Here is a 134,449-nt window from a genome sequence, read left to right as displayed (position 1 = left end):
GGATGGATTTTCCCTCTAGAGCTGGAGGGTCAACCCAAGCAGGAATCCAATAAGGACTGCCCTGCCTTGGCAGTGGCACAATATATTTGTGCTGCAGGGACGTGCACTTCTTTGTTTCTACAGGATTGTCACAGACATGCTATGATATTGTCATGTGAGGTATGGAGTGGGTCACGAGAAGTACTGGGATGTTCTTAGGTGTACTCTGGAGCAAAACTGTGAAGGCACAAGCAATCTCGAAGTCATCCTCGGGATGCCAGAGAGCAGCCAAGGCTCCGCGGCCCCGCCCCCAAAGGCCCCGCCCCCGGATGCCCCGCCCTCTCCACGGGCCCTCCAATCCGCAGCTCCGCCCCTCCGAGGCCGCGGCCCCGCCCTCCGAGGCCCCGCCCCCACGAGCCCTCCAATCCGCAGCCCCGTCCCCTCCACGGGCCCTCCAATCCGCAGCCCCGCCCCCTCCTCGGCCCCGCCCCCCAGCCCTGCACCTGCGCAGAGCACGCCCGCGTCCTCGTGGTGGCCGCAGTTGTGCACGCCCCAGCCCAGGCTCAGGCAGGCCGCCAGGCGGGGCTCGCCCCCCTCGCAGTGCACGTTGTCCAGCAGGATGTGCCCCGTGCCGTAGCCGAAGAAGGCGTTGGTGGTGGCAGCCAAGGCCGTCCCGCAGCCCAGCTGGCGGCAGACCACGGCAGCGTCCGGCAGTCCCCAGTCGTCGTCACACACGGTGCCCCACAGGCCGCCATGCAGGATCTCCACTCTTCCCTGGCACGGGCCGGCGCCCCCCGCCAGGCGCACGCTGCCCTCCCCTGGTGACGGCGGGCAGAGAGCAGGGGCGGGTCCGATCCCAGCGGGATCCGCTTCCTTCTCCAGCCTTGGCGCCCCGGGCCCAGGACTCAGAGCGCAGGGGGAAACTGCCTGCCCCCACTCACAGCCTCCCCAGGCCAGGGGAGGATCCCAGGGCTGCCAGCTTCTCCTGGGACACTCCTGCCTCAAACCAGCCCTCCTCACCCCTGCCCTGCCTTTCCCAACCAGCCCTCGCCCCTGCTCTGCTTGCCATGTACTTCTGCCCAAAGAAAACCTCCCTCCTCCCTGGCTTCAATCCATCCCCTTACCCTTTCTTACCTTTTCCGTTCTGAGGAGTTGCAGAGGCCGCACTACTGGTTAATGCCTTCCTCACTGGCAGCTGCGTGGGCAAGAACTCTGGGGAGGAAGCAGAAAGGGAGGAAGGATACAGGATCTGCTGATTGATGCTCTGTCCTCCTCACACAAAGGACGGAATGAATGATCACTCCTAAAGTGCTTGACTCCAGTGCCTCTGGTCACGTGACATCACAGTCAAGAACCCAGGGAGGATAAAGGTTGTGATACCAGCAAACACACATATAGGTTGTTGCTAAGTGGCCCAAGCTTGCTTGAAACCTGAGATCTTCCTACTTTAACCCCCAAAGAGCTGGGATTACCAGTATGCACCTGGCTTCTAAAATCCTTTTGTTGGTGGTGGTTGTAAGGCCTGAACTCATGTCCTGAGTTCTCTCCCTGAGGTTTTTTTTTTTTTTTTTTTGGCCAGTCCTGGGGCTTGAACTCAGGGCCTAGACACTATACTGGGATTTCTTTTGCTCAAGGATAGAGCTCTATCACTTGAGCCACAGCACCACTTCTGGCCTTTTCTGTCTATGTGGTACTGTGGTACTGAGGAATCGAATCTGGGGCTACACATGCTACACAAGCACTCGTTTCACTGAGCCACATTTCTGGCCCCTGAGCTCTTTTTTTGCTCAAGGCTAGCTCTCTACCACTTGAGCCACAGCACCACTTCTGGTTTTAAGTGGTTAATTGGAGATAGAGTTTCATGGACTTTCATTCCTGGCTTTAAACCTCGATCCTCAGTTCTCAAAATGACAGCTGTGAGCCATTGGTGCCTTGCTTGAAGCTCATTTAAAAGAATCACTTCAATACCAGGTGTGGTGGCTCACACCTGTAATCCTAGCTACTCACCAGGCTGAGATCTGAGGATCACTGTTTAAAGCCAGCCTGGCACTAACGTCCATGATACTCTTATCTACAACTGACTACCTTAAAACAGAAGTAGGTGGTAGCCTTGAGCTGAAAAGCTCAGAGATAGTGCCCAGACTGAGTTCAAGCTGCATGACCCCCCCCCACACACAATCACTGAATCACTTCAAGTAGTTCACAGCCCCTGGAATGTATTCTTTTTAAACTGCAAAATCTCAGGCCCTGGCCTAGACCTTCAGAATCAGAAAGGCTAGAATGGGCTGTGATATGGTGTTATAAACCCTGAAAACTGAAAACTAGAACCACACGTATGTCCTGACGCACATATGAACACTGTGACCCCAGTGAGATTTTTTTCCCCCTGGTTAATTGGAGATAAGGGTCTCATGGACTCTTTTGTCTGAGCTGACTTTGAACTGACATCCTCAGAGTTCAGCCTCCGCAGTAGCGAGGAGGACAGGTATGAGATACCAGCACCTGGCTAGTTTTCTTTCTGTCCATGGCTGTGCAATGAACCAGAACAAGAAGCTGGGGGACCCAGCCTGGGCAGTTCCCAGCACCAGCCAGTGTAGTAGCTTCTCGCTCTGTCTTCATGGAACATGCTGAACAGCAGGAAGTCCCTCCATCTGTCTAGCTGACAGCCCCAGTCCTGAGCTCACCATCACACAGGACAGCCACGTCTTCGTAGTGAAAGCAATTGTGGACGCCCCAGCCTCGGCTGCCACACTCGCTCAGCGTGGCTTCCTGCCCGAGGCACTCCACGTTATCCAGAAGGATAGGGCCCCGGCCCTGGCCGAAGGCGAGGGGGCGGGGCACGGGCAGCGCCAGGCCGCAGCCCAGCTGGCGGCACACCACGTTGGCATCCATCACGTCCCAGTCGTCATCGCAGACGCTGCCCCAGGCACCGCCATGCAGGACCTCCAGGCGCCCCCGGCAGCGGCTTGGGCCCCCCACCAGCCTCAGCTCTGTGAAGAGGGTTCAGCTGGCCACCAAGGGGGAACAGGGGACCCAAGCTACAGGATGCCCACTGTCCCAGGAGCATGGCGGTCTGTCCCTCTTGGGAGATGGGGAGGCATGGAGACCCTGCTCTCCAGGTCTTCTGACAGAGGCTCTGCATCCCTGGGGTGGGTGAGCATGGGGGAGGGAGGGGGGCACCTACCTGGAAAGGGCAGTAGACTGGTCTGGAGGGCACTGGCTGAAACAGTGAGGAAGAAGGTCCTCTCACTGCCTGGACCCCAGAGCATGGTCTCTCCTCCCTCCTCCACTCTCCCCTCCGCCCCTGCATCATCCTCTCCTCTCCCTCCTCCTCCATCATCCCCAACTCCACTCCCTCTCCATCACCCCCTCCTCTTCTTCTATCATCCCCTCCCCTCCTCTTCTCCCTCCTCCATCATCTCTTCCTCCTCTCCCTCCTCCATCATCCCCCTCCTCTTGGACTCCTGCTTTTCCAAAGCCTTCTTGCCTCTTTCTGGGACTATCCCATTAGTCTCCATAGGCCACCCCAAATATGCCTGCCTGAGATGTAGACCTGCCTGTCTAACTCCATGGCTAAGTCCCTTAAAGATTGTCTGTGGCCATCTCAACCCCTGAGCTCTCTACACAGCCTTCTGGTATCTTCTGACAAGCCTTACTTTATTTATGTCCTGGGACTCTGGGGATTACCTCAGGGACCTGTGATTCTCCTGCCTAGGTCTCCATGACCACACCACATCTGGCTTCATGTCATTGATTCTCCCAGCTGCATTTCCAGCCTCTTCTTCCCTATTTCCAGGGACCTTTGACAGCCAGCTCTCTAGACACACTTAGCTACTTAGCTGTCACCACCAGCGCTGAGTCCCTCCATACCTCAAGCACAAGCTCTTTCTGAACTGGAAAGAACATCAGGATCCAGATCATTCACAGCCCCCCACCCCTCCATCCTTGGACAACTGGGGAAACAGCCAGAGAGAGAAGTAGCCGGGTGGCTGGGAGCACTCACCCAGTGGCAGGAGGAAGAGGAAGGAGAGAGTCGGGGGAAGGGGCAGAGGTGGCAGAGGGGAAGGGGCAGCACCCTCATCCCCAGGCCTCCACCCTCCACTCTGCTCTTCCAACTGGGGACTGAAGGACATTTCTGCTTCGTGGCGCATCCAGTTGGTAGATGGTCTTGTCTCAAGTGGTCCCATGGAGAGGCTGGGAAGAAGTCACAGCTGGAACATCTGGAAATCAAGGTGCCCATCATTTACTTCCAGTGAGAGGGTCAACTCCAGGGGAAAAGGCTGTTTCCACTTAGTAGAAGCCTGGGCAGGATCACAGCTGGTTGCTAAGGGTGCTGGGAGGATGGCTCTGTGGCTGAGAACTTAGGCATTCCATCCCCAGCACACTATGGGAAGGTGGAAGGTAAGAAGGGAGGGAGGGAGGGAAGTTAGGTTTGGCTAAAGTCTAGACACTGTAAAGAAGGTAGTGGGTTGGAAATGAGGTCAAGCAGCTTGGTGCAGCCATGTCCGATTTGTTGAGATGGAGTCTTGATAATGCTTTGCCATCCCGGTCTCAAACCTTGGTCCTCTCAACTTGTATCTCCAAATATCTGGCATTATAGGTGTGAACCACCATAGACTCTTGGTGACTTTGTTTATTTGCTTATTTAATTAGTTATGTGACTTGAACTCAGGGCCTGGGCACTGTCCCTGAGTTTTTTTTTTTTGCTCAAGGCTAGCCTCTACCACTTTGAAAGTCTCAACTTTCTTACCCGGGCTGGCTTCAAACTGTAATCCTCAGATCTCAGCCTCCTGAGTAGCCAGGATTACAAGCTTGAGCCACTGGCATCCAGTTTGTGATTTTTTTTTTTAATTGTGGTCCTTGGGGTTGAACCCAGGGTCTCTCACATGTTAGGCAATTGCTCTGCCTCCGAGTTGCACCCTCAACCTCAAGATTAAGAAAAAAGGGGGGGAGGGGCAGGTACTCGTGGTTTTCTCCTGCAATCCTAGCTACTCAGGAGAGTGAAATCTGAGGATACCTGTTTAAAATTAGCCCGGGTAGGTAAGTAAGTCCATGAGACTTATCTCCACCAGCAAAGCCAGAAATAGAGCTGTGGCTCAAATGATAGAGTGCTAACCTGCTGCAAAAGCAGCTCAGGGGGGCCGGGGGTTTGGCCTAGTGGTTAAAGTGCTTGCCTAGCATGCATGAAGACCCGGGTTCGATTCCTCGGTACCACATACATAGAAAAAAGCCAGAAATGGTGCTGAGGCTCAAGTGGTAGAGCTCTAGCCTTGAGAAAGCCCAAGGACAGTGCTCAGGCCCTGAGCTCAAGCCCAGGACTGGCAAAAAAAAAAAAAAAAAGCAGCTCAGCGATGGTGCCTAGATCCTGACTTCAAGCTCTGAAACAAGGCACCAAAACAAAATGAACAGAAGACACAATCAGCATTTTGGTGCCTTCCCGTGTCCCTGTGCCTTTCGGACTTGAGGGGAGTTGACATTGGGCATTCCTTTGATGGACTGGTTGGTTGGGGTCAGATGGAGGCTGGTCCCGAAGCGGATGTGACTCATAAGACACAGAGAAGGACAGACACAAAGACAGATGGGAAGCCCAACTGGCTGCCAGGGCTTCTGTGGGTGGTGTGGGTGTGTGGGAGGGGCCACGAAGCTGCCTTCCAGCCACTCTGAATAGCCACATGGCAGGATAGTCTGGTGGTATGGATGAAGAGGGAGGTGCCCAGGGCACCCTGCCCCTCCCAGGAGGATCTCTGATCACCCACTGCTCCCCATTTACCCTGGCTTTGCCTTCATCTTGGCATACTGACTGGCAGTCAGGATGGGGGGGGCAGGAGGAGTGAAAGTTTATCTGGCTGCAGACATGAGGTTTTCAACACTCCATTCATGGGGGCCAGTGGAACAAACCCCTTTTGTCTCTCTGCCTGGACTGGGGACAGCTGGGAGATGGGAAGGGAGAATTGTTGAGAAGGAGGGGAACAAACTCAGGCCCCTCTTTGCTGGTGGGGCACAGTTTTCTGCTTCCCAGGCCTTCCACTGCTAAAGACATTTGGGATATGGAACCCCCCAGGCTTGACCAGTGCCTAACTTGGGAATATGGAGACAGACAACTTCCAAAGAAACTTCCAGAAATCCTCAGATGTGCTCACTGAAGCCCAGGGAGAAAGCTCCTGAGCCTGTCTTTCATGAACCTCAAGTCCCAGTGCTCCTCAGAGCTGTCCAGGGGCCAGTGGAGAGAGACTGCCTCCCCATCCTCACTCTGAGTCCAGCCTTCCAGCCTGCTCCTGTCTCATACCCTGGGGGACATTGGCCAAGATGAACCCTTACCCATCTCTAGGTGCTTCCTAGAGGCACCTGTTGGATGATCTCATTGTGGGACAGATAGTAAGTGGTGTGATAGAACCTTCTAGAACCTTCCAGATTTCACTCTTCTCTATAAATTGAGTTTGGCAAGGCCCTTGCCTCCTAAAATCATTGGTGTTAATGTTTATCATAGATTTTTTTGCTCAAAGCTAGGCCTCAGTGGCTCAGGCCTGTAATCCTAGGTACTCAGGTGACTGAGATCTGAGGACTTCAGGTCAAAGCCAGGTAGGAAAGTCTGTGAACTCTTATGTACCATTAATCACTAAAAAAAAGCCAGAAGTGGAGCTGTGGCTCAAGTAGTAGAGCACCCAGCTTTGAGTGAAAAAGCACAGAACAGAGCCCAGGTTCTGAGTTCAAGCCCCAGAATTAGAACAAGAACAACAACAGTGTCTGGCCCACTATCAGTGTGGGAAGTTTTCCTGTTCATCCCCACAGGCAGGGCTAGGTCTTGAGAAGCAGCATCCAGAATACATTCCTTGGGAGATGACTGAATAAAATGTTGTTGTAGAATCACAGAAGGGAGTTAACCATGTCTCCAAATTCCCAGTTGTCTATAAAGACAATTTTCAACCTGCTGACCTGTAATGAAACGGCTCTGGCTCTCTCTCTCTCTCTCTCTCTCTCTCTCTCTCTCTCTCTCTCTCTCTCTCTCTCTCTCTCACACACTCACACACACACACACACACTAGTAAAAGGGAAGGCGTACTACCTTGGTGGATGAGCTGCGCTGGGCTCCCTCTATTCTTCTTCTCCAGTCAGCCCAAGCGCCATCGCCCTGGATCTGGATCGTTTAGAAGGGGGGAGGACCCCCCAAGTGTAAGTCACTGCAGACCTTTCTTCCCGTCTGTCCAAAGCTGGAAGGGGGACATCGACCAGGACGCTGTCCATGGAGCTGGCTGGTGGCCCCAGCCTGTCCCCACGCGACCTGAGTGGCTTCGCGGGTGGCCGGCACCCTGGGGAGCGGCCTCCGGCGGGGCACCTAGGCGGAGGCGGGGCCGCGGGGCGTGGTCTCCCGGGGGCGTGGCCATCTAGGGGCGTGGCCTCCAGGGGCGTGGTTACCTGGGGCGTGGTCCCGAGAGGGCGAGGTCTCTCACAGGGGGCGTGGTCTCTGGGGGCGTGGCCTCGCAGGGATCCGCAGCTCTCTGCCCCTCTCTGGGCTCAGGTTGCCTGAAAATATCTCCATCTTTTCTTCCTTCCTTCCTTTCTTTTGTTGGTTATGGGACTTAAACTCTGGGCCTGGGTGTTGTCCCTGAGCTCTTCAGCTCAAGGCTACCGCCCTACCTTTGAGCTAAGCCCCACTTCCAGTTTTCTAGAGGTTGATTGGAGATAAGAGTCTCAGGTTCTTTAGTGCCCGGGCTGACCATTTCTGGCTTTTTCCTATGTATGTGATACACAAGGAATCGAACCTGGGTCTTTGTGCATGCTAGACAAACACTCTATCACTAGACCAAACTCCCAGCCCTACAGATAACAGTTTTATGAAGGTGGACACTGGTGGCTCACACCTAAAATCCTAGTTGCTCAGGAGTCAGAGATCTGAAAATTGCAGTTTAAAGCTTAGTAGACACGAGGCCTACATTCAACCCTAGTAACAAAAGAAAAACAAGCCGGGCTCCTGCGGTTCACCTGTCATCCTAGCCACTCAGGAGGCTGAGATCTGAGCACTCTGTTCAAAGCCAGACTAGAGCAGAAAAGTCCCTGAGATACTTCTCTCCAATTAATTGCCAAAAAGCTGGAAGTGGAGCTGTGGCTCAAGTGGTAGACTACTGGCTTTGAGCTGAGGAGCTCAGGCCCAGTGCCAGTTTCAAGCCCTACAACCCACCAAAAAAAATCTTATCAGTTGGATTTGTTGGTACACAACTGTACCTGCAATCCCAGAACTCAGAAGACTAAGGTGGGAAGAAGAGGAGGAGGAGGAGGAGGAGGAGGAGGAGGAGGAGGAGGAAGGGAGAAAGGGATCAAACATACTGAACTTTTCAGTTCTACCCTTCCTGAGTGCACCCAGGCCCCACATGTGAAAGTGCTATCCTGCCAGGATTGCTGGAGAAGACTCGCTTTTGTTTTTGTCAGTTGTGGGGCTTGAACTCTGGGCCTGGCTGCTGTCCCTGAGCTCAAGAAATGAAAACAAATATGAATTCGTTCATTGGAGTTCATTCATTCATTGCAGGACTTTGAGACAGGTGGCCCACAGAGTATTCTAGTGGTCTTTAAAATTGGGCAGCCACACATTTTCCCTCCTCTCCTAATTGCTGCAGGACATTGGCATGAGCTCCCTTCATGACATCCTTCTGTGTCCCCACAGACAGGTGGGAGCTGTCATCTCCCTGGCTGGGCTGTGAGCCTACCTACATACCTTTGGGGCTCTCCTGACCCCACTTGGAAAAGGGTGATTTATGATTCCTCAGGCTGCCCCTAAAAACTTTCATCCAAGTCACTTTGGAGGCCTTTTAAGCCACAGTACAGACTGACACTGTGGTTGGGCAAAGGGCGGGGGGCCTGCAGGTGCATGAACACCCCTCCCCCGTGTGGCTAGTGATCAATCCCACCTGGGCACACTTCACCCAGCTAAGATGTAGCTGGCTGGGAAGGGAGGCAGCTGGCGACCCAGGTGGATGGACCCCCCCTCCCCTTCCCCGCCCTCCGGCAAGGGGTATAAGATGGCTGGCTGGCGGCCTCTCTTTCCTCTGCCTGAGCCATCCCGTTGGCGCGATGGGGCTCAGCTACAGGCTCCTTCTGTGCTTCCTGCTCTGGGGCTCCATGGAGTGGTGCTACCCTTACCCTGTCTTGCTCACCCAGACTGGGCCTTCTGGGCCAGTGGAGGTGGAATGTCTGGAGGCTCAGCTGGTGGTGACAGTCAATAGAGACCTTTTTGGTACAGGAAAGCTGGTGCATCCAGCCGACCTCAGCCTGGGCCCCAAGGGCTGTCCACCCCTGGTCTCCCTGGACAGTGAAGTGGTCAGATTCGAAGCTGGACTGCATGAGTGTGGCAACAGCATGCAGGTGTGTTGGGGGGGCTTGTCTGGGAACTTCTTGCTTCAGAGGGGGGAATGTGCCGGTGGGGGTGGGGCGGAAGACTGGGGGGCTGCAGAACTTGGGGAGCCAAGCACTGGTAGCTCATGCCTATAATCCCAGCTATTTAGGAGGCGGAGGTCTGAAGATTGGGATTGGAAGCCAGCTCAAGTAGAAAAGGACTCTTTAGCTGGAGTTTCACAGCTTTGTTCTTTTTCTGGTGAAATATAAGTGCGACCCTCACCCCGCCATAGGGCTGGATATGACCTGAGGCCGTGAGTATTAACTGCCACCTTTCTTCAGATGACGGATGATGCCTTGGTGTACAGCACCTTTCTGCGGCATGACCCCCACCCCACGGGAAACCTTTCCATCCTGAGGACCAGCCGTGCTGAGATCCCCATCGAGTGCCGCTACCCGAGGTGGGTGCCCTACATGACCGGTAGATGTGGTCCCTGGATCTATGGAAAAGCATTGGACAGCGGGGGTGTGCATGAGTGTGTGCGTCCCTGCATGCCTGCACATGCTATGGAGTTGAGCTGAATCATTAGCACACATTAAAGGACCCCTCCTGCAACTGCCTCTTAATGAAGACTAAGTCAGCCAGCACTGGCTGTCTCAAGCTTTGTTCAAAGCCAGCTGCCAGCGGCTCATCCCTGCACTCCTAGCTACTCGGGAGGCTGAGTTCCGAGGATTGCAGTTAAAAGCCATCCCCGCACCAAAGTCTGAGATTCTTATGTGTGTTAAAGCAATAAAGCTAATTTGTGAGGTGCCAGTGGCTCACGCCTGTAATCCTGGCTACTCAGGAGGCTGAGATCTGTGGATCATGGTTCAAAGCCAGGCCAGGCACAATGGTCCATGAGACTCTTACCTCCAATTAACTACCAGAAAATTGGAAATGGCCCTGGAGCTCAAGTGGTAAAGCACTAACGTGGAGCTGAAGAGTGCAGGGACAGTGCCCAGGCCCAGAGTTCAAGTCCCACAGCCAACAACAAAGAGACTAGCTAATTGGAGATAAGGCTCAAGGCCAAGGCCAGACAATGTCTGGAGGACATCACTCACTTCTCTCCATACCGAGTGCAATAAGCCTCAGACCTCCAGGGACCAAACCTTGTGTAGTCTCTAGACTCGGCTTGTGGTTTCTGGTGTATTTCTGTCCTCATCCCAAAGCCACCTGGCTATCCATTTGGGATGATGGCTGGGCTGCCCTCAAGGTGAAGAAACGGCAGGCGGGTGGAAGGGTCAGTCTCAGGCTTCCTTAGGTGCCGGGGCCTGGGTTGAAGATTCTAAAGTGGGTAGAAAGGGCACACCTGGGCCGGGGTGCAACTTATGGGGCTGCATAGACAGGGCCCTCGGTTTAATCCGCAGAACCACAGGAAACAAGGGATGCCCTGTGACGAGGGCCCAGTTGAGGTGTCCCCCGACTTCTCTTCCAGGCATGGCAATGTGAGCAGTCACAGCATCTTGCCCACCTGGGTCCCCTTCTGGACCATGGTATCCTCGGAGGAGAGGTTGATGTTCTCGCTGCGCGTCATGCAGGGTAAGTTGGGAGACTAGAGAAAGGGGGAACCCCCATCAGCCTTCCTAATGCCGAGCTTTATCCCTGCCCCCCAGCAAACTGGAGTGCTGAGAAGTCATCCCCCACCTTCTACCTGGGTGAGGTGGCCCATCTCCAGGCGGAAGTGCACACGAGCAGCCATCTTCCCCTGCAACTGTTTGTGGACTATTGCGTGGCCACTACCACACCAGACTGGAGCTCCTCCCCTTTCCACGTCCTCGTGGACTTCCACGGGTGAGGCCTGGCCGCTTTTCCTGGCAGCTTTTCACTATAGTGAGCCAGGAAGCCCCCAGCCCCTTAATTCTACCTCCGGTTGCGTTCCCAGCTGCCTGGTGGATGGTGTCTTTGGTGGCTCCTCTTCATTTCAAGTCCCCAGACCTGGGCCAGAGATTCTTCAGTTCACCCTGGATGTGTTCCACTTTGCCAACAACACCGGAAACACGGTAATGTCATGACTCAATAATTGCCTGGGATACTGCTGGATGCTGGGTCCATGCTGCTTAATGTCCCTGCTGTCGCTCCTTAGGGCTCTTTAAGTGATAGTTCTGTCCTTGGGCCTTCTACGAAATGAAGCCATAGTTCATGAGGCCCAAACTCCTCTAAGATGTGGGTAAGAGGAAGGGATCTGAGATCTGAGGACTGAAGACAGACTAGGCAGGGAAATCCTGTAAGACCCTTTCTTGTCTCCAATTAACCAACAAAAAGGCAGAAATGGACGTGTGGCTTAAGTGGTAGAGTTCTAGTCTACAGTGAAAAAGCTTATGGACAGTGCCCAGCCCCTCAGTTCAAGTCCCAGGACACATACACCACCCCTGCGGGGAACTAACTTCCGGAATCTTCCCAGTTAGAGCCAAGAGAACGCGCCAGGAGGATGTAGAATACAGAACAGTGCTTCTCTCTCTGGAATAGCAACTGTGAGGGACCTTGTGGAAGGCCTTGCTCTTGTCTTTAGAACAGGTGGATGGGTAGGTGGCCAGGTGGCCGGAAGTGTGGGAAAACCAGACTGAGTTTCTGGGATTCAGTTGTGAAATGGTGGTTCTGCCGATGCACGTGGCCACTAGAGGGCAATGGAGGCTCGTGGCTAGAAGGTGGCAGGGTCTCCTGCATTCTACTGGTGAACCAGGAGGTGTTGAAGAATTCTGTCCCGGGGAACTTTGTGATCAAGCCGCAGCTTGATCAAAATTCCTCTGATCCCAAGAGCTCCTTGAGAGGCGGTCTAGCAATCAACATGTAGTTGACCTTAAACCATTCGTCCCAGCAGGAGCTCTGCTTTCTAGCATTTTCCAAAGGTTACGGGTGGGACAGGTAAGGCAGAGTCCCCAGTTAATAAAGGACCTAGGAATAGAAAATGCATATGCCAACCTTGGTGCTGGTGGCTCATTCCTGTACCGCTAGCTACTCCAGAAGTTAGGATCTGAGCATCGCAGTTCAAAGCCAGCCCAGGTAGAAAATCCGTGAGACTCTTTAGTCTCCAATTAATCACCAAATGCTGGGAAGTGGAAGTATCTAAAGCAGAGTAACAACCCCACAGAAAAAGCCCAGTCCTGAGTTCAAGCCCTGGTGCCAGTACAAAAAAACAAACAAACCCATATGCTAAGGAGACAAGGAAGCTCAGGAAAACTACCCATCCCCCAAATTTTCTAGTCCGGGGGCTTGAACTCGGGGCCTGAGCACTGTCCTTTCTCAAAGCTATAGAACTTGACCACTTGATGGGGCCTGGAGTTTGGCCTAGTGGTTAAAGTGCTTGCCTAGCATGCACGAAGACCCAGGTTCGATTCCATGGTACCACATACATAGAAAAAAAGCTGGAAGTGGTGCTGAGGCTCAAGTGGTAGAGCTCTAGCCTTCAGAGAGTCCAAGGACAGTGCTCAGGCCCTGAGCTCAAGCCCAGGACTGGCAAAAAAAAAAAAAAAAAAAGAACTTGACCACTTGAGCCCCAACACCACTTACTGATTTTTCTATGTATGTAGTACCAAGGAATCGAACCCTGGTCTTCGTGCATGCTAGGCAGGCACTCTACCACTAGGCCAAACTCCAGGTACCCCAACATCTTAAATAGAAACTCCTGAGGAATTATACAAAATATCTTGTGTTCAAGGACCTCAGGTCACAGAAATGATAAACCCCTGTCCCCAGCGACTCCATCATTGAAGAATCTGTCAGTCGAGTAGTAGGTGATCTTAGCCATCCATGTTGTTCACCTGGAGCAGGGAGAGGGCAGAGCATTGCTTGATCACTGCCTCCTCATGGAGGTGGGTTTCAGGGCTCAGGGTTGAGCAGGAAAGATGGAGAAAGTCTGGGCAAGAACCACAAAGATGCCTGGCACAGGTGGCTTACGCCTGGCGTCCTAGCTACTCAGGAGGCTGAGATCTGAGGAACATGGTTCAAAGCCAACCTGGGCAGGAAATTCTGTGAGATTCTTATCCTCAATGAACTACCAGGACACTAGAAGTGGAGCTGCTCAAAGTGGTAGAGGACGAGCCTTGAGCCAAAGAGCTCAGGGACAGCGCCCTGCATTCTTCAAGCCCATGATCAACCAAAACAAAGGCACAAAAGATGATGGCTCCAGTCTAGATGGAGTTTTCTGACTTGTCCTGCCAACTTCTGGATCATCTCCAAAGTGCTACAAGTGAAGTAGCCTGTTGGCCTGGCAGGGTGGCACATGCCTGTAATGCCAACTACTCAAGATGTGGAGGTAGGAGGTCCAGTTAAATGAAGATAAAAAAAATCAACACGTTTTTTGCCTGGGCTGACTTTGAACCTTGATCCTCGCCACTGGTGCCTTTAGGAACAAAAAACCTAAATGCAAAAGCTCTTGGGCTGTCACCCTCATAAGCATGACACCTTAGGTTCAATCCTCAGTAACAATGGCTTATTGGCACAGCCTAGAACTTGGTTCCCTGACAGCTACTGTTTCTTTTAGATATACATCACCTGCCACCTAAAGGTCACTCCAGCCACCCAAGTCCCAGATCCCATCAACAAAGCCTGTTCTTTCAACAAGTCCTCCCACAGGTGAGCCGTGTGGAGCAGGTGGGCCCCATTCCAAGAATTCTCACTTGGGATGCTGAGCTTCCTGTCCTTCCCTCTCAGCTGGTCACCAGTAGAGGGTGCTGCAGACATCTGCAAATGCTGTGACACCGGTAATTGTAGCAGGACTCAGCAGTCCAACGACACCAACCATACTTGGACCCAAGTGCACCACATGGCTTCGAGGAAGCGCAGACACAGTAAGTCATCACTGGTCTGCTCCCTTCTCTGGTTCCAGGGAACCTGCTGTTTAGGTGCCATTCCTTTCCTCTGTTTCTCATTCAGGCTGTTCACCAAGTGTAATACCTGTGGCTCACACCTGTAATCCCCGCTACTCAGCAGGCTTGAGATCGGAGCGTTGCAGTTCAGAGCTAGCCCAGGCAGGAAAAGCTTGAGATTCTTTTTTTGTCAGTCCTGGGCTTGAACTCGGGGCCTGAGCCCTGTCCTTGGACTTTCTCAAGGCTAGGGCTCTACCACTTGAGCCTCAGCACCACTTCTGGCTTTTTTCCTATGTGTGTGGTACCGAGGAATCAAACCCGGGTCCTCCTGCATGCTAGGCAAGCACTTTAACCACTAGGCCAAACTCCCGGCCCCAAAGCTTGAGATTCTTACCCAAATTATAAACACAACTGGGACTCAAGTTACAGAGCACCAGCCATGAGCAAAAACACTAAGGGATGGGCCCATAGACCCAGATCTGAATCCCACACTGGGTATGGTGGTCACCTTTCAACATCCCAGCGTTTAGGAAGCTGAAGGAAGACTGGATTTGAGGCTGGCCTGGGCTCTGGATTGGGGCGTGGCTCAGCAGTGGTGTGCTTGCCTAAACTGTGCATGTGCGTGCGTGTGGGTACTTGGGCTTAAACCCAGGCCAGGCACTGTCCCTTAGCTAATGCTCTACCATTTGAGCCACACCTTCATTTCTGGCTTTCTGCAGTTTTCAGTGGAGACGTCTCACACATCTGCCTGCCCGGGCTGGCTTTGAGCTTCAGTTCGTAAGATTTCATTCTCCTGAGTAGCTTGGTTTATTGGTGGGAACTCGTGGCTCGAGCCCTTTTTTTTTTTTTTTAACCAATGCTGGGGCTTGAACTTGGCCTGAGCACTATTCTTGGACACTTCTTGCTCAAGGGTTAGTGCTCTACCACGTGAGCCACAGGGCTACTTCTGGTTTTTTCTGTGTACGTGGTACTGAGGAACTGAGCCCAGGGCCTTGTGCATGCTAGGTGAGCATTCTATCAATAGGCCACACCCCCGGGCCTAGCCCTTCTTAAAACAAACTTGACCTTGCTGTGTCTTCCTTCCACAGTGACAGACGAAGCTGACGTCACATTGGGACCCCTGATCTTCCTGGGGAAGGCCGGAGACTCCAGTGTAGAGGGCTCAACTGCTCCTGTTCACACCTCTGTAGCACTGGGCTTGGGTCTGGCCACTGTGGCGTTTGTCACCCTGGCTGTGATGATCTTGGGTCTGGCCAGGGGTTGTCACACTGCTTCCCACTCTGTATCCCCTTCCCAATAAAAGACAAGTGGTTGTGCACATGTCAGTGACGATAATGTGGGATTTGGGTGGACGCTGGCCACTGGAGCAGGAGTGGCCCAGCCTGCAGTGAGCAGACACCTGTCTAGACTGGCTTTACGATCTAGTCTCCATGGAGGTCCAAATAAGAGCTGTTGGGGACAAGGGCACATGAGGTCCAGAGTATCCTGGGTTCTAAACTAGCAAGAGTCCTGTGGCTGTGACTGTGTGTGTGTGTGTGTAGGAAAGTAGGGAGGGCAGGAAGGAAAGTATGCATCTCTCTTCCCTAAAAGCAGCAGGCAATTACATGCCTAGATGTTGAAGCCTGAGGTGAGGGGGAGCTGCCTCCCTCCCACACCCCCCTACCCCGTAAGGCAATGTGATCTCTACTTCCTGGCCTGGGTTAGTGTTAGGGGTGCAACAGTGTTAGGGTTGTCACAGGCAACAGATTTTTGGGGGTCTGGAGGACTGGAATCTACTTTGTCTCCCTTAGTTTTTTGTCAGTTGTAGAGCTTGAACACAGGGTTTGGGCCTTTTGGACTCAAGGCTAGTGCTCTACCATTTGAGTCACAGCACCATTTCTGTTCTTGGAGTGATTAATGGGAGATAAGAGTCTCATGGACTTTTGCCCTGGCTGGCTTGGAACCAGGATGCTCAACTCTCAGCCTCTTGAGTGGGATTACAGGCGTGAGCCACTGGTACCCAGGTCATTTGCTTTTTTCAAGGGGATTGGTAGGGTCTTGGTAAGTAGCTCACCTCAAACTTGCATTACCCTCTAGCTGCAAAGTCTTGGGGTTAGAGGTATGCATTACTACATCCAGTACCCTAATTTTCCAAGTCTGCTGTCTCCTTGTGCCGGATCTCGGCCAAAGCCTGGAGAGGGTCTAGAGGGTGTGTCCAGAAGGAGGGGGCAAGCCCCTGTGCTGGAAGGCACAAAGCCCTTACCAGTGAGCTGGCATCCATCCTTCCTCCAAATTCAGTGGGCAGGGACGAAATCTACAGTAGATGAAGACTTGGTGTGTGGTTCGGTGTCAAGTGGCCCAGGATGCTTTTGATAGTCTGGATAAGTGTGGGCTACAGATAATGGCACAGTGAGGAGTTTCTTAGATGTGAAACAGTTGTAGGCCAGTGACCCATCACCAGAGGATCAGTCTTGCTGGGTCAGGCCCTGTGTCCCAGTGTTGATGGCTCGTAACCTTCATCCTAGCTATTTGGGAGTCTGCCATCTTGAGAATGGAGGTTCAAAGTCAGCCTGGGAAGGAGTCTGACACTATCTCCAGTTATTACACCAGCCTTGAGAGTAGAAAACTAAACGGCACTCGGGCCTTGAGTTTAAGCCTCAGGACGGGCTCATGCACACCCTCGGAAGGGCAGAAAGATTTCCCAACACAGGAAGAGGCAAAGGAGATAGGGAAGCCCATCTTTCCAGTGGAGAGGTATACCCCTTGGTGTAAGTAACGGGGGGAGCCAAGGTGTGTTTAATAAAGTGTGGGTTCCAGGCAAAGTAGAGCCCAGCTGTCATTACCTGCTTATCTCTGTCTTCACTGGAGAGGATCAGTCTGGTTCCCACGGTCCCCATCCCTCCTGCCCACGGGCGCAGCCATTACAAGGAGGGGGAGGAGGGTCTTTCACACAGGGCTTTCGTCCTTTCCTTCCATTAGCTTTAGTCATAAAGATGTTATCCCAGCCACTATGAAAGTGGAGAACCTTAGATCTCCATGAGATTTCCATGTCCAATTAATCAACGGTACCACATACATAGAAAAAAGCCAGAAGTGGTGCTGAGGCTCAAGTGGTAGAGCTCTAGCCTTGAGAAAGTCCAAGGACAGTGCTCAGGCCCTGAGCTCAAGCCCAGGACTGGCAAAATAAATAAATAAAAAGCCAAACAGGAGTGCAACTCCCTGAGTTCAAGTCCCAGTATCAACACACACACACACACACAGACAAAAGGCAGGGCTAGGGACATGATTCATAGGGTAGAGTGCCAGCTGAAACGGCAAGTTGAACAGGTGTGAGATAATGAAATCAAGCCCTAGTAAAGGAAATCCCCCAGAGGAGGACATGGGGAGCACTGTGAGATAAGAGGGAGAATCTTTGTGTTTATGCACACGCGCATGCACCAGTCCAACTCAGCATCTGTTTGCTGACCCTGAGCTTTCCTGCTCAAAGCTAGTTCTTTACCACTTGAACCACACTTCTACTTCTGGCTTTTTGCTGGTTAATTGGAGATGAGTCTCCCAGCCTTTCCTGCCCAGCGGTTTTGAACTGTGATACTCCAGATGTCTCAGCGGCCTGGGTAGCTGTGATGACAGGCGTGAGCTATCAAGCTCTTAGAGCTGTGTAATTTATCTGACAGTCCTTGTCACAGAATGTCCCAGCTGAGGACTGTCTCAGTCCTTGTTTCAGTAGAGGATGATCGGGAGAGAGGTGGTTCTGCTGTCATGATTGGTCAGGGTAAACAAGTCACAGTGTCCTGAGGAGCCTCTGTTGTGCCTCTGGGGGAATTTTTGCTCCCAGAAAGATGTTACTGGTCCATTGTCCCATCCTGTCTTCCCTAGATTCCCCGTTGGATTGCAGAGTGGCTGCTGAGGAAGGCGCAGAGAAGAAACAAGAACTGGAAGTCACGGCATGAGTGCAACTTTGTATGGTTCCTGCCACGAATACCATCTGTTCCCAGGGTGTTGTAACATCCTGAGAAACTGTTCCTCAGTTAACTGTTCTTCCATTTCCTCTGTGGAAAGAGGAAGTGCCCTGGTGGGGGTGGGGAGGACATGTGGGGTGAGGACCCCCCCCCCAGCAAAGATGTCAGGGTGGGCCTCTCCACCTCTGGGTGGTGCTAGACTGGTAGGAAAGGAATTGACTGGCAGCTGATTGCGTGTGTGTGTGTGTGTGTGTGCAGACCGACACTGGTACTGGGGCTGGTACTGGGGTCCTTGAGCCCTCATTTGGCTTTTGCTGCTCAAGGCTGACGCTCTACCCCTTTGAACCTTGATCCGTAGATCTCAGCCTCCTTAGCTGCTGGGATTACAGGAGGGAGCCACCGGTGCCTGCCCAACCGGGCAGTTGTCTTTTTTTTTTTTTCTTTTTTTGCCAGTCCTGGCAGTCCCGGGCATTGAACTCAGAACCTGGGTGCTGCCCCTGGGCTTCTTTTCACTCAAGACTCGTAGTGCTCTACCACTTGAGCCGCAGCACCGCTTCCAGCTTTTTCTGTGATTAATTGGAGATAAGAGTCTCAAGGAAGTTTCCTGCCTGGGCTGGATTCACACTTTGATCCTCAGATCTCAGTCTCCTGAGTAGCCAGGCTTACTGCACCAGCACCTGGCCCAGCAGTTGTCTCATTATCCATTACTGAAACCTTGTCTCATGAAACAGTTGTGTTTGGGGTCCAGACATGGACTCTGGTCAAATATGGAGACTTAAGAAAAAGGGGACGTATTTGACCTTTCGCCATGTTTGGACCCCAAAGACAGTTGAAGACCACTGCCTGGCCATGCGTTTGGAGGAGTAGGTGATAGTTCAGTGGATTAACCTGTAATCCTAGCTACTCAGGAGGCTGAAATGGGAGGATCATGGTTCAAAGCCAGCTGGGGCCCCACAAAGCTGACTTATCTACAGTTAATCACTAAAAAAAAAAACAAAAACAAAGAACAGGAAGGGGCTGGGAGTTTGGCCTAGTGGTAGAGTGCTTGCCTAGCATGCACGAAGACCTGGGTTCGATTCCTCAGTACCACATACATAGCAAAAAGCCAGAAGTGGTGCTGTGGCTCAAGTGGTAGAGCTCTAGCCTTGAGAAAATCCAGGGACAGTGCTCAGGCTCTGAGCCCAATAAATAAAATTAAAAAAAAAAAACAAAAACTGGGAAGTGGGGCTGTAGCTCAAGGGTAGAGGGGGTAACCTTGAGCTGAAGAGCACAGGAACAGCTCCCAGGCCCAGAGTTCAAGCCCCAGGACCCCCCAAAAATAAATAAAAGTGCACACTCCCTTTTCCCAATTGTAGTGCTACTTTGATTGTTCTCATTACAAGAACTCAAATTATTTTTTCCCCTCAAATATAAACTGTCTTCATGTTCTAAAAATGCATCGCAGTTATTGAGAGGACACTTAGATGATACAGGAAAAGTAAAAAGGAAGTAGAAAACCAAAACAATCACTTGCCGTCCTTGGATGTGACTGTGCCTTGGGCGTGGACACTTCGTCTTATGGGAATTCTGTGTAGGCAATTTGTCCTCTGCCTCTCCTTTCCCAATATGATGCTGAACTAGAGTCATCTAGCTCTAGATTTCACGCAAAGTGGGAATAGGGTTGTGGTTATCAATGGCTTGCCTGTGGCTAAACACGATGTTTGGGTCCTTTCTTTTCTTGGGGGAGGTGGTACTAGGATTTGAGTTCAGGGCCTTGCACTCGGCAATTGTTAACTTGGTACTCTACTGATGAACCAACCATGTCTCCAGCTGTTTTTTCCATGCTAGGCAAGCACTCTACCACTAGGCCAAACTTCCGGCCCCATGTTTTATTTTTTATTAAAATGTTTTTCTTGTTGGTAATGGGGCTTGAACTTAGGGCCTGGGTGCTATCCCTGAGCATTTTTTTTTTTTTGCCAGTCCTGGGCTTGAGCTCAGGGCCTGAGCACTGTCCTTGGACTTTCTCAAGGCTAGAACTCTACCACTTGAGCCTCAGACCATTTCCAGCTTTTTTCTATGTATGTGGTACTGAGGAATTGAACCTGCGACTTTATGCATGCTAGCCAAGCACTCTACCACTAGGCCAAACTCCTGGACCGCCCCTCTCTTTTTTTTCCCAGTCTTGGTTCTTGAACTCAGGGCCTGAGCACTGTCCATGGGTTTTTTTCCTCAAGGCTACCGCTCTACCACTTGAACCCCAGCACCACTTCCAGCTTTTCGATTTTCTAGTGGTTAATTAGGGATAAGAGTCTCACAGGCTCTAGTGCCAGGGCTGGCTTGGCACCACGATCCTCAGCTCTCCGCCTCTTGAGTAGTTAGGATTACTGGCATGAGCCACCGAGCCCAGCTTTGATGGTTATTATTTTTTTTTGAGATATGATCTTGTCCTTGTAGAATTACAGGTGTACCCCAGCAGCTTTGTTTCATGGAGATGGAGACTCTCCAACTTTACTGCTCAGCTGGCCTGGAATCAAAATCCTGGTATCACAGTCTCCTATGTAGCATAGGAGGTCAGGTATCATCTATCTGCTCTGTGTATGTGTGTGGTGGGGGGCTGGTGCGAGGGCTTGAACTCAGTCTTGCATTCTCAATTAGCTTTTTTTTTTTTTTTCTCTCATAACTGGTGCTTTATCACTTGAGCCACAGCTTTACTTCCCAGCTGTTTGCTGGTTAATTGGAGATAAGAGTCTCACAGACTTTTCTGCCCAGGCTGGCTTCAAACTGCCATCTTCAGATCTAAGCCTCCCGAGGAGGTAGGAATACAGCGGTGAACCACCAGCTTCTGGCTTCGTTGGTTTTATTATTTATTGTTGGTTGCGGGACTTGAACTCTGAGTCTGAGCATTTTGCCTGAGCTCTTCAGCTCTAGGCTACTGCCCTATCCCTTGAACCACAGCACCACTTCTGATTCTTCGGGTGGTTAATTGAAGATAAGAGTCTCAGTGACTGGGGTGGCTTTGAACCTCAATCCTCAGATCTCAGCTACAATGACAGGTGTGAGCCACTACACCCAGCTTTCATTGGTTTTAAATTCTGTCACAGTAGGGCATGGACATAATTCCAAGTTCTTTGAAATAAGGACACTCTTGTCTCTAGTTTCCAGCATCTTGCTCTTCATTTCCATGGCAGCTATGATCAGAAGTCAACCTAGGCAGAGAGGTTCTCCTGTAACTAACAAGCCCTTTCTACAAAAAGTTGAACTGATGGCATGGCTCAAGTGATAAGAGTGCCAGCCAAGAGTAAAAAAGTTAATCAAGAAGGTGAGACTCTGAGTTCAAGCTTGATATAAGTGAAAGGAAGGAAAGAAGGATTAAAAGAAGGAAGAAGGAGGGGCTGGGGGTTTGGCCTAGTGGTTAAAGTGCTTGCCTAGCATGTATGAAGACCCGGGTTCGATTCCTTGGTACCACATGTAGGAAAAAAAGCTGGAAGTGGTGCTGAGGCTCAAGTGGTAGAGCTCTAGCCTTGAGAAAGTCCAAGGACAGTGCTCAGGCCCTGAGCTCAAGCCCAGGACTGGCAAAAAAAAAAAAAAAAGGAAGAAGGAAGGAAAGGAAAGAAGCGAAGGAAGGAAAAAGCTACCTAAAATGAGTTATAGCCCAGTAAAATGGCAACTATCAATAGCTATATGTTGGGAGCCAGAGTGTGGAGCCAGGCTGTCCCTTGAATCTGCATATCTGAGTAGGATAACCACACTAAGAAGCGAGCTGGTGCCATGTCTAGGAACTTCTGAGCTACATTGTCTGTATGGTGAACTTTCTGATCTTTGATTTATTGCTTTATTGCTTTATTGTTTTTTGGCCTTGTCCTGCTTCTCTGAGCTGAGATCTAACACTTTGCAAGAATGTAACCCCCAACAGTTCCCTGATTTACCATATGAATGTAACCCCTGGAAGTTCCCTGGTTTCAAGGAAAGTATATAAGCCTCGATTTGGAAATAAACGAGGCTGCAGCCTTAAGCTCACAGCCTTCTTGGGCTGCTCACTCAGGCTGTGGTCCTCCCGAACCCCATCTGTTTGTCTCTCTTCTATTTTTTCCTAGTCCCTGCCCCCTATTTCAGGAATCCTGTTTCGCTGCCGGCTGGCCCCGGCAGCTATATTCCAGCTATTGAGGAGAGCGAGATGGAGGATGGTTTAAGTTTAGAAGCTCAAGGCCAGCTTGAACAATATAGTGAGACTCCATTTAAAAAAAAAAAATAAAGATAAGCCTCGTGGTAGGGTGCTCACCTCCTTTGCAAGAAGCCCTGGGTTCGATTCCAAAGTACCACATACACAGAAAAAGCCAGAAACGGTGCTGTGGCTCAAGTGGCAGAGTGAGGGAAAAACCCAGGGACAGTGCTCAGGCCCTGAGTTCAGTCCCCATGACTGGTAAAAAATAAATAAATAAATAAGTAAATGAATGAATGAATAAATAAATAAATAAATAAAGAGTCTCAGGTCCTTTAAAAATCAGTAACGAACGAAAGAAGGAAACAGGTGAAGGAAGCCTACACACCTGAACTAATGCACCTTGGACCCAGCCCCGCCCCCTACCCTCCCCGCCCCGACGGAACTACATTTCCCAGAAGGCCCAGCTCACGGGGCATGCGCAGCGCGGCCGCGCCCCTCGCGCGGAGGCTGCGACGCCGAGTTTCCCTCGGGCCGCCTCCCGCTCGGTTCGCTCGTAGTAGGCGGCCCCTAGCTGCCCGGGCCGAGGCGCGGCGCGGCGGTTCCCACAGACACGGTGAGAGGGCGGCCCACCTGCCCGGGCAGGCGTGGGGGGGGGTCTCGGCAGTGGAGGGTGGCGGAGGGGGCCCCGAGCCGGGGCGGGAAGCAGACGGTCGCGCGGGCGAGGGAGGGCAGGGCCGGGGCGAGGGTCCCGGGGGTCCGGGTCGTCCCCGGGGTCTCGGGCGCCGGGGTCGGAGCAGGGGGAGGGGGGGCCCGTCGGCCGGCCGGGGACGGGCGCTCCCCGGGAGCCGGGGTCCCGCAGGACTCGGGGTGACGGCGGCGACCCCGGGGGCGGGCGGGGCGGGGCGGAGGACGCGGGCCCCGGCGGCCCACGGCGCGGGTCGCCCCCGGACCCCGCCTCTGCAGCTTCCCGGAAGCGCCCGGTTCTCGGGCCTCGGGGTCATTTTGGGGGAGTGCGGAAGGGGAGTCGGAGCCCGCCCGCTTCCTCCCGGGGAAGCCGCCGCCCCCCGTCCTGTCCTCCCCCTCCCCTCCCCCCCCAGGCCGGCCCCTCCCCCGGGGCCCGCGCCGGACCCACACCGCCCGCTGGGGACCCCGCCGACGACCCTTCGCGGACTCCCCCGTGCGTGCCGCCCCGGCAACCCCGGAGTTCCGGACACGTACGCGTTCTGGTGACCGAAACCACGCGTTCCGATCCCCCGAAATCAGGGCTGGTCTGTGTAGGCTTCCGCGGGGAGCTGGGCCCTTTGTTCAGTTACGGTGTGATTTGGGGGAACGTTTCCCCACCCCCCCCTCTGTTTTTCTTGGGTGCCTTTGCTGCACACTGGCCTCTGAAAACAGTTTTGGCCTCCCCCACCCCCTCACCCCCTTATTATTTTTTTTTTCTCTTTTTTTGCTCTTCCTGGGGCTTGAACTCCGGGCTTGGGCACTGTCCCTGATCCCTTTGGCCTTTTCTTTTTTTCTTTTTTGCCAGTCCTGGGGCTTGAACTCAGGGCCTGGGTGCTGTCCCTGAGCTCTTCAGCTCAAGGCTCCTGACCCTGCCCCTTGAGCCAAAGCACCACTTCTGGTTTCCTGGTGGTTAAATTGAGATAAACATCTCACTGACTTTAGTGCTAGGGCTACCTTTGAACCCGGATCCTCGGATCTCAGCCTAGGATTACAGACTGAACCACTGCTGCCCAGCTCTTGGACACTGCTCAAGGCTAACACTCTGCCACTTGAGCCACAGCACTTCCAGCTTTTCTCTGAATATTTAGTACCGAGGAATTGAACTCATGACTTTGTGCGTGCAAGGTGAGCGGTCTACCATTAGGCTATACTCCTGGCTCTCTTTGGCTTTTCCTTAAAAATAGAAAAGGAAGGAAGGGGCTGCATTTGGCCCTCTGGTGTCAGTGGCTCATGCCTGTAATCCTAGTTACTCTAGAGGCTGAGGTCTGAGGATCATAGTTTAAAGTCTGTCCCAGCAACGGGGAAAAAAAAACCTATGTGAGACTACTAAAAAAACTGGAAGTGGAGCTGTGAGCCAAGTGGTGCTAGCCTTGTGTAAAAAGTACTAGGGACAGCACCTACGTCCTGAGTTCAAGTGCCAGGACAGCCAGGACATACACACTACACAAAAAGGCTACTTTTTTTTTTTTTTTTTTTTTTTTTTTTTGCCATTACACGTATGCACGGCTACATTTTTTTTAAAAGACATCACACACAAGGCTACATTAAAACAACAACCATCCCCTTGATTGTTGGGTGGGCCGAGAAAAGTCCATCTTAACCTTTTGCTTTGCCCTGAAAAATAAATGGGGTGATTTTTGATGCCTAGCCACACAGCACATGATCCACCATCTATGTAAGAATTTTTTTTTTTTTTTTAAACCCTCAAGGCTGTGTTCTCAGTTTAAAATTTGATCATCTTCTTGTTGGCAAAGGTACCTTGGAATTTGTGTTGCTGAGTCAGCAAGCCTCTTCACATTTGCCGGGTTTTGTTGTTTGCATTTCATATCAAGATGGGAACTGAAACAAGTTATTCCTCCTAAAGATATGGTGTCTCCATGTAGAAGGAACCGTGTGTGCCAGCCCTGTGGAGAGACAAGGTGAGCGCCAGGGGGAATTTACTGGGCAGTCCTTTCAATCTGGTTTTCAAAAGACAAGATGGGCCCAGGTGGGGGAGGGCAGAATTTGAAGTCTTTAGGAACCAGCTGAGCCCTGAGGGTTGGCTGGTGATTGTCAGCTGTCACAGATAAATTCAGGTGGCTTCTTGCCAACTGCCTCTCCTGTCTAACCAGTCTTAGAAGACGCTTTCCATTTTAAGACACGCTTTATGGGATGGGAATGGAGGACACAAGTCGCGATGATGTCTATGTTTGAACTAGAAATGTTCTTTTCTTTGGTGGCACCAGCCTCTCCTGGGTGCCAGACAAGATCGCTGTCTTCTGGCAACTTCTTAAATTTTTTTTGTGGAAAGACAGACACACCACCATGAGTGACAGTGTGTTATCTGAGTGTTATGTGCTGAGCTGAATCACAGGGTAGTGTCCCTCTGCTCTAGGAGGAGTAGGGAAATGAGGTCAAAGGTTCTAGAAGGTTATAGCTGAGGTGTGTTGTGAAGGAAATAGTGGGAAGAAAGCTTGGTTGCCAATTGCTAAGTCATGAAGCTCCCAAGTACAGGCTGGCTACTACCTTCACTTATCAGAAACTGGCTGGCATGTTCTATCTCCCAGTGTCCATTGTACCAGAAGCTTGGTCCCCAGTGCATTGGAGGTGGAGTGGCATTGAAGGGGGGAACCTGCAAGAGGCAGAGCCTAGAGCAAGGTAATTAGATCAAGGAGGCTCAAGGTAGGCTCATGAAGGACTAATGCTAGAGTTTTGAGTAGATTAGGTCACCAGGGTAAAGCAAAGCTTTTCATGTGTGTTTTTGCTTCTTTGCTTGTTGGGATGCCTTAGGGATCAGTTTGTATATTTAATTTTGGTGTCAGTACTAGAGCTTGAACTTGGCCTGGATAATGTTCCTCAGAAAAAAGCCTGTTTTTTTTTTGTGTGTGTGTTGTTGTTGTTGTTTGTTTGTTTTTTTGCCAGTCCTGGGGCTTGAACTCAGGGCCTGGACCCTGACCTTGGGCTTTCTCAAGGCTAGAGTTCTACCACTTGAGCCACAGTGCTGCTTTCAGCTTTTTCTCTGTATGTGATACTGAGGAATCAAACCCGGGTCTTTGTGCATGCTAGGCAAGCACTTTACCACTAGGCCACACTCCCAGCCCTTAAAGGCTGTTTTTTTTTTTTTTTTTTTTTTGCCAGTCCTGGGGCTTGAACTCAGGGTTGGGCACTTTCCTTTAACACTTTTTGCTCAAGGCTAGCACTCTGCCACTTGAGCCACAGCATCACTTCTGGCTTTTTCTGTGTATGTGGTACTGAGGAATCGAACCCAGGGCTTCATGCTTGCTAGGCGAGCACTCAACCACTAGCCCATACCCCCTGCCCCAAGGCTGGTGGTATTAAGCCTAAGCTACACTTGCAGCTCTGACTTTTTGTTGGTTAATTGGAGGTTGTCTGCCTCGGCTTGCTTTGAACCTCAATCCTCAGTTCTCAGCCTCCTGAGAGCTACTAGTACCCAAAAGTGCCAAGTTCTTTAAACACTCCCTCCAGCTATTATTTTTTTGGTCAGTTGTGGAGCTTGACATCTGGGCCTGGGCATTGTCCCTGAGTTCTTTAGCTCTAGGCTATCACTCTACCACCCGACCTACATCCCCACTTCCTCCCTTTAGTTATAATCATAAGCCAAGTAAATCTCTATAAATATTCAGCAAAGTTTTCTGCTATACACAAAAGGGACACCAAGGCTCTGGCAAGCGAAAGGATTTTCTCTAAAATTCCATAAGGGGCAATTTCAAGGAACATATTGGTGGGATTCTTTGTGACAGACTTCCACTTTGGAAGCTATTAGTACCAGAGGGGACCAATGAGAGCTTTTTAAATTTTAATTTAATTACTTTTTTTTTTAATTGTTGGGGTAATGTATAGAGGGGTTATTGTTACATTCGCCATGTAGTAAGTACATTACTTCTCACACATTGAAACCCCTTCTCATGTTTTTGTCTCCATTTCCCTATGCCCACCCCGTCCCCCAATGAGAAGTTTTATCCTCACTTGTCCAGAGTCTTACCTTAAGTGGACATGCATAAAGGACACAGCAAATACTGTACAAAGTTGCTAAGGGGGTATGTTCATCAAGAAAAGCATAGAAGCGTTGCTTAGTTTGGGCCTTGAGGCTGCTGGTACAGTTCAAGTGCTGACTGTTCATGAGGCTGAGAGTTCTATCCCTTGCACTATTAAAAAAAGCTGGGGGGCCCAGGAGTTTGGCCTAGAGGTAGAGTGCTTGCCTAGTCCATTCCTTGATACCACAGACATAGAAAAAAGGCGGAAGTGGTGCTGTGGCTCAAGTAATAGAGCTCTAGCCTTGAAAAATCCCAAGGACAGTGCTCAGGCCCTGAGTTCAAGTCCCAAGACTGGTGGGGGGATCGTGAAAGTATAGATAGAATGGTGAGGATGGGATTCCTAGGGGCACAGAGGCAAGGAGGTGGGTAAGCCTGGCTCTATGTGGAAACATATGTTTTTGCTTCAGAGGTAGGAGATAGAGATAGATGGAAGGAAGCATCCTGGCGCTTAGTGTTGTTGCCAAGAGAAAAGCCCTCCTAGGGATGTGCTTTGACTATCCACGTAAGGAACTAGAGCTTTATCTGTACATCTGGGGAGGGTGGAGGAGACAAAAGGAAGAGACTGGGCTTGAATCTGGGAATGGCTGGGGCCTGACCTTTCATCCCAGTTACTTGGGAGTTGATAGGATTGCTGTTGGAGGCAGTTTAGGCAAAAGTTGCTAGACTCTATTTGGGGGGGGGGGAACCTAAAGTTAGGGGTGGCTCTAGTGGTAGACTTGTGCAAGCCTTCTGTCAATATGCCGTTAAAAAAAAAAAGGATTGGAAGTGGCACTGCAGCTCAAGTGGTGGAGTGCTAGCCTTCCCAGGCCCAGAATTCAAGCCCCACCACGGACCAAAAAAAAAGTACTTAGGGGCTGGGTGTGTGGCCTTGTGGTAGAGTGCTTGCCTAGTATGCACAAAGACCTGGGTTTGATTCCTTGGTACCTTGTATACAGAAAAAGCTGGAAGTGGTGCTGTGGCTCAAGGGGCAGAGCACTAGCCTTGAGCAAAATGTGTCCAAGGACAGGGCTCAGGCCCTGAGTTCAAGCCAAGGACTGGGGGAAAAAAGTACTTGATATAATCTTGAATTTGTGTTTAAGACAAGTTAGAGAAGCTGCTATCTGGAAGGGAGCACCTTTTTTCTTTTTTGTCAGTTATCAGCTTGAACTCTGGGTCTTGGCACTGACCCTGAGCTCTTCAACTCAAGACTAGCATTCTACCACTTTGAGCCACAGTGTTACTTTTGGTTTTCTTGTGGTTAATTGAAGATAAAAGAGTTTGATCTAGTGGTAAAGTGATTGCCTAGCATGCATGAAGAGCCAGGTTCAATTCCTCAGTATTACATATATAGAAAAAGCTGGAAATGGTGCTGTGGCTCAAGTGGTAGAGCTCTAGCCTTAAGAAAGCCCAAGGACAGTGCTCAGGCCGAGTTCAAGCCCCAGGACTGGCAAAAAAAAATGTTTCACAGGCTTTCATGCCTGGCCTGGCTCTGAACTGCCATTCTCAAATCTTAGCCTCCTGAGCAGCTAGGATTATAGGCATGAGCCACCAGTACCCAATCCCTTTTTTCTTTAGTCCTGGGGATCGAACCATTTTTTTGAGCCACAGCTCCACAACTAACTTTTTTTTTTTGTTCAGTCGTGGAACTTGAGCTCTTCAGGTCAAGGCTGCTGCCCTATCCCTTGAGCCACAGCGACACTTCTGGTTTTCTGGTGTTTAATTGGAGACAAGAGTCTCATGGACTTTAGTGCCTGGGCTGGCTTAGTCCCCCGGCTGGCTTTGAACCATGATCCTCATATCTCAGCCTCTTGAGTAGGATTGCAGGTGTGAGCCACTGAGCCCAGCTCACTACTGACTTGTTAGTGGTTCATTGGAGGTGAAAGTCTCATGGACTACCCTGTTTAGGTGGATTTTGAACCTCGATCCTCAAATCCCAGCCTGTTGGCTATAATCCTAACTTGGGTAGCTATGGGCCACCCACCTGGCTGTTTCCACATTCTTGAAGATACTTTGTTGATTGACCATCCTTAATTTTAGCATGATGAAGATGTATCTTTTTTCCATTTCTATTTGGTGTTCTGGGTCTTGTTTGAAGTCTTCTCTTTGCCTTTAAGGAACTTGGGCCGTAGGGGAGGGCCCTCATAGGCAGTAGTGCTCAGACTTCACGGTGAGCATTGCTGTTAGAAATGACTTCTTCCTGCTGGGCTGAGGTAAGTGCACGAAGGAGGGATTCATGGTGCAGAGGGAAGAGATGAGAGAGTGCATAGGTGAGACGAGCATTTTTAGTGGGGTTATGAAACAGCCTGGCCAGTGCTGGGCACTGCTAAGAGGTGCAGCTGGCTGCGGTGCTCCGGAGAGTGTTGAGAGGATATACCCGGATGATCTGTGTGCAGGACTTACTGAGGGGAGCAGGTGGAGAGAGGGAGGCCAGGCTGTGACAGTCTAGTGCCTTGCGTGGTACCAGGAGCACTTGGGGTCCTTGGGGGACTCCATGGCATGCTTCCTGCTGTGCAGTTAGATGCTCTGCCCTGTGCTCGGGTGTTAGACAGAGGGCAGGAGTGCAGGTGCTCACCTCTGGGTCTTGCTGGTTTGGAGAAATGTGTAAGTATAGGACAGCTGAGGCACAGTGATAGATGTTTGGGGCAGGGAGGGGGCGTGGGCTCTACATATCACAGCCTGTGAGGCCCTGCATAATTTTGTTCATAAAGGAACGCTCCAATTAGTTTACATATTATTTATGGAAACATATCACATTGTAAGATGTTTAAGTTGCCTCTTGGTTGAGGCTTTTTTCCCATTACCAATAATAATAACATCTTCCATAATTAAGAACACCCTAGCCAGGAATATGGCTTAGTAGTAGAGTGCTTGCCTAGCATGCATGAAGCCCTGGGATCAATTCCTCAGTACTACATACACAGAAAAATGGTGCTGTGGCTCTAGTAGTAGAGTGCTAGCCTTGAGAAAACTCAAGGATAGTACTCAGACCCTGAGTTCAAGCCCCAGTGCTAGCCTTGAGAAAACTCAAGACAGTGCCCAGGCCCTGAGTTCAAGCCCCAGGACTGACAAAAACAAAATCTTATAGCCAGGTTTCCATGACTCAAGCTTATAATTGTAACTCAGGAAACTGGAGATCTGAGGATCATGGTTCATATACCGGCCTAGGGAGGAAAATCCATGAGACTTTTATCTCTAAGTACTAAAAAGCTTAAAATGGCTCTGTGGCTCTACATGGTAGAGCACTAACCTTGAACAAAAGGATGGTGCCTAGACCCTGAGTTTAAGCCCCAGAACATACACACAAGAATACCTTAAATATCCACCCTCATTAGGTACTGAGACAATGTTGCCTTTTGAACAGGAGCTTGGTGCTGGGCCAAGGCTATTGCAGAGCTATGAGTACACTGACTCAGGGCTCAGGGTAATGTTTGAGTGGAACCCCAGTGGGCATGTCTACCAACAGGAGGATGTCCCCCTTTTTTGTCTTCTTATGCTTTAGGCTCTTGGTAATCTGGAACATCAAAGAGCTACAGCTAGGGGCTGGGAGCATGGCCTAGTGGTAGAGTGCCTGCCTAGCATGTATGAAGCCTGGGGTTTAATTCCTTGGTACCACATACACAGAAAAAAGCCAGAAGTGGGGTTGTGACTCAAGTGGTAGAGCTCTAGCCTTGAGAAAGCCCAAGGACAGTGCCCAGGCCCTGAGTTCAAGCCCCAGAATATGCTACAGCTGCAGCTTGGAGTCTTCCTTGGGCTGTGCCTTCAGGGAGTGCCTGTTCCTCATCTTGAGTTTCCAGTACAAGGCCTGGACCCCAGTGGGTGGCCCTCAATGCCTGCCTGGGACTCTTGAGCCCGCGTTCTTGGCTTCGTTGCAGTTGTACAAGTTGGTAGTCTAGAGCGGACATGCTGGAATGTGTCCATGGGCTGCCCAGTAGGTGAGTGGCAGCTGTGAAGACCCTGACTCAGGAAGCAGGTCTCTACTTGTGTCTTGGGTGGTTACAGAGGCTTGTAATTTTAAGGAGCCAGCCTTGCCCAGGGTACCCCAAATCTTTTCCCTGTGACAGGTTTGTGCAGTGTCCTCAAGGGCCCTCCCTGTCCTGTGCCTTGGGTGGTAGAGGTGAGAAAGGGTGGAGGCACCACTGGGGGTACTTCATGTTGCCTGTCTTGGTCTCCTGTGTTAGCATCTCCATTTTACAGATGAGAGCGAGCTAGGGATGTGGTGAGTGCGGCATTGGAGAGCTTTTATTGCGTCTAGACACTTCCAGGGGCCTGATCTTCCCCTTCCTCTTCAGCTGTGGAGAGTGGCACAGTCTAGGGCAGTACAGAAGCCTTGGTCCCAGCCTGTGGCTCTCCACACGACTGTGAGCAGGCAGATGCAGCTGAGTATGCTTCCACACCTGCAGAACAGGGAGTGTGTAAGGAGGGAGTGGGAGAGCCAGCTTTGATGTGTATGGGATGGCAAGCCCCAGTGTCCTGTGTGAATGTCTCACCACTTCTGCCAGCCAGGAGCCCAGGCAGTGTCCAAGCTGCACCTTGTTTTCTGCACAGCTGCTTATAGGATATGTGTGATCTTGGAAAAGTCTGAGTTCTTCCTGCTTTGGCTTCCTGACTCTGGTACATTGGGTCACTTGGTTAGCTGGGCCCTTTGCTCACATTGTAAGATACCTGCTTGGGGCAGGTTCAGGTGTCCTGGCAGACTTCCTGTTGACGGAACCCTTGCCCATGTCTTCAGTAGTGCTCTGAGCTACCGTGTGTAGATCACTGAGCTGAGCACAGGCCCCTTGCCGAGGCCCCTGCTGGGTTTGGGACATACAGCTGTGAGCAGGGCACTCTTGTGGGGCAAGAGGCCAGGGGCAGCCCCATGCCATTGTGTGATTCTGGTCAGTAATGCTGAGTAAAGAGCTCATGTGACAGCCAGGTGGCCGGGAGAGGATAAGCATGGAGGATGCAGCCAAGGCATAAGGAGGAGTATGCATCTGAGTTACTTGGAGAAGGATGTCCTGAAAAGGGAAGGGGATTTGTGAGTGGGGGCCTGGCAGTGGTCAGTGAGGCCCAAGGAGGCTTGGAGAGGCCAAAGGGACACTTTTCTTGTTTAGGGCTCCCCCCACCCAGTTGTGGGCTTGAATTCTGGATCTGGGTGCTGCTCTCAAGCTCTTCAGCTCAAGGCTACCACCCTACCCCTGGAGCCACAGCCCCACTTCCAGTTTTCTAGTGGTTAATAGGAGGTAAGAGTCTTAGGACTTTAGTGCTTTGAATCGTGATCCTCAGATCTCAACCTCCTGAGTAGCTAGGATTACAGACATAAGTCACCGTGTCTGGCTTTTAGGGCTTTTTCTGTGTTCAGTCTGTGGAGGAACCAGAACCTGACTTGCATTTCACTTCTGCCACTGGACCCAGGAGATCCTGGACTCTCTACTCCTCCTAGAGATAGCTCGGCTGCCTGACCTATAGCTGAGTGGGTGTTTCTTGTGTCCCACTGGCAAACCTGGGCTGAAAAGTATAGGGACTCAGTCCATGACCTGGGATACTTGGGAAGACAGTGTGAGAGGACTAGCCTGATCAGAGGGTAGACAGAGCTCGGCTAAGACTCAGCATCCCTTTGACTTCTCTACATTCCCCAAAGAACATTCACTGAGCTAGGCAGGCCTCAGGACTGGCATGGAATTCTTTTTTTTTTTTTTTTTTTTTTTTTTTTGCCAGTCCTGGGCTTGAGCTCAGGGCCTGAGCACTGTCCTTGGACTTTCTCAAGGCTAGAGCTCTACCACTTGAGCCTCAGCACCACTTCCGGCTTTTTTTCTATGTATGTGGTACCGAGGAATCGAACCCGGGTCTTCATGCATGCTAGGCAAGCACTTTAACCACTAGGCCAAACTCCCAGCCCCTGGCATGGAATTCTTGTCACTGATCATGGACAGAATCAGTGATTCCTGGTGCCTTTACGGTATTTTAGAAGCCTGTTTTCCTTTCCCAGCACGGAGGCTATGCGTGGGTAACTGTGTGTCTGTCTTGTTTCCAGGTCCACTAGAGGTGCTGGGCAATGAATCCAAGACTGCCACCCAGAGTGATCTGAAGCCATCTTGGGAAGCAGAGGGCATCCTGGGAAGATGGCCATGGCCCCAAATCCTTCCCTGGCTCAAGTGTACCCCAGTCCCGTGGCAGTGGCTGTGTGGGAATGGCGGGATGGGCTGAACATCTGGCACCCCTACAGTGCAGCCGTCTGCAACTATATTGAGCAGCAGTTTGTCCAGCAAAAGGGTCAGCGCTTTGGGCTGGGGAGCCTGGCCCACAGCATCCCCTTGGGCCAGGTGGACCCCTCACTGGCTCCCTACATCATCGATCTCCCCAGCTGGACCCAGTTCCGCCAGGACACTGGTAGGTCCTTTTGCCTCTCCTATAGGATTTGAGCACCTGCTTTGGCTAGATGCCATGCTAGGTGTTAGAGCTACTGGTGTGACTTACAGAGCTTGTCCACACCCCTGAAGTAAGCAAAACTCAGAACCCCGTAGTGATAGAGGGCACTGTGGAGCACACAGTGAAGGCTCTCCCCTTGTCTCCCAGACCCCAGTGCCTGCTTCAGCCTGCAGGGTCCCATGGGTCCCTGGTTGGCTGGTCAGCCAGCATCGAAATGTACTATGCCATGATTCTGCTAGTGAGAGGGCCTGTAGAGGCTAAACATGGGGCACAGAAGAGATGGGAGATGAGCATGCTGTCAGCCTGGGCTACGTAGTCAGGCCCTGAACTAAAAACAAAACTGACAAGCTAAAGAATACAGTTGTACTTGAAATCAAAGAGAATGGTAAATCCGTATTAGAGATAATGTAGCAATAAGATTTTTTTTTCCTTGGTCATGGGGCTTGAACTCTGGGCCTGGGCACTGTCCCTGTGTTCTTCCACGCATGGCTACTACCCTTCCCCTTGAACCACCGCACTACCCTGGTTTTAAAGTGGTTAATTGGAGATGAGTCTCATGGACTTTAGTGCCTGGGTTGGCTTTGAACGATGATTCTAAGATCCTCAGCCTCCCGAGTAGCTGGGATTATTGGTGTGAGCTAACGCACCTGGCTAGCAATAGATTTAAAAAGTTTTAGAGGGCCGGGAGCCTGGCCTAGTGGTAGAGTGCTTGCCTAGCACGCACAAAGACCTGGGTTTCATTCTTCGGTATCACATCTACAGAAAAAGCTGGAAGTGGTGCTGTGGATTAAGTGGTACAGCTCTAGCCTTGAGAAAGCCCAAGGACAGTGCCCAGGCCCTGACTGAGTTCAAGACTCAGGACTGGCCAAAAAAAAAAAAAAGTTTTAGAGATAGGAAATGCTACAGTATAATGTATAGAACTAGTATAATATGTAGAACTAATAGGAAGTTGGATATCTGCTACTTAAATACTCATTCTTAAAAAGACTAGCTGGGAAGAAGTAAATTATGGTACCAGTTATGGGTTTTTTTTTTAGTGGGTTATAGGGCTTGAACTCTGGCCTTGGCACTGTCCCTGAGCTCTTCTTCAGTTCAAAACTACCACCCTACCCTTGAGCCAAGCCCCACTTCCCATTTTCTAGAGGTTAATTGAAGATAAAAGTCTTAGGTTCTTTTGTGCCTGGGCTGGCTTTGAACCTTGATTCTCAGATCTCAGCCTCCCGAGTAGCTAGAATTACAGGCGAGAGCCACCGTGACTGGCTCCAGTTGTGGTCCCCCCACCCTTTTTTGTACTGGTTACTAGGATTTGAACTCAGGCTTAGCTTTTTTGCTCACAGCTGGCATTCTATTAAGTCACATTTCCAGTATTTTTATTTTATTTATTTGTTTGATTTTGTGCCAATACTAGCTTGAACTCAGGGCCTGGGTGATATCCTTTAGCTTTTTTACTCAAGGCTGGTACTTTACCATTTGAGCCACAGCTCATATTTCCAGCTTTTTGGTAGTTAATCAGAGATGAGCCTTACTGCCCCAGCCATCTTGAACCATAATCATCAGATTTCAGACTTCTGAATACAAGCATGGTCCACTAGCTTTCTTCAGTGTTTCCATAGTGGAGATGTAGGCTGGGTGCCAATGGTTCATGTGTTCAGGTCCTACGTTCAAGCCTAGTACTGGCATAGACAAACAGACACACGTACACATACACACAAAAATGGAGATATAGAAGTGTTATCTCTAGGCTGGAAGTTTGGCCTGTGGTAGAGTGCTTGTCTAGCACTCACAAAGCCGTGGGTTCAATTCCAATTACCACATATATAGAAAAAGCCAGAAAGGGTGCTGTGGCTCAAGAGGCAGAATGCTAGACTTGAGCAAAGTAAAGGCCAAGGACAATGCCTAGGCCCTGAGTTCAAGCCCCAGGACTGGCCAAAAAAAAGTGTCTAGAACAGTTTTTCACTTACATGTACTTTCTTTTCTTTTTTCTTTTTTTTAATGTATGTGGTACCGAGGAATCGAACCCAGGTCTTCTTGCATGCTAGGCAAGCACTCTACTACTAGGTCAAACTCTTGTCCCTCTGGAACAGTTTTTAATTTTTTGGTGCTTGAGATTGAATCTTGGACTCCATGCATACTAAGCAACCCTTGTTTGTTTTGCCAGTTCTTGGGCTTTCTCAAGGCTAGAGGTCTACCACTTGAGCCACAGCACCATTTCCACCTTTCTTTTGTCCTATGTATGTGGTACTGAGGAATGGAACGGGGTCTTCGTGCATGCTAGGCAAGCTCCCGCCCCTCTACCTCCACCCCCCCTTTTTTTTTTTGGTTGGTTGTGGGGCTTGAACTTAGGGCTTGGGCACTGAAGGCTGGTACTCTACCACTTTGAGCAACAGCTCCACCCTTTGGTTTTTGAGTGGTTAATTGTAAATAAGAGTCACATGGGGACTCTTAGCACTTGCCTACTGCCCTCTGTTCCATTCCCAGCACCAATGTCTCTGCACATCTCTGCACTCTACCTCTAGATCTGGATATTAGCCATTGCCAGCCCTCACATGTTGTTGCGAGGCCTTATGTACACCACCAGTGATTATTTTGTTCTGTGAAAAAAAGAATTCTAGGATTAGGAATATAAATTCATGGCAAAGCACCTAGCTTGGGTGAGGCTCTGGACTCTCTGCCTAGCACTGAAAAATCGCACAGGAAAAGACTTGTTGAGTTGTTCCCTGTGTGTCTTGTGTGTTTTGGAGGGGTGGCTAGCACATCCTTGTTTATGTGCCCTGCTCTTTTCAACAGGCACCATGCGGGCTGTGCGCAGGCACCTATTTCCACAGAATTCAGCCCCGGGCCGGGGCATCGTCTGGGAGTGGCTGGGCGATGATGGCTCCTGGACGGCCTACGAAGCCAGCATCTGTGACTATCTGGAGCAGCAGGTGGCTGGAGGCACCCAGCTCGTGGACCTTGCTCCCCTGGGGTACAACTATACCATCAACTATGCCACCCACACACAGACCAATAAGACTTCTAGCTTTTGCCGAAGTGTGCGGCGCCAAGTTGGGTTGCCTTATCCAGTGACCACTGTCATCGCTCCACCAGGCCACACTGGAGTTGCCTGTTCTTGCCACCAGTGCCTCCATGGCAGTGGAACTGGCCCTGTGTCGGGCCGCTACCGCCACTCCATGACCAACCTTCCTGCATATTCCACTCCCCAAGCCTCCCACAGGACTACCCTTGTCTTTGGGGCCCACCAAGCCTTTGCCCCATACAACAAGCCCTCGCTGTCTGGAGCCAGGTCCGCGCCCAGGCTGAACACCACCAATCCCTGGGGTGGAGCAGCCTCTGCCCTGGGGAGTCAATCCTTCTTGCGCTCCAGCCTCTCCCACCTGGGACCACAGCTCCTGCCTCCAGCCCCGTCCACTTCTGGCGGAGCCAGGTATCTTGTGTTTTCTGGTCATTGTGTCCACCCATTTGTCTTGGCAGAAGGCAGCTTCTGCTTTAATGGCCTGGGAGGAGAACTCAGGTCTGTGCAGAGTGGCCCCTGGTTTTCTTGGTTTTCTTTGCTGCATTGTCTTTTTTTTTTTTTTTGCCAGTTCTGGGCTTGAGCTCAGGGTCTGAGCAATGTCCTTGGACTTTCTCAAGGCTAGAGCTCTACCATTTGAGCCTCAGCACCAGTTCCGGCTTTTTTCTATGTATGTGGTACCAAGGAATCGAACCTGGGTCTTCATGCATGCTAGGCAAGCACTTTAACCACTAGGCCAAACTCCCGGCCCTGCTGCATTGTCTTTTGGCACATAGACCTCAGGTGCCATGGCCCTGCACACCCTGGAGTAAGCTGGCCTTCACTGGGTTAGGCTCATTCTTGTACCTCACAATCCCTAAGGAGTAATAGATTATAGACCTGGCCTGTAGCATGTTCACCTGAGGACATTCCAGTAGCTGTGTGCTCAGTGATTCCCCTCCTGGGCCAGGTACTGCAGACCCCTAAGCCCTCAGTGTAGGTCAGAGGAGGCCCCAGAAATGTAGAATAGGGAGAGCATGTGGCAGGGGGTGTGGGAGTCACAGGCTGCTGTGCCACACGCTTGGCACCTGGAGAGAGATGATCCAGTCTGAGGCCCAGTGCAGACCAGGTTTAGTGGTGGTTTGATGTTCCTTTGAGTTTTGAGGCAGTCTTACTGTGCAGCTCAGGCTGGCCATGAATGTACGATCCTCCTATCCTCCAGCTTTTGAGCGCTGAGACCAAGTGGCATTTTAAAGTCTTGGTCAGCAGGAGGATACTCCTGGGGTAACGAAGCTAGCTGATGGGGGTCATCCGTTCTTACTGCTCAGGGCTGGGTGTAGAGAACACAGTTCCGAGGACAGCAGGATGGGGTGCCTTCTGAGGGAGAGAGATCGGGGTGGGAGGTGGTGGGGTCTGTAGCCCATGGCTGTCCTGGTCCCCGGGAGGACAGTGTCTTGTTGGTGTGGACTGATGGCCAGTCATCTTGTGAGGTGTCAGACCTGGGCCAGCTTTTGTGTAGCTAGTGTTTGTTCAGGTGGGTTTGCCAGGACCCTGCCAGCATTGTTTGATACCATTCAGGCTACAGGAGCAACTTCATTGGTCCTCATGGTAGATTTCAGCTATATAGATAGCATCATCAACTTGAGCTTTGGCCACACAGCCAGCCATGGCAGAAGCAGAATTAAGCCTGGCCCCAGGATGCAGTGCAGAGCCTGACAGGAGCCTCTGTGGCTGATGAGGAAGGTCTGCTGGACAGGGAGGATGACTGGCATGGGGTCCATGTTTCGAGGCTGCTGCTCCTTCCTCCTTCCACCAGAGTTGGAGCTGTGGGCCTGGCCTCTGAGAATGGGGAGTCCAGAGAGATGTCACTGCACAAGAGTCCTCTCGCCCCCCTCAGTATGTGCAGGAGTACCATTCAACAACAGGGGCCTCCATTGCCAGTCCAAACAGTGATCAGAGCTGCAGCCTTCCCAAGTCTCCTGGGGTAGCTGCCGCTGCTGCCGTTGTTACTGTTGTTGCTGCTTTTGCTGCTGCCGCCACCGCCGCCGCCGCCGCCGCCGCCGCCGCCGCCGCCACCACCTCCTCCTCCTCTTCCTCCTCCTCCTCCTCCTCTTCCTCCTCCTCCTCCCTCTTCCTCCTCTTCCTCCTCTTCCTCCTCTTCCTCCTCTTCCTCTTCTTCCTCTTCTTCCTCTTCCTCTTCCTCCTCTTCCTCTTCCTCTTCCTTCTCCTCCTCCTCCTCCTCCTCCTTTTTGGTTGGTTGTGGGGCTTGAATTCAGAGTCTAGGCACTGTCCCTGAGTTGCTTTTGCTCAAGGCTAGCACCCTACCACTTAAGCTGCAGCGCTACTTCCAGCTTTTTCTCTTTATGTGGTACTGAAGAATAGAACTCAGGGCTTTGTGCGTGCTAGGCAAGCACTCTGCCACTAGGCCACACTCCCAGCCACACTTCCAGTTTTTGAATGGTTAATTAGGTTAAGAGTCTCACAGGGACTTTTCTGCCTTGGCTGGCTTTGAACCTCAATCCTCAGATCTCAACCTCCTGAGTAGCTAGGATTATAGGCACCAATAGTGCCCAGCTCCTGGGGCTCCTTCCAGGGTTCCCTTCTCCCCCTTCCCCCGTCCCAATCCTGGGGCTTGAACTCTGGGTGAGCACTGTCCTGGGGCTTTCCTCAAGGGTAGAGCTCTACCACTTGAGCCACAGCACCATTTCCCCGCCTTTTCTGTATATGTGGTAACAAGGAATCAAACTTGGGTCTTTGTGTATGCGAGGCAAACACTTTTATCATAAGGCCAAACTCCTGGCCCTTCCTTCCAGTTATTTTGGGCAAGTTTCTGAATGCTACTTGAGCTGGGGTTCTGGGTTTAGTTAGGTGACTTAATGGGGCTCTTAATAGGGAGCTCCCATTGATCTTCCCCAAACCATCTTTGTACTTGTCAGGGTTTCCCTCTCAGCTGAAGGCCCTGTGTGGAGGCTGGCCAGTGACAGCAGGTGCCATGCCTGTCACTGCTTGCCTTGTGCGCTGGAACCAGGAGGAACTGGGCCAGCCCGTGTGTAGGGTGACACAACCTCAAAGCAGCCTGCCCTCTGGGGTAGGTGTGCAACCCTGTTCCCTCCAGCTTTTTTGGAGCGGGGCTGGATGTAGTTGTACTTGCACAGGCCTGTCCAGGCCTGGGAAACAAGGCTGTTCCTGTCTACTTTGTCGTGTGGCCCTCTGCACTTGCCCTCCCCTGATGGGTTAGAGAGCCTGGGGCCTGAACCTGGGGTAACTCTAGGAGCTCTGCAGTGTTCTCAGAGCTAAGCCATGTCCTGCAAATTGAGGAGGAGGCAGGCCGGTCCTCCTATGCCTGGAGGACTTACTGTTTGAGCAGGTGGGCCTCAGGCTTTGTTTTGTGTTTGTAGTGCTAATGGTTTCCAGTCCACTTATTGCTTAATCTGGATGAAACTGGCTTTTTGGTTTCCTGGTGCCCCCTGGGAACTTGGAGTAATCCTGGACACGCTGTGTCATTTGTAACCAAGGTGTAAATAGTTTCCTGCGGCTGAGGGTTACCCTTTCAGCACCAAACGTGTGTCCTAATGTGGTGGGTGAACTTCCCAAAATGTGTCACGGGCACTGTAACAAAGGTGGGACCCCTTAGTTGGCATTTTGATGACTGGGTTGGTGTTTAGCACTAGTAACTTTTTTTTTCCAATCCTAGGGCTTGAACCCAGGACCTGGGCACTGTCCCTGAGCTGCTTCTGCTTAAGGCTAGCGCTGTACTACTTAAGCCACAGCACCACTTCTGACTTTTTCTGTGTATGTGATACTGAGGATACAGGCCTTCATGCATGCTAGGCAAACATTCTACCACTAGGCCACACTCTTGGCCCTGTTTTTTGTTTTTGCTAGTCCTAGGACTTGAACTCAGGGCCTGAGCAATGTCCTTGGGCTTTCTCAAAACTAGAGCTCTATCACTTGAGCCACGGGGCCACTTCTGACTTTTTCCTGTGTTTGTAGTACCAGGGAATTGAACCTGGGTCTTTGTGCATGCTAGGCAAGCCCTCTACTACTAGGCCAAACTCCTGGCCCCTTTCCCCCTTTTTTTTGTGGGTCATGGGGCTTGAACTTGGCCTGGGTGCTGTCCCTGAGCTCTTCAGCTCAAGGCTACCACCCTACCCTTCAGCCAAGCCCCACTTCCCTAGAGGTTAATTGGGAGATAAGAGTCTCAGGTCCTTTTGTGCCCGGGCTGGCTTTAAACCTTAATCCTTAGATCTCAGCCTCTTGAGTAGCTAGGATTACAGGTGTGAGCCACTGTGCCTGGCTTTTTTTTTTTTTTTTTAATCGCAGCCAGCTCTCTACCATTTGAATCATGCCTCTAGTTGTAGCTTTTTTTTTTTTTGCCAGTCCTGGGCTTGAGCTCAGGGCCTGAGCACTGTCCTTGGACTTTCTCAAGGCTAGAACTCTACCACTTGAGCCTCAGCACCACTTCCGGCTTTTTTCTATATGTGGTACCGAGGAATCAAACCCGGGTCTTCAGGCATGCTAAGCAAGCACTTTAACCACTAGGCCAAACTCCCGGCCCAGTCTAGTTGTAGCTTTTTGCTGGTTATGTTCCAGATTTGTCTTCCCAGGCTGGCTCTAAACTTTGATTCTCAGATTTCAGCCTCCTGAATAGCTGGGATTATAGGTGTGAGCCACCAGTGCCTGACTAAACTCTGAGTTTCTGAACTCAAGGTTCAGCTAGTGTTCCCCTGGGAACTTGTTCTGGAGGCCTGAGCTGGAATTTTACATCATTCACGAACGCTTTCAGGAATAATCCCTCTTCTTCCCCATCAGAAAAAAAGTTGAAATAGGCTCATGATGGGGTGGATTTTGCTTCTCATAGATACCTCTAGGTCTACCTCACCCTTTTCTTCTGGCTGAAAGCAGCTAAAAGAGGGTAGAAACTGTTTTTGGTGGTTAGCTTTAGCTTGAATCACAAGAGCCTCACCCTGGCTAGGCAGGTGCTTTGCTGCTGAACCATGCCTCCAACCAAGCTGCTCCTCTTGTAGTCCAGCCAGATAGGCTGTTTTAATAAAAAGAACATTAAAATCTGTTGTGTACTCAGGCCAGTACTGGAGTGCCTGTTCTGCTCCAGCTGGGTGAGAGGTCTCCTGGTCAGATGAGATTAGCCAGCTCCTTCAGTTTCCACCCTAGGTGTCGGGGTAGTGCCTGAGGGGTAGTGTGGGGCTTGGGCAGCTCCTGGAGCAGTGGTGGTTTATGGACTGCAAGTGGAATGGAAAGGAGCTGGCTCTCCTCTGGTCTGGGTTGGGCCCAGCCTTATGGAACAAAGGCCCTGGGAACTTCAGTGCAGGACTATGTGGGAGGGTTTTGTAATCTTAATATTTCATCATCTATCCTGGATAGGGATGGATGGGAGGACCCGGCAGTCAGAGGGAGGTGGAGCAGGCAGGAACTTGTCCTTCTCTTCCCAGATGAAAATGACCTTCAAACACTTAAACATGAGTACTTAGAACCAAATGAGTGAGTGGCATTGAACGTCATCATCATGAGAAGCTAGAACCTCATTATTACAAGTGTTGTATTGTTGTTGTAGAGGGGCCAGGGCCTTGGGCACTGTCAGCAAGTGCTCCACTACTGAGTTATACCTCCAACACCCATATTCTTTTTTTAGGGGGGGTGGGTCATGGGGCTTGAACTTGGCCTGGGTGCTGTCCCTGAACTCTTTAGCTCAAGGCTACCACCCTACCCTTGAGCCAAGCCCCACTTCCTGTTTTCTAGAGGTTAGTTGGAGATAAGAGTCTCAGGTCCTTTTGTTCCCAGGCTGGCTTTGAACCTTGATCCTCAGATTTCAGCCTCCTGAGTAGCTGGGATTACAGGCATGAGACCCCGGCCATCTATACTCTTAAGAAAGCATCCCCCAAAGCTTTGCTCTGTACCAATTTTAGATTGACAGAAAAGTTACATAGTACAGAGTTCCTGCACACTTTGTCTTTCTAATCATAGTGTGGTCAGGACCAGGAAACTTCCCTGGGTACAGCACTGATTGCTGAATATTTTTACTCCTATCCTCTTTCTGTTCCAGGGTCCTGTGCGAGATCCTGCTGTACATGTGGGTTGTCATTCCACCTGTTCCCTATGCCCAGATTGTCCTCAGTCCCTCATCTTACAGCTTCCTGCTCCACAGAGGTGCTTAGTTCAGTATCCCTTGACTGACCTATGTTTGGTTGTTTCCTGAGCGTGGACCAGTTTATGTGTTTTTGGCAGGAATCGTGTATGGAGGTCAGGGGTGAATCAGTTCATGATTCTGACTTGCTATGTTGGTCTCAATGGCTGATGGTTCCTGTGCAGAGGAACCCAGATCTCAGTCTAATGAAGTGAAGTGAGCTTGAGCCATGTGAGCTCCCTCTCTAGGAGTGTGTTCTGGTGGACAAGCTGCCCAAGCAAACAGAACAAGTGGAGATGGGAAGGGGCCTTGGCACGAGGCTTAGCTCAGCACCACTCAGCTCTCTCTCTTTCCTCCCAAGTGCCTCCCTCCCCAGCGGTCCATTGAGCAGCTCTGGGAACACCCCAGCCACGGTGCCTGTGCAGATGCCGAAGCCCAGCAGGGTCCAGCAAGCTCTCGCAGGTAGGTGCTTGAACCAGAGGGGGCAGTGGGCTGGGGTCTTCATCACCCTCCAGGAAACCTCTCCCCGTGATGGTGTACCCTGAGAGAGTGAGCTGGTACCCCCTGCTCCAGCCCTCTGTGGCAGGCAGGCCTGATGACAGAGCTCTCAGATGGACTTTGCACTTTGTGTGTGTGTGTGTGTGTGTGTGTGTGTGTGTGTGTGTGTATGTGTGTGCGCACATACAACTTGAATTCAGGCTGGGTGCTATCCTTGAGCTCTTTTGTTCAAGGCTAGTGCTCTAGTACTTGAGTCCCAACTCCACTTCCAGCAATTTTTGGTGCTCATTTGGAGATAAGAGTCCTGTAGAATCCCTGCCCAGGCTGGCTTCAGTCTCTTCTTCCTGAATGGTTAGGATTATAGGTGTAAGCCACCAGCATCAGGCTGCACATCGTCGTTTTTTTGTGTTTTGGGGTTTTTTTGGTTGGTCGTGGGGCTTGAACTCTGGGCCTGGGCACTGTCCCTGAGCTTTTCAGCTCAAAGCTAGTGATCTACCACTTAGCTACAGGGCCACTTCCAGTTTTCTGGCAGTTTAATTGGCGATAAGAGTCTCATGGACTTTAGTGCCTGTGCTGGTTTTGCACTGAGATCATGAGATCTCAGCCTCCTGAGTAGCTAGGATTACAGGTGTGAGCCACCAGTGCCTGCCCGGGTGCAGATCCTTTATTTTTAAGTGTTATATTGAATTATAGTTAAAGCCACTTTTCTGGCCTGCAGGGACCTCTGGGGCTTTAACCAGTTGGCTGTCAGTAGATCCTGGTCATTTTTTTTTTTTTTTTTTTTATTTTTTGCCAGTTGTGGGGCTTGAACTCAAGGCCTGAGCACTGTCCTTGGACTTTTTTCTCAAGACTAGAGCTCTACCATTTGAGCCACACACCACTTCCAGCTTTTTTTCTATGTATGTGGTACCGAGGAATTGAACCTGGGTCTTTGTGCGTGCTAGGCAAGCACTCTACCACTAGGCCAAACTCCCAAACCCCTGGTCATTTTTTTTATGCTGGGGATGGAACCTACAGCTTTCCTCTTGCTTCACAAGTTGCTTTTACTGCTGCTGACTTGCATGCCAGCCACTCTTGTCCTGAACAGGTGCCATTCTGTCCATCAGGATGTCTTTTACCCATGCCTTGTGGGGCTTACAGGGGTGGGGCAGCTATGAGCAGATTAGGCCTTGTGGCAAAACACAGTGCATGTACCAGAGAAGACAGGAATGGGCAGCACACTGGTACGGGCACATCAGGTGCTGGAGTTCGAGGTGGACAGACAGGGCAGGTCTGAGATATGGAGTACAGGGGGAGCGCAGCCTCACACATTTAGGAAAGGAGCCTTCTGTCTCACTGGACATGGTGACAAGGGGTCACAATAACCTGTCATGACAACAGTGACTCAGGAGGGCTGGCTCTGCGTGTGCACTCACATTGCATCCCTAAATGACTCTAAGGCGCAGATGTCCCATATTATCCGAGGAAACTGAAGCCAAGAGAAGTTCAAAATTCCCTCAGCAAAGCTGGGACTGTGTCCCAGGATTTGGCCTCTTGCATGCAATAATTTGGCACTCAGTCCAGAGGGAACCTTGATCAGACGTGATGGCCATGCTGTAGATAGTGGCTTGTCCCGGAGGTGGCAGCAGTGTGAGGTGCATCCCAGAAGGGGGCTAATCTCTCAAGAGACACAGAGGACCCTGGGAGAGCCACGTGGCAGGTGGTGGAGGTTGGACTGAGGAGGGCAAGGAACTGGGGTAAACCAGATGAGAGACAGGCTAGGGGGTCCTCTCTACCTACTTTAGCTACTCAGCCATCAGCTCTACTGGAGCAAGAGGAAAGAGCAGAGTGCTGGAAGCATGGCCCAAGTAGTAGAGCTCCTTAAACCCCAGTACTGCCCCAAACAGAACAGAACCAAAACATAAAGAACAAGCTGGGATGTATCCTGGGGGAGGGCCTCAGGTTCAAGAGCAGGGGATGGGGGCAGGGGCCACTACTGAACAGTTCCCAGATACCTCACAGTCATTAAGAGGTGGTATAGAATTTGTGTCACACTTGTCTTTACTTGTGAAGCACAGGCTCTGCCACTTGAGTCGTGTCCCCAGCCCACTCTTTGTGCTTTCAGGATTTTTTGTGGCAGTTCTAGGGCTTGGACTTAGGTCCTCATGCTCTTGCTTGGCTCTTTTGGTCAAAGCTGTCACCCTGCCTCTTAAGACACAGTTCCACTTCTGGCTTTCTGCTGGTTAATTGGAGATAGGTCTTTCAGATTTGTCTGCCACAGCTAGCTTCAAACACTGACCAGTAAGAAGTGACACTGGGTAGGAAACCAGGCAGGGAAGGAGGCCAAGTAAGATAGACTCAAGAGTCTTGACCCTTTTCACCAGTTGAGGGGTCGGTCCTAGGTCAGATAAGGTTTTTTTTTTTTTTTTTTGCCAGTCCTGGGCTTGAGTTCAGGGCCTGAGCACTGTCCTTGGGTTTTCTCAAGGCTAGAGCTCTACCACTTGAGCCTCAGCACCACTTCCAGCTTTTTTCTATGTATGTGGTACCGAGGAATCGAACCCGGGTCTTCATGCATGCTAGGCAAGCACTTTAACCACTAGGCCAAACTCCCGGCCCTAGATAAGGTTTTTACGGTTGAGAGTGGATCTGCAGATGGGAGTTTCACATTCAGAGGCTTGGAATGGGAGTTCTCTGGAGTGAATGGATCTAAAAGCTGTGGTTCAGGCTGTTAGGTGGTGTGCGGGGTTGTCCTTCAGCCTTCGCTGCTGAGGAATATGTGCTGGCGGATTCTCCATGCCCTGGGCCCTGCCCATCCCTCTTCATCCCCTCCATCTGGTCCTGTCCCATCTGGTCTCGTCTCCTCCTGTCCTATCATGCCCCTTATTTTGCTGCTTTCAAGTTGAGCACCAAGATCCAGGTCCTGCTGGACCGGGTGGAGAGTGCATGGCTTCGGCCACCAGGAGGCTGTGAAGGTGGCCCTGAGGATGTCTTCTTCCCTCTGGCTAGGGTGGGACCTTCCCCACGTGGAATGCACACTGAAGGGAAGGCGACTCCTGACACAGGTGTCTAAGTCGGGGAGGTTAGAGTGCTAGAGGAAGCACGCTGTAGGAAAGAGGCTGAGTTGGCAGCATATAGTCCCTTTCCACAGGTGGCCAGCGATGGCCTGCCTGCAGGGGCGGGGAGCCAGGCCTCTGAGGGCTGAGGGCAGATCTGAGCACGGTGGGCCCCCATGGGGCTGCAGTCCAGTCACAGGGTGTGGTCAGCACACAGGCTGAGGGCTCTGAAGGGAAGATGCTCCTGCTCCAGGTTCCTCCCATCTTTCTGCCACCTGCGACTGCTTGTCATCCTGCTCCTTTAGTTCTCAAGGGAACTACCCTTGAGTCCAGCAACAAGCTGGGGCTGTGGATGGCATGGTGGTGACTCGTTCTCCTGAGGTGTGCTTTGGTGCCTCCTTCAGAGTGGCAGTTCACCACCCCTGGTTTGATTCTTTCTGGGCAGGAGTTGGCCTTAGCATCTATTCTAAACTGCCTTACTTTGCCAGGCAAGAGCCCCAGCAGCTGGTCCAGCAGCCCCTGCCCTCTGAGCACTCCCTGAACCTGGATTTGAGGCCTCACCCAGCTGGCTGAGAAGCCAGGATGCCCTCCTGGGAGCACTCTGGTCAAAGAGGAAGTGAGCTGTGCCAGGCATGCCACTGTGAGGTGCCAGGTTATAGAGGAGTAGGAAGGAGAGAATCTGCCAGGGCGAGTGAGGCCCCAGGAATAGGGTAGCAGCGGGCTCTGCCCCAGTTCCCTCCCTGGTGGGCATCAGCAGAGGAAGCTGGGTCTAGGCCATCTCAGGGCCCCAAGCAGCCTTGTCAGATAGGTGGTGGAAAAGCAGAGTGTGGCAAGCTGGGAGGGCACAGGCAGGCCTCTGCAGGCTCGAGGGGTGGAGGGGTTGCCTCGTGTGCTCCCTGCACAAGTGCAGGAGAGGTCACCTAGGCCGGCTCAGGACACCCCGGGCATACTACACACTCTCCTGAAGCGAATGACTGCACACTGCATGAATCTGGCAGCCTCCAGATTCCCTAGGGAAATTCGTGGGTCCTCTTGGCTGTTCACATGCCACCAGCTTGGACACCAAAGGATTGCAAATATTATGTGCGGAACGCCTCCCTCTAACGTTTCTCCCTCTGCATGTCTGATCTCGCACCCGTGCAGGCATGACAAGTGTGCTGATGTCAGCCATTGGACTCCCTGTGTGTCTTAGCCGCGCACCCCAGCCCGCCAGCCCTCCCGCCTCCTGTCTGGCCTCTAAAAGTCACAGCTCAGTTAAGAGACTGAGGAAAATGTCCATGAAAGGTAGTTGCTATTCGCAAATGCTCTTTGGCCTCTGTTAAGCCTGCTCCACATCTCACTGCCTGACTCTCCTGCGCCCGTCACTCTGCCCTCGTAGTCCTCCACTTCTTTTGCCTTCTCTTTGCACTCCAGCAGGCAGGGTGTGTGGGTGCAGCTCCTGGGACTCGCTTGTTCCTAGGGACACCGTGACTTTGTAGTCATGAAGTTGTGGATGACAGACGTTAAGGATTATGGGATGCCTGTCCCTTCCAAGTGGCTGGTGTGTCTCAGGAAAGGTCCCCAGAGAGCATGGCCCTATTCTGTCCGGTGGTCAGAGATAGCCTGGCTGCGGAGATGTTGCGTGAGAGGTCTGTGTTCAGTGAGGTGCAGCAAGTGCTCCAGGAAGAGGACGTGGTCAGCACAGAGCCTCAGAAGCCTAGGTAGTTTTTGCAGGACTTGTGGTAGCTGAGCTGTGTCCTGGTAACTCTGCTGGCCTGGGTCATCCCCACTCCTGCCCTCATTGGCTCTGGCTCTGTTGGCCTGGGCCACCCCCGCTCCTGCCCTCATTGGCTCTGGCTCTGCTGGCATGGGCCACCCCTGCTCCTGTCCTTACTGGCTCTGGCTCTGCTGGCCTGGGCCACCCCCGCTTCTGTCCTCACTGGCTCTGGCTCTGCTGGCCTGGGCCACTCCTGCTCCTGTTCTCACTTGCCGTGGCTCCCACCCATTTCCCCAACATTGGCTGTGGCTCTTGCTCAGGTGGCTTGGCGAGAAAGGAGGCACGTGCAGGGCAACGTGGCAGTGGTGGCTGCCCTTTTCTGTCCTGAGGGAGATGGGCAGGAGAGCAGGGCTGGCTGGCAGCCTTGGGCACCTGGGTTGTTTGGAAAGGACAGCCTGCCTTTCTGGATTTGAACATGTGTGGTGGGTGTGGCATTCACCTGATGACTCAGGGAAGCAAGTCTACCTGGGCCGGGGTATACCGTTCCAACAGTGAGCTCATGCATATCTCAAACAAGCTAGAAGCTCTAATGGATTGCAGATCAGCTGTAGATTTTGTCCCTTTCAAGATGTTTAGGATTTGGAACTAAATTGAAAATCATTGATAATGATAGCTAGTTTATGTTGGCCAAAAAAGTGTCCTGTGCTATTCATACATCATATGTTTTCAATATTCTATATCATTGAGAAAAGACTATACTCTTAATTTCTAGGCATCAGGTTCTCTGCTGAGTGGGGTCTTGGCTGAGGGGCCTGGCTCACCTAAGTCTGCCTTGTGGATGTTCTGTGCCCGTGGGTGTTGTTTTCTTTGTCACCACAGCAGCAGTGTGAGTTCAGATGAATAGGCAGAGGGGGTTGGAGATGGTGTGTACATGTGTATCTGTCGGTTCTGGGGTGCATACAGGGTACATGAGTGGGAGTGTGTGGGAGTGTGGATGGTGGGGCCGTGCTTGGTGTCCCTCTGCTGATTCCTGTTGTCCTAAGCTCTAGCTTCTACTTGTGTCACTGAGGGAGCTGAGACTCTGGCAGGACTTGGTCACAGAATGAGAGCTGGAATCAAACTCAGTGTCCCTGACCCCCCTTCTGCTCACCACACTGCTACCTCCCACCCCTACCTGGCTCCCTTCGCTGGGACTTCCTTCTCTGATCTAAGAGTTAGATGCAAAGAACAAGACCTTGTGTCCTCAGGCCAAACCCTGGGCTTGGGTTTAAACCAGGAGCCCCGCAGTGACCCACAGAGGCTGGTGTGGGCTCCCTGCCAGTGTAGCTGCTCCAGAGGGGCTGTCTCCTCAGCTTCCCTTACGCCTGCAGGGGCTGGCTGAAGGCCTCTGATTAGCCAGCTGGCTTCTTGACCTTGGTGCTGGGATGTGCAGTCCTCCCCCGTATCGTCACGAGTAGGCAATGACGCAGAGGCAGGGGACTCCACGACACGGAGACAAGCTGTACTTACTCTATGACAGCGTCCTAAGCAGACACCCTGCCGGTCAGGCTTCCTCACACCCAGGTGAAGTTGAAAACAACACCGACTAGAACGTCCTCCTTGGTAGCCTGTTTCGGGTGTCCTGAGAAGGGCCTAGGTTTGCTTTCTTGGGGCACAGCCCAGGGAGGGGTGTGGCAAACTGCTCTGTTTCTTTGTTTCTGCCTCCTCCAGGGCTTCCTAGGCTGGACCCGGCACCAAGCGTGTGGCGTGGGCGGGGCTGCCCGCGTCCTGCGTGTGCTCCAGGGCTGTCCTGTCTTGCGCACTAACCTTCCCTCCTTGCCCTGCTAACATTTCCTCCTGGTAGCTTGGACTTCTGCCCGCCTGCTCTCCCTGGCACCACGCTGCCCGGCTTGCACACCTGGGACATTGCTTATGTTCTCGTCTCTTGCAGGAGGGGCTCCAAGGCCCGAGCCAGAGCAGGTGATCAGAAGCTACACTGAGGAGCTGAAAACACCCCCTGATGAGGTATGTGTCCTGTTAGAGGCCAAACTCCAGGCGAAGGAGACTCCAGCTCACGCTTGGCCACTCACGCTTGGTCTGCTAGTTGCTTCCTAGGTATGGCTGGAGCTCCTGTGGGAGGCTCTAGGAGGAGGCCTCGGCCTCCTGAGACCTGCATCCTCCCATCAGAGTTGAGCAAAGGGCTTCCTGTCAGGCGTGAGGGCTGGGCGGAACTCTCCAGCCCCTGTCCCCTCAGATAACCCCTGGAAGTTGTCCGACATCCCCCACCCATCCTCTCCCAGTTCAGCTAGGGTGGACAGAGTCAGGAAGGCAGAGAGAATAAATGCACAGGATAGCCCATGAGGCTGGGTTGGCACCTAGTGTGCTGGCACAGAGCCTGAGACCTTCCATGCCACATTCTCCTGAGTTGGGCATGTGAGGAATCCAGGTGGACTAAAGCCTGGATCTTGTCCTGGGTTTCCCACCCTTCCTTGGCCTTTTCCAAACTCAGTGCTAGCTTTCTCTTCGCCATCTGCACCCAACCTCAGGCACCTCCTTTACAAGCTGCTGGCCACCCAGCCCTAACACGACCAGCTGCTTGTTTTCTTTTCTGGAGACAAGTGCTCTCTGTATCCCAGTCTGGCCTTAAATTCATGGTCCTCCTGCCTCAACCTCCTGAGTGCTGGAATTATAGGTGTGCAGCACTACACCTGGCTCCCCTGGCGGCTTAACATGCCTCAGCTGGGTCTTGACACAAGACTACCTGAGCTTCTGTGCACACCGATCAGAACATGGCCCTGTCCGCGCTTGGATTCATTGCTGACCTGTGCTAACCCCTTTTTCTGGTTTAGGCTTTAGGTAGTCCCTTCCTTTATCCTGATGTCCATCTGAAAATCCCTGAGTCTTTCGTGAAAGCCAGCCCGAGCCCTCTCCCTCTGTCCTCAATTGCCTGGTCCCTCTTTAGCTATGCTAGCACAGATCACAGACTACTCCGTTCCCATGTGAGAGCAGACAGCCACTGGCATCTTAACCACAACAGCATCTTCCCACAGACTGGCGTGCTGAGGGCCAGCAGCGGCTGCTCAGTGGGCCTGTTTGCTCCCTCTAGGACTGTATCATCTGCATGGAAAAACTGTCCATGGTGTCCGGCTATAGTGATGTGACCGACAACAAGACCCTGGGGCCCGTGGCAGTAGGCCGCCTTACCAAGTGCAGCCATGCCTTCCACCTGCTGTGCCTGCTGGCGATGTACTGCAATGGAAACAAGGTGCCTATGTGGGTCTGGGTGGGAGCCAGTGGTCCAGCCAGGCAGAATTGGAAGCAGTAGGCTGAGGGTCAGCTGCTAGGCTCTGGGGTGGTAGATGTGGCATTGCTCTGGGCAGGACACCAAGCCCTGCGTCTGGCTTGGAGAATTTTCTGAAGGCCCACCTCCCTCCTTGGCCTGGCCTTTGCTTTGAGAACGGGACTAGCCAGTGCAGGGAGAGGCCCCAGCTTTCTCTGAACAGAAGGCCTGCTTTTCCCTGCCATGCACAAGCACTCCATGTCTTCCTTATGACGCCCTGTGCTGGCATAAGACTCTGAGGGAACTGTGCCCAGGGTGCCTGCTGGATGGAGCAGGCTCACTCAGGATCTTAGTGCTGCCCCTTGCCCTGTGTCCCTTAACCTAACTCAGCCCTCAGAGGCATTCAGCCAGGGTGTATGGAGTCAGGAGGGCAAATAGCCACGTCACAAGCTAGCCTGAGAGGTCCAGCGGGGTCCATCTGTCTCCCTGCCACCTAGTTGCAATGGTGTGTGCGGTGGCAGGTTTCCAGGGAACCAGGGGGACTTGCCCGTGGAGCCGGGTCTCGTGCCAGGCACTGGTCTCCTGGCGCCTCATCACAGCAGTGGCTGGATGAGCCTATGGCGCACAGCTTTTTACCTTTTGCTGGGTGACCACAGCAGCCCAACCACCATAAGGGCCACCTAAATGCTGGGCGCTGTGCCAGCGTTGCCTGGTGGCCTCTTGTCCCTGGTGGCTGTCCAAGTGTGTGTGGGCTGCCAGCTCAGCCAGTTGCCTCTGCTGTCCTGCCTCTGCAGGACGGGAGTTTGCAGTGTCCATCCTGCAAGACCATCTATGGGGAGAAAACGGGGACGCAGCCCCGGGGCAAGATGGAGGTACACAGGTACCAGATGTCCCTCCCAGGCCACGAGGACTGCGGGACGATCCTCATCGTTTACACCATCCCTCATGGCATCCAGGTGAGGGCCTTGCTCCCTGCCTGCCCTGCCCCTTTCCTAGCACCTGCCCATCTGCACCACCAGGCCCCACCTCTCCTGGAGGCCGGGCCAGGGAGCAGGAACTGGGAGCGGCCATGCTGGGGCTGGAGTGAGGGTGATCAAGGCAGCCCTCCACCCTTTCCTGAGGGAGGGGAGGCTTCCTGAAGGAAACAGTGGCTTAGTGGGGCTTGTACTGGGCCAAAGATGGACGGAAAAGCAAGAGGATACTGCTGAGGGGCCTGGGAAGGTCCCCGCAGGTGTGCATGGAGGAGACGGATAGGGGGCAGGAGTGGGCAGGAGCCTTGACCTTGAGGTGCCAGCTGTGACCAGGCCAGGCCTGAGCTGGAAAGTGGCTGGATGCTGATGACTGGGAGCGCTGGCTCTTGGATTCACGCTTGCTTTGTTGGGTCATGTGCTTTCTTCCTGATCTCCTCCCACTTGCTGGAGGCTCAGATTTGAAAATACCTCGGGTTCCTGCACTCACGCCTGGCTGTGTAGCCCCACTTTGCTGACTTTGCTGCCTGGTGGCTCAGGGCCTATGTTCTTTTTTTTTGTGTGTGTGGGGGTGGGGGTAGCTCATGGGGCTTGAACTCAGCCTGAGCACTGTCCCTGAGCACTTCAGCTTAAGGCTTCTGCTCTACCCCTGGGCCTGGGCACTGTCCCTGAGGTCTTCAGTTCAAGGCTACCACTTTGCCCTTCAGCCAAGTCCCACTTCCCGTTTTCTAGAGGTTACTTGGAGATAAGAGTCTCAGGTCCTTTTGTGCCTGGGCTGGCTTTGAACCTTGATCCTCAGATCTCAGCCTCCTGAGTAGCTAACATTACAGGTGAGAGCCACTGCACCCAGCTGGCTCCTGTTCTTAAAGGACATCCAGAGAGGCCCTCAAGGCAGGGTCTGTCGTGGCACTGCAGGTTGCCAGCAGCACTAGGGAGAGACTTGGCAGGCAGTGTCTGGGGCTGGCAAGTGTTCCTGGGGTGAGGCTGGACCGCTTGGTCAGGCCTCATGCCCAGGAGTTGGCCCCTGCCAGAACAGCCAGAGTAGGCTGTGCTCCTGAGCCCTGTGTGTGGCATCTGGCTCGAGGCTTCCTGCTGCTCTTCCAGCCTGGCATTTGTCTCCCCGCAGGGCCCTGAGCACCCCAACCCTGGGAAGCCGTTCACGGCCAGAGGTTTTCCCCGCCAGTGCTACCTGCCTGACAACACCCAAGGCCGCAAGGTAAGGCCCCTGCCACGCTGCATCCGGCCTGATTCCCCTCCACCAGACCCAGAGGTACAAGCGGTACAGTAGGTACAAGCGGCAGAAGCTGGCCAGGGTGCCAGGGTTGCCCGCCTAGGAGGCCTGGGCAGCCCACTGGGCACTGGGTCCAGACCTGCACAGGACTTCACAGCTGCCGGGGTTCCAGCCGAGCCTGGAAGGAGCGCTGAGGGAGGCGCCTGTCCTGACGCTGCTGGCGGTCCCTTTGGAGGGCTGGGCTGCAAGCCAGCACCTCACGTGCACCCTGGGCAAGCACGCTGCCCCTGAGCTGCACCCCTGGCCTCAGGCTAGACTGGAATGGCCAGACCAGGGGTGGTGGCGGGCACAGGGGGGCAGAGGGCAGGAAGCCTGGATTCTGGAGGTCTCTAGAGTTGGTGGGACCCTGTGGGTGGGGTTCAACGCTGAGACAGTGGGGCCCGCAGGTCCTGGAGCTGCTGAAGGTGGCCTGGAGGCGGCGGCTGATCTTCACAGTGGGGACGTCCAGCACCACCGGGGAGACGGACACCGTGGTGTGGAACGAGATCCACCACAAGACCGAGATGGACCGCAACGTCACGGGCCACGGCTACCCTGACCCCAACTACCTGCAGAATGTGCTGGCGGAGCTAGCCGCCCAGGGCGTGACTGAGGACTGCCTGCAGCCCCAGTGAGCCACAGGCGCCCCAGCGCGGCCGCCCCGGGGGCGGGGCAGGAAGGTGCCTTCCTGAGAATCTAGAGTGCCAGCCAGGGCAGGCCGTGCCCCTCTGGAGCGGGGCTTCTGCCTACCTGGCCCTCCTCTCCTGGGGTGGGGAGGGTCTGGGCGCTTGGGCTGTGGGGCTGAGATGCACCTACCTCAGGGCACAGAGGGCCCCGTCCAGAGAGCAGCAGCTGGGCGGCGCCCCGCCTGCCATGGGTATTGGGGTGACCCCTCACCCAGCTTCTCATACCTCAGATTTTGTTTGCAATAAAGACCCTAAGCCAAGGTCTGCAGGCCGTGGTGTGGTTCCTGGGGTGGGTGTGGAGGCCAGCACACTGCTGCCCGTGCCCATCCAGCGCTGCGTTTGTGAACAGCAGGCCGTGTGACCCTGGACAGCTGTGCAGGGCAGCGGTGGAGCTGCCTTCCTCTCTCAGCGGCTGGCCCCGACCCCAGCCCTGGGCCTTGAGCCTTCACGCTTGCCCGGTGAGGAGGAGTCATCCACAGTGCAGCCCAGCCTGTGGCCTCCAGGGGGGACGGCTGTCCTGGGGTCCACAGGGCTGCTTTTTTTTTTTTTTTTGCCAGTCCTGTAGCTTGAACTGAGGCCCTGGGCACTGCCTCTGAGCTGCTTCTGCTCACAGCTAGCATTCTACCACTTAAGCTGCAGCGCCACATCTGGCCCTTTCTGTTTATGTGGTTCAGAGGAATCCAACCAGGGCTTCATGTGTGCAGGCAGGCACTCTACCACTAAGCCACATTCCCCTCCCCGTGGCTGTATCTTACCTGTTGGGGCTGGAAGTGCTGCTTTTTTTTTTTTTTTTTTTTTTTTTTGCCAGTCCTGGGCTTGAGCTCAGGGCCTGAGCACTGTCCTTGGACTTTCTCAAGGCTAGAGTTCTACCACTTGAGCCTCAGCGCCACTTCCGGCTTTTTTTTTTCTATATATGTGGTACCGAGGAATCGAACCCGGGTCTTCATGCATGCTAGGCAAGCACTTTAACCACTAGGCCAAACTCCCGGCCCCCTGGAAGTGCTTCTTTAAAAAAAAAAAAAAAGTATTGCCAGGCACAGTTGGCTCCTGCCATCTGTGTAATCCTAATTACTGAGGAGGCTGAGAAGGGAAGATCGCAGTTCAAAGCCAGCCCAGGCACTAAAGTCCATGAGACTCTTATCTCCAATTAACCACCAGAAAACCAGAAGGGGTGCTGTGGCTCAAGGGGTAGGGCGGTAGCCTTAAACTGAAGAGCTCAGGGACAGTGCCCAGGCCCAGAGTAAAAGCCCCATGTCCAATCAAAAACAACGAAGTCCTGCTTTACCAGACATCCATACAAACATGCACATATGGGGCTGGGTGTGTGGCCTAGTGGTAGAGTGCTTGCCTAGCATGCATGAAGACCCGGGTTCGATTCCTCAGTACCACACACATAGAAAAAGCTGGAAGTGGTGCTGTGGCTCAAGTGGTAGAGCTCTAACCTTGAGAAAAAGCCGTAAGTATAACTGTCATAGGGTGCCACCTATGGAATAGGAATAGTGCTAAGGAATAGTGCTCAAGCCCTGAGTTCAAGCCTCAATACCAGCATACACACAGAAAAGGAAAAAAAAATGGCTAAGGCTCGGGCTGGGGGTCAGTAGAATATCTGAGGCCTGCGTACCACCAAAGTCAGGAGACTTGACAAGGTCAGCCAATCTGTGCACATCGGCCAGGAGATACTCGAGGTGACTGGAACAGGATGTGCTGGGGGGATGCAGAGTGCAGCCGCCTTGGGGAACAGGCAGTTGCTCAGGAAGGGGGTTTCCAGATGACTGGGTAACTCTCAAGGGTGGTTTTACAAGAACATGTCCATGCAAACACATGTATGCAAATGTGCATTAGTCATGACCAGAAAGTGAAAACACCCAGATATCCCACAGCTGGTGAAATGAGTGGAATGTGCCATGTGTCTGCATGGGGGGAATCTTAGCTCTAAAAGCAGGGAAGCCTGGTCCCCGCTGCTCTGTTTGGGAGGCGAAGCAGGAGGAGCCAGCCAGGACAACATAGTAGGACTGTCCAAAAAAAAATAAAAACAGGTACAGGGCCGGGAGTTTGGCCTAGTGGTAGAGTGCTTGCCTAGCATGCACAAAGACCCGGGTTCAATTCCTAGGTACCCCACATACATAGCAAAAAGCCAGAAGTGGTGCTGAGGCTCAAGTGGTAGAGCTCTAGCCTTGAGAAAACCCAAGGACAGTGCTCAGGCCGTGAGCTCAAGCCCAGGACTGGCAAAAAATTAAAAAATAAAAACAGGTACAGAAAAACAGCCTTCTGAGTGATTTCATTCCTGTGAAATGTCTGTTCATCTTGGAGTGATTTGAAGGTTCTGGAATTAGCAGTGATGATTGCAGCTTTCTGAATGTATTAAGAACAATGGAGCTGGGCTGAAGATGAAGGCCAGTGGTAGAGCTCCTGCTGAGCGTACTTAAACCCTGGCTTGATCCTCAGCACCACAGAAACAACCATCGTTGATCTGTGGGTCTGGCACAGTGGGGCGCGCCTGAAGTCACAGATTGTGGTTAAGGATAGCCTAGAAAAAAACGACTAAACGTATCACGAAAAGTCAAAAGGGCTGCTGGGCTGGCCCCAGTGCGAGGCCCAGAGTTTGAACCCCAGAACCACAAACCCACTGAACTGTTAAGCTTGTAAGTCTATGGATTATCTTTTTTTATTAATAGAGGGGTAACAGTTGTATTTGCCAGATAGAAGGAGCATCACTTCACACACATTGATACCCCTTCTCATGTCTTTTGTCTATTTCCCTCCCCTGGATTATATGTTTAAAAAAGCATGCACCACTTGGTGCAGTGGCTCACGCCTGTAATCCTAGCTACTAGCTACTTAGGAGGCTGCGATCTGAAGTTCAAAGCCAGCCCCGGCAAAAAGGACTTGAGATTCCCATTAATTTCTAGAAAACGAAGTGGGGCTTGGCTCCAGGGTGGTATCCTGGAGCTGAAGAGCTCAGGGGTATGCCCAGGCCGAGTTCAACCATGACCCACAACAACAACGGGGAGCCCTGTCAGCCATCCAGGGGTGGGCAGTGCTCTCAGACAGGGAGGATCTGTCCTGGGGGGCGGGCCCACTCCTCCCTCCCTGGGCAGCGAGGGTGGGGTGCTCAGTACCCCCCTTCCCAGCCCTGCCCTGCTTGCTGCCTACGCTGGACCCTTTTTCAGGCCTTTTCTGCCCTTTCCTGGCAGCCTGACCGTACCCCAGGCCTGAGGAGTGGGGGTGAGGCCTCAGATCCTCGGGTGCATATGCAAGGCTACCATGGGCTCCCTTCACCCTTGGGCGCGCCGTCTGGCGCCCGGGATGGGTGGCCCTGGCCAGCCCCAAGGCCGGGCCCCTGCGAGCCCCGCGCCAGCCCCTTCAGTCGGGAGGGGCAGTGGTCAGGCCTGGAGCCTGCTCGGCCGGAGAAGGCCTGTCTCCCCTGTGGTCGCTGCCTGTCCTCCATCCTGCGGCCCCCGACCTTGGTCCTGCAGCGGCCGCGTGCGGTCTGGGCTGGGCTGGGGGCTGCAACCACGTCCGGGGCGGGGTAACCCCGCCCCCAGGCTCTGGGATTGGGCTGCTCGGGGAGAATGGGCGGGGCTTCGGGTCCAGCGCCTTGACTGATAGGCTCCCCTGCCAGGCCGGCGACTCCGACCCCCGCCACACGGGGGCGCCGGCGCACCGCGACCCTGTGACCGCATGGCGAGCATTGCCTCTGCTGAGCTCAGACAGAGCCCCGGGCCTTCCGCTGGCATGCCCACGCTGTCCCTCTGTGAGCAGCCTCCTGAGCACAGACAGGCTGCCATCACTCCCTGGGCCACCTGGAGCCCACCTCCAAGTGTCCCTGGCAGCACTGTGGGGTAGCCACTGCATCCTTCATGGAGGAGACGACACAGAGATGCCCCAGGCCAGGTCAGGCCATTAATGCTCTGAACAGGGTCCACTGTGCTGCAAATCTGAGCCACGAGCCTGGGGACTGCAGGACATTAGAAAGCCGCTCGTGCTGTACCAAGCCAGTCCTGGTCGGGGACAGCTGGAGCTGCCCTGCAGGCTGTCCACCCAGAGCTGGGCTGGCTGCCACACCAGGCCACCACGCGAGGGTGGCACAAGATCCAGGCCACTGTCAGGCACGGGCCCTACATGCAGGCATGGGAGCTGGCCGGAGCTTTTGCCCCAGAATCCTGAGCCAGAGGGTATTGGTCGCATCCACTAACAACTTTCCATGTCTGAAAGTCCCAGAACTGTTTGGCCATGTGCCACGAAGGCCGAAACTTCACGGCTCAGTGAGGGAAAACAAGCCCACGGTGAAAAGAAAACCCTGGGAGGGTGGTGGAGTGACTGGCAGATGACTCATTGGGCCCCAAAGGACGGAGCAGGCCTAGGCCCCCCCCCCCCCCCCCCCCCGCCGCCCCATCCCACTGGCTGTGGCCGCTGTGACCCGCTGCCAGCCCTAGGCTGCCTTCCAGACCAGCGCCTCTCCATGGGGGCAGAGGTACTGAGGTTTGAACTCAGAGCCAACTCTGTCCTTGAGCTTTTCCTCCTGAAGGCAGTGCACTCGGCCCAGCCTTTACCACTGGAGAAGCCATGCCACCCCCCCGACCACCCCCCAGGCTCCCTACCCCAGCTTAAGCACCATCCTTTGCTACCCGACCTGGCCAGATGTCCCTGGCCTCGTGTCCCCTCTGTGAAGCAAGTGTGGTTCCTCATCCGCTTATACTCCTGCCCCAGCCCCCCCACACCCCGAAACCCCGCTCCCTGCGGGCGAGGCAGGCCCGTTCCCCTGAAAGAATGTGGAGTCGTGACAACCCGCACCATCCTCACTGGCACTTCCCCTGATGGACTCAGAGGAATGTCTGTCTCATCAGTCACCGGCTGCCCTTCCTCCTCTCCCTCCTCCCTCAGGACACCCAGATCATCAGGGCCCAGCTCTGCCCAGCAGTGGGCTGGGCGGAGTGCACTCAGGTCTTCAGACATCTCGGTGAACTTAGGCTCAAAGACCAGGCCAGGGGAGCAGAGCCAGGATGGGGACAACATGGCCTGCAGTGGGCCCAGCCAGGGGAGCCTCTGGCTCCACCTGGGTGGGGAGCACCAAGAGGGCTTCCCGGAGGCAGCGCTTCTTAGACTAGAGGAGTGGGGAATGAGGTAGCATTGTGGTTCCCCGAAGGTCCAGCTGGCTGGTCAGAGCTTATCCCTGGAACAGCCCTCCCGAGTGTGTGTGTGTGTGTGTGTGTGTGTGTGTGTGTGTGTGCGCATGCGTGTGTGTGCGCATGCGTGTGTGTGCGTGCTCTCATACACGCGCCTGCACACATGTGCATGGGTGCATTTTTTTCTTTCTTTTTATTTTTTGTCAGTCATGGAACTTGAACCCTGGGCCCGGCTGCTGTCCCCAAGCTCTTCAGCTCAAGGCTACCGCCCTACCCCTTGAGTCACAGTGCCACGTCCAGTTTTCTGGAGGTTAATTGGACGTAAGCGTCTCATGGACTTGAGTGCCCGGGTTGGCTTTGAACCTGGATCCTCAGATCTCAGCCTCCTGAGTAGCTAGGATGACAGGCGTGGGCCACTGGGCCCGGCCACCGTTTTTCTTTCTATGGCCGATGAAGACATGAACTCCAGGGTGCACAGGACCCTTCCCTCAGCCTGTGCGGGCAGGGAGTACAGGTGAGCAGCTCCACGCCTGGTTTGAGGTACAGAAAGGCCCCCTTCTCCCAGCCAGCTCTCCCATGCGTAGGATGAGATTAACCAGATCATTTGCCCTGCCGGGTTCTGGGGCCTGGGAAGAGGAGGGGCAGATGAGCAAGACGGAGCCTGTGAGCCAGAACCTGCTCTCCCGCCCAGGTCCACCACCACTGCCTTTCTAAAAGGAACAAGGGAGGAGGAAGCTGTGTGTGTGTGTGTGTGTGTGTGTGTGTGTGTGTGTGTGTGTGTGTGTGTGTGTTGAACATCTCAAGTATGAAAATCCAAAGTGCTCCAAAATCTAGCCAGGTGCGGATCTCAGGTGGCTGAGATGTGAGGATCAAGGTTCAAAGCCAGCCCGGGCACAAAAGTCCATGAGACTCTTAGCTCAAATTAACCACTAGAAAACCAGAAGTGGTGCGGTGGCTCCAAGCGGTAGAGCACTAGCCTTGATCGGAAGAACTCAGCAGCAGAAGAAGAAAAGAAGCTCAAGGACATTGCCCAGGCCAAGAGTTCAAGCCCCATGACACCACCCCCAATACTGATTATCTGACTTAACTAACTGTAGCCCCTTTGTACAGCACCTTTGTAATAACAATAAAAATGAAAATAACATTATTTACCACATCAGTGTGCTCTCAATCATTAGTTATTGACCTAGTTATCCATTGTTAATGATTAATTATTGATCAATAGTAATGTATTATTTTTCGATTTAGATAATTCAGTGTAAATTTTGATGTAGAGTCCAGTTTATAGAGAGAACTTGGGCACCCAGCAATGCTGATGGTGTTGAGTGGTGTGGGAGGGTGTGGGTGGGGTGTTGCTAGGGACTGAATCTCAGACTTTGCACATGCAAGCCAAGTATCCCACTACTTAACTACATTCCCAGAACAGCATGAGTGGTTTTCATGGTTGCTTTGTTTACCAGTGGTGTTGGAGATTGTACCCGACGTTTATACGTGCTAGGCAAACACTCTGCCATTAAACTAAGTGCAACTCTGTGTGTTATTTTATATTTTTCTGGTTGTCATTGTTGGGTGCTGTCCCTGAGCATTTTTGTTCTGAACTAGGGTTCTACTACTTGAGTTACAGCTCCACTGCCAGCTTTTTTGGCGATTAAGTAGAGTCTCACTTCAGCTGGGGCTGGCTTCCAACTACGATCCTCAGACCTGAGCCTCCTGAATAGATAGGAGTTACAGGCATGAACTTTTTTTAATGAAAAGAAAATATTATCTAGGGCTGGTAGTTTGGCCTAGTGGTAGAGTGCTTGCCCAGCATGCACAAAGACCTGGGTTCGATTTCTCTGGACCGCATACATAGGAAAAAAAAAAGTCCTCTTTTCCTGACTCATGCAGTTATAACCCTCTGTATATAACACGCTAATAAACAAGTTAACCAAATTATCTTTAAGTAGTTGTCCAAAGGCTTCAATTCGACATATGTTTTCCAGTATAATCCATCTCGACCAATGCCACCCCTGCATCGTTTTCTTAGCCCTTTTTTTTTTTTCCTTTTGAAAATTGTTGTGATTAAGGGATTGTACAAAGGGATTCCAGTTCCATAAGTCAGGTAACAAGTACAATGCTTCTCAGACAATAGCCCCTTCCTTTCCTCCTCCAGTCCCTGCCCCTAAGTTGCATAGCTCATTTTTTACCTCATGTACACTGAATGCCAGGGGAAAAAAAAGCTCAGCCAATCCATTATCGCAAGATGTCACCTCCCCCACAAGTCAAATGATTGTCACCCCACCTGGCAAGCGCTGGCTGGGGAGGGCAGGCCTCACTCACGGTGGTAGCTGCTGTAAATGAAGTGAGCCAGGATACAGAACTACATGGAAGTTCCACAGAAATCCCGGTGCTGGGAGCTCAGGCCCGTGATCCCAGCTTCTCAGGAGGCCTACATCCAAGGATCTGGGTGTGAAGCCAGCCTGGACAAGAGAGTCCTGGAGCCTTGTGTCTCCCAGTGAACCACCAACCGACTGGAAGTGGAGCTGTGGCTCAAGTGGTAGAGCGCTAGCGTGTTGAGCGAAAAGGGGACAGGATCAGAAGTTCAAGCCCTAGGACGGACACACACACACACACACACACACACACACACACACACACACACACCCTGGCCAGGCCCTCTGGAGGGTGGGGGTGTCCTGAGTTCTCTGCATCCTTCTTCCCAGACCCTCCCTGTCGATGCCAAACCCACCAAGTCCAGACTCTGCCCCCCAAACCTGTCCAACCAGTTGTATGAGAGGAAGGGGCAGTGGGCGGGGCAGCGGATGCCGGCGGCAGCCCTCCTCCTCTCAGGTCCTCGCAGACCCAGCTTTCCCACAGAACCGCTGATGGACGCGCTGTGGACGGACAGAAGGACAGGCTCCCAGGGCCGAGGCGGGGCCATGGGGCTCCGTGGCTGGCTGCTGCCGCCCTTGCTGCTGCTGGCCGGTGTTCAGCCAGGGACTGGTGTGGGTGAGTAACCAGGGCTGGCAGGGGCCTCCCCCAGAAGATGCCCCCCCGAAGAACGGACCCCCCCACACTGGCTGTCTCTAGAGCCCCCCATCTTGGCTGGGGCAGCCCCGCAGAAATGATCCAAGCTGGAACTCAGCCCCTGGCACCAAACCCAGGAGCAGCAGGCTCTTTCCTCATGGTGGAGCTCACTCTCCCTCGGGCTCTCCAGCACAGCCCTATCTCGGTGGCTCTCTTGGCGCCTCCTCCCTCACCGAGCAGGCATTTTGTGCCTGCTGTATACACAGCACTCTGGTGCTGGGCCGTAGGTCAGGGAGCTGTGGGGAAGGATGAACCAGCCCCCATCTCCATGATGGAAGGTTCTGGATGGTTCTACCGGGGTCCTTTGGAACTGGGTAAGTTAATGGACACAAATCCCATCAGGCTGTACTGAACGGGGAGGGTCTGCTGGTCTTTACACGAAGCCCACCTCATCAGGCTCTGCCCAGTTGGGTGCCTAGGAACTGGGGTCCTGCTTCATTTTTAGGGGGTCCACAGGTAGGTATAAGGGGTCCAGGCTCCCCGAGGGGCTCCTGAGTGTGAGAACCAGACAGAGTCAGAGGGGGAAGGGGCCCTGGGGCTGGGTGGGGGATGATGGAGAAGGTGGAGAATTGGGTGGGAAATAGAAAGTTCTAGACCAGGCTGAGCCAGCCTGTGGCTTCCATCAGAGGTCCCTGATGGATGCGCCATGTCTGGGCCAGGGGACAGGGCAGAGATAGTCTTCCTGTGTCACCCCTGTACCCCAAGCCACTCATTCCCCAAAACCACACGGCTGGGGGAAGCTGTGGACTCCGGGCCACCTGCACTGGGGGGTGGTGGCCGCCCAGGCCCCGGGTCCCCGGCCACTCTCCCGGGGAGGGGCCTCTGAGCTCCAGGCACCGGTGATCCCTGCCTGTTTCCTGCCCAGTCCCTCCCCCTCCACAGCAGGTGGTCAGGAGACCCCCCAGAAGCGGCCTCCCGACCCCCACCAGGCCCCATGGGTGGCCAGGCCTGACTTCCCAGGAAGAGCGCCTGTCCTCCCTCCAATCAGCCCCCCCTCCCCTCCCAGAGCACATTGACTACACACCCCGGCTCTCAGCCGCCGGCCTGGCTGGGAAGCTCACCCAGTCCACCTTCACGCTGGAGCAGCCCCTGGGCCAGTTCAATCACTCCTCCATCTCTGACCTCGACACCATCTGGCTGGTGGTGGCCCTGAGCAATGGTGGGTGCCAGGGGTGCCAGGGTAACCTGGCCTTGCTCTTCCCCCTGGGAAATGGGCAGCTGGGCAGGGATCTGGCCATCCAGGGTGGCAGGGTCTGTCCCCAGTCACCCAGCTGACCCTCCACGCTGCCCTCAGCCACCGAGAGCTTTGCTGACCCCCAGAGGGTAGAGGACAGCCCCGTTGCTGCCAGCTTCCCCCACCGTGGCTTCTACCTCACCCTGAGGGCCAGCCGGGCACACTACCCCGGGGACCAGCCTGGTGGCCGGCTGCATCTGCTCCGGGTTGGCAATGACACGGGATGTGACCCTGAGCAGCTGCGATGCAACCCCCCGCTGCCCGGCCCCGGCCCCTACAGGTGAGCAGAGCACACGCCGGGCTGGCACCAGTCCCCCAACTCAGGCCACAGCCCCCCCAGGGGCCACCTGGGGCGAGCAGGAGGGCCCGATGTCTCCACCCTAGCCCTCTCCCCTCTCCCAGCCCCCACAGCAGGAAGGCTGGCGTGCCTGGGCTCCAGCCCCTCACCCCACTGCAGGCCTGGGAGTCGGGGAAGCCACGGGAAGGCATCGGGCGTGGGGTCTCAGGGCGGGTCTCTCGCCCAGGGTGAAGTTCCTGGTTCTCAATGACAGTGGACCTGTGGCTGACACGGAGTGGTCCGAGGATATCCACCTGACCCGAGGTGGGGCCGGGCGGGGCAGGGGCCCTGTGAACTCCAGAGACTGAGGAAACTCCCGCAGGGCCCCCTCCCAGCCCGCCCCCTCTCCTGCCCCCCCACCCCCTGCCGTAGCTTGAGTGATAGGTGGTTCCTGGGGAGGCTGCCCCAAGGCCTGGGAAATCGAATCTCCCTTCCCATGTTCCTGCCCCGCTGTGCCGTGGGCCCCATCTTGTTCCACAGCCCAGGCTTTCCAGGCTGCGCCAGCGTGGCAGAGTCAGGGCACTGTGGTCATCGTCGCCATCCTGTCCACCCTGCTGGCCATTCTCCTCGCTGCCCTCCTCACCCTGCTCCTCCACAAGTGGTGAGAGCCCCAGGTTGCCCTGACCAACCCCCTCGCTGCCCCTGTGGGATGTGTCCCTGAAGGACACAGGGTCCCCAGGGTCCCAGAACCGCTGGGCTAGGGAAGACTGGGGGACCTCAGGTTCTGTACCCCCACACCGGCCTGTCCCTCCACCCACACCGTGCCTGACCGATAGAGCACCGCCCCCTGGGGGCCGCGTCTGGAATTGCAAGTGGGCCGGGCGGACTTCCTAGACGGGTGCTCAGGGCTTAGCATTATCTCCAGGTTTCAGGCCCTGCTTGGTGGGGGGGGGGGCTTTCTTAAGGCTAGAGCTCTACCACTTGAGCCATAGCATCATTTCTTGCTTTTTTCTATGTATGTGGTACTGAGGAATCGAACCCGGGTCTTGGTGCATGCTAAGCAAGCACTGTGCCACTAGGCCAAACTCCCAGTCCATTTTTTTTAATACACAAATATTAACGTCACACACTATCACGAGCCAAATGGTCCTTGCAAAAATAAAACAAAAACAAAGGGAAGATCCCCTAGGCCTGGTTTAATATCAGGAGTGGTGGAGCCTCGGTTTCCTCCCAGCAGTAGGTGGGAGCCCCAGGCAATGTGTGTGCAAACCCTCAGGCCTCTCCCCCCCCCCCCCCCCCCCGCCACCAGCCTGGACAGCTGCAGGAGCGAGGCTGTCCCCAGCCCAGCGGAGCAGATTCACATAAGAAGCTACAGCCCCCGCCATGCAGCAGCGCCCAGTCTAGCAGTTGGGGAGGACTCCTGAGCGGCCCTGGGGAGCTCAGTACCTCTCCACCTCCCTGCACCAGCCAGCACAGAGCTGAACTGAGGCATGCATGCCTGGAATCTTCTGGAACCCTAAGATGGACAAGGGAAATGTCCTTAGTCCAAGACTCAGCTCTGTCCCTATCAGAAATAAATGTCCCCCGAACCACTCTGCTTGTCTGGGGTAGTATATGCCTGGGCAGCAGTGCTTCTACTCTCATCTTCTTCCTTCCTCTTCCACTCCCCTCCTCCTTCCTCCTTTTCCGCTTCTCCTCCTCCTCTCCTCTTCCCCTCCTCCTTTTCCCCCTCCTCCTCCTCCCTCTTCTTGCCAGGGGTTTGAATTCAATTGAACTTAGTTGGGGTTTCCCAGACTCTCCTGCTTCAGTTGGCCTCCTGGGTACATTGGATTACAGATGTGAGCCACCAGCACCAGGTAGACCAGTAGCCCCTGTCTCTTTCTCCCTGAGCCAGTCACCCGACTCCTTCCTCAGCCTCCTGAGAGCACTTGCACTGTCACTCCTGCTCACCAGCCAATCTTCTTGCTCCCCTCCCCTGCCTCCAGCTACTCTGAGAACTGTCCAGGAGATGAAAAACTAGGGCTGAGGCTCAGGGGCCAAGGCCCAAGCCAACAACTCGAACCACTCCTCAAGCCCAGGGGCCAAGGGGGGCGGGAGGAGAGGCCGTGTCCTGCCCAGCCAGCCTCCTCCTACAGTGAGCTCACAGGGCTGCATCTCCAGCACCCTTCACCCCGAGGCTCCTCCAGCCCTTCTGAGGACGTGCCATCTAACCTTCCCAGCCATGCCGTCCACACTTCCCCTGCCTGCCCAGGTTGGGGGGGGGCAGCGGGGAGGTGTTGGCATGGCTCCCAGGTGCCTGCAAACAGCTTTAATGGTCTCACAGCCAGAGCAGACGTCAGGCCTCTGTGGTGAAGGAAATACTGAAGTAAGTGACGCTGGGGCAGCGGGCTGGGAGTCTGGGGAGGGAGGAACGTGGCCTCCCAGCCTCCATTCTCCCCCCCCCCCCCACTTTGCCAAAGGGCAGTGGGCTTGCACATTGGAGCTTCATGACTGCGGACAGACCACTTAAGGGACCTAGCCTCAGTTTCCACGGAGTGGAGGGGAGGTTGAGGGGGATGACCTTGCCCACGCTGGCATGGGCAGGGCCTGGCAGGCAGCAGATGGCTCTGATGGGTCAATTAAGAGCAGTTCCAAAGGTGTGGGCAGGGCAGCCACAGATGGACCCCAGGGCTGATGGGAGGAAGGGTGGGGTGCGGTGTTTTGTTTTCAGAACCAGGAACAGCGGTCAAGGGCCAGGCAGGAGGGTGGGGGGCAGAGGGTCACAGCCTGGGAGACCTGCCCTACCGAGGCCTCCTGCCCTGTGATCTGGCTGCATCGAGCCACCAGCCCCACACGCACAGAGTGAGGGCAAGGTGCCCCAAGAAGCTGGGGGACCCCAAACAGCCATTCAGTTGTCTGCCTCTGCCCCAAGGCCGTCTCCTCCCTCACCCCCCGTCAGGGCGGGGCTTCACGACCAGGAGAGAGCATGGACTCCTGGGAGCTTCTCCTCCTGTGCTGTGAATCCTCAAGCTGCCCTTCCCTCCTTTGAGACTTTTGGGTTGTGTTAGGCTTCAAGTCTTCCTGCTGGGATCTCAGCTTCCTGAGTAGCTAGGAATACAGGTGTGCGCCATGGCTTGTGGTCTGGGTTTGAGACAAGGGTCCCTCACTAACCCTGCTCAGGCCGGCCTCCAGCTCACGCTCCTCCTGCCTCCTGAGTGGCTGGACTGGGCCCAGCTCTGACCACGCATCTGCCACAGGACCCAACAACTCCCGCCTGGGAACCCCAAGTTCCCGGTCCTCCAGGGAGTGTGAAGGGGAGAGCTGGGTGTGGGGCAGTGAGGGTCTTCACTAACAGGTGAAGGGGCAGGATGGGCAGCCTGGCCAGCAGCTGGCAGGGAGGGTCAGGCTGGCTGGAGCCCCAATGCCTGCTGTGTGAATCTTGTCCAAGATGGCAGAGAGCCCCTCCCCCGTCCACTCCTCTGGCATCCGGGAGTGGGGGACAGGAGGAAGGACATTTCCAAGTCTTTCTGGAAGGTTCAGAAGGTTAACGAGGGCAAGGCATGCCACTCCACTCGGGGGGATGGAGTTCTGGGAACAGAGGAACCTGGGTCTGGGCTGAGGGCCAGGGCAGGGCGGGACGGCATCGCTGCTCACCAAGCCCATCCATCTGCCACTCTGGCATCCTGGCTCAGTCACTGACGGGCAACTGGGCCCAGAGGAGGCTGAGAACAGATTGGGGGGTCCCTTCTGTTCTGCTAGGGGACGGTGCTTCTCTGTGTCTGAATTGTCCCCAGCTTCACCGCGTCAGGTCTAGGGCTAGCAGCTGGGGTGAGTGGATGAACGGATCTTTGATGCCAACTGGCCCCTGAGAGAGGTCTCACCCCAGGCAAGGCACTGAGCAGGGAGTCCTGACGGGGGCCCTCATCTCCGCTCAGCCCCCAAAGTGGGGATGTGTGCCTCCGTCTTCCCCGCCATACCTACCTTCCTGTCCTCCTCCTTTGGCTGTGGGGTGAGCCCAGCTGTGGGCCAGGTCAGCCCGGGCCCAGCCTGAGAGGAGGGCAGCGCTCCAGTGGACAGCCCACAAGTGTCCACCAGAAGGCAGCTCTGTGTCCTTAGGTTTGGTTTGGTTTGGTTTTCAGTCCTGAGCTTGAACTCAGGCCCTGGACTCTGAGCTTTTTCACTCAAGGCTGGACATCTAACCACTTGAGCCACAGCTCCACTTCCGGCTTTTTGTTGGTTAATTGGAGATATGACTCTCATGGACTTCAAACCTAGATCCTCAGCTCTCAGCCTCTTGAGTAGCCAGGATTACAGGCGTGGGCCACCAGCTCCCGCGGCGTGGCTGTAGGTAACATCGGGAGTGCCAGGAATTACTGCACACACTGTGTGGTTCCATTCATGAACAGCCAAAAGCAGGAGAGGGGACTGGATGGTGTGAAGACGGGGGTGGAGTGGTGAAGATTCACTGGGCCAGGGATGCCCCATGGGGGGTGGAACATTCTAGATCTTGACTGGGGAGCTGGACACAGAGCTCACGGAGCTGTTTGTGGGGGGCTGTATGTAGAAGGGGCCATGTTTAATGACTGTGGCTCAGTCCAGAGAGCTTGGGGTCAGGTGGGGCACAGCCGGACAGGCCCCTCAGTTGCAGGGCAAGAGCAGAGGCAGAAGTACTTGGGGAACAGGTTGTGGTGGGGGGGGTCCTCCTGCTGGGAGAGCTAGGACAGAGGACCCCATGAGCCAAGGACTAGGGAGCTTCCCCACAGGCCAGGGTCCCCCATTCCCCACAAGGCAGGCCCCGCCCCCCGCTCTCCCAGGCCAATGAGCGCTCCGCCTCGGGACGTTCCCGCCCACCGCGGGCGCCCCAGCCGCCGATTGGTCGTTGCGCGGGATGCTCCGCCCACGGGGCGGGGCTGGCGAGGGCCTCGGCCGCGCTCGGGTCCCTGCGCCCCGCTCCGGGCTCCGGGCTCCGCCGCCGCGCGCGCCAGGCCGCCCGCTCCCGGACCCCGACCGGCCCCCGCCCCGCCGCCGGCCGCCGGCCCGCCATGGCCCAGCGCAGCTCGCTGTCCATCCGCATCGTCGAGGGGAAGAACCTGCCCGCCAAGGACATGTGAGCGCGGCCGGGAGGACGCCCCAACTTTCCCGGAGGGGCGCCGCCCCCTCGCCGGGCCCCGCCGCTGCCCGGGACCGGGGTGGCCTGGAGGGCCGGGAGGGGGTCGGGGTAAAGGAGAAGGGGTCGGGAGGGCCGGGGAGGAGGAGGGGGTGTGGTGTGCGGGGCGCTGGCTTGGGGACCCGGGAGCGGGGCCGGGCTCCGAGGAGCCGCCCGGGCTGTGGCGGCGAGGGGCGGGTGCCCTGGAAACGGAGCGGCTCCCCGGTGCCCCGGGGGTGCCTCGGAAACACGCTGGGGCCGCGGGCAGCCAGGGACTGGGCGGGCTCGGAGGAGTGGGGCGCAGGGAGGTGGGGCGCGGGGAGGTGGGGCGCGGGGAGGTGGGGCGCGGGCGCCCGGGATGAGCGCTTTGCCAGCGCGGCCCCCTCGTCCTCCGCCTCACCCCGCAAGGTTGCCCCAAACTACACAGGAGAAAGGGCTGGGAAGGCTCCAGTCCAGGGTGCCCAACAGGTGGCGACTTCTTTGGGGGATTTCTTTGCTCCCTGGCCAGATTTGGGGAGCTTGCAGAGACCCCTTGTCTCACTCTAATCGGGGGGGGGGTCTGGAAACCCCACCAACAGGAGAGGCGGAGGCGTGAAGCCGGGGCCCCTGGTTGTCTGGAGGAGGGGTGGGGAGCAGAGACCCCTGTGCAGGCCTACCAGACGTGGGGATGGGAGTAGGGGAGGTAAGAGGGGTCGGGGGTGCCAGGGCGTCCGGAGCCATCATTCTCAGGGCCTCTCTGAGCTTCCCAGAACGCTCAGCCCCCAGCGTTCCAGTTCAAGGCCCTCTGGGCGGGAGGAGCCCAGCTCAGCAGTTACCATGGCAACGATGGGGGGAGCATCTCCAGGTGGGTTTCTGAACACTGGAGGAACTGGGGCAGCAGCAGGGAATACCGTCTCTCCCTTAGGAAGAAAGGGAGCTCTGAAAAGGGGGCTCAGCCCCCAGGCCCTTCCTCTACAGCAGCCCCCACCCCCACCCGCCCTCACCCCCACCCAACACTGGTAACTGGGTCATCCTGGCCTCCGCGGGCTGGTGGCTGGCTGGGAGGAGCAGTCCTGGTGTCTGTCGCCTCCCTCCACACGCCTGCAGCAGCTGGCCCTAAGTGCCTGCCTCCAGGCTCACGGGGCGAGTGTGCTCAAGGGCTGTGCCCCACCTTGGAAGCCAAAGACCCAGATCCCTGCCCTCTGCACGGCCCGGGGGCCTCCATTCCTGAGGGAGAGGGGCCACCCAGTCCTGTGGGTTCTGTCCCTGAGATCTCTGTCCTCACTCTGCCCCCTCTCCCCCGCATTTGCTTGTTCTCCCATTTCCTCTTCTCGCCTGCCTGTCCCAGCATGACGGGGGTACACTGCTTCAACCTGCCAGCTGTCTTGAGCCCAGCTCAAAACTGTCACATCGAAGTCACCCTTCGAAGCCCCACCTCTGCCTGTGCATGCCAAGGACCTCTGCAGTTCTGCAGTCCCTGAGTCCCCTGGAAAACTTCTCTTCATCCTTTACTACCCTTGTCAAGCGTCTTTTCCTCTCCAGGGTTTTTCCTGGTGCCCTTGGGCAAGGCTCTTGGCTCCCATTCTTGCCCTCCAATAGCGTGGTCAGCTGGAGGAAGCCCTTGGGTAGCAGCGGTTCAGGGCCAGCACCATGAATCATGGTCTTGGCCTTAGCCTTGGCCTTGCCCTGAGAGACTGGTGGCAAGTACAGAAGAATAAGGATCAAGGACCTTGGCGGTGTATCTCTCACAAGCTATGTTAGGTAGACGCGAGTTGACCTATGGGGAGACTGAGGCTAGAGCTGTGCAAGGCATGTGCTGAGCCACAGAGTGGGTGGGCAGAGAAGTCAGGACTGAGACCCACTGTGCCCGCTGCAGCCCACTTGTGTTAGGGCCGGCAGGACGGCTTCGGGGGTCCTGTGTACAGCATCTGGCTGCAATGCCAGGAGGCATTTGGGGGCCACGGGATGTGGCCAAGGCTGGGGTGATGCGGAGCCCCCCTCACCTTGTCTCCCCAGCGAGATTTGGGCCCTGAGCAGCACCTCCTGCAGACATGGCTTGCACACGTGCCATCTGTCCTCACAGCCCTCCCATGGGACGGCCCTGAGGAGGGGCTCTTCATGCCTGTCTGCCCCTGCCAGCCCACCATGTCCACCGGGGTGGTTTTAGTCCTCTTTCGGGGTACTGAGTCACCAGCAGTGCTCAGAGCCTGCCTGCCTCTCACTATCTCCATCCCTCCCTACACTGGTCAGCTGGGCAAAAAGCTGAGTCCCGCAGTGACCAATGACCCCAGTTCCCACATCCAGTAGCCCTGGGGACAGGCCCAAGGCTATTTTGGGGTTTGCCCTCTCTTTCCTCTTCCACAGCCTAGAAACTGCCAAGGCCCTAAATATAGAGGCCCACAAAGTAACCAGACCAGGCACACACAGTCTTCTGGCGGGGAGAGGGGGCCGGGCTCTGGGGCTCAGGCTTGTAATCCCTGCCTTACAGGAGGCAGAGGTAGGAAGATCAAGGTCCGATCCAGTCCTGGGTAAAAACTGCAGACCCTACCTGAAAAAAAAGAACTAAAGCCAAAAAGACTGGGAGGGTGGTGACGTGGTGAGAGGGGAGGGGACCCCTTCGTCCCTCACCAGGCTGGAGTGGCGCGGCAGCTGGCATGCCCCAAGCCCTCACCCGGTGTTTACACCTGGCCTCTCCTCCTCTTGACACTGTCCCCCCCCCCACTCTGGTCAGTGTCCTCGCCGTGGCTTCCCTGCGTGCTTGTGTCTGTTTCTGCCTCCGATCTTTACCCGCCAGACCTGGCTGCCGACCCCACCATTCATGGGCTGGTGGAGCTGCAGTGGGAGCTGAGCCGTGGGTGATGCCTGGCTTTGAGGGATGAAGGTTTCTGGCTGGGGGAGCCCCCAGAGCAAGTTGCATGGCAGGGTAGAAGGAACCCCTTGGAGAAGCAGAGCCCAGGGAGGTGCCCAGCCACCTCGGCTGGCACTAACCTCTTCTGCATCCTCTGAGCTCACTGTACAAATACAGGTTCCACGCCCGAGGCTGGCAGCCCAGCCCAGCACCGGGGCGCAGAGCCTTGATTGCTCAGGGCCTGTGTGCCCTGGGCTTGGGCTGGCAGCTGCGAGCTGGCGTGTTCACAGAGCTGGTGTTGATCGCAGAGCGTGAAGGATGTCCTGGGCTCCTCCGGGCCCTCTGATGTCGCTCAGGGACCCAGCCACCCTGTAAGCCACGATCACACCGCGTCACGGGTGCCCAGGTGGCTGTGGCAGACGTTTGGGTGGCCTTCTCTGCTGGGAGCCCAGCAGAGAATTGGGAAGTAGAAAGCGGAATTCCCCACTCTTCAACAAGTAAACTTCCTTTTTGCGGAAGCCTGGCACCAGAGACAGTCCACCCCCCCCTCTGATCCAGTCCACACCCCTGCCACCCTCTTAGCCTCTTGTCTTGTGCTTGCCTAGCCCCCCCTCTCCTTTTCCAGAGGCCTGGGAGCTCAGGGAGTGTCATTCACTCATTCTCTCATGTGCTCATCAGTTCGTTGAATGCTCACAGGGACCCCGTCGGGTGCCAGGCCCTGGCTGGGTGTGAGGGAGGCCAGTGGTGGAGTGAGGTCTGGGCCTGGGATGGAGAAGGCTGTGGGGACAGCGGGATCCCTGGCGAGCCCTTTCGTCTCTGTCTCTCATGGGGAGTGACTTGGAGCAGGCAGGGAGCTGCCAGGCAGTGAGTTGCACTGGAGGCTGGAGGAGCGCACAGGGGTAGAGGAGCATACCACATGGGACGCAGTTACCAAAACCATCCTATTTTTAATTTGTGCCAGTACTGGGACTCGAACTCAGCACTCAGGCACCATCCCTGAACTACCTGCTCGTAGCTGGGATGCTACCACTTGAGCCACAGCTCCACTTCCAGCTTTTTGGTTGTTAACTGGAGATAAAGAGTCTCACTTGCTCTCCTGCCAGGGCTGGCTTCAAACCCTGACCTTCAGATCTCAGTCTCCTGAGGCCCACAGACCTGTGTGACTGGCACTGGGGCCCCAAGACTGTTTTAGAAGTGCTGTGGGCAGGGCAGGGGCAGGGGCAGAGTGAGAGGAACTCGGAGGCATCCCCACAGCGGGTGTGGAATGTCTCCTGACACCCACCCTCCCCGGGGCCAGCCTTGCCCTCACTGTCCCGTCCTGCGTGAGGGCAGGGTCACACTTCCCCCCTCAGTGGTGACTTTGGGGTCTTGCTCAGGATGGAACCTCGGCTGCTAAGGTTTTTTCCTGGGGTCTGTGGCTGGGGCGGGCACTAAAGGCACTGCCCATAAAGGCCCGCCCCTGCCCTTTCTGCCTCACAGCACCGGCAGCAGTGACCCCTACTGCATCGTGAAGGTGGACAATGAGCCCATCATCAGGTACCTGCCCCAGCCCAGGCCCGGGGTGGGCGGGGCTTCACCTCCCAAGTCCAAGTCCAGGCCCTGGGTGGGCGGGGCTCCCTCCCCCAGGCTTGGGCTTGGCCAGAAGATGGGCGGAGAGGCCCTGAAATCCCCAATACACCAGCTGTTGCCGGGCAAGAACCACCTGTAGTTGGTCCCTCTGATTATTATTGACCTTAACTGAGGGCCAAGGAGGAGATTAGCTATTGGCAGCCAGGCAGCCAGTCGAGGGCCTCTCACCTGGCTCTGTTCATCGAAGCCACCTTCCCATCCCTGGGAGATGACAGGGGACAGTCACAGCACCCAGCCCATCGAATTCATTACAGTGAGTTGGATGCTGTATCTTTAAACCCCACTGACAGTCGAGGTCAGACTAAAGAACTTGCCCAGGGTTACAGCCCTACATGGCACAGTGGGGGCAGCCTGGACGGGCACCGAGTGTCCTCTCCTGCAGGACAGCCACCGTCTGGAAGACCCTGTGCCCCTTCTGGGGCGAGGACTATCAAGTGCACGTGCCCCCCACCTTTCACACCGTGGCCTTTGAGGTCCTGGATGAGGACGCACTCAGGTGCGTGTGCGTGTGCGTGTGCGTGCGTGCGCGTGCGTGCGTGTGTGTGTCCTGCTCTGCTGCTGTGCCTGCAGGGACCGGCTGCCACTCCCCTGCCCAGGCCACTGGGGACTGCTGGCCATTCTTTGCGGCCTGGTGGGGGGAGAGGGGTGTCCTGAGGGCTCGGGTCCGTGTATGGGAGTGTGAGCTCAGAAACGGTCGTGAAGAACTGAACTCAGATCAGGGTGTTGAGATGGCTTGTGCCCAAGGCCTACAGGAGGGTCTTGGGTTCACCTCTGCCAGACAAGTGACTGCGTTCCCACGGGGGACCCTGAGCTTGTGCGGAGGGGTTACTAGGTCTCCAGGGACGAGCTCTGACTGCCATGTCCACCCCTAGCCGGGACGACGTGATCGGCAAGGTCTGCCTGACAAGGGAGACTCTGGCCTCTCACCCCAAGGGTAAGATGCCCGCCCTGGCACCTGCCGCCCTCCTCCAGCCTCCTCCCCCAGCTCCACTGGCTGCCCCCTCCTCCAGGCCTTTCCTGGGGGCTCAGAGGTCCTGACTGAGCTCCAGGAAGCCTCTTCCTCTCAGCCAGGCTGCCAAGGCCTCTGACCATCCCCGCACCCCCAGACTGATCACCAGAGTGCCTTTCCTGGGGCAAAGGGCAACTCATGATGGGAACCAGAGGATGGGGCAGGCAGAGGACAGGGCTCTCTCCCGGTCAGCTCCTGTACACCATGGGGCCCTTCTGCACCCCAGTGCCAGCCTGTCCTAAATGTGGAGCTGACTCCCCACACCCCGCTGTGTGGTTTGGGGAAGGACTTGCCTTCTCTGGGCTGTTCCAAGGCTCAGGCTGAGAGCCCTTGGGTGCCGCAGGCTCTGCCACCTGAGGCTCTGTGACCCTCTCAGCTCCGCACACCTGCTCCTGTCTGTGAGGCAGGGGGAGGGGAGGGAAGGGGGCAGGAGAGGGTGGTGTATGGCTCTGACTCATGAGGCCTTAGACTGCCAGGCCCCAGCCCTCCTGGTGCTCAGAGGAGTCACTGTTTTATTTTCACGTGGAGGAACTGAGGATAGAAGGCTGGCCCCTGGTGAGTGACCGTAGAGAGGGCACGGGCCAGTCACTGACTCAACTCCAGTCTAGCTAGCTGGGTGTGGTGGCTCACGCCTGTCATCCCAGCTACTCAGGAGGCTGAGATCTGAGGATCAAGGTTCAAAGCCAGCCCGGGCACTAAAATTCATGAGACTCTTATCTCCAATTAACCACCAGAAAATTGGAAGTGGCGCTGTGGCTCAAGGGGTAGGGCGGTAGCCTTGAGCTGAAGAGCTCAGGGACAGCGCCCGGGCCCAGAGTTCAGGTCCCACCACCTACCAAAAAAAACCCAAACTGATGTTGCTGAACTGCTTGCCTCAGTTTCCTCTGCCACCAAAGTAGCAGCTGCCCTTCCTTCACAAGCACTCCAGAAGGTTCCGTGTTCCACGGGGGCAGTGGCTGGGGGAGTGGTGGAGGGGCCAGGCCTGGCTGAGCCCCCGCCCCGCAGGGTTCAGCGGCTGGGTCCACCTGACGGAGGTCCACCCCGACGAGGAGGTCCAGGGTGAGCTCCACCTGCGGCTGGAGGTGGAGCCTGGGGCCCGCGGCCGCCGCCTGCGCTGCTCCGTCCTGGAGGCCAGGTAAGGAGTGGGGAGTGGCCCTGCACCCCGCGAAACAGGAGAGCCCAGGGCTCCCCCACCTAGGCCTGCTCTCCAGAGGGCCAGGCGCAATGCCGCTGTGAACCTCAGCTCCAAGAGAGCCCAGGCAGGAAAGAGGATGGCGAGCTCTAGGAGCGCTTGATGCCATCTCCAGCAGTGGCTGGGCATGGCAGCACCCGCCCATCCTCCCAGCTACCGGGGAAGGATCGATGCCCTGGCTGCCCTGGGCCTCTGCCTTGCAAGTGTGTGAGGCTCAGGATGAGGGGGGAGGGAAAGGACGGGCTGAGGGTCTTCCGGTCCAGCGTCATAGAGTGGGGGTGAAGGGGACCCTAAACTGCTCACACAGCCCCCGCCCATGCCAGGGCTGTGCTTGCCCTGGGTTGACCATGGCTCTGTGTGTGTGTGTGTGTGTGTGTGTGCATGTGTGTCTTTTCTATCACATGAGAAATGAGAAAATGGGGGGGTTGCTTCCAGGGGGACAGTGGCCTTTCTGGCTCTGTGGGCCTGAGTCACCTGTCATAGGACCACTCCCTACCCCGGGGTATTTTTAGCCATAAGTCCCACTGCTCTCTGGGTCTGAGTGTGAGTCACACCCTCCACTCCACGAGAGGCGCCTTCCCTGCTGACTCAGTCCTGTCCTGGAGCTTCCCCAGCCCCACCCCCACCCCTTGCCTGCTCCTGGGGCCACGGCCTGGCCACTCACAGTCCCTTGGCCAACCATCACCACAGGCCAGGGCTGCAGGAGCATCCAGTCTGGGAGGAAGGAGTCTCCTTCAGTGAGGGGTTGGACATCCTGTACACGCCTTTATTTTCTTCCCTGGGGCTGGGCTGATGGGAAGTGGCAGGATATGGGCACAGCCAACCTCCCCCCCCCACACACACACATACACACTCCCTCCCTCCCTGGCCACCAGCTTCTGCGCCCCCCCCCCCCGCGTGTACAGCTTACTGCCATTTCTTCCAGGTCCCCATTCCCACTCACGGGGGTAGGGCGTGCCCGCCTTCTAGAATCCCCAGAGCCCTCTGCTCTTGGACAGTTGGGGACTTGGGGCCCCTGGCCTCTTAAGCAAGTCTCAGTGGCTAGGAGACAGGTATATCCGGTCTGGAGCTCCCCGAAGGAAACCTCTGTTACCCCAGGGGAGGAAAACATCTCCTTATCATTCTAGGGAGAATCTCAAGGCCAAACCTAGGCTTTCCATCTAGCAGGCGTTGTTTGGTGGATTGTGATTCTGTGCCAGGGACGGAACCCAGGGTCTGTTCTCTGGGCAAGGGCTCTGCCACTAGGCCACACCCCCCCCCCAGCAGGTTTTTTTGTTTTGTTTTGTGTGTGTGCTGGTTCTGGTACTTGAACTCAGGGCCTAGATACTGTCCCTTAGTTAGGTTTTTGTGTTTTCTTTTTTGCTCAAAGCTGATGCTTTTACCACTTGAGCCAAACCTCTCCGTCTGGCTTTATTCTGGTTAATTAGAAATAATAGCCTCACAGACTTTCCTGGCCCAGCATGCTTTGACTCAGATCTCGGCTTCTTGAGCAGCTAAGATTACAGAAGTGAGCCAGCAATGCCTGCCCAGCGTCTCGTATGGTTTAATTCATGAGTTATTTTAGTCAGTTGTGGGGCTTGAACTCAGGGCCTGTGCGCTGCCTCTGAGCTCTTTTGCTCAGGGCTGGTGCTCTACCACTTGGTGCCACAGTTCCGATTCTGTTTTTGTTTGGTTTTGTTTTCATTTCTGGTTTTTGAGCGGATAGCTGGGAATTTTTCTGCCTGGGGTGGCTTCAAGCCATGATCCTCAGATCTCAGCCTCTTGAGTAGCTAGGATTACCACCCCATCATGAGCCAGGAGCATGGCTGCCTCGGAAGCAGAGAGAGGGAGGTGGCCGGGTTCCTGGGGGCGTGGCCAGGGTGGTCCTGGCTGGTCTGCCTGCTGGATCCAGTGTGGCTGCCTGTTTGGAGAAAGTAGCCCTCACCGTCACAGCCTAGCTGGTGCTGATGGTTGTGGAGAGAGGGGAAGAGCTGTCCACTCAGCCAGTTTGGGGCACTGGAGAATCCAGGCCTTTCCAGTCCAGCTGGCTGGGGGAGGGGGACACGTGGGGTGACAATCTAATGTCTCCATCCTGTCACCAGGGACTTGGCCCCAAAGGACTGGAATGGCACATCTGACCCTTTTGTTCGAGTGAGCTACAAGGGTCAGACACAGGAGACCTCGGTGAGGAGGACAGAGGGCCGGGGAAGGGACAGGAGGCTCAACAGGAGAGGACAGGGAGGTTTGGGTTCTCCCCCTCCCCCGTGCCTCCCTTGCTACATTTCTTCCTGCAGATAATTTCCAATTATCGGTATCTCACTGGATACCGATAATTGGAAATAATTGAAGTCTCATGGACTTCCCTGCCCAAGGGGGCTTTGAACCTCCATCTTCAGATCTCAGCCTCGTACGAGTGCAGGCATGAGCTGTTTAGCGTGTCTGCCACTCCAGGCACAGGAGATTGCTTTGATTTAATTGTGTTTCTGCTCCTGCGGAGCTTGGGGTAGCTTTGTCCCGGGGAGCACGCAGTGCCCCTCTTTCCGTCTTTTCGGCAGTACACTCAGGTTCTGGAGTCACGACGCCGTCCCAGCCTGCCCCTTTCTGCTCAGGTCGTGAAGAAATCCCGCTACCCGCGCTGGAACGAGACATTTGAGTTTGCGCTGCAGGACGGGGCCGCGGGGGCCGTGTGTGTGGAGGTCTGGGACTGGGACCTGGTCAGCCGCAATGACTTTCTAGGCAAAGTAAGCAGCATTCCCACCCCCCACGCCATAGGTGCCCGCCAAGGCAGCACCAGCTGCCCGGAAGAGACCCGGTGTCCCGCCCTGTCCGCTCTGCCCTCAGGTGGTGGTCGATGTCCACAGTCTGTGTGTGGCCCAGCAGGAAGAGGGCTGGTTCCGGCTGCAGCCCCATCAGGCCAAACGGCGGCGGCTGTGTGTGGAGTGAGTGCGGGCGCTGCCCGGGGCAGAGGCTGAGGACGCAACACTGGCTGTGGGTAGTGGGCAGGGTGGGTAGTGGTAAGAGATCTGGGCACGCAGCTCCAGGTCTCCCTCAGCCCCTGCCCGCCAGGCCAGGACCCTTCTCATCCAGGTCAGGTCGGCCTTCTCTCCTTTCCCATAGCCCAGAGCATGCCCTCCAAGGCGTTCTGTTTTCTTGCAGTTTCCAGAACAAGCCTTCCGCGTTCTCTCATAATGGCTTCTGTCTCTGAGAGATGTAGCTCTGCTTCCCCCTTCCCAAGAGTGTCTGAGAATAGGGGTGTCAGGAAAAAGTGGTAACCCTGTGAAAACGGAATTGCAGAGAGTGAAGCGTGTGTGTGTGTGTGTGCGTGTGTGTGCACGCAGGCACGCTCATGTGTATGTGCCAGTCTTGAACTCAGGTCTGGGTGCTGTCCCTGAGCTTTTTTGGCTCAGGGTAGTGAACTACCCCTTGAGCCACAGTGCCGCTTCCAGCTTTGTTTGTTTTTGCTAGTGAGTTGGAGACAGGGGGTCATGGACTTTCCTGCCCAGGCTGACTTCAAACCACGATTCCCAAATCTCAGCCTCCTGACTAGCTAGGACTACAGTGGTAAAAACAAGTGTTTCGTATCCACTGCCTTTACACAAGGGCCGGGCATGATGTTCACACCTGTTAGGAAAATAGAGGAGGGCAGAAGAGGAATAGACCGGCTCGATGGTCAGCAGCTAGGACGGCTTATCGCCAGTGAGGGGCACAAACCTGGCGTGGGACTGGGTTTGGGGATGGGCTTATATAGGTCTTAACGACAACGAAGCAGAAAATAAAAAATGGGCCATTGTCTCCTGTAGACCAAGGTCGGAATGGCCTGCCTGCAGGCAAGCACGTGAACGCACACCTGGCGCTTTGCTTGAGCTGGGGGAATAAGGCGGGAGTCAGTCCTTCCTATTCTACCTTTAGATACGTGAAAAGAATGGGCAGAGGGCCGGGAGTTTGGCCTGGTGGTAGAGTGCTTGCCTAGCATGCACCAAGCCCTGAGCTCCATTCCCCAGAACCACACACACAGAAAAAGCTGGGAGTGGTGCTGAGGCTCAAATTGTAGAGTGCTAACCTTGAGCAACAAGTGGCCAAGGACAGTGCTCAGGCCCTGAGTTCAAGCCCCAGGACTGGCAAAAAAAAAAAAAAAAAAAAAGGAAGCCGGCACGGTGGCTCACGCCTGTCATCCCAGCTACTCAGGGAGCTGAGATCTGAGGATCAAGGTTCAATGCCAGCCTGAGCACAAAAGAACCTTGGGCTCTTAGCTCCAATGAACCACTAGAAAACTGGGAAGTGGGGCTTGGCTCAAGGGTATGGGGGTAGCCTTGAACTGAAGAGTTCAAGGACAGCACCCAGGCCGAGTTCAAGCCCCATGATCTACCAAAAAAAAAAAAAGAAGTTTGGGCTGAGAGGGGAACAATGTGGAGTTCTGAGATGAAAGCACATTCCCATCATTTGAAACCCTGGAGTGGACTGGGAATGCGGCTTAGCGATAGAGTGCTTGCCTAGCAAGCACAAAGCCCTGGGTTTGATGCCTCCGTACCACACAAACAGAAAAAGCCAGCAGTGGCACAATTGCTCAAGTGGCCTTTAGCATTAAGAAGCTTAGGGACAGTGCTCAGACCCTGAGTTTAATCCAGGACTGGCAAAAGAAAAAGAAAAGAAAAGAAAAAAAAAATGAGAAACCCTGGGGCCAGGAGTTTGGTCTAGTGGTAGAATGCTTGCCTAGCATGCACGAAGACCCAGGCTCGATTCCTCAGTACCATATATGTAGAAAAAGCCTGAAATGGTGCTGAGGCTCAAGTGGTAGAGCTCTAGCCCTGAGAAAGCCTAAGGACAGTGCTCAGGCCCTGAGCTCAAGCCCAGGACTGGCAAAAAAAAAGGAGCCCTGGAGTATAAAAAGTCGAGGGACATTGTGGTCTTTTCTAGCTTCTTCCTGTAGACACGGAGTGCTGGAGGAATCAGCAGGACTGGGTGTTGAGGGTCCAGGGCTGCGCTGGGCCAGGCAGGGCAGTGTAAGCAAGGCCTCTGGTCGCCGGCAGTGATGGGATGGCCTTGGCTTCCTCCTAGTTAGTGGCCTGAATGAGGGCCGTATCCTGTTAAAGAGGAACTTGAAAAGGTGAGGCAGGCAGAAAGCTGACAGGGTGGCCGGGCCAGCTGACCTGAATGCCAGGAAACACCCTGGGCACAGGCCAGAAAAGTCATAGTTGGAGCTTGAGCCACAACCAGTCAGAAGCTAGGGCTGGACTGGAGTGGTTAAGGGACCCCTGAGGGGCTCTGATCAGTTTCTGTAACTAGCAGGTGACAAAGGCAAGAATGAAAGGTCCTGTCCGTTGGGAAGGCAGACAGGCATGGACATTAGATGGGCAAGCTTATTTACCGTTTTCTTTTGACCTCCTACTTCTAGGACGAATCCATTTAGAATGTGACATCAACCCCTCTGCTTTTCTTGGGCTTTCTCAAGCCTGGTGCTCTATCACTTGAGCCACAGCACTACTTCCAGCTTTTTCTGTGTATGTGGTACTGAGGAATCGAACCTAGGCTTTGTGTATGCTAGGCAAGCACTCTACCCTAGGCCGTACTCCTGGCCCCTAGCCTCATGGATTTTTGGGTGGAGAAAAAAAAAACAAGAAGAGAGAAGATGAAGGTTAACAGAAGTTTGCTTGGAGCAGACAGACGGGGTTCACTTAGAGAATCCAGATCGGCTACAGAGAGGAGGGATGCAATGACAGGAAGGATGGGCAAAAGACGTGGGCCTCTGGAACTGCTGGCCCAGGATGGCTAGTCTTTCAGGGGGCAGCTAGAGGGGGTCCCGGGACTCTGCTCCATCTCACTCCCAAGGGCACACAGGCTGTCGCGGAAATGGAAGTGGAGTATGATAAATGATCTCTGGTCTAGAGGTTGTGAGGGAGAGAAGGGAGGGGGAGGTGGAGATGGCTGCCCGGCAAGGAAAGTCCCCTTTCTAGAGGAAATGGCTGGGAGGCTTGTCGCAGAGAAGGGCTTGGTGAGCAGGGCAGGAGGGCAGCAGGGGACCTCTGGAGCAAGGTTGGAGAAGGAGTTGCTGGACAGAACAGGATGAGCAGAGGGGGTCTCTGGAGTGGAGGTGGTGGAGGGCGTGGGTGGAGGGGACTTCAGACCTCTCGCCATTTCCCTGGAGAATTGTTTAAATCAGGAAGAATAAAATTGAAGGATCCCATTTCACGCCAATGGTGGCCATTGTTTACCTAATAGTGAGGCTAGATTTCAGGGGACAAACAAGTCTGTTTTCCTTCAGTCAGCCTGAGAGCTTTAAGATTCCACCTCAGGCAGGCGGGGAGGAGGTCTCTAGGAGACAATCTGGAGAGTGGAGTGGCCTGTCCACTGCTCCCACATGCCCAGGGCGTTGGGAAGGCAAATGGATGGATCCCAATAATTAGGAGGGGATGTCCCCAAAGGTCCTAATTAACGGATGTCAGGGGTCAGCAAGAGAGAGAGAGACTCCTGAAGTCTCTGGGAAGGGAAGGAGTCCTGGGGTTCGGATCAGGGATGGTGGGAGGGTTCAGTCATCAAATGGCAAAGAGCCTCCTGCCTGGAGGCGAGGAGTCCAGGGAAGGGAGAGGGAGAGAATACGGGAAAATAAGGTCTTTTCTGCTTTTACGCAGCGGACCTCGAGCCCCGTGGGGAGAGCGTCCATGAGACATGAAAGGCTTACGTAGGTAAAGGCCACAAGGTCGTGTCAGGTGGCTGTTTACCCCACGGGAAGCTCAGAGAGCCCTGTGCTCCTGTGGAGAAGGCCTCGGGAAGAGAGGTGAAGAGGCTCAAGGAGAGGCGGCCAGGAGGCGGGTGGAGGGGCCCAGCTACCCCTGGAGCTTTTCCTCCGGGTTTCAGCAGCAGTGTTAAATGGAGAACAGAAAAGGACAGGCCCGACTTGCTGGTCAGCTGGCCAGGACTGGATTGCCAGCGAGGGGCACAGACCTTCCCGTGGCAGAGAATAAAAAGTGGGCTGCTATGGTCTGCTGCGGACCAAGGGGGCTGTCGGGGCCAGGCCCAGAGGGGAGTGCTGCCTCGGGGATGAGGAGCCATCGTCTCCTGGGGACCCAGGTGGGAAGGACCCGCCTGTGACAAGCAGCTAAGCACACACCTGTTGGTTTGCTTGACCTGGGGAAATAAGACAGGGGTCAATCTTTCGATACCTACAACCTCCGGCACTTAGGAGGACTGGGGTGCAGTGTCAATCTGAGTTAAATCACAAGTCTCTATCTAAAAAAACTAACCAAAAAAGACTACAGGCGTGGCTCAAGCGGTAAAGTGCTTATCTACCAAGCAAGGTGTAAGCCCCAAGTTCAAACCAGATTAGTGGTGTCCTTCTGTAATCCCAGTACTTGGAGGCTGAGATAGAGAATCATGCATTAGAGGCCAGCCTGGGCTATCTAGTAAGGTCCTACTTCAAGAAGCAAAAGAAAACAAGAATGGGCATACAGTATTGAAGATATTTATATTTACTTATACTAAAAATCTTCTAACGGGGTATGATGTCGTGGGTTTTTATTTTGCTTAGTCTAGAAACTTGATGGATGGCCTGTTGACATCACCCCCATGTGCCATGGGGTAATTCTGCTTTGCCTGCCTGTAGAAGTCTGTAGTCTCTTTCTCTGTCATTTACTGGGTAGGTGGCTGGATGTGTGGCAAGCCCAGGTATTCCCACAGAAGCATCTCGGAGTGCTGTGTGTGTGTGTGTGTGCGTGCGTGCGTGCATGCGTGCGTGCGTGCGTGAGCTGGGTACTGGGGCTTGAACTCAGACCTTCTTTCACGTCTTGGTGCTCTACTACTTTTAGCACACTACCTTTAGCTTTTTAGCTGCTTAATTAGACATGTCTCATAGACTTCCCTGCCTAGACTGGGTTTGAACCATGATCCTCAGATTTCAGCCTTCTAAGTAGGTAGTCTTATAGGCAAGCACTCTACCACTAGGCTAGACTCTCCACTCCCCCCACTTTTTGGGGGGGAGGGGTCATGGGTCTTAACTCTGGACTGGGCACTGTCCCTGAGCTCTTAAACTCAAGGCTACCATCCTACCCTTGAGTCACAGCCCTACTTCCCTTTTCCTAGTGATTAATTGGAGATGAGTCTCTTGGCTTTGTATTGCCCGAGATGGCTTTGAGCCTCCTGAGTAACTACGATTACAAGTGTGAGCCATTGCACCCCCCCCTTTTTTGTGCCAGTCCTGGGCTTTGAACTCAGGGCATGCATGCTGTTTGTGGGCTTTCTCCAGGCTAGAGCTCTACCACTTGAGCCACAGCACCATTTCCAGTTTTATCTATGTTTGTATTAACAAGGAATTGAACCTGGGTTTTCGTGCATGCTGGGCAAGCACTCTACCACTAGGCCAAACTCCCAGCCATAGGGGCTCTTTTTTTTTTTCCCTTTTTTTGCCAGTCTTGGGCTTGAACTCAGGGCCTGAGCACTGTCCTTGGGCTTTCTCAAGGCTAGTGTTCTGCCACTTGAGTCACAGCAATGGGGCTTTTTTTTTTTTTAGGAAGGGTTTCATTGGATAGTCTAGGCTGGCCTTGAACTTGAATGTGGAAACACCTGTGTATGACACAAAGGACAGTGGGGGCCATGGAGAATGCTAGACGTTGGCCAGAGCCCTCCCTGTGAGCAAGACCAGCGAATCTTGTAGCTCACAGCTGCTGTGGCAAGTTAATTGCCTGGGCCTCATTTTGCTGCCAGGGTTGTGAGTGCCGGGGGTTTGTGTGAAGGCACTGTTGTCTGGGAGTTCATGGGTTCGAGGCTGGGGTGCCGGTCACACATGGTCAGGCTTGGGGTTCAGAGGGCTTTGAAGATGGATGGCATTTTCAGGACAGTATTTGCAGCAGAGAAAACATCCCTGGGGTGGGGCAGCCAGCTGCAGGCAGGGCAGGGCAGGGGACGTCGAGGCTTTGGGAGGCCTGGGTCAGGGGTGGGTGGTCACCAGCTGCCTGTTCCAGGGGCAACCTGGGCTCCCTGCAGCTGGAGGTGCGGCTGCGGGATGAGACGGTGCTTCCGTCCAGCTTCTACCAGCCCTTGGTTCAGCTGCTGTGCCAGGAGGTGAAGCTGGGCAGCCAGGTGAGAGCGCGGGGGGGGGGGGGGGGGGGGGGGGGGAGGGACCATGGACTGGGATAATCCACTCTGCGGGGTGGGAGGGCAGCGTGTCCAACAGAAACTAAACTAAGCCCCTTTCTGCAGCAAACTAGCGTCCCAGAGCTGGTCATTACTCAGGCTTTCCCACCGCCACCCTGTCCAAGATGCTCTGGGGGCCTCAGAATGGGGGGTCCTGGCTCCCCTTTTCCGGCAGCACCGCTCTCCCCTGCCTCCCTCAGGGTCCAGGACAGCTGATCCGAGTCATTGAGGAGACAACAAGCAGAGAGTGCCGCCAGGAAGTGGCCACCAGCCTGCTCAAGCTCTTCCTGGGCCAGGGGCTGGCCAAGGACTTTCTGGACCTGCTCTTCCAACTGGAGCTGAGCCGCACCAGTGAGGCCGGGAGGAGCGAGCCGTGTGGACAGGGCATCCCACACTGCCTTCCTAGCCAGGAAGCAGGGAAAGAGCGAGGGCTGGGGGTGGGCCAGGCGGGCAGTCGCCTGAGTCCCAGCCCTGAGGTCCCTGCCCACTGGCGCCTCTCCTTCTAGGTGAGGCCAATACCCTGTTCCGGAGCAACTCTCTCGCCTCCAAGTCCATGGAGTCTTTCCTGAAGGTGAGGAATCCCTCACCAGATGTCACCCCTAGATGACACCAGGGCTCGGAGAAGCCGGTTCTGTTGGTGTCCAGGGCCCATAAAGGCTGAGACCGGCACTCATTCATGGATGCATGAGTTCTTCTTTCATTCATTCTTTCCCATGCACTAATTCACCCTCGCCCACACATCTATCATTACCCTTTCATGAGTTCAACATGCATGCATCCGTCCACCCATCCATCCGCTGACGCATGCATGCCTAGAGAAGCAATGTACAGCACTGGCCGGCGCAATGCGCGGGTGGAGACCGCAGGCCGACGGTGGTGCGGCGGAGGCCGGGAGGCCTGCGGCGGGTGGGCGCTGTGACCGGTGCCGCGGTGGTGGCCCCCAGGTGGCGGGGATGCAGTACCTGCACAGCGTCCTGGGGCCCATCATCGACAGGGTGTTCGAGGAGAAGAAGTACGTGGAGCTGGACCCCAGCAAAGTGGAGGTTAAAGATGTGGGGTAAGATCGGAGGAGGAATCCCGCCTCGCCACGGCTCCTCGTGGCTGGGGTGATCTGTGGTTTCCTGCCCGTCTGCGCGCGCGCTGCCTGAGTTCACGGGCGCCCGCCCCCGGCTGTGCGCCCGGGCCCGGGGCCCGGCACGCTGGGAGCGCCCGTGATCGGCCCCCCGTGATCGGTCCCCCGTGATCGGCCCCCCGTGATCGGCGCCCCGTGATCGGCGCCCCGTGATCGGCCCCCCGTGATCGGCGCCCCGTGATCGGCCCCCCGTGATCGGCCCCCCTCCCGCCCCCAGGTGCTCCGGGCTGCACCGGCCGCCGGGCGCGCCCGGGCCCGAGGCACGGCACGCTGGGAGCGCCCGTGATCGGCCCCCCGTGATCGGTCCCCCGTGATCGGCGTCCCGTGATCGGCCCCCCGTGATCGGTCCCCCGTGATCGGCGCCCCGTGATCGGCCCCCCGTGATCGGCCCCCTTCCCGCCCCCAGGTGCTCCGGGCTGCACCGGCCGCCGGGCGCGGCCGCGGTGCTGGAGCAGAGCGTGCAGACGCTGCGCGCCCACCTGGCGGCGCTGCTGCGCGCGCTCGGCGGCTCCACCCGCGCCTGCCCCGCGCCGCTCCGCGCCACCTTCCGCCAGCTGTTCCGGCGCGTGCGCGAGCGCTTCCCGGGCGCCCAGCACCAGGTGCGGCCCCTGCAGAGCGGCCGGGTTGGAGGGGTGCGGGCGGGGAGCCGGGAGCACCCACCCACCCCCCGCTCTCCTCTCCGCACCCTGCAGCACGTGCCGTTCATCGCCGTCACCAGCTTCCTGTGCCTGCGCTTCCTCTCCCCCGCCATCCTGTCGCCCAAGCTCTTCCACCTGCGGGAGCGGCACGCCGACGCGCGCACCAGCCGCACGCTGCTCCTGCTGGCCAAGGTGCGGCCTGCGCGGGCGCCGCGTCTCCCGGCCCGGGAAGGGCCTGGCGGGGCCGGAACCGTCCACCCAGTGAGAGCCGGGCCCCCGAGGCCTGGGACGCCCGCCGACCCCGGGCGCTCCTCCCCTCCGCGCTGCTCTGGCCGGCCGTGGGCAGGGTCTCGTTCTCCAGTGGAGTGGGGTGCGGTGGCCCCTGACCAGCTTTCACCCCTAGGCTGTCCAGAGCGTGGGCAACATGGACGCTCCGGCCTCCAGAGCCAAAGAGGCTTGGATGGAACCGCTACAGCCCGCGGTGCGCCAGGGCGTGGCGCAGCTGAAGGACTTCATCTCCAAGCTGGTGGGCGAGGAGGAGGGTGAGCCTTCCGCGCAGGCCCCGCCCTCGGGGCCGCTAGCCACGCCCAGCCGCCCGGCCACGCCCACTACCCGGCACCGCCCAGTGCTCCTTGGCCACGCCCCCTGCGCGCAGCCCCACCCACCGCTGCCCCTCCCACTCCTGCCCACCCAATTCGCTCCTCTCTAGGGCCCTGGGCTCCGCCCCTCACCGCTGGTGTCTCTCCTGGCCCCGCCCACCCACCCCTCGGCCCCGCCCCCGGCCCGCCCCCAGCCTCGCCTCCCTCCCCAGCTCCCGGGCCCCCGGAGCCGGACCTGCAGACGTTGAGCTTGCACGCGCCCCCGGTGAAGGAGGGCCGGCTCTTCATCCTCAGGACCAAGGGCAGAGGCCCCCTCACATCCTCCTCCTTCAAGAAGCTCCACTTCTCCCTCACGACCGAGGCCCTCAGCTTCGCCAAGACACCCAGCTCCAAGGTGGGTGAAGAAGGGCCCAGGCCTCCGGGCCAGGAAACAGGCAGGACAGGCACCGGCTCCCCGCTCCCCTGTGGCAGGGACCACAGGCCCGAGCACCACCCCAGCCACGGATTCCACCCCTCTGGATCCGCTCCTCTGTCTTGTTTGTACTCCACAGAGCCAGTGGTGGCCTCGAGGCGGGCACTAGGGCTCTCAGAGATGAGGAAAGCAAAGGGGAGTTGAAAGTGAGCCAGAAAGAGCCAGGCTCAGGCCTGGGCCAGGCAGGAGCCCAGGAAGCCAGGTGCAAAGACCTCAGTGGAGAGCTCCCAACTCCCTGGCTCTGGGAGGCCCTGGGGCTGGGTGCTTGGCCACCTCAGTCTGTGGGGTCTCCTGGCTGAGCTCACCCCTAGAGCAGGCCCCCAGAAGCATGGGCACCTGCCAGGTGTGGCCACGCTGCGGTGAGCAGGGACCACAGAACCTGGAAAGGTGGCAGGCCAGGGTTAGCGCTGGCCACTGTTCTTTGTGCATGTGTGTGCCAGTCCTGGGGTTTGAACTCATCCCTGGTGTGGAGAATGGGAAGGCCAAGGCTGCAAACTAGACATGGAATGGCTTAGCTCCAGCCCCTTTCTCTGCCCTCCGCAGAAAATCACCCTCATCAAGCTCGCCAACATCCGGGCAGCAGAGAAGGTGGAGGAGAAGAGCTTTGGCATCTCACACGTCATGCAGGTCATCTACACGGATGACGCCGGCAGGCTCCAGACGGCCTACCTGCAGTGTAAGGTGTGTGTGTGTACACAAATGTGTGCCGGCATGTGTTGCTCCAGGCAGAGCGTCTGGGAGCACAGCTCGACCAGCTCTGGGCACCCGAGCAGGAACCCTGGGCAGGACTGAAGGTGGACAGGAGGGGCGTTGGGAGGACTTCCCACAGGAAGTGACTGACTGGCCCCGCCTGGCCCCGCAGTGTGTGAATGAGCTGAACCAGTGGCTGTCCGCGCTGCGTAAGGCCAGCGTCCACAATACAGGCCTGCTGGGCTCCTACCACCCCGGCATCTTCCGAGGGGACAAGTGGAGCTGCTGCCACCAGAGGGACAAGACAGGTGGGAGCAGACGCAGGATCCCTGCACCGCTCTGAGCAAAGGGGTTCTGAGCCCTGCCTGGCCAGGCTGAGCTGGGCACAGAAGGGTTTCATGACCAAGGGGCCATAGGCTGTGTGTGATGCACATGGCTGGATAGGCTGAAGACTCTGGAGAGGCCTGCAGACTTGTTTTTAAAGCTATTTAACTTAGTGTTTCTCAAACTCACTTGAGAGGGAACCCTGAGGGTGCCATGGGGAACCCTTGCTTTGATAAAAGGTTTTTCTAGAGCCCACGTTCTGACAAATGCACTTGAGGAATTGTTGTTGACCGGTCCAGAACTCAGGTGTGGACGCCCATATTGGCAGCCTGATACCAGAGCTGTGGGCCTTGAGCATTTAAAGGAAGGGCAGAAAGGAGCTTCTAGAAGTCTCCACGATGATGTAAGTGATGAATATCAACACTATCCAGCACCCTAGCCTCCATCATAAGTGGCTTTTGCAAATTTGAAATGTGGCTGGTGCAGGCAGGTGTGTGGTGGCTCACATCTGCAGTCCCAGCCCTCAGGGGACCAAGGCAGGAGAAACACAAGTTCTAGGATACCCTGGGCTGCAGGAGACCCTGGTATTAAAACATAGAAAGAAAAAGAAAAGGTGCAGCTGGGAGTCAGTGAAAGGAAGGGAGGGAAGGCAGGAAGGAAATGTTAGTACAGCTAACATTAAAACTGGATTTTTATTTTTCAAATTTCACTTACTTAATTAAATACCCTAGTGGACAGTGACTCTGTTGGACAAGAACGTTCTAGAATTTAAAGCCCTTCGCGTTCTTCCTTGCCTCGCAGAGCAGGGCCTTGGTCCCCAGAGCCTGGTACAGGATATGCCAACCCCTTCCCCCATGTGGGCCCTGCTCCGGCTTCAGGTGGAGCACTGCGTTGGGGGGGGGGTTCCCCCTCTGCAAGGGGCTGCTGGCCGAGCAACCTGACCTGCAGCCTCTGGCTGTGACCCACCAAGGCCCACGAGACAGGATCCCACACTCCACTTCTCAGGGGAGAAACTGAAGCTGAAGAGAGGCTAAGGTTGGCTGGAAGCTTGGCTCTAGTGGTAGAGCTCTAGCCTCAGGTAAAAGCATCTAGGCCCAGAGTTCAAGCCCCAGGACTAGCACACACACACACACACACACACACACACACACACACACACACAAACTTGAGGTCCAACCCATCTTATGTTTCACAGCATCTTCCAGGCAGGCAGGCAGTGTGCAGAAACTTGGTGGGGGGGTTCCCTGGGCAGGACCAGGGGCCCCTGAGGTGTCTACCCCATCTAGGCCCATCTGTAGGGCCAGGCAGCTGGGCAAGTGTGATGGTCACAGTTAATTCTGCACTCTCTGCGGCCAGATCGGGGCTGCGACAAGACCCGGTCCCAGGTGACATTGCAGGAGTGGAACGACCCTATCGACCATGACCTTGAGGCCCAGCGCATCTACCAGCACCTGCTGGGTGTGGAGGCTGCACTGAGGTGCGTGGGGACGGGGGAGGCAGGCCTGGGCACTACTCTTTCTTCTGTGTGTGTGTGTGTGCACGCGCGCGTGCATGTGATCCTGGGGCTTGATCTCGGGTGCTCTTCCACTTGAGCCCTACATCTGCTGGCTTTTTGCTGGTTCACTGGAGAAAAGAGTCTCAAGGCCTTTTCTGCCTGGAACTTCCATTGTCACTCCTCAGCCTCCTAGAGTAGCCAGGATTACAGGTGTGAGTCGTCACCCGTGCCTGGCCAGACACCCAGGGCTGCCTCAGGAGACCCCGCAGCCTCGCAGGCCACCTTCCCCGCCCAACCAGCCTGGTGGCTGTGCCAGCTTGCTGTGTTCTCCCTGCAGGAAGAAGCATCTGGAACTGAGCAGGGACCCAAAGGCAGGACCCGAGGAAGGTAGGCTGCTCCCAGCAGACGGCTTGGCAGGCTGAGCTCCCCTCAAGTTGCTCTACCTCGAGTTGCTCACCGCTGCATTTGTCTCCAGTCCCTGAGGACTCGCTGGCCCAGCTGCTGCGGGTGTTGCAGGAGCTGCAGGAGGCTCACGGCCGCTCCTCCGAGCCCCGCCACCTCCTGCAGCTACAGGAGTAAGGTCTGCAGCCAGCGCCCTGCCAGGACCCCAAGACCGTGGTGCCCTCGGGACCTGGCCCCAGCTGCCTGCCAGGAGGAGCACACCTAATGTCTGTGGGGGTCATGGGTGACACCTGCTCCTCTGGGAAGCCTGGCTGCTCCCTGAGGTACCCCACCTTCTCCACCCAGCACACCTCCACCTGGGTGTCAGGGATGGCGTGGGGCTGGGGGTCCAGGCCTCCACCCCTGCCCTGGGCTCTCTGGCCATGCCCAGGCTGCTGCCCAGCCCTGGGCAGTGTGGCGGTGCTGTTGGAATAAACTGTGGTCACTGCCGAGGCTCTCGGTGTTGGTTGGGGTCTCAGCTCCCTCCACTGCCGGCGCTGCTGGTACCGTGGACCGGGGCCGGTGTCTGAGCTGTGTCTCTGCTACCCCATTCTTCGCACCATCTGGCGTGGAGTGTGGAGAGGGTGTCTTCCATCACCCCGGGAACCCCCAAGCCTCAGGGCCTTCTGCAAGCTGCCCTGCAGGGCTGGGCTGCCAGCCCCATCCACGGTGGCTTGGCTTCACCTGGGGAGCAGGCCCTGCCCGCCCCACCCCAAGGCTGGCCGGCACCTCCTTCCCCTAAAGGCCCACCCTGGCCTAACTGGCTCCTGGCATCCCGCCGGGAGGAGTCCTCCCACACCAGCTTCACCACAGGCTCAGGCTGGGCCTTCTATCCCCAGCGTGGATGTAGTCCTTTCCCCTCAGGGGGCCCAGGCCCCAGGGCACAGTCCTGGCCTCGGGGGAGTGGTAAACCCCCGGTCGCCCTGGCCCAGGGTTCAAGCCCCATGACTGACATGCCCCCCCAAAGGCTAGCTGTACCTGGATGGGTATGTGCAGGCTGAGAACGGCTAATGAGATTTTGGTGCTAGATCGTGGGGTATTTTTAACATCATGACTGTTAATCAGAGTTGAGCACATAAAGTGTTTAAAATGACAATTAGTTACATGCATCTTTCTACAGCTACTTATTTGAAGAACTGGGGTTAGGTAAGGGATTTGGCCTAGTGGTAGAGTGCTTGCCCAGCATGCAAGGAGACCCGGGTTCGATTCCTCGGTACCACATACATAGAAAAAAAGCCTGACGTGGTGCTGAGGCTCAAGTGGTAGAGCGCTAGCCTTGAGAAAGTACAAGGACAGTGCTCAGGCCCTGAGCTCAAGCCCAGGACTGGAAAATAAATAAATAACGGGGGCATTCTAGAGTGCGGCACTCCATCCACCCGCCAGCTGCTCCCCCTGTCTGTCATCCTACCCGGCTGAGCAGGAAGGGATGGGGAGGGCCGCGCGGAGGCCAGCGGGGCGTCAGGGCGCGGGGGGCGGCCGCTGTCCCCCGCTCCTCAGCTGCAGGCCCCGCCCCGCCCCGCCCTTGAGGTCCGCCTGTGTCCCGGGCTGGCGTTGAACCCGATCCTCAGACCTCAGCCTCCCGAGGAGCTGGGCCAGCAGGCAGAGCCGCCGCGCCCGGCTGGTCAGGACCCGGAGGGCCGCCCCGGCCCTACGCACGCGCACACCCCCGCGCCCCGGCACGCCCTCCCCCCGGACGGCGCGTGCGCAGGGCCGCCCCCGCTCGCTCCGCCCCCGCCGCAGGCCCTCCGCGCCGACAGGGGGCGCTGCACGCCGGCGCCCTCGGCCGCGCGACCCGGAAGTGGTCGCGCTTCACAGCGCGCGGCGCGAGGCGGCGAGCCGTACGCCACCGGAGCGGGAGGATGAACGCGCCTCCGGCCTTCGAGTCGTTCCTGCTCTTCGAGGGCGAGAAGAAGTAAGCGGGGCCGGCCGCGGCGGGGCGGGGGGTCGGCTGCCGGGGCCTGCGCGGCCCGCCGTGCCGAGGGGAGACCGAGGCTCGCGAGGCCCCAGAGCCCCTTCCCCGGGCTTCCCGCCTGGCGTGCCCGCGCCTGCGAGGCCGAGCCGCGCAGACCCGCTCAGAACCGGCGCGCGTGGCGCGGGTGCCAGCCCAGCGGCTCCGAGCCAGCCCGGGCCCCGGGCGCCGCGCCCGGCCCTGCGCGCACCCGGACGCCCGGGCCCTGAGAGCACCTGCAGAGGATGCTGCCGTGGCTGCGCTCCTGCTCCGCACCCGGCCCCTCGCGGGCGCTGCTCCTGACATGTCTAGCTCAAGCCTAGCGCGCTGCCCCTCGAAACACATCCCCACCTCGCTTTTTTTCTTGGTCGTGGGACTCTGGGCCTGGGCGCTGCCCCGGAGCTCTTCAGGTCAAGTCCACCACCCTACCCTTGAGCCACAGTGCCACTTCCTGTTTTCGAGTGGTTAATTGGAGATAAGGCTCACGGACTTCAGTGCCAGGGCTGGCTTTGAACCGCAATCCTGAGACCTCAGTCTCCCGGGCAGCTAGGATTATAGATGTGAGCCACCGTGCCCCACCATCACTTTTTTTGGTCAGTAGTGGGGCTTGAACATTGAGCCTGGGTACTGCTCCTAGCTCTTCAGCTCATGCTAGCACTGTACCACTTGAGCCACAGCACCATTTCTGCTTTTCTGGTGGGTAATTGAGATGTGACACACGGGCTTTGAACCGTAATCCTCAGATCTCAAGCCTCCCGAGTGGCTAGGACTATAGGCCTGAGCTCCTGGTGCCAGGCTGGTTGCATTATTTCTGAGGCAGGGTCTTACTGGCTTCAGGAGGGCTGGGTTTGGACTCGGGGCTTCTGTCCTCAGCAGTCACTCTGCCTCTTGCCAGGATTACCATCAATAAGGACACCAAGGTCCCTAACGCCTGTCTCTTCACCATCAATAAGGAAGACCACACACTGGGCAACATCATCAAGTCGTAAGCTGCTCGGGGCTGGGTGGTGTGGCTGGGCTCTGCGTCTCACAGTTCTAGCACTTTATCCCCAGTGGAGGCTGCCCCAGGCGTGTGCACAGAGGCTCTTTCTGCACTGCTTGTGTCTGCTCACAGGCCCTGCTTCTGTAACTTGGCTACAGGTGCCACCTTTGGGGGAGGAGCTCAAGGGCAGAGGGCTCTCAGGGCTATGGGTGGGCACCAGCACTACTCTACCCAGCCAGGCACAGCATGTGGTGCTCCTGGGCTCCTAGTTGAATCCTGCACAAGCCCAACTCTTCCAGCCGGCTGCTCACACTCACCAGAGACTGACATGTTCAGAACCCAGGACAGAGTAGAACCCAGGACAGAGTAGAGTAGCGTCTACCTTCCCCGTGGCTCCATGGATCAGGGGGTGCCAGCCTGACACCCCGTCCCCACATCACTGGCGGCTGAGCCCTCCCTCCTTCCTGCTGTCTGCCCGTGGAGCCAGGGCCTTGTGTTCTGGTCTGCGAAGCTGTGGCTGGGTGGGGGTGGGGTGCTCTGCCGGCTTCTTCTGTCCTCTCAGGGGGTGGTGGCAAGGGTGGCTGCAGGGTCCCCACATAGTACCTGTCCCCCAGACAGCTGCTCAAGGACCCGCAGGTGCTGTTTGCGGGGTACAAGGTCCCCCACCCCCTGGAGCACAAGATCATCATCCGCGTGCAGACCACGCCCGACTACAGCCCTCAGGAAGCCTTCACCAACGCCATCACCGACCTCATCAGCGAGCTCTCCCTGCTGGAGGAGCGCTTCAGGGTAAGTGAGCCGGGGGCATCTCTGGCCATTTCTCTGGGGGCACTGGGGATGGTACTGATGGCAGGAGGGTGGCTGAGGGTTGTGGAGCGTAGGCTGCCACCAAGGCAACCGAGTTGGGTTCTTCCTCTGCTAGGTGGCCATCAAAGACAAGCAGGAGGGCATTGAGTAGCGGCGGGGCGGCTCTGCTCGCTTCTATGCATGCCCGCCCGGGCAGTGCCTGCCCAGAGGACCCTCACACCCACCTGTGTCGGCCAGCCCAACCCCCACGCCCTATGCACTGACGGGATGGCTGTTTTCCTGAGGTGGGACAGCCAAGAGGCAGGCGTGGCAGAGGCAGGCGACCTGCAGGTCTCGAGAGGCACACTTCAGACGGGTGACCCCAGACCCTGACTGTGGGCCACAATGGGGCCCTTGTTTCTGTGGAAAGCGCTCGATGGGCTTCCTGTCTATGGCAGAAAGTTTAATGAAGTTCAATAAAAATACTCACTGATTAAAAAAGAAGACCACCACTAATTAACCCTGAGGTGCACACCCACGCTCCACGGGGCGGCGGGGCTAAGGCCTCTTCCAGATGGCCACGATGTTGGAGTCTGTCAGCGCCGTGAGGTAGGTGAAGGCGGCGTTGGTCACCACTGTGTTTACCATGGTCTTCGTCACCAGCTGGCCCAGGGCCCTGGGTTGGGGCCACCTGAGGATCTGGAGGGGAGAGGGGCAAGGGCTCACCACAGTGTGCCAGGTGCAGGGACTCACCTGGGCGCGGGTGAGGGTGACACGTACCTGTGTCGGGGCCTGTAGGGAGGTGGGTGGCGACGGCTGCGGCTGCTTCAGGATGTGCTGGACATCGTAGATCCACACGCTGCCCTCCTCGTCACCACAGAGCACCAGCCCCTGTTCTATTAGTTACAGGCAGGCATGTCACTAAGGTGGGCGGGGCCCCAAGAGGTGGAGAGTGGGGTGGGCGGGGTCTGAGGTGGAAGAGGGGGTGGAGCTCACTCACCAGGGCAGGTGCTGAGCGAGAAGTAGGCCAGTTCGGTGGGTGACCACTGCAGGCGAGCCAGGATAACCACAGACACCACAGACCGTCCGTCCCGGGCAGCCCACGTCTGTCTCCAGCTCCACAGGCAGATGGTGCCGGGGTTGCTCCCCTTGGAGGCTGCGGGGATGGGGTGGGTAGACTACCTCTGCTGGGCATCACCACTCCCTACCCCCGTGTGACCCCGGGACGGGTGGTCACCAGCAGGACTCACCCACGACATCCTCGTTCACAAACGCCAGCCCATCCACTCTGGATCCGGCCGTTTCTGAGCCCTCGGAGAAGGTGAACTCCACCTTGCATGCCCTGTTGATGGCAGATGGCACTGGTGGCCGTGCCCTAACCCTGCTGAGGGTTAGAGGGCACCAGAGCAGCTGCCTTGTTCTGTTACTCTTGGGGCTTAAGCTCAAGCCTAGGCACTGTCCACTAATAGTTTTTTGGTAGTTAACTGGGGATAAGAATCTCATGGACTTTCCAACCTAGGCTGGTTTCAAACTACAGTCCTCAGATCTCAGCCTCCTGAGTGGCTCGGGTTACAGTTGTGGGCACCAGCGCTCAGCTCAGAAGCTGCCTTTGGCAGCTCGAGGTTAGGCTGTGGATGGTGGGTACCCAGAGGCGCAGGATGGGGCGATGGCCCAGGCCAGGAGGCACAGAGGCCACGTGGTGGCTGGCAGGATGGGTGCGTGCAATCTCCTGCCAGGACTACTAGTGGCACTGAGCAGGGTCTGCCTTTGGGGGCCAGCCTGGAGCTGCAGAGGATGGTACCTGGCTAGGGGACAGAGCTCCTTGAGGCAGCCAGGCTGGGCTGCCTGGGCAGGGACAAGCCATGGAGGTCACCTTGGCAGCTGATGTCATCTTTGGCATGGCCCCGAGGACAGCCGAGGCCGTGAGGCAGGGGCGCTGCGTGTGGCCTCGAGGACTGAGCACCTGCTTGGGCCTCACCTCTTCTTCTGGGGCTGGTCCAGCCGCACGTCCCAGCAGCAGCAGCCGCCTTCACAGCCGGCCAGTAGGTAGGTATCGGGGCAGGAGGCCACGGGGCAGAGGCGCAGTGGGGTGGAGGCCGAGTCAAGCGTAAGCAGCTGGCTGCCAGCAAGCAAGGGGAGAGCAAGAGTCAATCAACTCGGGCTCATGTCCTCCCATCACCACTAGCTGACCTCCCAGCGGCCCCAGCCTCACCTCGCCTGGAATTCATAGTCCCGGTTGGGCACCCCGATGTCCCACAGAATAATCCGCTTATCATAGGAGGCCGCTGCAGGGGAGGGGAGAGGCCCTGAAGAGACTCTGCGTCCTCCTGCAGGCTGAGTCCAGTGCCCGGTGGACAGGGTATGAATGAAGAGGGGTGTGGATGTGGCCATGGCCAGGGGACCAGGGCTACCCTGGTGGCTGGGGAGGCCTCGGGAGGGCGAGGAGGCGGGTCTTACTGAAGAGATGCGTCTGGTGGGTGGGGCTGAAGCAGAGGGTGGCGATGGCCTTCTTGTGGGCTCGGATGACCCCGCAGCAGAAGCCAGCTCGCACGTGCAGCAGCCTGACCAGGCCCCGCAGGCCCGCGGCGGCCAGCACACTCCATTGCTTCTTGTGGCCAGCCTGTGTGACCACTGTCAGTGTGGTCCAGGCCACGGAGAAGAACTCCTGGTGAGATGGGGAAAGCCATCAGGAACAGGGGCTCACGTGGGCCCCTGCCACGGCCAGGGTGCCACAGCCCCGCAGGTGCTCACCTCCCCTGGTGACTTGTACTTGTGGAGGACGATGCCGGTCTGGCAGTCGATCACACACACGGCCTCCCCGCCACACGTGGCCACTGTCTGGGAGGTGTTCCCTGAGTGCCCTGTGGAGTGGGGCCCCCGGAGTGACACCTTTTCTGCAGGCAGCCTCCCAGCGGCCCAGCTCCTGGACTTCCGGTCCACTGCCCGGCTGCCCTCCCCCAGGGCCCAGCGCACCCTCCTCACAGGCAGGCTCAAAGGCACAGGCCCACAGCTGCGTCTCCAGGTCCCGAGGGCTGTTGTTCCTGCTATGGCACTGCAGGAAGTGCAGGGGCTCCAGCTGCGGGGCACACTGTGGGTGCACAGGGGTCACGGCTAGGTCAGGCCCAGCTCCCTGCCTCTCTCTGCCACCTGGCGGACTTACCTGGCCACCCTCCACCTGGGTGAATGGCGCAGCACTGACACGCTTGGTGGGAGAGACGCTGAGCAGAGCATCGTGTGGCCGCTTCAGGGCTGCCAGCCTGGTCTGTGGAGGAGCCTGGTGATCCTGGGGCCACATCAGTGCCCCAAAGGCTACACCAGGGTTCCAGGGGTAACTTGGGTAGGATGTGGCTTGGATCTTAAATAGTTCCTTAAGGTCCATACAGCTTAAAAGGTGGGGCCATTAGCCTATGGGGTGGGGCTAAAAGGGTATCTTAGGAGCCCGGCACGGTGGCTCATGCCTCTAATTCTAGCTACTCAGCAGGCTGAGATCTGAGGATCACGGTTCAAAGCCACCCTGGGCACAAAATGTCTGTGACAGTCATCTGCAATTAACCACCAGAATACTGGAAGTGGCGCTGTGGCTCAAGTGGTTGAACGCTGGCTTTGAGCTGAAGAGCTTAGGGACAGCATCCAGGCCTAGAGTTCAAGCCCCACATCCAACAACAAAGTAACAGTAATAACAATAATAACAATAATAAGCCAGGCCCAGTGGGTCACACCTGTAATCCTAGCTACTCAGGAGGCTGAGATCTGAAGATCAAGGTTCAAAGCCAGCCTGGGCACAAAAGGACCTGAGACCTTTATCTCCAATTAGCCTCCAGAAAATAGGAAGTGGGGCCTGGCTCAAGGAGTAGGGCAGTAGCCTTGAACTGACTGCTGTGGGACAGCGCCCAGGCCGAGTTCCAGTCCCATGACCCACTAAATAAATAAATAAATAATGAAAGGAAGGAAGGAAGGGGCATATTGGGGGAGGAGTGGAGGTCAGATGGCACCTTAGCATAGCGATGTGAAACTGACTTCATCTACTGGGCATGGGCACCTCACTCCTGGGCTCCTTGTGTCCCCTGCCACCCGGCCTCCCAGCAGCTTCCCCAGGCAGACCCTGGGCCACCTCCAATCACTCTTACCCTGGACCTGCCGGCAGCTGCTCCTGGAAGCTTCCCTGGGATGTTGGTGTCCTGCGCCTGGGTCCCACCAGAGGCCACCAGCTCCTCTGAGATCATCCGTACCTATGTGGCGGGCCATCAGGAGGCTGGCACAATCTGCCTACAAAGGAGGGCTGCCTCCCGGACTGCCCTGCTCCCCATGTGTCCCCAGCCCCACGAGGTCACAGACCAGCAGGGAAGATGAAAACCTTGGGAAGCAGCAAAGTGCCAGGAAGCCCATGGGGTGGGCAGATGGGTGAGGGCATACCCGCCACTGGGTAAAGTCCTGGAGGGACTCGGGTCCATAGTGCACATCCCTGATGGCTGAGTTCACAAAGTCAGTCTGCACTTTTTCAGCCTCCTGTTCAGGGCCCAGAGCAGCCATGAACTTTTCCCAGTACACCGTGACCTGAGGTGAGAGAAGCCATTCCAGGGCCAGGCCCGGCCCACCACCAACACACCACAGCAGGCAGAACTCTACCACTTGAGCCTCAGCACCACTTCCAGCTTTTTTCTATACATGTGGTACTGAGGAATTGAACCCGGGTCTTCATGCATGCTAGGCAAGCACTCCACCGCTAGGCCAAACTCCCGGCCCCCAGCCAGTCTTTCTTATTTGTGCCTGATGCTAGGCCTCTCATTCTCACTGGGCTTTCCCTGCTTTGCCCCCACTCATGACTGGTACTCTACCCCTTGAGCCACATCTCCTCCAGTAGCTTTAACTGGAGGTTATCTTGTAGACGGTTTTTTTTTGTTTTTGTTTTTGTTTTTGACTCTTTGGTGTCAGCCTCTTGAATACTGAGGATTTCAGGTGTGGGCTGCCATGCTAGGCTTGTTTCTTTGCTCTCAACAAATGTTAAACTAACAGACTAAGTGAGGGGGCTGACAGTTCCAGGAGTGCACAGGATGTTGCACACATGTACACAATATTGCAACGTTGTAGAAAATGTGTTCAGAAAAGCTCCACCCCACCACTGTCCTTCCACCATATTCAAAAGAACCTCAAAAGCCAACTAGACTCTTATTTGTTAGGGCCAAGTGCTGGTGGCTCACACCTGCAATCCTAGTTACTCATGAGGCCGAGATCACAGTTGAAAGCCAGCCTTGGCAGGAAAGCCTGCAAGATTGTTATCTTCACTTAACCAGAAAACAGCCATAAAGCTGGGCGTGGTGGCTCACGCCTGTAATCCTAGCTACTCAGGAGGCTGGGATCTGAGGATCAGGGTTCAGAGCCAGCTGGGCCCAAAAGGACCTGAGACTTATCTCCAAGTATCTGCTAGAAAATAGAAAGTGGAGTTTGGCTCAAGGATAGGGTGGTAGCCTTGAGCTGGAGAGCTCAGGGACAGTGCCCAGGCCCAGAAGTAGGGTGGTAGCCTTGAGCTGAAGAGCTCAGAGACAGCAAGCACTCAGGCCGAGTTCAAGAAAAAGAAAACAGCCACAAGTGTAGGTGTGGCCCAAGTGGTAGGGACAGCATCTAGGCTTTGAGTTCAAGCCCCCATACCAGAACAAAACCAAAACTAACTGTCCCTTGTCATCCCTCAAGGTGTTCCACTGACGGAGTCCACTTGGGTGGCCTTCCGGTCTTACCCTGTTGCTCAGCTCTCGGTTCAGGTTCTCCACCTGAGAGGAGGTGGAAGATGCGTCCTTGCCATTCACCTTTCTCAGGTTGGGCAGGAGGAAGGCGACTTTCAGGTTGTCACTGACCTGGGGATGAAGGGATGGTGGAGCCTGAGCCCATCAGAGCCTAGGGCGCTAGCACGGGGCTGGGGCACCCCACTTACGGTTAGGAAGGGGTTGCCCTCAAGGCTGAGCTCCTCCAGTAGCGGGAACTGGGATAGGGTGGTGACATCTCCCAGCTGGTTGTTAGTACATCGCAGGATGCGGAGGTGGGGCAGACCCAGGTTGGCAGGGAGCGCCTCCAGCTGGTTGTTGGAGAGGTCCAGTTCCTGCAGGTGCTTCAGGCGGCCCAGAAGGGTGGGGTCCAGGTGCTCGGATAGCAGCTTCAGCCCTGACAGGCTGGGGTAGGGGCAGAGCAGGACAGCTCAGGGAAGGTGCACAGGCCTCCCACCCCCTCTGTCCAGGCAGCTCCTGCGTGAACAGACACCCTTTTTAATTCATCTGTAAAATAAATCTGTTCAGGGGCTGGGAATGAGGCTTAGTGGTAGAGTGCTTGCCTAGCATGCATGAAGCCCTGGGTTTGATTCCTCAGTACCACATACACAGAAAAAGCCAGAAGTGGTGCTGAGCCTCAAGTAGTAGAGTGCTAGCATTGAGCAAAAGAAGCTCAGGGAGGGCCAGGAGTTTGGCCTAGTGGTAGAGTGCTTGCCTAGCATGCACGAAGACCCAAGTTCAATTCCTTGGTACCACACACATAGGAAAAGCCAGGAGTGGTGCTGCGGCTCAAGTGGCAGAGCACTAGCCTTGAGGAAAGCCCAAGGACAGTGCTCAGGCCCTGAGTTCAAGCCCCAGGACTGGCTGGGGAAAAAAAAAAAAGGCACAGGGAAAGCACCCAGGCCAGACCCTGAGTTCAAACCCAAGACTGGCCAAAACAAAACAAAAACAACAAAAAACAACCCCAAGACTGGAGTTTTAAACTCAGTGCCTCAGGCTTGCTCAGCTTCTCTGCACATAGTAGGTGCTTTATCTTTGAGGCAATGTCTCCAATCCTTTTTTTTTTGCTGTTGTTGTAGAGCTGAGGACTAAACTCGGGGCCTTGCACTTGCCAGGCAAATGCTTTTCTACTCAGCTAAATCCCCAATCCCCTCCTCCCTTTTTATTTATGGGTGGTGGGTCCCTGTGGTCTTCAGCTCAAGGCTACCCCACTCTACCACTTAAAACCACAGCGCCACTTCCAGTTTCCTGGTGACTAACTGGAAATGAAGAGCCTCACAGGCTTTGGTGCCCTAGCTGGCTTTGAACCGAGATCCTCAGATCTCAGCCTCCTGAGTAGCCGGGATGACAGGCGTGAGCCACCAGCTCCCAGCCTAACCCTGCTTTTTGCCGGGTTGTTTTGGTGATGGATTTTGAAAAACTTAATACCCAGGGTTGGCTTCCTCTAGATTCCAGGCTCCTGAAAAGCTAGGAGTACAGGCAGGAGACACACACACACACACACACTAGCATCACTAACCTACACTCATGGCATGAAGCGCGTTACATGGACGGGCACGCGCACACACGCACCCCCCCCCCCCCACGGTCTCCAGGAAAAAAAAAGAAAAACCTCTTGCAGCAACTTTAGAACCCAGGGCGGCGCCTTCCCTGACGCCCTAGGGCCGCTCGGTGCCCCCTCCCCCCCCCCCCCCCCCCCCGCCTCGAGCCCCGGTGGGAGGCGGACGGCCGGCGGCTCGGCCCGCACCCGGGGGGCGGCACCAGCCCCGCGCCCCTCTTCAGGCCATTTGGCGCGGAAACCTCGGACACGCCAAGGGCGACGACCGGGAGCGGAAGGAGCGCTGTGGCGGTGCGGGAAGCCCCGCCTTCGCTCGGCCGGGAGCCCCGGCCCGGCCCCGGGGTCTGGGGAGCCCCGCGCCCCGGACGCGGCCCGCCCTGCCCGGTGCTTACTCCAGGCTCCGGATCTTCCCCAGCCGGTCGGTCTTGGGTCGGCCACGCTGCATGAGCAGCCGCGGCGTGAGGGGACTCATGGCCTCCCGGGCTGGCCCCGACGGCCAACCGGCGTCTAACGGAGCCGCAGTCCGCTGCTAGAGCGCGCGGCGGCCGAGTGGGAGACGGCTCCGCTCGAGTATCTGCGGCCACCGGAAGGAGAAGGAGCGGCGGTCACGTGCCCGACGGGCACTACAACTTCCAGCGGCCCTTGCGGCCGCGCACGCGTCCTGGCCGCCAGGTATGGGGGCGTCCGAGCCCGGGACACGCACTTCAATTCCCAGCGGCCCTCGCGCCGCGCACGCGTCCTGGCCGCCAGGTGCGCGGGCGTCCGGGCCCGAGACACGCACTTCAATTCCCAGCGGCCCTCGCGCCGCGCACGCTCTCCGGCCGTCCCGGCGGCGCAATATGGCCGCCGTCGCGGCCGCCGAGCCCCCTGAGGTCCTGCAGGAATGCGGCTGCAAGGGCGTCCGGACCTGTCTCATCTGCGAGGGCCTTCGCCACCGTGAGCCGTCCCGGCGGCTCGTCCCGCAGGTTAGGGGCTAGGAGGAGGTCCGCGTCCGCACAGTATGGGGACACTGAGGCCAGCCCGTCCCGGAGACCGGCTGGGATGGGGCCCCGCGGGGCTCCGGGGCGAGGCGGCCTGCGAGCGTGCACGGGCCGGGCAGGCTCCTTAGCTGGACGCCGAGCCGCCGCTCCACTCCCGGCTCTGGGTGGTTGGTGAGATGGACCCCCGCCGCCAGCCTCCCGAGCGGCCAGGACCCCGGGTGGGAGCCGCCGGCGCTGGGCCTGCGTGTGTTCGCTGAAGTGGAGTCTTGTCCACTTCACGCTGGGATCGCCTCTCCTGGCTCCACTGCATGTCCCGCGTGAAGTGAGAATACAGGAAAGATGGAGGAAAGGCAGAAGGGTCGAGAACCTGCACTCCATTGACAGAGCTGTGGGTCCAGGTCTGCCTGCAGCCCACCGGCCCGGCCGCTTCCCTGAGTGACTTTAGGACCATGAACGCCCTACCCCTGGCCAGGCACCCTTCAGAAGCTCCAGGACCCTTTCCTTTTTGCAGAAAACCCATGGCTTCCTTTACTGCTTGGACACTGGCTGGGCTGTGGGGGCAGAGGACTCGGACTTCCAGGGCTGGGCCTTCCCCTTTCCGGGAGTGACACTGATAGAGGATTTTGTGACCCCAGAGGAAGAGGCTGAGATGGTGTGTCTGATGGACCGAGACCCTTGGAAGCTCTCTCAGTCTGGGCGGAGGAAGCAGGTATGGCTGTTGTTAGGCTACGCTGTGCTACTGGGTCCTTGGCTCCTCTCTGCAGCCACAGTCCCTAAGAAACATATGCCTGGCAGTTGGTTCGGCCTTCCCAAATGACTGGCTTGACGTTCTCTTTTCCACAGCCGGTTTGGTGGTAGGACTCTAGTGGCAAATTTGGCCAGGAATCTGTTCTCCCCAGCTGCTAGAAATTGCTCTCCGTTTGCTCACTTTCACATCCCTTACCTCTTGCATGTTTCTCCTCCTCTGGTAGCTCACTCCTCTCCATCTGCAGCCCCGCCTGTTACCTTCTTCCCATCACACGGCCTCCTGTGGTGGCAACCTACCTTTGCTTCACAGTGCTTCCTCCCTATTCCCTCCCTGGTGACATCCAGCTGGCACTGCCCCCAGTTGAGCCTTGAGCCTCTAGCTCTGCCTGCTGGGGCTACTAAGGCTGGCTCCACACCCTCAGCCCAGTTCCTTCTCCCTGCCTGTTTCCAGCATCCATCTTTCATTCCGTCCCCTGTGCCTTCTGCCAGTGCCCATGTGTTTGGCCCACGACCTGCACAGGCTTGTGGTTGGGCTGTGACCTTCCGTGAACTGATGCTTCTCCATCCCTTCCTGCCCCCACCTCAGGACTACGGCCCCAAAGTCAATTTTCGGAAGCAGAAGTTGAGGACAGCCAGCTTCCAGGGCCTCCCCAGCTTCAGCCGGGAACTGGTGCACAGGATGGGGCTCCACCCTGGGCTGCAGGACTTCCAGCCTGTGGAGCAGTGTAACCTGGACTACCACCCCATGCGGGGCTCCGCCATTGATCCCCACCTGGATGATGCCTGGCTGTGGGGGGAGCGGCTGGTGAGCCTCAACCTCCTGTCCCCCACTGTGATGTCCATGCGCCGGGGGCCGCCTGGCAGCCTGCTGCTCCATCCCGCCCCTGCCGTGGTTCCCGAGGCCTCTGTGGACTGCATGGCCACCCCCAGCAGGTCTGTCCTGTGCCACGAGGTGGAGGTAGCCATCCCCCTCCCCCGCCGTTCCCTGCTGGTGCTCTCGGGGGCTGCGAGGCACCAGTGGACGCACGCCATCCACCGCAGGCACATCCAGGCCCGTCGCGTGTGTGCCACCTTCCGAGAACTGTCGGCCGAGTTCCGCCCAGGCGGGAAGCAGCAGGACTTGGGCCAGGAGCTCCTATGCCTCGCACTGTCCTTCCAAGGAAGACCCGTCCTGTGAGGCCTGTCCTGGGACAGGAGCTGGCCCGGCCCGCAGGTGTGGCTGCACAGCGCTCTCCTCCCAGCCCTGTGCATTTTGCTGTTTGGTGTGGAGGTGGGAATGGAACTGGGGTCGCTAGCCAGGCTGGCCTGGGCAGCAGGCACTGGCCTGGAGCTGGCCCTGCTGGGACCCCCATGACTGCCCCTCGCACTGGCCACTCACTGTGGCCTCTGTTTGGGTTATTTATGTTTTTCTTTGGAGGGGTTGGATTTGAACTTTCAAACCACTACCATTGTGTGGAAGAGTTTTTTCTGCATGGGGTCTGTGGCCAGCTTGCTGCTGCCCCTTCGTCCATTCCATGGACAGGCACAGACGACTGGGGATAGGCTTGGCAGGTCTCGAGTTCTGACTTGTGAGTCCATCTTAGCTTGAGTCACCTTTGACCCCTCTAGCTAGGATGGCAAAGATTCAGGAGCCTCATTCTCTACCTCCCCAGTCTTCGGGGGAGAAGTAGGGGAGAGCTGGATGCTGTGGCTCACACCTGCAGTCCTAGCTCCTCAGGAGGTTACAGTCTTAGTTCAAGGCCAGCCTGGACAGGAAGGTGTGTGATATTTTTTTTTTGTGGGTCATGGGGCTTGAGCTTGGCCTGGGCACTGTCCTTGAGTTCTTTAAAAGCTCCAGGCTACTGTCCTACCCTAGAGCCAAGCTCCACTTCCCATTTTCTGGAGGTTAGATGAAGAAAAGAGTCTCAGGTCTTTTTGTGCTCTGGCTGGCTTAGAACCTTGATCCCTCAGATCTCAGCCTCCTGAGTAGCTAAGATGACAGGCGTGAGCCACCGTGCTGCCTGGCTGGTGTGTGAAATTCTTTACCAACTAACCACTAAAAAGCTGGATGTGGGGTTGTGGCTCAAGTAGTAGAGCGCTATCCTTGAGCACAAAACCTCAGGGCCCTTTAAGGCAGAACACACAGGGGTCCCCTGGACATCTGTGCAGTGTGGGGCTCCTCTGGAGGGGCTGCCATCCCAGCCCCCACACCAGGCTAGAAGCACACCATGGAGGCTGGGGGCCCCAGGGGTGGCTGACCTCCAGCCTGGGAAGGGAAGGTGGAGGCACTCGGTGCTGAGCTGCTCAGGGAGACTTGTGAGATGACCCGTCGTTTAGGCTGGCCTCAACTCTTGTTCCTCCTGCCTCTGCCTCTTGAGTTCTGGGATTATAGGCGTGCTCTCGGCTTCCACCGCAGGATTCTTGGAGCTCTGGCTAAGCAGAGCCTCACATTGTGGCACGTCCCCCTGCAGTGAGGCTGCCCTGGTTAGTGGCTAGCAATGGGTGGCCGGTGGGCTCCCATGCCTCAGGGAGGGCCTGTGTAGTGGGTAACAGGAAGAAGAAAGCCCACTAAGAACACACAGTTTTACTGGCTTGTCCATTCCATATTCAGTGTGGGGAAACAAAAACCCACATGCAGGGCCTATGGCCAGGGCACACACAGCAGACGGGACGGCTGCAGGTACCTGCCCCCCAGCTCCCCAGACTTCCTACACCATGCTCCTCTCCTGCCTCTTCAGCTTCCCAAACCCCACCTGAATTGTGAAGCTCACCCCGTGGCTGCTGTGCCACCCAGGCTGTGCAGGTCCACTCAGGAAATGTTAGATGCCAACTACTGGGTACATAGCTGGACAGCCACGTGACTGGTCCTGCTCTAGGATCCCTCTATCCCCTGGGGCCACTGGCCCCAAGCTTGGGCAAAGGGAGGGCTGGAGCCAGAAGAGACAGGGGTATCATCTCTTGCTACCTGTATCTTCTCTGACCTCTGGCACTGGAGCTTCTGCCTATGGACCAGGTGTGGCATCTGACCCCAGGGTAAGCTTGGCAGTTTGAGGAGCTGGGATGGGGCCTTTCTCCAAGGCCAGCCTGGCTTGTCACTGCAGGACAACCTCCAGCGGCTCTGGAAACAGGCAGGGAGGGGCCATGGCTGCAAGGTCTTGTGGCCCTCTGGATCGAAGGTCTGTATTCTCCAGGGGTCACCCCATGCCAGTCACCCTAGAAAGGCCCCACAGTGCTAGCCCAGACCCGAGAGACCCTAAACTGCTGGAGGAAACCTAGAGTATGATGCAGACCAGAGGGGCAAGGCATGGTTTCCAGGCGGGCTAGGAGATGTGGTACACATTTTTTTGGTTGGTTATGGGGCTTGAGCTTGGCCTGGACACTGTCCCTGGTCTTCATTCCCAAGGCTAAAGCTCTACCACTTGTGACACACACAGCACCACTTCCAGTTTTGAGTGGTTAACTGGAGATGAGTCAGGGACTTTCCCCCAGGCTGGCTTTGACTGTGATGCTCAGATCTCAGCCTTCCGAGTAGCTAGCATTACAAGCATGAGCCATGGTGCCCAGCTACGTATGGCCTGGGAGCTGGCACTGTGGTGGGGTTCAGCTAATGCCAGAGCCACCCAGCATTGCTGTATAAACACGGGGAGGGGGAGGGTCGCTGGGGCCTCTACCCCCCTGCAAGGGCTTGATGACAAGAGGGCTCACATGGGGTAGGGACTGTGTTCCTACAGGGACTCCAGCCCCGCTAAAGATTTTGCCCAGGAGGGCACCTGTGGACCCAGCAGTGGACAGACACCAGCAAGCCTCCTTGAGTAGACACCCACTGGCCAGGACCAGGCTCCACCTCGTGGGGCTCCCACATGAACTGGCTTCCCCCTGCCAACTACCACACCACAGGGAGCCGTCTGGAAACCCTTTCACTCCCAGCTCCAGGCCTCTGGGTCCCTTTGGTTGCCAGTGCTCTCCTTCCTGGGACTGGCGCCCAGGGCTTCAGGAAGCTGCCCACTTCCCTGCCCCCAAGCACATAGAGGTGGCTCCCTGGTGACCTGGCACCTGGGTGCCCCGGGCCACTCCAGGCTGGGCTCTGAGATGGTGAACTTTGGTCTGGAGCTATCTGGACGTGTGCATGCTGACTGCCTAGCAACCGGGGGCGAGGACCTAGCTGCTTAGCAACCAGCGGAAGGAAGGACGCAGTGGGCGGCCCGAGGGCCTGGCTCACACCACCTGCAGGCTGCGCTCCTGCCCGTCCAGCTGCACCTTGAGCTTGTGCAGCTCCTCGATCTCACGGTTGTGGCGCTCGGTCTTGTGGCGCACCAGAGAGCGGTAGAAGTGGATGGTGAAGACCACGAAGATGAGACCCACGGGCACCATGATAATGGTGGACACCAGCGCAGCCTGCCAGCCTGCGTGGCTCCCGGGGCCCGGCGGGCGCCTGGCGTCCACCGGCAGGAACTTGATCCAGCAGAGCAGCACCACCTCGGCCAGGAAGAGCAGGATGCCCAGCACGGTGGAGAAGCCCCAGGCCAGCTCGATGTAGGGGTGCATGCGCTCGTGCGGCGACTCGCTGATGGAGTTGAGGTTGTGGATGTTGCTCACGGCCTCCACGTTGGGCAGGATGCAGGTGCTGATCAGGAGTGCGAACAGGTGCACGGCCACCAGCACCGTGGTGCAGGCGCTGAAGGCCACGAGCAGCGGCTGCGGGTACTGGTACTGCGTCTCCAGCTGCACCTCCACCATGGCCACCTGCGGGCAGAGCGAGGGCGGGGCTCAGGCGCCTGTGGGCTCCCCCGTGACTCACCCACACACTCACTGCCAGGAGGCCCAAGGCTCCTCCCCACCGGCCAGAGATTTCACAGGTTGGGGGGCGGGGCCCCGGGTGGCACACACCAGCGCTCAGGAGACTGAGGCCGGAGAACTGGAAGTTTAGGATCAGCCTGGAGTCCATGCGGGTGGCTCGGGCCTAACTACTCAGAAGACTGTGGGTCAAAGCTAGAGGAAGCTATGAGAGTCATTTCCAATTAACCACCAGAAAATCAGAAATGGTGCTGTGGTTCAAAGTGGGACAGTGCTAGACATGAGTGAGAAAGCTCAGAAACAGCACCTAGGCCCCGAGTTGTTGTTGTTTTTTTAAACAAAAAACAGTCTGTATGGTAAAGAAGAGAAAAGCGCAGGAGCCAGGGTGCCAGGAGAGGAAGCGGCCTTTCCTGGATGACAGTCCTGGGCACAAGGCATCCAGCATAAGCTGGGCAGGGGCCACACTTCCCTGGCAGCAGGACTTGAGCACAAGGCTTTGGAGTTGGTATCAAAGTCAGGCCAAACTGCTTTATTTGTTGGTGGCTGGTGCTCTACCAGTTGGGTTATACCTTCAGCCTAGTCTTTCCTGGTGTTACAGATGGACTCTCGAGGACTTTTCTGGCTGACTGGGCTTTTTGTGCCTCTGGATCTCATCCTCCTGAGTAGCTAGGATTACAGCTGTCAGCCACAGGTGCTTGGCTTTCAACTGTTTTGAGACAGGGCCTCTCAGTGCCATCCGGGCTGCTACCAACATGCAATCTTGCTGCCTCCATTTCCTAAGTACTGGATTATAGTTGTGTACCACGCTAGCTAAACGAGGTTCAGGAGCTTGAGGCCAGTCTGGGCTCCTTGTGTGATGTTAAAGCAAAGGCTTCTGCGGGTCTGGAGCCTGGAGTGCCTCTGCAGCCTCATACAGACTGCAGATTCCTGACTCCATGGGACCAGAGGCTGCAGGGAAATCTCTTAAGCCCCAGGTCCAAGATTATAGACACAGCTGCCATCCTCAGCTCATCTTAACTTTTTTTTTTTCTTGGTTGTGAGGCTTGAACTCTGGACCTGGGCGCTGTCCCTGAGCCCTTCAACTCAAGGCTACCGCCCTACCCCTTGAGCCACAGAGCCACTTCCGGTTTCTGGTGATTAATTGGAAATGAGTCTCATGGGCTTTGTAGTGCCTGGGCTGGCTTTGAACTGCAATCCTCAGATCTCAGCCACCTGCGCCTCCTCCTTCTTCCTCTTCTTTTTTTGGAGGGGTCATGGGGCTTGAACTCTGGGCCTTGGTGCTGTTCCCGAACTCTTCAGCTCAGCCCCACTTCCTATTTTTTAGTGATTAGTTGAAGATAAAGAGTCTCAGGGACTTTAGTGCCTGGCTGGCTTTGAGGCTGGCTTTGAACCGTGATCCTCAGATCTCAGCCTCCTGAGTAGCTAGGATCACAGGTGTGAGCCATTGCACCCAGCTTCATCTTAACCTTTAACTGTCTATTACTGAACTGTGAGGAAATAGTCACTTTCATTTTTTCATTTTAGTATTGGGGATTACAGGCTATGCAGGTACTCTACTGCTGAGCTCTACCCTTAGCCCTGTTTTTTGGTTTTTTTTTGTCAGTCCTGGCTTGAACTCAGGGCCTGAGCTCTGTCTTTGGGCTTCCCCAAGGCATCGTGCTCTGCCATTTGATCCATAGCACCACTTCAGGCTTTTTTCTATGGATGTCGTACCGAGGAATTGAACCTGGGTCTTCATGCATGCTAGGCAAGCACTCCACTACTAGGCCAAACTCCCATACAACCTTGAGATTTTTTTAAAAATTATTTATGGGAGCTGGGAAGGTGGTCTAGTGGTAGAGTGCTTGTCTAACATGCACAAAGCCCTAAGTTCAGTTCCTCAGTATCACATACTCAGGAAAAGCTGGAAGTGGCACTGGCTCAAGTGGTAGAATGCTATCCTTAAGCAAAAGAAGCTCAGGGACAGTGGCTAGGCCCTGAGTTCAAGACCCAGGGCTTACACGCGCGCACACGTGCACACACACACATGAATTATGTTTAATGAAGGGCAGAAAGGGCCACTGGAACCCCATGAAACAGGAAGTCCCAGCTGGTCTCTGCGGCCCTTCTTGGGCCTCCTCACCCTACTCGCTAAGGTGACTTTGCAAGTGGACTGGCAGACCAACCCCCACGGCTTCCCCAGCCCTGCTCTATGGGCCACCTTAGTGGTGGGCTTAGACCAGTCCAGCAGGGCCCAGCCCTCCCCGATGGCCTCTACCAGGTGCCAAGGGCGCAGGGAGAGGGGTGGGCAGGCAGAAGATAGTCTGGGGAGGCTCAGCCGCGGTGCCTGCTTTTCTCCACAATCTGCAAGAACCATTTCACAACTTCCGGTGGTAACCACCTCCTCCCCCCAGACCCCTCCCTCCACCTGCAGCGTCCCTGGGATGAGCAGGGCCGCTCCTCAAGCTGGGCAGACGTGGAAACCTTTGTGAAGATATTTAAAAGTACAAATAGACCACATGGGACAGGCTGAGGAGGCTTTTCCTTCAGTGGCCTGGTTGTTCCACAAAGTATACAGCCCACAGAATGCTGTGAACGACAGGGCTCCGAGAGGAAATGGATGATGAAAAGGCAGGAGGTGGGGCCCACAGAAGCAGTTTGGGCTGGGTGTTGTGGTACATGCTTGCAATCCCAGCTCTCACGAGGTAGAGGGCTGAGACCAGCCTTGCCAAAAGTTACAAAGACCTGATCTAAAAAATCAAAACAAAGCTGGTGCCCGTGGCTCACGCCCGAAATCCTAGCTACTCAGGAGGCTAAGATCTGAGGATCCCGGTTCAGAGCCAGCCTGGGAACAAAAGTCCGTGAGACTCTTAGCTCCAATTAACCACCAGAAAACTGGAAGTGGCACTGTGGCTCAATATAGTAGAGTGTGAGGCTTGAGCTGAAGAGCTCAGGGACAACGCCCAGGCCCAGAGTTCAAGTCCTGCAACTGACACAATAAAAATAAATAATAAAAACAAAAGGCTGGGCTGGGAGTTTGGCCTAGTGGGAAAGTGCTTGCCTAGCATGCATGAAGACCTGGATTTAATTCCTCAGTACCACATATGTAGAAAAAGCCAGAAGAGGTACTGTGGCTCAAGTGGTAGAGCTGTACCCTTGAGAAAGCCCAAGGACAGTGCTTAGGCCCTGAGTTCAAGCCCCAGGACTGGCAGGAAAAAAAAAAAAAAAAAAAGGCTGGGCACTGGTGACTGGCGCTTATAACCTATAATCCTAACTACTCAGGAGACTAAGAACTAAGGAATGAGATTCAAACCAGCCCAGGCAGAAAAGTCCCTGTGAGACCTGTTATCTCCATTTACACTCAAAAAACAGAAGTGGTTGCTGGGCACTTATGTTTTCTGAGCTGAAAAGTTTGAGGACAGAGCCCAGGCTCAGAGTTCAATCCCTAGCATGCATGGAGACCCAGGTTTGATTTCTCAGCACCACATCCATACAAAAAGCCAGAGCAGCTGGGTGCAGGGGCTCATGTCTGTCATCCTAGCTACTCAGGAGGCTGAGATCTGAGGATCTTGGTTCAAAAAACCAGCCCTGGGAACAAAAGACTGGGAGACTCTTTATCTCCAATAATCATTGTAAAACTAGAAAACGGGAAGTGGGGCTGTAGCTCCAGGGGTAGGGCTGTAGCCTTAAGCTGAAGAGCTCAGGGGCAACCCCCAGGCCCACGGCCCAGAGCTCAAGCCCCATGACCCACAAAAGAAAAAGAAAAAGCCAGAAGTAGTGCTGTGGCTTATGTGGTAGAGTGCCTTGAGAAAGCCCAAGGACAGAGCCCAGGCCCTGAGTTCAAGTCCCAGGACTGGCAAATCAACAACAACAAGGAAATAAAGAGAAGAGGGGACAATAGCTCTCACCTAATCCTGGCTACTTAGGAGGCTGAGACCTGAGGATCAAAGTTCTAAGGCAGCCTGGCAAGAGGCTGTGACACTCTTATTTCTAGTGAACCACCAGAACACCGAAGTCTAGCAATGGCTCACGTGGTAGAGGACTCCTTTAAATTAGCCTTGAGAAAATGCAGTGTCTTGTTACATAGTCCAGACTGGCCCCAGCTTGAGACCCTCCTGCAGCTGCTTTCATGCTGGGACTCCAGCTGTGCACTACCTCACTGGGAAAATACCTTTTCTTGTCTTTTTTTTGTCCTGTGGCTTGAACTCTGGGCCTGGGTGCTGTCCCTGAGCTCTTCAGCTCAACACTAGCTCATGTTCTTTTTTTTTTTTTTTTTTGCCAGTCCTGGTCTTGAGCTCAGGGCCTGAGCACTGTCCTTGGACTTTCTCAAGGCTAGAGCTCTACCACTTGAGCCTCAGCACCACTTCCGGCTTTTTCTATGTATGTGGTACCAAGGAATCGAACCCGGGTCTTTGTGCATGCTAGGCAAGCACTTTAACCACTAGGCCAAATTCCAGGCCCAGAGTCTCATGTTCTTTAGTGGCTTTGAACCTTGATCCTCAGACCTCAGCCTCCTGAGAGCAGCTAGGATTATAGGTGTGAGCCACAACACAGGGTGGAAATGACTTTTCCTCTCTCCATGGTGACAAGTACAGAAAGAGAATTATGAGTGCTCTGTCCTGCCCTGCTGGAGCCCAGCCCAGTCCCCTGCCGACCCCGCGGGCCGGCGCGCGCTGTCACTCAGCCCACTTTTATGTTCAGTGTTGCTGCCAACTCAACATTGAGGCTATGGCTGGAGAAACAAGAAATATGTCACGGCTGGGAGTGTGGCCTAGTGGTAGAGGCTGTGGCGAGCCTGGGGCTGCCGCAGGGACTTGACTCAGCAGCAGGCGTGGCCTCGTGCGGGGAGCCTGCCTCTGGCTCTGGGTGACTCAGAGGGAAATGGCAGCCACAAGCCAGGCCACACCTGCTTGGGGTTCACTGGGAGGGTGGGCTGCACAGTGGGCTGACCACCCGAGCACCCTGGAATCCTAGTTCAAGCCCCCCAGGTTGGTGGTCCCCCAGGTGGGGCAAACATGGGGGCCTCATGTTTTTTTTTTTTTGGTGGCAGTCCTGGGCTTGGACTCAAGGTTAGTGCTCTACCACTTGAGCCGAAGCTCTACTTCGGACCTAGAATCAGGACCCTGGTCTCAGGCTCCTGAATTAAGGGTAAGCTCTGGCAGGACAAGCTGTTTACTGAGCATGTAAACACAAGAATGGGGGCTGAAGATTCAGGGCCTGGGGGAGGGGGTGGGAAGGGCCTGGGACACGGGTGGACACCTCTGTCAACAGGGCCTTGAGGGCCGGCTCGGCTCCTGACCTTGTCACCAGGACGCCGACTGCCAAGCGCCTGCACTCACCATGGCGAAGCCGGAGAGGAGGGCAGAGGTGCGGCTGGAGGCCTTCAGCTTGGCCCTGCTCAGGTACAGCTTCCTCCAGGACAGGGCCTGCACCGAGTGGTGGTTGGAGGTGACCAGCTCCAGGTAGCTTCTGCGAACCCAGTCGCGATAGTCCATGCCCTTGTGGCCCGGCTCCGAGCACGCAGGCGTGGACGGGTCCACGGGCACGTTCAGCTCAGCACTCATGGTGGAAATCGGGCTGGGGAAAGGGGGGAAGAGACTCAGGCATCCTCTCCAGTGCCTGGGGAAAGCCAAAATTCAGCCTGCTCCCTTATTCTTTGGCCACTGTATTGAGGCACATTCTCCCCATGCAATTCAAATTGGCCTCAAACTCACAGTCCTCCTCCTTCAGACTCCCAAGTGCTAGGAAGGCAGATGTGCTCTCCAATGCCCAGCTCCCAAGTCCATGTAACCTTCCCTAGGACCTGCTAAATAGACCTGAAACAGGGGGTCTCAAGACATCATGGAGGGCTGGCAATGTGGCTTCATGGTAGCGTGTTTGCCTTGCATGCATGAAGCCCTGGGTTCAATTCTTCTGTTCCACACCAACAGAAAATGCTGGAAGTGGTACGATGGTACAGGGGTAGAGTGCTAACCTTGAGCAAAAGCAGCTCGGGGACGGTATCTAGGCCCTGAGGTCAAGCTCCAGGACTGGGGAGTGCGCACGTGCGCGTGCACATACAGACACACAGACACACAGCACAGAGGGGACACCCTGGGGCTCTAGTTTCTGTTCCTAGAACTACCACACCTGGTGCTGGTAGAACTCTAGCCTTGAGAAAGCCCAAGTGCAGTGCTCAAGGCTTGAGTTCAAGCCCCAGGACTGGCAAAAGAAAGAAAGAAAGAAAGAAAGAAAGAAAGAAAGAAAGAAAGAAGAAAGAAAGAAAAGAAAAGAAAAGAAAGGAAAGGAAAGGAAGGGAAAGGAAAGGAAAGGAAAAAACCCAACAGAACTGGGGCTGGGAGTTTGGCCTAGTGGTTAAAGTGCTTGCCTAGCACGCATGAAGACCCGGGTTCAATTCCTCGGTACCACATACATAGAAAAAAGCCAGAAGTGGTGCTGAGGTTCAAGTGGTGGAGCTCTAGCCTTGAGAAAGTCCAAGGATAGTGGTCAGGCCCTGAGCTCAAGCCCAGGACTGGCAAAAAAACAAAGAAACAAAAAAACCCCAAAAAACAGAACTGCCATACAAACTAAAACTACCCTTCTGACATGGTAGCTCACAGCTGCAGTCCAGTGGTTTGGAAGGTAGAGATCTGGGAGATGGAGACTCAAAGCCAGCCTGGGCAAAACAGTCTACCAGGACTGGAGGCATGACTCAAGAGATAAGGCACCAGTAAGAGCAAGAAAGCCATCGATAGCTTAAGCCTTGGTGTCAGTTCCTGGACACATGTGCGTGCGTGCACACACCAGAGCTAGGAAGCCAGGCCTTGACCCTGCTGTGACTGCTGATGCAGGAACCCCTCACCCTCAGAGTGCCACAGTGCCACTTCTGGTCTTTTCTGTTTCTGTGGTGCCAAGGAATTGAACGCAGGGCACTCCACCACTAAGCCACACTCCTGGCCCCTACAGGACACTTGAACCTGCAACTAAAGACCCTTGAAGTTGCCCCCTCCGCCTCACTTTTTATGGTGCTGGTTCCAGAGCTTTCAACCAGGGCCTTGGGTTCTCAGTCTTTTTGCTCACTTTTGGCACTGTACCTACCACCTGGGCCATGGGTCCAGTCCAGTATTTTGCTGGTTAAGTGGCGATAAAGCATTACAGACTTTCCCGTCCAGGCTGGCTCTATCATGAGCCTCCGGCTCTCAGCCCCTAAGCACCCTGCTGCAATCTGGCTTTCATGGCTGGGTGCTGACTGGATGGGCTTTTCCCAGCAGACACTGCTTTGAGAGTCTGATGCATTTTAATCAGTACAGTTCATCCTAGAAACACATTCTTGGCTTACATAACTCGAGTAAAGTCACAGCCAGACTGCAAAGGAAACCTTTCGAAATGCAAAACGGAGTGCTCTGACTGGCTGAGCGCTGTATTAAGGAGAAGCAGAGAGGAGGGTTTGGGGTGTTGTCACCCCAGGGAACCTCACAGCGCTGATCTGCTCAGATGGGTGAATGTAACCCAAGTGAGCAGTAATTTGCATAGGGCCTCGGTGGCCTCCTGGCCCTGGCCGGAATCCAGCTGGGAGCATCTCTCCCTGGCCCAGGGAGGGCGGCTCCTCCCTCCCCCCCTCTCCAGGGTCGCCTTCAGGGGCCACCCTGGGTGGTCTGGGCCCCTGGGTCATGGCTCAGCCACAGTCTGTGTCTGGACGCATCCTCATCATGTCCCCTCCCGGGGACAGCGTCAAATGATTGAAAACGTCTTAATTTAGAAATGTGCCGCTCTAATTTCTCCATCGAGAACAGCGACGGAGGGGACGGTGCTCAGGGCCAGGATGGCGCCCCGGGCGCCCCCACGCACGGCCCCCCATGCTCGCCACACTCGGTTCTCACTGGAGGAAGCCGCTGGTCGGCGGGGAGCGGAGGAGCCGGCCAGGGCGGGCAGGAAGGCTGGGGCGCTGGGTGAGGAGGCAGAGACCCTGGCGGGGACCCCCGAGCCTGGCCGGCACCGCCCCGCACCCCAGCCAAGAGGGGGCTGGTGATTTCTGGGGAGGGGGCGCCCAGGGGCCATCGTGAACCCGGGCTGAGGATGGCTCCTAGATTGCTGCTAGAAAAAGGGCCCTGAGGAGGCCCCAGGATGGGCGGCGGGGGGGGGGGGCAGCCCGGGAGGGAGGGCAGCCCGGGTGGGGAGGTGGTAGCTTGGGAAGGAGGGCAGCCCGGGGGTGGGGGGGTAGCCCGGGGGGGAGGGCAGCCGGGGGTGGAGGGGTGGTAGCTTGGGAGGGAGGGCAGCCCGGGGGGGGGGGTAGCCTGGGGGGGGCAGCCCGGGAGGGAGGGAAGCCCGGGGGGGGGGTAGCCGGGGTTGGGGGGGTGGTAGCTTGGGAGGGAGGGCAGCCCGGGGGGGGGTAGCCGGGAGGAGGTAGCGGGGGGGGGGTAGACCGGGAGGGCAGCCTGGGAGTCGGGCAGCCTGGGAGTCGGGCAGCCTGGGAGGGAGGGCAGCCGGGGGTGGAGGGGTGGTAGCTTGGGAGGGAGGGCAGCCTGGGAGTCGGGCAGCCCGGGAGGGGGCGCAGCCCGCATCGCCAGGCCAGGGCGGGGTCCAGCCGAGGGGGACCCCGCCTCGGGAGCAGGTCCAAGTGGGGATTGGGCTTCGGCCTGACTCGACTTCCCTAAACATTCACGCGCGCGGGGAGGGAAGGGGGAGGCGAGGGCGGAGCTGGAGCGGGGGCCCCACGGCTCCTCCCGCCCCGGGTCCCTCCAGACCCTGGCGCCCTCGGCGGCGGGGGCTCCTCGCCGTGCCCGGCCCCGGCCCTGGACGGAGGTGCGCGCCCCACCCAGCACTCACCGGAGGTGCCGGCCCGCGCACCCAGCTCCGGCGAGCCCGGCGGCCCGGTGCGCCCAGGCCGGGCCGGGGCGCCCAGCTCCGCTCCGCTCCGCTCCCGCGCCTTCCGCCAGCCCGGAGGGTCCCGGCCGCGCCCGCCCCGCCCCGCCGCAGCCGCTGCCTAGCGACAGCGCGGCCACGTGACCGTCGGGTGGGGGGGGCGGCCACGTGACCGCGGGAACCTCGTTCTCCCCCCCCGCCCCCGCCCCCTCGGGGCGCGCAGCTCTCCGGAAGTGCACGGGGCACGGCGGGCCTCGGGGTCCGGGCCGCGCGCCCCTGGACAGCCTCGCCCTCCATAGGATCTCTCCATCTGTCGCGGGGGACCGCGGGGACCGCGACACAGTTACCCACGCCGGTGAGTCGTCCTACCACGGGTGCCCGACGGCGGCGGTCCAGGCTGCTGCAGACCCGCAGCCGGGCTGGAGCGCGCGTGGGATCCGTGGGCGCCCCGCTCTCAGCCGCTCTCACCACGCCCGCACCGCTTCCTGGAGGAGCCCGGCCGCGGCGGGCAGGTTCAGCGCCCACCCCGCCACCCCTGCCCCTGGCTGCAGGCCTGCCAGGGCCCCGCCCCGTCCCCTCCACACTGAAGGTGAGATCCGCTCCCAGGGGCTGGCCCAGTGCCCGCCATGGCGCGCCTCGTAAGACGAGGCCTGGGTTCTGCTCAACCAGCTCGGGGCCTCTCACCAGGCCTCTGCAGGCTTTGAACTTGGTCAGTGCCCAGCAGATGGAACCAGACAGTCCAGGAGTTGTTATGGAAATACATGGTAATGCATGGTAATTGCAGCTCACTTTTGTCAAGTGTACATTAACTTCCAGAGGGCGGGGGAGGAGGGAGATTCTTCACTCCAGGATTTGAATTAAGCAGGCTCCAAGCAGTCTTTCCTCCCTCCTCTAAGCCCTGGGAACTCAGGTTCCCTATCTCCAGGTCAGCAGAACTCTAACTTGATTCCACAACTCAGCTTCTAGAAGATAATTGTTGCCTGGCTCCACTTACCAGACTCACACCTGTAATCCTAGGTACTCAGGAGGCTGAGATCTGAGGGTCACAGTTCAAAGCCAGCGCTCAGGAAATTTCTTGAGACTCGGGTCATCAACTAACCACCAAACCCCCCCCCAAAAAAACAAAAAAAAAAAAACCCAAAAGCAGAAGTGGAGCTGGGGCCTAACTGAGCTGTGGCTTATGTAGTAGATTGCTAGCTTTGAACAAAAAAGCTCAGCGTCTGAGCCTGGAGTTCAACCTGAGGACAGGCACCAAAAGAAACAGAGACAGTAATGATCGAAGGCTGGGTAGGGTACTGGATGCCTGTAATCCCAGGCACTCAGAGGTATGACACAGAAGGATGACGGTACAGGGCTAGGAAACAGAAGAGACCCCATTTGCAAATAAAATGAAAGGCAAAACGTGGGTCTCAGGTAGACTACCTTCCGAGCAGGCCAACGACCTGGATTCAATCTTCAATATAAAACAAATGTTGAAAACAACAAAACGTCTTGGCAGGCGCTTGTGGCTCCTGTAATCCTAGCTACTCAGGAGGCTGAGATCTGAGAACCACAGTTCCAGGCCAGCCCGGGCTGTTAAGTCCATGAAGCTCCCACCCGAACACTGGAAGTGATGTTGTGGCTCAAACAGCAAAAGAGCCCAGGGACGCGCCCAGCCCGAGTTCAAGCCCTAGTTAAATCAGCACGAATGCCTACTTTGGTTTAAGCTGTCAGGAAGGGAATTTCTGGGTTTTTAGTTTTTCTTCACTGAGACAGGATTTTACAGCCACGCAGCCCAGGCTGGTTTTAAATTCACGCTGGTGCCCCGGCACCCTGCTGGGCTTCCCACCTGTGCACCTGGCAGCCATGCAGCAGCCCTGCATGTGCAAGGAATTTCTGTCCTTGGGACTTCTCTTCCTGTGCCTCTCCTGAGCAGCTGCCATGTCCTGGGCTTGCAGAGAACAGGACGAGGGTCTGGGGATCCTGAGGTAGAGGCAGGGTCCCCAGGGGCGGTGAGGGTGAAGGTGGTGTGGAATGAGGGTGTGAGGCCCTTGGAGGAAGGAAGAATGGAGACCCTGGGAGCAGGGGAGATGCAGGGGGTGGGACCAGCCCTGGGTTGCGGAAGGCCCAGGAGAAGATGCACAGACCCTGGGCGGGCTGCACACCACTGCACATGCACACACACGCAGAGCTAGCAGCTCAGGACTTAACGTGTGCACAGAGCCGACAGTGCTCACCCCGTATGCACATGCATGCACACAGCTAACAGCATTCGGGGTGTGCGCACATCACTCCTCGGGAAATGCAGGGCCCGTTCTGCCCCCCACCCCGGCCCCTGCCGACTTGTCAGCTGCCCCAGCACTGCACCATGGATGCAGCAGCCCAACACCGCCTCCGGCGCCTCCACTGGGGAGGCACCTGCCATCCAGCCACTTCCTGCATGGATGTCGGCAAATGACTGGCAGCACGAGCACGGGCAGGGGTGCAGGTCAGCTTTAATGAGCACTCACACACAGTCCATGAATAACCTGTCAACTGCCCTGAGAACTGCCTGAGACCCACGCACCCCCCCGCCATGCCAGAGCCGGGAGCCTATGCAGATGTACCCACAAGCCACCACCTCTGCCAGACAGCTTATCTGAAAAGGAATCTAGTCACTTAGCTGGGAGACAAATCTTGTTTGCTTAAGCCCAACTGAAGGTCTCACCAGGGCTGCCCGAGCAGTGCCAAGGGAGGGAGGGAAGGAACGAAGGCCCACCTTGGAGGTCAACCCTTCCACAGTCAGACGTGAGCTGGCGCACTCGGGGTGGTGCAGCTGTAGACTGGTTTCTGAGCCCCAAATTACACTATATACACCCTGGGGCTGGGTTCCACACACCGCCCGAGACATTACCTCATGAGCGCGCTGTGGCTTGTGGCACGCCGTCACCCTGCCCTTCTCAATGATAACATGGAGTGGCCCCGTTTTCCCAGATAAGTAATGCCCCAAAGGCGGACGGGAGCCACAGAGCGCAGGTACCGAGCCAGAGCTCCTCCTGGCAGCTGCAGACAGGGGAACTAGACCCACGGCGGGAGACAGAGGTGACTGGATTTCAGCCTCCAGGGAGGCACCACGTACAGCGAAGGTGATGGAAGGCGTCCTGTGCTCAGAGCAGGGCCAAGGAGTTACGAGGCTCAAGAAAGTTGGGGGGAGGGAGGGGCTGGAGACGGGGGACATGGTGATGGACTGATCACAATGGCACTGCCCTGTACGTATTGTCAGGGCATAGAGGAAAAAAGGCTCACACAGACCAAGGGCTCTCATTAGGCCTGTCCCCCGCCCCCACAGGCCAGTTCATCAGGAGGGCTTGGGAGGGAGGGGCTCGGGCCTCCGAGGTCTAACCATCCCCTGCCTGCGCAGGCCGCCTGGTGCACGCCTGTCTCCACCCAGTGCATGCAAGATGAGAAGGGCATCTCTAGCCAATGCCCACCCGCTGCACCGCCAGGCCCCAGGCCTCTAGCTGCTCAGTGAAGCCTGGGGCTTCTTCCTGGCCAGCTGCTGCCTCGCCAGGGCCAGCCAGCATCCCTGGACTGCGGAGCAGAGCCAGGCACCTGCAGCTCGGGCCACGCAGCACCACGGCTGTGCCTGGAAAGTGTGGGAGCAGAACGGTCCAGGGTCAAGGCTGCCCCTATGGCGCCATTCCAGGCTCCTCCTGCCTGTGGGAATTAACCTCTGCCTCAACGAAACCTAAAGGCCTTTTGCTCTTTACTAAGGAAACATCCTCACCACAGAAACCAGCACCAGGAGGAGAGGCACGAGTGGGGAAGGAGAGGCACTTTCCCTTCCAGCGGTGTAGGCCTCGGTGCGTAGGTGAGGGTCCCTCTGTCACCACGGGCTCAACGCAGAAGGGCACAGGAAGGGCTGACACGGCCCAGCGAGTTCCAGGTGCTGACTGCGGAACCACCAGTTCTCCTGTCTTGACGGCTGCGGCAGCTCATCGCCCCATGACGAAGCTGGGCTCCTCGTCCTCCTCGTCGTCGTCGTCGGTCCCAGACGCCTCCTCAGAGCTGCTGGCTCGCTGCTCCTGGGACAGACCAGGTCCTGGAAGCACAGGACATTCTGACCACAGGCCCTCAGTCCCTCAGGGGCGGGAGCAGCGGGAGCACCTCCATCTCGGACTGCCAGCCCAAGCCCACGCTGTCTGTGACACCACAAGCTGCAGCGGCAGCCCTCACAAACCAGGGCCCTGCTGTGGGGTCCTGTCTCCTGCAATGCCCGCCATGGGAGGAGTGATGGCCCCTGCCTGTCTCCAGTCCTCACTGCAGGGAGCACTCAGGTGCATGGCACACATGGCGGACCTGCCGGCCTGCTCTTCCTGAGCGCTTTCCGCACTCCGCAGCCGAGGCAGCGCCCCCAGCCTGCCCCTGCTTTGTGGAGAGGGGATGAGGGAACAGAGGCTCCTCGTGCAAACCAGCAGGACTCCAACCTGCCCCGTGGCCCCGCCACCACAAGCGTGGCTCCTGAAGCGGGACAGCACGTCAGGTCCTCAGGAGGGCACTATGAGGACGACTCCTTCCCACCAGGGCCCGCGGCCCACATGTGTAGTCCAAGCTGCTCAGGAGGCTGAGATCTGAGGATCACAGCTCAAAGCCAGCCCTTACAGACCAACCTGACAGACTCTCTCCCCCTCTCTTTGTTAATCGTTGGGCTTGAGCTCAGGGCCTGAGCACTGTCCTTGAACTTTCTCAAGGCTAGAGCTCTACCACTTGAGCCTCAGCACCACTTCCAGCTTTTTCTATGTATGTGGTACTGAGGAATCAAACCCAGGTCTTTGTGCATGCTAGGCAAGCACTTTACCACTAGGCCAAACTCCCGGCCCTGAACCTGAAAGACTCTTATATTTTATCAACCAGCAAAAAGCTGGAAGTGGGCCAGGAGTTTGGCCTAGTGGTAGTGTTTGCCTAGCATGCATAAAGACCCAGGTTCCATTCCTCCATACCATATACAAAGAAAAAACTAGAATGGGGTTGGGGCTCAGTGAAAGAGCCCTTGCCCGACAAGTGCAAGGCCCTGAGTTCAGTCCTCAGGTCTGGAAAAAAGAAAAGAAAAAGCAGGAAGTGGTGCTGTGGCTCAAGTGGTAGAGCTCTAGCCTTGAGAAAACCTAAGGACAGTGCTCAGAACTTGAGTTCAAGCCCCAGGACTGGCAAAAAAAAAAAAGAAAAAAAGGCTGTAAGTCTCAATGTGGCTCAGGTGGCAGAGTGTCTGCTGGCTGGAAGGAGGGGAAAGGAGGGTGCAAAGTGAGTAAACTCCCATCTGTTAACCGTAGGAGTGCAAACAGGTGCCCCTCTTACGACAGCTTGGTACTTCCCCACACAACAAAATAAGAAGAGCCTGGCAGGGCCGGGAGCACAACCTAGTGGCAGAGTGCTCACCTAGCATGCATGAAGCCCTGGGTTCCATTCCTCACTACCACACACACAGAAAAAGCCAGAAGTGGCGTTGTGGCTCAAGTGGCAGAACGCTAGCCTTGAACAAAAGGTGTCCAAAGAGAGTGCCCAGGCCCTGAGTTCAAGCCCCAGGACCGGCAAATCACATGCCTGGGTATCTAGTGCGTGGATTTAAAGAGCACACACAAAACCCAGCACGAGTTCACTTGCTTCAGCATCCTTGCAGCTAAGCAGGCACACAGAAGTGACTGTGTACAAGACACCGAGTCATCTGACAGTCACCGTGGGCCACCAACATGCCTGGGCCTGAACAGGCAAGCCAAGGCCTGCAGAGGGTGGGCCCACACAGAGGGGGCAGTCCAAGGGGAACACACACACACAAGCATGTTCTGGTCCTGTGACACTGCACCCCCAGGATGTCACAGCCATCCTAGTTTGTGTGAGCACATGATCACCCAGCATGCACTTCTCAGACAGTGGAGTGCCTGGCTATTCTCCTTGCTCTGTCCACGGAGACAGATGCAGATCCGAGGTGCAGAAGCAGACTAGCCAGATACTGCCCTCTGCTGCCTTCCCTGCACATAAGGCACAGCTTCCTGGACAAAGGCCTGGGTCTGGGCCCAGAGCAGGAAATACCAAGATGGACTGTTTTGTCTGGAATACTCTGTAATGCCAGAAAGGAAATACTACAAAAAAGGAGGGAGGGCACCCACTTTCTCAAAGAGCCCCGATGGGCAAGGAGGATCAACTCAAGCAGCTCTGTGCAGCCCAGTGCACCGGATGTCAGCAAAGGCCACAGGAGGATGAAGACAGAGGATAGGCGGCCCGGAGCGGGCACAGCTGGCTGTGCACCGTGGCTTCTTCCCCAGGGTGAATTTACCAGGAGAGGTCTGCCAGCTCAGCAGATGGCCGAGTCAGCACAGCAGTGGGAAGGATGCTGGCACATGCAGCCTGGCATGTGTGGCAACGGCCCTTCTCCTCAGCATCCTCCCAGTGTGAAGGCAGGCAAACCTCAGGGAGGAATCTGACAGATGCCTGTCCCAAGTAAAGCAAGCAGTGCCTGCAGCCAGTGGAGCCCGGACACGGCGACAGCACACGGGCCCTCCTGGAACAGGACGCTAAGGGGCTGCACGCACTGCGGGATCTACCTCCCTGACCTGGCCCACCAAGTCTGAGGGCAGGAGACCTGGGGTCTCAAACCCCTGTGGGGCTGCAGATGCCGCTACAGCACTTGCCTAACAAGCAAGGCCCCAGGTTCAGTCCTGGAGAGGCTCTCCAGGCATGTAGAAATAGAGCTGAAAAGGAACACTCCAAGCCAGGCACCAGCGGCTCACACCTGTAATCCTAACTACTTAGTAGGCTGAGATCTGAGGCGAATGGTCTGAAGCCAGCCCAGGCAGAAAAGTCCATGAAACTTATCTCCAACGAACCACCAGAAAACCAGAATTGGAGCTGTGGTTCAAGTGGTAGACATTATTAGCCTTGAATAAAAAAAAAGCTCAGGGACAGTACCAAGGGCCTGAGTTCAAGCACCAGGAGTGGCACGTGTACACACACATATCAAGCAAGCGGCTGGGACTCACGCACTAGAGGGGTAGGCACAGCAGGGAAGGGTGTAAAGGGATGGAAAGGCAGGAGGGCCAGGAGACCAGGGCACGGTACAGATAAGGCTTCAAGCCACAGGCTACTCAGCCCAGGAACCTACATCAAGTACCAGCCCGCCACCCACTTCCCCTGCAGCCCTGAGATGCCTAAACGTAGGGTCACACCAGGGACCACAGTGTAGGGCTGCTGTGAGGCGGTTCAGAGACGAAGCACCCAGAAGTCACTGCACTGCAAGCGCTCAGTGAAGGCTAGCTGCCCCTGTTCTGGGGAACGGGCCCACGCAGCGGACAGCAGCGCAGGAGGGGCGGGCGTCAGCAGAGCTCACACACCTGTGGTGAGGATGTTATTACATCTCCACCGTCTGCTGTTACCTATCTTTTCCTGTGTGTGCTGATATGGGGGCTAGAATTCAGGGCCTCTCATTTGCTTGCTCAGCTTGTGCTCTACCGCTCCAGACATACGTCCAGTCCAGTTTTCCGCTGGTTAATTAGAGATGAATCCTAAGGACTTTTTTCTGCTGGGACTGGTTTTGAACTGTGACCTCGAGTGCTGTGATTAACCACAGGACAAGAGCCAGGGCTGGTAAGGATATGGAGACCAGGGCGGGAGGGTACCCCCGTGCCTCTCACAGGAGACAAACCTGGAACACTAGTAACAAGAGGAGGAGCTGTGATTTACCATGGCTCTGGAAGAAGCCAGGAAGAGGTGGAGCAATGCCAATGGCAGCGGAGTGGGCGGGTCCCCACACACTGTGGCGATGCATCGCAACTCCAGGGGAAAATATTGGGGAGAGCTGTATGACAAAATCAGAACTATAGCACTTATAATCAAGGACATGACATTAAATGTTAGTAAGGATTTCGGAGGACTTCTGCTTTTGACTTTTTTTTTTTTTTTTTGTGGGTCATGAGGCTTAAACTTGGCCTGGGAGATGTCCCTGAGCTCTTCAGCTCAAGGTTACCACCCACCCTTGAGCCAAGCCCCACTTACCATTTTCTAGAGGTTAACTGGAGATAAGAGTCTCAGGTCCTGGGGCTAGGAGCGTCCCCTAATGGTAAGAGTGCTTGCCTGGCATGCATGAAGCCCTGGGTTCGATTTGTCAGTACCACATACACAGAAAAAGCCAGAAGTGGTGCTATGGATCAAGTGGTAGAGTGCTAGCTTTGAGAAAGCCCAAGGGCAGTGCTCAGCCCTGAAGTCCAAGCCCCAGGACTGGCAAAAAAAAATTAAAAAAAGGTCTCAGATCCTTTTGTGCCAGGGCTGGCTTTGAACCTTGATCCTCAGGTCTCAGCTTCCAGAGTAGCTAGGGTGACAGGCGAGAGCCACCGTGCCCCACCTGACTTTGTTCCTTCTGCACACTAATGATTTGGAAAACAGCATGCAATTCCTTTTACACTGAAAGCAGCAAGGCTTCGACCGGTGTGGGCCACACGGTTCTGTTCAGTCACATGGTGCACTTCACTCAAGACCTGTCACTCTCAGCTAGAGGGTTCTGTGCCCCTCAGAACTTGGGGGGATGGGCAACTGTGGCCTGGCTGCTAACACCCTGCCGTGACCTTCCCACCAAGGAAGATCCAGCCGGAGACCTCAGCAGAGTGAGGGGTCTCCGGTTTCTGTGGTCCATAACCAACACTGGTGTTAGAACCCATGGCTCTAGGAAGGCAGGACTCCAGAAAGATCCAAACTGGCTGAGTGCCACCCAAGGCCTCCTTCAGACCGGAGTTAAATACCACAGGGCACCATGCCAGCATTGCAAGCGGGACCCTTCCCTGCAAAGCACAGAACTAGCCAGCAGCCCTGGAGCCTTGTAGTGGACACCAACGCCATCTTGTGGTACAAGTGGGAATCATCACGCTGTTTCCATTCGTGTCACAGGAGACCAGGAAATGTCACTTCTCACAAAATGAAAGTGAGGGAAGAACTGAGGACAGCGAAAGACACACAGAGCAGCCCTCTGCCCCGCTCACTTGGCATGTCCGACCACAGAGCCAGTCTTGGCCGTGCTGGGATGTGCGCAGGTGTGACTTTCCCAGCTAAGCACCCACACGGACGTGTGTGCACTGCAGCCAGCGCTGACACAGAAACCCGAGGACACGTCCAGAACCAGTAGCTACTCAGATGATTTCAGGCCACTTTCTCATAGACTACAATGATGGTGGCAATGTCTAAAAGGTGTCTCAAATGATAGCGCATCTACTCAGCAAGCAAGGGGCCCTGCCTTCACATCCTAGGACCTAAGGCCAAAGAAAGACTCAGGGCCCAGGAACTCTTCCTTAGCTTTTTCATTCCAGGCGTGCACTCTACCTCTTGAGCCACAGCTCCACTTCTCATTTTTTGGTGGTCTTAATTAGAGATAAAGAATCTCACAGACTTTCCTGAGGGTCTGACTTTGAACTGTGATCCTCCTATCTGAGCCTTGGTACCTGGGTTTTCAGGCGTGCCCACCAGGGCTTGGTTCAGTTTGTCTAATGCCACAAGAAGAGAGAGAGAAGTGAAATGCAAGTCCTGCTTTTGGATGTAAACATGAAGCAGAAGGTTGTGGGTGAAGCAGGGGTGGTGAGCCCTTCTTTCCCTCTGAACACAGCTGTGGAACCTGGACAGCCATCTGGGCTCTGAGAACTAGCTGTGCAGCCATGAATCCCTGCCCTGCTCGTCTCCAGCCTAGACACCCCCCCCCCCAGCAGCGCTGGACACAGGGAGAGCTCCAGGAGGACCTTCCACCACCAAAGGAGGAACGGGGAGCCCCGGTGTTTGCTCCCCTCCCTGTCTTCCTGTCTCCATGTTCTCAAACCCCAGCTCCAGGCTGTGCCCCTGGGGCCAGGTGCAGCAGGGGTGGCACAGGAAGGGGAGCACCGTGCTCTCAAGGCCCACCTCTGTAGTTTTTTTTCTCCTGTCTGCTCCCTCTTTCCCTGGAAGTGGGACACTTCCAGAGGGGTAACTAGAGCCCCACTTACTGAACAAGATCCCTAGGAAACCCTATCAAACCACAGTAACCAAGTTACTATGAGAACGGAACTCAAAAAGCAAAACCCACACTGGCCACCAGAGGGCACAGGTGGGCCACAGGCAGAGGCCACCACCTGGTGGGACCCCTGCCACAGGTCAGAACCTGTGCTCTGAACAGAGCCATGTTAGGGGCCTGCTGGACAAATGTCAGCCAGACCTAGACCCTCATAACATACTGTTCAGTCCCACACACAACTAAAAACCACACGGCTTATGTGGAATCAGGAAATCAACTCCTGTAAGGGAAAGAGAAATACTGGGATGGGCCGGATGCAAGAATCAAGAAATACCCTGGTCAAGCTAGGTTCACGCCTGTAATCCTAGCTACTCAGGACGCTGAGATCTGAGGACCGTGGTTCAAAGCTAGCCAGGGCACAAAAGGACCTGAGACGCTTTTTTTTTTAAATTTTTTTTGCCAGTCCTGGGCTTAAGCTCAGGGGCTGAGCACTGTCCTTGGATTTTTCTCAAGGCTAGAGCTCTACCACTTGAGCCTTTTTCTAAGTATGTGGTACTAAGGAATTGAACCCGGGTCTTCGTGCATGCTAGGCAAGCACTCTACCACTAGGCCAAACTCCCAGCCCGGACCTGAGACTCTTATCTCCATCTACCCTCCAGAAAACGGGAAGTGGGGCTGTGGCTCCGGTAGGGCAGTAGCCTTGAGGTAAAAGAGCTCAGAGACAGCACCCAGGCCAGAGTTTAAGCCCCATGACCCCCCACCCCCCAAAAAAAAAGAAATACTCTGGCCACATATTGAAATATTTTCCCCAGAAAGTAAGAGTGGACCCCTGGAAGAAATGGGAAGGTAGAAATGGGGCAAAGAAATGGGAGGTATAAAGAATCGGTGGGATTTTCTGAACTTTTCAGAACACAACAATGATGTAACAACCTCTCTGGATGAGATCGGCTGCAGAACAGAGAAGGTGACATGGGAGTTAAAGTCAAACCAACAGGGCTGGGCACCAGTGGTTCACACCTATATCCCAGCTACTCAGGCAGAGACTTGATGACTGCTGTTTGAAGCCAAGCCAGAAGGGCAGCAATGCTCCTAAGACTCTGATCTCTAACTAAGCACCAGAAAAGCTAGAAAATGGAGCTATGGCCCAAGTGGTAGAGGTCTAGCTGTGAGCAAGAAAGCTCAGGGACATCACCCATGCCCCAAGTTCAAGCCTCCGGACTGGCAATAAAATAAAGGTAGAACAATAGGCTGAATACAATATGGTGGCTCATGCCTGTAATCCCAGCTACTAAGCAGCGGAGATCAGAAGGATTATGTTTGAATCTAGCCAGAGCAAATTTAGCAAAGCTCCATCCCAGTAAGGCAGGTGCTGTGGTGTATACTTGTACTCCCAGCTCCACGGGGGACTGTAGCTTTGTTTACCTCTGAAAATAGCTAAAGCCATGACCCAAATGACAGAGTGCCTGCACAAGGCCCCGCTAATTCCATTACCTCTGAGACAAAAACTAACCCACAAAACAATGGGACCCTCACAGAAGAGCCCCAAGGCATGGGATGAGACCGCGGGAGACCTTCCTTCTAAGGGGAATGGTACCAGAAGGAGCAGGGAACAGGAGGGACAGGCTGCCCAGCTAACATGCCAGACTGCTGCACACAGGACAGCCCTGCCTGGTGCGGCAGGTAGAGGGTATGCACAGTATTCTCACAGCCGCCACATGCCAGCTCCTGACAGACTGCCAACACAGCAGGTACACGGCCATGCCAAGCACTACAAAAGCTTTGAACATGATTATAGACATGCAGTTTGGAGGTCTCGAAAGCCCAAGAAGAACTCGGAGAAAGGTTAGTAAAAATGTCACCTTCTCTAAATCAGGCATGCTGGCTCATACCTGTAATACCAGCTGATAGGGCAATGGTAACAAGGGCAGCTGCCATCCATTCACAGCCAGTTGGGACAAAAGTTATCAACAAATAAGCCAGGTGCACTGGTCCACCTGTGGTCCCAGTTATGTGGGAGGCTGCAAAAACCTGGGGCCAACTCTTAAAAACATCCTGAAAACAAAAGGGCCATGGTTCAAGTATACTGAGCACTGGCACTGCCAATTCAAGGCCCCGTGCTCAAATTCTAGTACAGGTCTCCTACCTACCCAAAAAAGCCCTATCCAGAACTCTGGAAAGTCTTACTGGACTGGGTAAGAAGGCTGGAATCCTGGTGCTCAAACCTGCAATCCAGCTACTCAGGAGGCTGAGATTAGAGAACGGAGGTTCAAAGTGAGCCTAGACAAGAATGTCTAAGACTCTTATCTCTAATTAGCCACCCAAAAGCCAGAAGTGGAGCTGTGGCTCAAGAGTAGAGTGCCAGTCCTGAGCACAAAAGCCCAGGGACAGTGCCCACCCAGGTCCTGAGTGAAGCCTCCAGGATCGACTAACACACGCACTAAAGAATGGTGGAATTTTGGTAAGACCATGAGCTCTTAGTGCTTTTTTAACTTGCACTTCTGCCCTTGTCCTCCTTCCTTTGAGGGGGCTCAAACCAGGGGTCTCAGCATCCCACTGACCACGGGCAGGCAGCGCAGGCTGAGAGCACTGTCCCCAAGTAACCTAACCACTGCTCGGAGGAACTCATGGCAGGCTGTTCTGCCTGATCTAACTCCAGGTTCCTGGCGTGTGAACAGCCTGTCACCCAGGGGGCTGTCACAAACCATCAGTGGCAACCTTTTGCCATGGCAGCTGCTGGAGGCAGCACGGGCGGCTAAGGAAACAGAGGGGAAGCAGGCATTTGGGAAAGCCACGTGCAGGCCAGTGTAGGGAGGGTGGTGCACATGCCCCAAAAAGGCCAGCACAGCCCCCTTCTTCCCACGATACCCTTGGGCTCTACACAGGCAGGCAGAGGAGGCAGTCCTAGGCAAACGGCCACCTGCCTGCTGGGGCAGACAGAACGCGCCAGCGCACACCCAGAGCTCCCAGCCAAAGGCAGCAAACTTAGAGACTCCCATGACTGTAGAGTGAGTGCGGGGAGTCAGCAAGAATGCTAGCATGGAGAAGAAACAATCTTGGAGGAGGGGGCCAAGGAGCTCCACTTCCTAGCAGAAGAACCCCACAACCCAGCAGGCCACGTTTTTGCAGTGCTCAGCGGGGCAGAGAATAGGACTGGGCACTCTGTGGAGGCCAGTTAGTGACGACGTCTTGAGGAAAGGGGATGGCGGCTTTGGGAGGGGGCCTTCAGGTGTCTGTGAAAGGCCCTGTCCACCTACGAAGCGAGCCTGCCACATGCACGACATGATACAGCTGTCACTAGGTCTTCTCTGGCAGGGGCTCCTCTTACCCCTGGGCCATGCCAGCCTGTGATGGGTGGAGGTGGGCAGGGTAGGCAGCACCATAACCACCCCCCACTCTCCTGTCAGTGCAAGTGGTGTAGCTGACTATGTGCCCAGCAACCAGACCCCCGCAGCTCCTGTCACTCATGACAGTTCAGGTCCAACTCACCCACCCAGGAGAGGGCACGGCTGGCAGTGGTCTGGTGCAGAAGGTGACACTTGCTGGCAGGGAATGTCTGCTCTTCAGTTCCAAGGACAGACCAGGCAAACACTACCTCTCTGTTCTTTCTGGATTTTGTATTCATTCTGAGACAGAATCTTAACTCTGCACTCTCAGGCTGGCCTCAAACTTGCAATCTCCCTGCTCAGCTTCTTGAGTGCCAGGACCATAGGCAGGTATGCATCCTTCAGAGAGATGCTGGCAGGCATGGAGCCCACAGCTCTCTCCTTAGGACGCTGGCCAGGAATTGCGGTGAGCTACTGACTGTCACTGAGATACCTGCCAATCAGAAAGAATCTTTTTTTTTTTTCTATAAGAGCAAATCAAACCTGGCATGGTGGCTCACGCCTGTAATCCTAGCTACTCAGGAGGCTGAGGTCTGAGGACTGCAGTTCAAAGTCAGCCCAGGCACTAAAGAACGTGAGACTCATCTCCAATTTATCACTAGAAAATGGGAAGTGAGACTGTGGCTCAAAGCCTTTGTGCTCAGGCCGTAGGGCAGGGCAGTAGCCTTGAGCTGAAGAGCTCAGGGACAGTGCCCAGGCCCAGAAAAAAAAAAGAGCAATCCAATTATACATATATATTGGTCGGTCCTGGGGCCTGAACTCAGGGCCTGTGCACTGTCTCTGAGCTTTTTCACTCGACACTAGCGCTCTACCACTTGAGCCATAGCATCATTACCAGCTTTTTCTATGCATGTGGTATGAAGGAATCGAATTCAGGTCTTCATGCATGCTAGGCAAGCACTGTATCACTAGGCCAAAAGTTTTTTTGTTGTGGGGCTTGAACTCTGGGCCTGGGCACTGTCCCTGAACTCTGCAACGTAAGGCTACCGCTCTACCCCTTGAGCCACAAGCCACTTCTGGCTTTCTGGTGGTTAATTGGAGATGAGAGTCTCAGGTTCTTTAGTGCCCGGGCTGGCTCTGAACCGTGATCCTCAGATCTCAGCCTCCTTAGTAGCTGGGATGACAGGCGTGAGCCAATGTGCCCAGCTCCTGAGTTGTTTTTTTAAGGGACTAGGAATCTGGACGTGGGGGCAGCCAAACAGGTCTCCAGGCTGCTACTCTGATGGTGGGAGATGCCAGTCTTTGATCCTGGCCCTTGGGAGGTTGGGAAAGGAGACTGCAATTCTGAGGCCAGCCTGGGCTACAGTGTAAGACCCTGTCCCCGCATAAATGCAGAAAGGAGAGGCAGCATCTGACAGTCTGGCTTTCAGTCTCTGGCAATGACTGAGGCCCTCCCACACTTTGTTCCTCACCACATTGTTCCCTGGCAGGCCAGCTACCCAACCAACACTGACAAATGTGCCATCCAAGAACGAGGGACCACTCACCGTCCGCTTGTTTCTTCTGGTCAAGTTTCATCTTCTTTGCCAGTAATTTCTTCTCTTTTAACTTCTGACTACAAATATAAAATAACACATTGAATCTTTAACTGTTTTGTTGTATAATTTAGGAAAGAAACACCTACATGTGGCATCTTAAGAAATGAGAAAAAGAAAAAAAGGAATGTTATAACTCCATTTGACTAAAAAAACACATTCTCATGTTTCTGCTTTTCAACAATAGCATTTTTTTTTTTTTTTTTTTGGTGGGTCAAGGGGCTTGAATTCAGCCTGAGCACTGTCCCTGAGCTCTTCAGCTCAAGGCTACCACCCTACCCTTGAGCCAAGCCCCACCTCCCATTTTCTAGAGGTTAATTGGAGATAAGAGTCTCAGGTCCTTTTGTGTCCAGGCTGGCTTTGAACCTTGATTCTCAGATCTCAGCCTCCTGAGTAGCTAAGATTAGAGGCGTGAGCCGCCTGCCTGGCTAGCATGCTGTCTTTTGAGTCAAGATCTGCCTGGCTAGCATGCTGTTTTTTGAGTCAAGATCGAAACTGTGGGGATGGAATGGTGATGTACATCTGTAAAACCAGCTACTCCATTGGCAGAAGCAGACTGAGTTCAAAACCAATATGGAAGCTGGATGCTGATGGGTCAGGCCTGCAATTCTAGCTACTCAGAAGGCCGAAATCTTAAAATCACAGTTCAAAAATTATCCTGGGCAGGAAAGTCAGTGAAAATATTACTTTCAAGACAGAAGTGGCACTGAGGCTCAAGTGGTAGAGTGCTAACACTGAGCATAAAAGCTCAGGGACAGCCTGTGCCCTAGCATACACAGGCCTTGAGTTGGAGTCCCAGGACCCCGAACAAATAAAATCCCCTCAGGGTTCTAGCCAGGCATAGCTAGACCTGTAATTCCAGCATTTGGGAGGCAGAAGGAGGATCAAAAATTTGAGGTGAGGGCCGGGAGTTTGGTCCAGGGGTAGAGTGCTTGCCTAGCATGCACGAAGACCTAGGTTCGATTCCTCGGTACCACATACATAGAAAAAAGCTGGAAGTGGTGCTGAAGCTCAAGTGGTAGAGCTCTAGCCTTGAGAAAGTCCAAGGACAGTGCTTAGGCTCTGAGCTCAAGCCCAGGAATGGCAAAAAAAAAAAAAAAGAACTTTAACTTGGTTAAAGTTATAAAAAAAAAATTTTTTTTTTGAGGTGAACCTACTGGGCGCGGGGGCTCACAACTGTAATCCCAGCTACTCAAGAGGCTGAGATCTGAGAATCAAGGTTCAAAACCAGCCTGGGCACAAAAGGACCCAGGCACAAAAGGACTCTTACCAATTAACCTCTAGAAAACAGGAAGTGGGGCTTGGCTCAAGGGTAGGGTGGTAGCTTTAAGATGAAGAGCTCAGGGATAACACCTAGACAGAGATCAAGCCCCATGACCCACCAAAAAAAAAAAAAAAAAAAAAAAAAAAAAAAAAAAATTTCAGGTGAACCTGTATTACATAGTAAGACCCTGCCTTGAGAGGAGAAAGAAAAAAGCTTCCCCTTGGCCAGGAGTTTGGCCTAGTGGTAGAGTGCTTGCCTAGCATTCGCGAAGACCCGGGTTCGATTCCTCGGTACCACATACATAGAAAAAAGCCAGAAATGGTGCTGAGGCTCAAGTGGTTGAGCTCTAACCTTGAGAAAGTCCAAGGACAGTGGTCAGGCCCTGAGCTCAAGCCCATGACTGGCAAAAAAAGAAAAAAAAAAAAAAAGAAAAAAGCTTCCCCTAAACAAATGTGTAGACATACACACATAGCCTGGCGCTCTGTAGACAAAGGAGACCCTGGGTCACCCAAGTCCTGACATAGTTGTTGACAACAAACTTTAGTCTCTTACCCCTACAACCTCTAGAGGAACAAGGTGAATTTCTTTCTTTTTTGAGTTGGAGGTCTATGTTGCCCAGGACAGTCTTGAACTCATGAGCTCAAGCAACCATGCTGCCTCAGCCTCCTAAGTAGCTAGGACCACAGCCATGTGTCCCCACATGGCCTTGCAGGAACTCAGTAAGGCTGGGGTCACTCCCCCACCCACGGAGGCCCCATGCTGTCTTACCGCTTTCGCCGGCGCTTTGCTGTCTGTTCTTCGGCAGCAATCTTATTCTTTTCCAGTCGTTTCTGGAACTCTGCATCTAATTTTTGCTGTAAAAAGCCACAGCGTTTAGACAGACACACAAGGAAGCATCTGGCCTCACAGCCCTTGCCGAGGGGGAGCACCCCGCTTTGTGTCTGCTGTGGGGGCTGGGGCTGGTGGAGAAGGCAGACCTCAGGCACTCCCCACCCCACCAACTACTCTTCCAGCATGTTTCTAAAACCGGATTTGTGCACTGCTCAACTACAGGCATCCCAGCAAATGCTCCCTGACCTTCTCGGCCATGGCATCCATGTAGTCCTGCCGCTGGTACTCTCTGCGGCGAAGATGTCTGTAGACATGGAACTCTCCGCTGCCTGCCCCAGCGCTGGAACCTGAAACCAGAACAGACCCAGCAACAGGTGAAACAGTTACCAGCATAAGCCACACTGGATCAAGAGACTAGAGACAAACACGGAAGAATGAAAGGGACCATGCCTGTTTGCTTTCACATGTGCTCTGGGGCAAAGGACAGTGCCAGGAATACTGTAGGCATCACGAAATCAGGTGTTCCATGACCCTTCGTGATGAAGTCATCAAAATTTCACGCTAAGCTGGTGTGGTGGCTCAGGCCTGCACTTTCAGTGTTTCAGGAGGACAAGACAGGAGGATCATGAGTCCTTGCCCAGCCTGCATTATCTAGTAACGTTCCATTTCAGAAACAAAACGGGGGCTGGGAGTGTGGCCTAGAGGTAAAGTGCTTGCCTAACGTATACCCACGTTCTATTCCTCAGTACCACATACAAAGAAAAAAGCCAGGAATAGTGCTATGGCTCAAGTGGTAGAACCCTAGCCTTGAGAAAGTCCAAGGA

The 134,449-nt window shown here is 55.6% G+C and overlaps 10 protein-coding genes across 15 annotated transcripts in view; 6 read left to right on the top strand and 4 right to left on the bottom strand.

Moving 5' to 3' along the window:
• Ssc4d (scavenger receptor cysteine rich family member with 4 domains) overlaps positions 1 to 7,289 on the bottom strand; it is a 12,304-nt gene extending 5,015 nt beyond the window's left edge. Inside the window, exons 1-6 of the mRNA XM_090324050.1 lie at positions 7,043 to 7,289; positions 3,983 to 4,199; positions 3,164 to 3,199; positions 2,664 to 2,969; positions 1,114 to 1,191; positions 483 to 797 (exon numbers count right to left, since the gene is read on the bottom strand). Of these exons, the coding sequence (XP_090180176.1) occupies positions 483 to 797; positions 1,114 to 1,191; positions 2,664 to 2,969; positions 3,164 to 3,199; positions 3,983 to 4,166 (919 nt within the window). The 5' untranslated portion in view covers positions 4,167 to 4,199; positions 7,043 to 7,289. The remainder of the gene's footprint in view (positions 1 to 482; positions 798 to 1,113; positions 1,192 to 2,663; positions 2,970 to 3,163; positions 3,200 to 3,982; positions 4,200 to 7,042) is intronic.
• A 1,753-nt stretch (positions 7,290 to 9,042) lies between these two features.
• On the top strand, positions 9,043 to 15,448 carry Zp3 (zona pellucida glycoprotein 3). Its single transcript, XM_090324184.1, has 8 exons — positions 9,043 to 9,333; positions 9,646 to 9,764; positions 10,779 to 10,882; positions 10,957 to 11,134; positions 11,226 to 11,343; positions 13,824 to 13,915; positions 13,994 to 14,130; positions 15,237 to 15,448. Exons 1-8 carry the CDS (start codon positions 9,043 to 9,045, stop codon positions 15,446 to 15,448), a joined length of 1,251 nt encoding a protein of 416 aa, XP_090180310.1.
• Positions 15,449 to 22,752: 7,304 nt separating this feature from the next.
• Dtx2 (deltex E3 ubiquitin ligase 2) lies at positions 22,753 to 54,165 on the top strand. Of its 4 annotated transcripts, XM_090324108.1 has the most exons (12): positions 22,753 to 22,840; positions 24,705 to 24,869; positions 29,078 to 29,173; positions 32,977 to 33,332; positions 36,159 to 36,795; positions 42,864 to 42,964; positions 47,176 to 47,316; positions 49,659 to 49,732; positions 50,814 to 50,972; positions 51,782 to 51,943; positions 53,082 to 53,171; positions 53,633 to 54,165. In XM_090324108.1, the coding sequence occupies exons 4-12, from the start codon at positions 33,065 to 33,067 to the stop codon at positions 53,858 to 53,860; spliced, it is 1,860 nt and encodes a 619-aa protein (XP_090180234.1). In that variant the 5' UTR covers positions 22,753 to 22,840; positions 24,705 to 24,869; positions 29,078 to 29,173; positions 32,977 to 33,064; the 3' UTR covers positions 53,861 to 54,165. The 4 variants fall into 4 exon arrangements, with proteins under 4 accessions (XP_090180234.1, XP_090180232.1, XP_090180235.1 ...); XM_090324106.1 differs by lacking the exon at positions 29,078 to 29,173; XM_090324107.1 differs by lacking the exons at positions 22,753 to 22,840; positions 29,078 to 29,173 and adding an exon at positions 23,904 to 24,075.
• Positions 54,166 to 61,825: 7,660 nt separating this feature from the next.
• LOC150042735 (uroplakin-3b-like protein 1) lies at positions 61,826 to 65,198 on the top strand. Its single transcript, XM_090324105.1, has 7 exons — positions 61,826 to 62,025; positions 62,331 to 62,417; positions 63,110 to 63,262; positions 63,398 to 63,617; positions 63,862 to 63,938; positions 64,155 to 64,275; positions 64,924 to 65,198. The coding sequence occupies exons 1-7, from the start codon at positions 61,839 to 61,841 to the stop codon at positions 65,036 to 65,038; spliced, it is 960 nt and encodes a 319-aa protein (XP_090180231.1). The 5' UTR covers positions 61,826 to 61,838; the 3' UTR covers positions 65,039 to 65,198.
• A 3,362-nt stretch (positions 65,199 to 68,560) lies between these two features.
• On the top strand, positions 68,561 to 90,779 carry Rasa4b (RAS p21 protein activator 4B). The gene is made up of 21 exons (XM_090324335.1): positions 68,561 to 68,700; positions 73,046 to 73,102; positions 73,578 to 73,691; positions 74,068 to 74,129; positions 75,210 to 75,339; positions 77,478 to 77,559; positions 77,985 to 78,116; positions 78,217 to 78,314; positions 84,327 to 84,444; positions 84,699 to 84,849; positions 85,005 to 85,069; positions 85,443 to 85,555; positions 86,037 to 86,229; positions 86,323 to 86,460; positions 86,672 to 86,810; positions 87,080 to 87,261; positions 87,883 to 88,020; positions 88,202 to 88,337; positions 89,710 to 89,830; positions 90,186 to 90,235; positions 90,324 to 90,779. The coding sequence occupies exons 1-21, from the start codon at positions 68,636 to 68,638 to the stop codon at positions 90,425 to 90,427; spliced, it is 2,388 nt and encodes a 795-aa protein (XP_090180461.1). The 5' UTR covers positions 68,561 to 68,635; the 3' UTR covers positions 90,428 to 90,779.
• Positions 90,780 to 92,052: 1,273 nt separating this feature from the next.
• On the top strand, positions 92,053 to 94,509 carry Polr2j (RNA polymerase II subunit J). Its single transcript, XM_090324200.1, has 4 exons — positions 92,053 to 92,201; positions 93,133 to 93,222; positions 93,834 to 94,008; positions 94,142 to 94,509. The coding sequence occupies exons 1-4, from the start codon at positions 92,149 to 92,151 to the stop codon at positions 94,175 to 94,177; spliced, it is 354 nt and encodes a 117-aa protein (XP_090180326.1). The 5' UTR covers positions 92,053 to 92,148; the 3' UTR covers positions 94,178 to 94,509.
• Positions 94,448 to 101,908, bottom strand: Lrwd1 (leucine rich repeats and WD repeat domain containing 1). Of its 3 annotated transcripts, none has more exons than XM_090324195.1 (15): positions 101,712 to 101,908; positions 99,932 to 100,166; positions 99,738 to 99,854; positions 98,419 to 98,559; positions 98,133 to 98,234; positions 97,166 to 97,267; positions 96,979 to 97,093; positions 96,757 to 96,866; positions 96,463 to 96,670; positions 96,218 to 96,290; positions 95,984 to 96,124; positions 95,256 to 95,347; positions 95,006 to 95,161; positions 94,786 to 94,901; positions 94,448 to 94,704 (listed from the first exon to the last, which is right to left on the bottom strand). In XM_090324195.1, the coding sequence occupies exons 1-15, from the start codon at positions 101,789 to 101,791 to the stop codon at positions 94,564 to 94,566; spliced, it is 1,929 nt and encodes a 642-aa protein (XP_090180321.1). In that variant the 5' UTR covers positions 101,792 to 101,908; the 3' UTR covers positions 94,448 to 94,563. The 3 variants fall into 3 exon arrangements, with proteins under 3 accessions (XP_090180321.1, XP_090180322.1, XP_090180323.1); XM_090324196.1 differs by having other exon boundaries at positions 96,988 to 97,093; XM_090324197.1 differs by having other exon boundaries at positions 96,979 to 97,081.
• A 188-nt stretch (positions 101,909 to 102,096) lies between these two features.
• Positions 102,097 to 104,491, top strand: Alkbh4 (alkB homolog 4, lysine demethylase). The gene is made up of 3 exons (XM_090324199.1): positions 102,097 to 102,284; positions 102,811 to 103,008; positions 103,633 to 104,491. Exons 1-3 carry the CDS (start codon positions 102,159 to 102,161, stop codon positions 104,221 to 104,223), a joined length of 915 nt encoding a protein of 304 aa, XP_090180325.1. The 5' UTR covers positions 102,097 to 102,158; the 3' UTR covers positions 104,224 to 104,491.
• Positions 104,492 to 105,594: 1,103 nt separating this feature from the next.
• On the bottom strand, positions 105,595 to 116,687 carry Orai2 (ORAI calcium release-activated calcium modulator 2). Its single transcript, XM_090324198.1, has 3 exons — positions 116,604 to 116,687; positions 113,138 to 113,375; positions 105,595 to 107,768 (listed from the first exon to the last, which is right to left on the bottom strand). Exons 2-3 carry the CDS (start codon positions 113,360 to 113,362, stop codon positions 107,241 to 107,243), a joined length of 753 nt encoding a protein of 250 aa, XP_090180324.1. The 5' UTR covers positions 113,363 to 113,375; positions 116,604 to 116,687; the 3' UTR covers positions 105,595 to 107,240.
• A 2,608-nt stretch (positions 116,688 to 119,295) lies between these two features.
• The window catches only part of Prkrip1 (PRKR interacting protein 1), a 17,820-nt gene continuing 2,666 nt past the window's right edge, over positions 119,296 to 134,449 (bottom strand). The window contains exons 3-6 of the mRNA XM_090324149.1: positions 133,872 to 133,972; positions 133,563 to 133,648; positions 131,483 to 131,550; positions 119,296 to 120,699 (exon numbers count right to left, since the gene is read on the bottom strand). Coding sequence (XP_090180275.1) covers positions 120,593 to 120,699; positions 131,483 to 131,550; positions 133,563 to 133,648; positions 133,872 to 133,972 — 362 coding nt within the window. The 3' untranslated portion in view covers positions 119,296 to 120,592. The remainder of the gene's footprint in view (positions 120,700 to 131,482; positions 131,551 to 133,562; positions 133,649 to 133,871; positions 133,973 to 134,449) is intronic.

Source organism: Megascapheus bottae, chromosome 34 (assembly GCF_031878675.1).
Source record: "Megascapheus bottae isolate mThoBot1 chromosome 34, mThoBot2.hap1, whole genome shotgun sequence".
NCBI classification, from domain to species: domain Eukaryota; kingdom Metazoa; phylum Chordata; class Mammalia; order Rodentia; family Geomyidae; genus Megascapheus; species Megascapheus bottae.
Note: the sequence above shows the minus strand (reverse complement) of the source record. Positions and strands in the feature narration are given on the sequence as shown.

Bases quoted from the DNA above. Each gene is read 5' to 3' on its own strand.
- Zp3 (XM_090324184.1), top strand. From the start codon at position 9,043: ATGGGGCTCAGCTACAGGCTCCTTCTGTGCTTCCTGCTCTGGGGCTCC. The intron at 9,334-9,645 runs GTGTGTTGGGGG...ACCTTTCTTCAG, and splicing joins AGTGTGGCAACAGCATGCAG to ATGACGGATGATGCCTTGGT. The intron at 10,883-10,956 runs GTAAGTTGGGAG...CCTGCCCCCCAG, and splicing joins CTCGCTGCGCGTCATGCAGG to CAAACTGGAGTGCTGAGAAG.
- Dtx2 (XM_090324106.1), top strand. From the start codon at position 33,065: ATGGCCATGGCCCCAAATCCTTCCCTGGCTCAAGTGTACCCCAGTCCC. The intron at 42,965-47,175 runs GTAGGTGCTTGA...GCACCCGTGCAG, and splicing joins GGTCCAGCAAGCTCTCGCAG to GCATGACAAGTGTGCTGATG. The intron at 51,944-53,081 runs GTGAGGGCCTTG...GTCTCCCCGCAG, and splicing joins CCATCCCTCATGGCATCCAG to GGCCCTGAGCACCCCAACCC.
- LOC150042735 (XM_090324105.1), top strand. From the start codon at position 61,839: ATGCCGGCGGCAGCCCTCCTCCTCTCAGGTCCTCGCAGACCCAGCTTT. The intron at 62,026-62,330 runs GTGAGTAACCAG...GCTGGGCCGTAG, and splicing joins TCAGCCAGGGACTGGTGTGG to GTCAGGGAGCTGTGGGGAAG. The intron at 63,939-64,154 runs GTGGGGCCGGGC...CTTGTTCCACAG, and splicing joins GGATATCCACCTGACCCGAG to CCCAGGCTTTCCAGGCTGCG.
- Rasa4b (XM_090324335.1), top strand. From the start codon at position 68,636: ATGGCCCAGCGCAGCTCGCTGTCCATCCGCATCGTCGAGGGGAAGAAC. The intron at 74,130-75,209 runs GTAAGATGCCCG...CCCGCCCCGCAG, and splicing joins TCTGGCCTCTCACCCCAAGG to GGTTCAGCGGCTGGGTCCAC. The intron at 84,850-85,004 runs GTGAGGCCGGGA...CTCTCCTTCTAG, and splicing joins ACTGGAGCTGAGCCGCACCA to GTGAGGCCAATACCCTGTTC.
- Polr2j (XM_090324200.1), top strand. From the start codon at position 92,149: ATGAACGCGCCTCCGGCCTTCGAGTCGTTCCTGCTCTTCGAGGGCGAG. The intron at 93,223-93,833 runs GTAAGCTGCTCG...CCTGTCCCCCAG, and splicing joins CTGGGCAACATCATCAAGTC to ACAGCTGCTCAAGGACCCGC. The intron at 94,009-94,141 runs GTAAGTGAGCCG...TTCCTCTGCTAG, and splicing joins TGCTGGAGGAGCGCTTCAGG to GTGGCCATCAAAGACAAGCA.
- Lrwd1 (XM_090324195.1), bottom strand. From the start codon at position 101,791: ATGAGTCCCCTCACGCCGCGGCTGCTCATGCAGCGTGGCCGACCCAAG. The intron at 100,167-101,711 runs GTAAGCACCGGG...CCCCTACCCCAG, and splicing joins GGGAAGATCCGGAGCCTGGA to CCTGTCAGGGCTGAAGCTGC. The intron at 94,705-94,785 runs GTACGTGTCACC...TCTCCCCTCCAG, and splicing joins CCCTACAGGCCCCGACACAG to ATCCTCAGGTGGCCCCAACC.
- Alkbh4 (XM_090324199.1), top strand. From the start codon at position 102,159: ATGGCCGCCGTCGCGGCCGCCGAGCCCCCTGAGGTCCTGCAGGAATGC. The intron at 102,285-102,810 runs GTTAGGGGCTAG...TCCTTTTTGCAG, and splicing joins CCCGGCGGCTCGTCCCGCAG to AAAACCCATGGCTTCCTTTA. The intron at 103,009-103,632 runs GTATGGCTGTTG...CCCCCACCTCAG, and splicing joins AGTCTGGGCGGAGGAAGCAG to GACTACGGCCCCAAAGTCAA.
- Orai2 (XM_090324198.1), bottom strand. From the start codon at position 113,362: ATGAGTGCTGAGCTGAACGTGCCCGTGGACCCGTCCACGCCTGCGTGC. The intron at 107,769-113,137 runs GTGAGTGCAGGC...CTCTGCCCGCAG, and splicing joins TCCTCTCCGGCTTCGCCATG to GTGGCCATGGTGGAGGTGCA.